This window comes from Monodon monoceros, unplaced genomic scaffold, assembly GCF_005190385.1.
Source record: "Monodon monoceros isolate NGI ecotype Baffin Bay Population unplaced genomic scaffold, NGI_Narwhal_1 Super_Scaffold_21, whole genome shotgun sequence".
NCBI classification, from domain to species: Eukaryota; Metazoa; Chordata; class Mammalia; order Artiodactyla; family Monodontidae; genus Monodon; species Monodon monoceros.
The window spans coordinates 111753104-111897282 of NW_021703778.1; the positions used below are offsets into that span (position 1 = coordinate 111753104).

Below are 144179 nucleotides of genomic sequence, written 5' to 3' on the forward strand. Positions count from 1 at the left end.
AGTGCTTGTGATTGGTCTGTTTATATTTTCTGTGTCTTCCTGGTTCAGTCTCAGAAGGTTGTGCTTTTCTAAGAATTTGTCCATTTCTTCCAGGTTGTCCATTTTATTGATATATAGGTGCTTGTAGTAATCTCTCATGATTCTTTGTATTTCTGCAGTGTCAGTCATTACTTCTCCTTTTTCATTTCTAATTCTGTCGATTTGAAACTTCTCCCTTTTTATCTTGATGAGCCTGGCTAGTGGTTTATCAATTTTGTTTATCTTCTCAAAGAATCATCTTTTTTTTATTATTTCTTATATTCTTTTATTCTGCATTGCATCCAAACATTGTGTTACTTTGATCATTATCTCCACAAAATTCTAATTGCTAAATAAAGCCTATTCCCTAGATATCAATTCTCCATACCTAACGAAAATGGCATTTTATAGAGCTCTTAGATACTAGATCCCAGGAAGCATATGCAGCATAAAGGTGGCCAATATTCAGGAGCTAGATTTTCTTGTACTGCCCAAGTGATCAGGAATAACCAAAACATTTTAAATGAATGAAAATTATTTATGGTCTAAAAAACACTTGAGGATAAATCTGAGGAATACAAAATATAGGAGAAAAAAATAAGCATGGAATGCATTCTGTATCATCCAGTAATTTTGCTACAGTGAGTCCGTTTTCAAGGCAGGTTCCTAGGTTTTTACAGCTTATAATGTAAACCTTTATGAGAAGACTCTGACTTTGAGAAATGACGTGTGGAATTATGCTGGTTTGTAAAATGAGTGTAATCCAAATCCTCAGCCTCTGTCATGGTAGGTGGTAGTGGCCGTGCTGGCCTGTCATTCTTAGAATGGTGAGGTTCATCACTCTCTTTTGACTTTGAGTGTGCTGATTTAGCTGTCTTGGGCTTCCACTCGGGGTCATGCATTCTTTTGTCCAAAGATGATTTCTCCCGTTCCCTGGCTTTCCTGTAAGCTTTCTTTTCTTCAGCCATTAGAAGTCTAGCGATTTCCTCATCCTGAGCTACCTGAGCTCCTCTCCTGTCCACCTGGGTAGCCAAAATTTCTTCTTCTTGCAGTTTTCCGGCAATTTCAGCATCATACCATTCCTGATCCCCTGTTGGTCACTCGTGATGGAGTAGAGACCGCTTCCTTCATCAACCTGGGCTTCATTCCTCCATCTTCATAATAGTAACTATCACCATAAGCATTGGCTCCAGGGGACTCTGGAAAGTGTTTTTTTCGCTTTTTCTCTTCCTGTAACTCTTTTTCTTGCAAGAGTCGAGCTATGTCCTCAAGCTTCTTCTCCTGAATGCGTCATCTCTCGGCCTCAATAGCCAGCTTCTCCTGAATCTCCTGAGTAATTTCACAGTCTTGTTGTTCACTGAGCTTTTTGGAGACTGAGTAATCAACTTCCATGATTTTCCCATGCAATTCTACTTTACCTCTCCATTGTGCTAATCTGGGCTCCGAAGCCTCCGCTGCGCTCCCCTCCCTGCCCTCTCCTGCCGATGGCCCTGGTGAGACCCGCCGAAGCCCCCCGGGGTCCGCTTCCACGAGAGCCGGGTCCCTGCCTGCTTCTGGTCACCTTGGCCTCGCCGCCGCCCCGCCCCCACCCCGCGCGCCGGTGGGGAAGGGGCTCTGGCCCGGCCAAGGTTCGGGGGGTGCAGGACGTGGCCTGGGGGTGAGCGTGGCTCCCAAGAATCATCTTTTAGTTTTATTGATCTTTGCTATTGGTTCCTTCTTTTCTTTTTCATTTATTTCTGATATGATATTTATGATTTCTTTCCTTCTGCTAACTTTGGGGTTTTTTTGTTTTTCTTTCTCTAACTGCTTTAGGTGAAGGTTAGGTTGTTTATTTGTGATTTTTCTTGTTTCTTGAGATGAGATTGAATTGCTATAAACTTCCCCCCACCCAAACTGCTTTTGCTGCATCCCATAGGTTTTGGGTCATCATGTTTTCATTGTCATTTGTTTCTAGGTATTTTTTGATTTCCGCTTTGATTTCTTCAGTGATCTCTTGGTTATTTAGTAGTGTATTGTTTAGCCTCCATGTGTTTGTATATTTTACAGTATTTTCCTGTAATTGATATCTAGTCTCATAGCGTTGTGGTCAGAAAAGATACTTGATACAATTTCAATTTTCTTAAATTTACCAAGGCATGACTTGTGACCCAAGATGTGATCTATCTTGGAGAATGTTCCATGAGCACTTGAGAAGAAAGTGTATTCTGTTGTTTTTGGATGGAATGTCCTATAAATATCAATTAAGTCCATCTTGTCTAATGTGTCATTTAAAGCTTGTGTTTCCTTATTTATTTTCATTTTGGATGATCTGTCCATTGGTGAAAGTGGGGTGTTAAAATCCCCTACTATGTTTGTAGATTTCCCCTTTTATGGCTGTTAGTATTTGCCTTATGTATTGAGGTGCTCCTATGTTGGGTGCATAAATATTTACAATTGCTATATCTTCTTCTTGGATTGATCCCTAGATCATTATGTAGTGTCCTTCACTGTCTCTTGTAATAGTCTTCATTTTAAAGTCTATTTTGTCTGATATGAGAATTGCTACTCCAGCATTTTTTTGATTTCCATTTGCATGGAATATCTTTGTCCATCCCCTCACTTTCAGTCTGTATGTATCCCTAGGTCTGAAGTGGGTCTCTGTAGACAGCATATGTATGGGTCTTGTTTTTGTATCCATTCAGCCAGTCTATGTCTTTTGGTTGGAGCATTTAATCCATTTACATTTAAGGCAATTATTGATATATATGTTCCTATAACCATTTTCTTAATTGTTTTGGGTTTGTTTTGTAGGTCTTTTCCTTCTCTCGTGTTTCCTGCCTAGAGAAGTTCCTTTAGCATTTGTTGTAAAGCTGGTTTGGTGGTGTTGAATTCTCTTAACTTTTGCTTATCTGTAAATGTTTCAATTTCTCTCTTGAATCTGAATGAAATCCTTGCTCAGTAGAATAATCTTGGTTGTAGGTTTTTCCCTTTCATCACTTTAAATATGTCCTGTCACTGGTTTCTGGCTTGCAGAGCTTCTGCTGAAAGTTCAGCTGTTAACCTTATGGGGATTCCCTTCTATGTTATTTTTTGCTTTTCCCTTGCTGCTTTTAATATTTTTTCTTTCTATTTAATTTTTGATAGTTTGATTAATGTGTCTTGGTGTGTTTCTCCTTGGATTTATCCCATATGGAACTCTCTGTGCTTCCTGGACTTGATTGACTATTTCCTTTCCTATATTAGGGAAGTTTTCAACTATAATCTCTTCCAATATTTTCTCAGACCCTTTATTTTTCTCTTCCTCTTCTTGGACCCCTATAATTTGAATGTTGGTGTGTTTAATGTTGACCCAGAGGTCTCTGAGACTGTCCTCAGTTCTTTTCATTCTTTTTTCTTTATTTTGCTCTGCAGTAGTTATTTCCACTATTTTATCTTCCAGGTCCCTTATCCGTTTTCTGCCTCAGTTATTCTGCTATTGATTCCTTCTAGAGGATTTTTAGTTTCATTTATTGTGTTGTTCATCATTGTTTGTTTGCTCTTTAGCTCTTCTAGGTCCTTGTTAAATGTTTCTTTTATTTTCTCCATTCTTTTTCCAAGATTTTGGATATCTTTATTATTATTACTCTGAATTCTTTTTCAGGTAGACTGCCTATTTCATCTTCATTTGTTTGGTGTGGTGGGTTTTTACCTTGTTCCTTAATCTGCTGCATATTGCTCTATCTTCTCATTTTGCTTTATTTACTTACTGTGTTTGGGGTCTCCTTTTCGCAGGCTGCAGGTTTGTACTTCCTGTTGTTTTTGGTGTCTGCCCCCAGTGGGCAAGGTTGGTTCAGTGGCTTGTGCAGGCTTCCTGGTGGAGGGGACTGCTGTCTGTGTTCTGGTGGGTAGGGCTGGGTTTTGTCTTTCTGGTGGGCAGGGCTGCGTCCATTGGTGTGTTTTTGGGTGTCCGTGAACTTAGTATGATTTTAGGCAGCCTCTCTGCTAATGGGTGGGGTTGTGTTCCTGTCTTACTAGTTGTTTGGCATAGGGCATTCAGCACTCTAGCTTGCTGGCCGTTAGGTGGAGCTAGGTCTTAGCATTGAGACAGAGATCTCTGGGAGAGCTCTCGCCGACTGATATTATGTGGGGCCAGGAGGTCTCTGGTGGTCCAGTGTCCTGAACTCAGCTCTCCCACCTCAGAGACTCAGGCCTGACACCGGGCCAGAGCACCAAGACCCTGTCAGTCACATAGCTGCCTTGAGTCATGTGTACTGTGTTTTGATGATTTCAACACCACAGTGCTCTCTCAGGGCTGCCTACTTGAAGTAGCTCCCACTGTGGAAACTCCTTTCATAGAATTTTAATGGAGCAATTTGTGTAATTGTTTAAAAATTTGCTCTCCCACTATCCTGTAGCCCATCTTCTTGCAAAATACTCAGTACAAAATGCCCTCAGTAGGGCTTCCCTGGTGGCACAGTGGTTAAGAATCCGCCTGCCAGTGCAGGGGACTCGGGTTTGAACCCTGGTCCAGGAAGATCCCACATGCCGCAGAGCAACTAAGCCCGTGCTCCACAAGTATTGAGCCTGTGTGCCACAACTACTGAAGCGTGTGCACCTAGAGCCCGTGCTCTGCAACAAGCACTGCAATGTGAAGCCCAGGCACCACAATGAAGAGTAGCTCCCGCTCACCACAACTAGAAAAAGCCCGCACGCAGCAACAAAGACCCAATGCAGCCAAAAATTAATTAATTAATTTATTTATTTATTTAAAGAAAAAAGAAAGCCTCAATAAATATCTGTTGTATAGAAGAATGATTGTCAGTTCCCCTCCCTTTCTCTTGCAAGGCACTCAGTAAATGTTTAGTAAATGAATGAAATAATTTTAGAAAATAAAAATTGTAACATATCATTAATAATAATTATATGGCTGGCTCACCTGAGGAAAAGAGGAAACACTACTGCAAAACAAAGTGATACTAATGTAATTTAGAGATAGCATGCCCAGCCCACTGCCTGATTTTCTCTATAAAAGTATAAGCTCTCCCCACTGGAGACATATTTATTTTGAAAAGAAAAACTCAGAAAATTCTCTTTGAAATATTGCTTGTGGAAACTAGAATTCAAACTTAAGTTTAAAATCATGAACGTCCCAAGGTCATCATCAATCTCCCAAATGTGAGTGTTACATTACTATTTGTAATGTAATGTAATACATGTAATACATTACATTACTATTTATTATAAAGTCAGGTTTATTCGAATTTAAGAGATTTTTAAAAACTAATAGATTTTTAAATAGACTTTATTTCTGTAGTTTAGTTTTAAGTTCACAGTGAGAGGAAGATGCAGAGATTTCCTGTATGCTCCCTCCCCCCACACATGCACAGCCTCCCTCATTTAGCAACATTCCCCACGAGAGTGGTACATTTGTTACAGTTGGTGAACCTACATTGACATATCATTGTCACCCTAAAACCATAGTTTACATTAGGGTTTGCTTTTGGTGATACCCATTTTATGGGTTTGGACAAATGTATAATGACATGTGTCCACTATTATAGCATCATACAGAGTATTTTCATAGCCCTAAATATCCTCTGTGCTCCACCTATTCATCCCTCCCTCTAACCCCTGGCAACCACTGATCTTTTTACTGAACAGACTTATTTTTTAAAACAATTTAAAATGTACAGGAAAATTGGGTCAATAGTATGAAGGGTGCCCATTTGCCCAACTGCTGCAGTTTCCCCTGTTATTAACATCTGATATTAGTATGGTGTATTTATTACATTAAAAAAACCAGTAATGATATGTTATTATTAACTAAATTCCATAGTTTTATTTTTATCTAATGTCCTTTTTCTGTTCCATGATCTTATCCAGGATACCTTATTACATTTAGTTATTATTTCTCCTTAGGCTCCCTTTGGCTGTGATAATTTCTCATATTTTCCTTGGTTTTGATGACCTTAAGAGTTTTGAGGAGTACTGGTCAGGTTTATTGAAGGATGCCCTTCTACTGAAATTTGTCAGGTGTTTTTCTCATGATTAGACTAAGGTTTTGGGTTTGGGGGAGGAAGATCATGGAGGTAAAGTACCATTTTCCTCACATCATATCAATGGTACATGCTATCATCCTGACCTCCACTGTTGATGTTGACCTAGATCACTTGACGGAAGTATTGTCCGTTACATTTTGTAACGGACATTGTACATAATGTACAAGTATTGTACATTAAAGTTTTCTTTAATGTAAAGTGTTCTGTTTTGTTTTGTTTTTGGCTTTTCCATACCATACTCTTTGGAGGGAAATCACTGTGTGCAGTCATTATTAGCTGATTACATTTATTATAAAAGCTGTACATTTACTTCCAGTACTTTAGACATGGTATCTGTTTTAGTTTCATTACTTGTGAATGAGAAGGTTGAAATTCCAACTGTGTTGCAATAGTAACAGGAGAATGCTTACCAATTGAATCCTAATGAGACACGAATGGCAAGGAACTGAAGTTAGCAGTTAGAAAATTAAGAACCAAAAGAAGTGATCAAGAGAGAGACCAGCAGTTCTCAAAACTCTTTGTCTCAGGATCGAAATTATTGAGGACCCCCAAAGAGCTTTTGCTGATTTATTACATTATTAAAAATTAAACCTGAGGAAACTACAAAATCCGGTCGAAAAGAATCAACTATATAAATAAGTGGAGAGATATTTCATGTTCATGGAATGGAGCATTCAATTTTTTAAAGATGTCAATTCTTCCCAACTTGATCTATAGAGTGAACACAATACAAATCAAAATTCCAGGAAGCTATTTTGTAGGTATCAACACACTGATTCTAAAATTTATGTGGAGGGACTTCCCTGGTGGTCGAGTGGTTAAGATTCCGAGCTTCCATTGCAGGGGGCATGTTCAATCCCTGGTCGGGGAACTAAGATCCCGCATGCCATGCAGTGTGGCCAGATAAATAAATAATAAAAAAATTAAAGTTTATGTGGAAAGGTAAAAGATCCAGAATAGACAACACAACACTGAAAAAGAATAAAGTTGCTACAACCTGATTTCAAAACTCACTATACAACTATAGTAATCAAGAGAGTGTGGTACTGGTGAAAGAATAGACACAGCAATCAATGGAACAGAATATGGAGCCCAGAAATAGACCACACAAATATAGTCAACTGGCATTTGACAAAGGAGCAAAGGCAATTCAATAGAGAAAAGATAATCTTTTCAACAAATGTGCTGAAACGAGTGACATCCACATGCAAAAAAATAAGCCTAGACACAGACCTTACACCTTTCACAAAAGTTAACTCAAAACGGAGGATACATAAAAGTAAAGTGCAAAACTGTAAAACTACTAAAAGAAAACAGAAAATCTAGGTGAGCTTTCATTTGGTGATGAGGTTTTAGGTATAGCACCAAAAGCATAACCCATGACAGAAAAAAATTGATGTTAGATTTTATTAAAATTAAAGTTTCTGCCGTGGGAAAGACACGGTTAAGGGAATCACAAGATAAGCCATAGACTTGCAGAAAATCTTTGCAAAACACATATCTGAAAAAGGACTTGTTTAAAACATGTTGGGTTGGCCAAAAGTTTCGTTTGTTTTTTTCTGCAAGATGGCTCTAGTAGCACTTAGTTGTCTTTAACTTCATTAGAAACAATTTTATTAGATTGTATTGTGACAGCTGTTATATCAGTGTGCATTAAAAAAAACTTATCAAAATTGGTGAATTTTTGTGTAGTCATTTTAATATTGAAGATGGAAGAAAAAAGCAACATTTTTGGCATATTATGCCTTTTGAGAAAGGTAAAAAAGCAACTGAAACACAAAAAAGATTTGTTCAGTGTATGGATAAGGTGCTGTGACTGATCGAACGTGTCAAAAGTGGTTTGTGAAGTTCCATGCTGGAGATTTCTCGCTGGACGATGCTCCAGGCTCGGTTAGAACAGTTGAAGTTGATAGTGATCAAATTGAGACATTAACTGAGAACAATCAATGTTATACCACGCGGGAGATAGCCGTTATACCCAAAATATCCAAATCAAGCGTAGAAAATAATTTGCACCAGCTTGGTTATGTTCATTGCTTTGATGTTTGGGTTCCACATAAGTTAAGCAGAAAAAACCTTCTTGACCATATTTCCAACATGCAAGTCTCTACTGAAACATAACGAAAACGTTCCGTTTTTAAAACAAAATATGACGGGTGATGAAAAGTGGATACTGTACAATAATGTCGAATGGAAAAGATCGTGGGGCAAGCGAAATGAACCACCACCAACCACACCAAAAGCCAGTCTTCATCCAAAGAAGGTGATGTTGTGTATATGGTGGGATTGGAAGGGAGTTCTCTATTATGAGCTCCTTCCAGAAAACCAAATGATTAATTCCAACAAGTACTGCTCTCAATTAGACCAACTGAAAGCAGCCCTTGACGAAAAGCCTCCAGAATTAGTCAACAGAAAATGCATAATCTTCCATCAGGATAATGGAAGACAGCATGTTTCTTTGATGACCAGGCAAAAAATTGTTACAGCTTGGCTGGGAAGTTCTGATTCATCTGCTGTATTCACCAGACATTGCACCTTTGGATTTCCATTTATTTAGGTCTTTACAAAATTCTCTTAATGCAAAAAAGTTCAATTCCCTGGAAGACTGTAAAAGGTACCTGGAACAGTTCTTTGCTCAAAAAGATAAAAAATTTTGGGAAGATGGAATTATGAAGTTGCCAGAAAAATGGCAGAAGGTAGTGGAACAAAAGGGTGACTATGTTGTTCAATAAAGTTCTTGGTGAAAATGAAAAATGTGTCTTTTGTTTTTACCTAAAAACCGAAGGAACATTTTGGCCAACCCAATACAGCGAACACTCAAGAAAACAAGTGACCCAATTAAAAAATGGGCAAAAGACTGGATAGACACCTTACCAAAGAAGATATACAGATGGCAAATAAGCATATGAAAAGATCCTCAATATCATTTATCATTAGGGAATCACAAATTAAAACAACAGTAAGATACTATTGCGCACATATTAGAATGATGAAAATTCAAAACAAAGGCTGCATCAAATGCTGGTGGGAATGCAGAGCACAGGAACTCTTATTCATTGCTTGTGGGACTGTAAAACGGTACAGCCTGCTTTGGAAGACAGATTGGCAGTTTCTTATAAAGTTAAACATATTCTTACAATATGATCCAGCAATTACACTCCAGATATTTACCCAATTGATTTGAAAATATGACCTCACCAAAATTTGCACACAAATATTTGTATTATCTTTATTCGTAACTCCAAAAATTGGAAGAACCAAGATGTCCTTCAATAGGTGAGTGAATAAAAAAACTGTGTTACACCCATACAATGGGATACTGTTCATCAACGAAAAAAAATCAAGCCATGAAAACACAGGAATGAATCTTAAGTGCTTATTACTAAGTGAAAGAAGCCAGTCTGAAAAGGCCACATACTTTATGATTTTAATTATATGACATTCTGGAAAAGACAATATTATAGCAACAGTAAAAATCAGTGGTTGCCAGAGGCTTGGAGAAGAGGAAAGAGGGGCGAATAGGTGAAGCAGTGGGGATTTTTTAGAGTGGTGAAATAATTCTATATGATATTGTAATTGTGGATACTTGACTCTGTGCATTTATCAGTACTCGTAGAAACTTATAGAACATAGAATGAACCGTAATGTATGCAAATTTAAAAAATCAATTAGAAGGTCAGAGGATCCCAGGTTGGAACACAGAATGTGACAAAGTAACTGTATTACAATGTATGCAACAGCTTCACTGAAGAAGGTAGGGAAAACATACTCATTTGAAAGTGAGAGGAATCTGTAAGACTGAAGACTAAAGAAAATGTACATAAACACTGTACTCTAGTTGATTAAGTCTTTACCCCCATGGGGGTATGGCTTAAGAGTTTTGATACTGGTATACATGTATATTGGAATTAAATAATTATGTAAGTGGATGGCCGATGGCAGGACCCAAGCTTCTTCTTGTTGGAGTGGGAATTTTTCAGATAAGCCCAGGGAGGAGGGTAGAATCATCCATGTGGTAGTGGATTTGAGTTGGAGACATCATCAGGAACTCATGTTTAGCTTAATGTAGATAGTTACATATAGAAATATTTATAGACAGGAATATAGATGGATTAGTAAACACATTTATATTTCCTTGCTCATCAGCTGAGAGGGCTTAGAAGCAATGACACCCTAGTAGCAGTAAGCATACCTAACACCCAGATGATGGTTTTTTTAGTACCATTTTCCAATTAAAAAAAAAAAAAGAAACAAGGCTCTTTGGAATAATGTATGGTTCTAGGCCTGGAGCTGATTCTAGGTCTCATATACAAGATGAGCCTGGAACATTTTGTAGTGACAGAAATAAGGAAATGCTACACACACACACATATACACACACACACACAAATTATAGGAGTACATCAACTGAAAGAGCACCTAATGGTCAAAGTTGAGACAATGTGAACAACAAAATAAAGTAGTATTAGATTATAACACAAAATATAAACATCCATGAGTCCATACTGATATAAATAATGACTGAATAAAAAATAAATGAGGGAGAAGAGACAAATCTCCCATGCAAAAAGAATTCCAAAGAATTTATGTAGATACCCAAGGAGATGAGAATAACTCCCTACTTCTTAGGTGTGGTCTGCACATAACGAGTTTCTTCCAAAGAGTACAGTATGGAAGGGGCAGGGGGAGTAACTTTACAGTGGAGAAAGGGAAATTTTTTTTTAAAACTCTATTGCACTCTTATTTATTTATTTGGCTGCCCAGGGTCTTATTTGAGGCACGCGGGATCTTCATTGAGGCACACGGGATGTTTTTATTTGCGGCATGCGGGATCTTTTTTCTTTTTTTTAGTCGCGGCATGCAGGATGTAGTTCCCTGACCAGGGATCAAACCCGGGCCCCCTGCATCGGGAGTGCGGAGTCTTAACCGCTGGACCACCAGGGAAGTCCCCAAAGGGGGAATATTTTAATTTTTTTTTCGGATAATTGTGGTCACTATGCTAAAACTAACCTAAACTAAAACTCAACGATTGGTGCTTTCTTAAAGATTAGTTGTAATGTGGATTATGAAAGCATATCGGTAAACTTTTTGTATTCTTTACATTAAAATCTTACACTTTAAATGGATCTTTTACCCATGCATAATTTTGTAACATTATACATTTGCCATTTGGAAAATAATTGTTCACTGATATACAGATATTCCAAATGTTAATACATTTCATTAAACAATATAAGTATTTTAAAAAGCATATACATCAGAAAATCCTTTAAGTATTAAAAGGTTGTCATGATCACTATGGTGAATAAAAGTTTTCCAAATTCCTAATTATAATTTGGAAGCTTGAATTTTATCTTTCGTAACAAATACTGTCACTTGTTTTACTAAAAGTGACAGGCTCACTTTGTTTATTTGATTTTTTGTGAAAATGTTTGCCCGATAACCAAGTCTGAATAACTAGTTTGTCAGCTCTTTCAAGTAAAACTGCCATTCCTTGAATCAAGTTGCTAGGTTAGCTCACAACTCAGTCGCACAAGTGCTTTTCCTGAAGACCACCATTGTACTTCAGTATGTAGGTTTTGCCACAGAAAATATTAAAAAGATGTACTCAGTGCCTGGGATCTCATAAAGAGTAATTTTTCCTGCTTCATCAAGGACATTCATAAGTGAAACTGGCAATGAAGAATACAATGAATATTAGTATGGTTTGGTACCACTGCCTTCTCGCTATTGTGCCAACCATTTTACCTATCATTGCTTTTGCATCATCGGTTCCGATGTCAAAACATTTTGTAATTTCTTTCTGTTTAATTTCACAGATTATGATTGAATTTTTAGAGAAAACAGGTAACATTCACACACAAGTCAAGAAGCATTAGAAGAACTAGGAATGTAATACACAACGTGATAAATATAATTAACACTGCTGTTTGTTATGTATGAAAGTTGAGTGTAAATTCTAAAGAGTTCTCATCGTAAGGAAAAATATATTTTTGTATTTCTTTAATTTTGTACCTATATGAGATGATGGATGTTCCCTAAACTTATTGTGATAATCACTTCTTGTAAATCAAATCATTATGATGTATACCTTAAACTTTTGCAGTGTTGTCAAGTATATCTCAATGAAACTGGAAGAAAAAAAGAAGCACTGGAAGAAATTTTGTGATTGGTTAAGGACAGAGAGCGCTGAAAATAATATACAGTGAGTATAGAACTTCTTAAGTGAAATATATTTTTCATGAGATTTGTTGATGCAAAGGCTGCTGACATTATTTATTAGCATAAGGAAATAAATCGAATTCAAAGAGAAGGGAGATAAGTAAACTATGTTGTATATCCTCTTTCTCATGCCCCATATTTAATCCATTATTAAGTTTTGTTGATTTTTATCTCCCACTATCTCAAATTTGTCCATTTCTTTTCTCCACACAGCCTCTACTCCTGTCCAAGCCACCATTATCTTACCTCAACATCTGATTGACTTATTCCTTTCCCTGTTCCTATCCAGTCCATTTTCCAATAAGCAACCAGTGATCTGATCTTAAATTAATGTAACCTTACCACTAGTCTAATCGTATAATCCCTTCTTACAAACTTTTTTTTCCCTAAAGATCTGATCTTAAATTAATGTAATCTTACCACTAGTCTAATCGTATAATCCCTTCTTACAAACTTTTTTTTTCTAAAGATCTGATCTTAAATTAATGTAATCTTACCACTAGTCTAATCATATAATCCCATCCTATAAACATCCTAAGGGCAACCCACTGCATTTAGGATCAAAAATAAATAAAAATCATATATCCTTATTGTAATCTACCAGGCCCTGTGAGATGTGGCCTTTCCCTAACTTACCAACCTCACCTTGTACCCCTTTCACCCTTATATGCTGACTGTCCATAGTGATCTCTTAATTCCTCAAACATGAACACGAGAAAGCTCTTTTCTACATCAGGACTTTTACATATGCCGTTCCCTCAGTTTATAATATTCCCCCTTCCCTCCCTTCTAGATGGGCTAATTCCAACCTATCTCTCAGGTATTAGCTGAAATATTACTACTTTGGAGAGGTCTTACCTGACACCCACTCCTACAGGTCTCTGTGTTATACTCTCATAACACCAGCAGAGAGCACACCTTAATTTGTATAGTTAACTTTTTAATATTTATCTCTTTACTTTTCTCTAAGCTCTGTAAAAGCAGAGGCTGTATCTGTTTTGTTGTGTATCTCTTGAAACCACAGTACGTGACATATAATATACATTCAATAAATATTATAGTTAATATATAAGTGAATATGAGAGGGAACTTTTGACAAGAATAGATAAGAAATTATGATGGGAGATTTAAAAATATTTCATTCACTGCTTCCCTTAAAAAAACACACACATTTTAAAGACAAGAAAATTAACTGTCTGTTGTAGTCAGAACTCTTTCAACCGAAAGTAACAAATAACCAATCAAAACCTCTTCAATAAGAAGAGGAATTCAGGGACTTCCCTGGAGGTCCAGTGGTTAAGACTCAACAAAGAAAAGGAATTCATTGGTTCATGTAACTGAAAGTCTGAGGATTAACATTGAACACACGTGGATGCAGGTGCTTAAATAATGTCACCAGGAATCTTCTATTTTAGCTTTGTTTCTCCTTTCTGTTGGTTCCCATGCCTGCTTCCCTGTTTCCCCCAGTCATATATGGAGGGAGAAATGGCCCTAGTAAAGCTAGGCTCATAGGCTTAATAGAACTTTTAATTTCAAAAGATGGAAACTTCTTCCTGATAGAGCCAGTAAAAGTTCTGGCAATGCCCATCATGGCCTAGGTTGGTCCACATCTCCATCCCTGAACCAGGAGAACATAATATTCTGATTGGTCACCTGAACCATATGGGATGAATGGAGCAGAGGGGGCTCTTGAAGGGAAAATCAAGGAGCTATTGCTTCAAAAAGGGGATAGATACTGAGGAGGATAAAAGATACCCACTTTAACTATACAGAAAAATTATCTGAAGAGGAAAAATACACATTAAAAATAAAACTGCATATAAAATACTTGCCCTTGAGAAAAATCTTAAGAGAAGGAAAATTTCTATACTAAAAAACAAAAAATCAGATATTGACTACAGAAAAGCACATGATAATTTGAGCTATGAGATAGTGCAATAATAATAATAATATAAATATGCTAATAGGAATGTTATAAAATTTATAGTTGAACTAATCCAAGAACTAATTTCTGCAAATAGACAATTAATACAAGGTTGGGCCCTGTACCAGTCAACAGGCTATTTCAAGCACCTTTAGATGGTTTCGTTCTTAAGCAATTGAAATCATGGACTCATATCATTGATAATAAATTGGTCTCATTTAGTTGTCAATGTAGATCTCTAAAGACCTAGATTTAGTTTGAATGATTAAAATGTTTACGCTGATTTGAATATTAGCCATTAGTCGCTGCCTCTGGTCTCCTGCGTTTGTTTTTCAAGTTATCAGCATCTGGCCTGGGTCAATCAGCAGCAAGGTTTGTGGCTGTATAGCTGATGTCTCAGCTCCACCACGTGGTAGTGGTTGAAATTAAGTTTGCTTCCCTTTAGGGGCAGGATCTGCTGATTAAAAACAAGTAAGCACAAGGAATATAATGAGTGTAAATCAGAGTAAAAAATGGGCATATAGCTTCCTTCCTACATCTACTTTATTCCAGACAAAGACGAAATTGAAAATTATATACACAGAAATTTTAATCTTTTCTTCCTGTCCCCTAGGATATACTCCCTGGATTCACATGCCCCACTTTGGAGACGACTGACCTAGAGAAATCCTCACACACATGCCCCAAAAGATAAATACAAGAATATTCATTGAGGCAACTGTTTTTAATAATGAAAAAATTGGAAGCAACCTAACCATCCATTAACAGGTAAGTGAGTAAAGTTTTTAATATTCATTCAATGGAATATATGTACTCAAGGGACTACCTTAGAGCAGGTTAAAATAACTGGATTTAGAGCTACCTGTATCATAATAGATACATCTCAAAAACATTGCTGAGGGACTGGTGGTCCAGTGGTTAAGACTCCACGCTCCCAACACAGGGGGCCCGGATTCGACCCCTGGTCAGGGAACTAGATCCTGCATGCTGCAACTAAAGATCCTGCGTGCTGCAACTAAGACCCAGTGCAGCCAAATAAATAAATAAATACATATTAAAAAATTGTTGAGGAAAAAGGAAGTTGTCGCATGATATGTAGTGTATGAGACTACTTTAAAACATGTTAGACAATCCTTTCTATTATTTATGGATACATAATATACAAAAACGGTATGTACACATGCATGGCAATCAAAAACACTGAAGTCAGAATAATGGTTACTCTGGAGAGGGAAGGAGAAAACTGGGACTGAAGAGGGGTCTGGAGCAAATGTGGTAAAATTCTAAGATTTGACAAAGCTTAGAGAGCAATACTGTGTTACATATATATATATATATATATAAATTTCTGAATATCTTTCTATGTGTTTAAATTATCATGTAATATTAAAATATTTAATAAGACAGATTGAAAAAAAGTTACCCCAAAGAAGGTATGGGAGGAAAACTAGAAAGAAAAAGCCAGAATTATTTTATGTCTACTCTGTACCAGAGCAAACCGAGTAGGAAATGGAGTGGTATAGGATTATTTACATGAATACTAAAATGACCAAGGATTATGATAGGCATACTATGGGAGAGAATGAACCAAGAGCTAAAATCTTCAAAAAATGAGGGGGAATGAGTCTGGGCAGTATGTACATGACAGCCACAAGTAGAGATACTATGTGGTATATGCTGATGACAAGCTGGGTTTTTTTGCGGGGGGAATGATCATCTAGAAGGAACAAGGGGGACATGGAACATACCTACTCCATGACAAGGCTCAGTGGGAGTAGGGGTGCAAAGGAAGCAGAGTCCTAGGGGAGAGCAATGTTCCGTTTAGAACAAGAAAGTTAAGGGAACATTTCAGAGAAGAGGTGATGATATAGTAGATTTTGCTGATGACCGACCATGAGTTTTAGAAGGCTTTCAATAAATGAGTGTGTATGGATGGATTAATGAAAAGTGAGATTTAAAATGTATCTAATGATTGTGTAAGCCCTACATGAAATGTAAAGTGCTACATAAATGGAAGGCATCATTCCTATCTATTAATATGCCTTGATTGAGGAAACTTCATTCTGTGTTCATGGTTTTCTTCACATTAATTTGTACTTTCTAAATTGACAACATTCTTTTCCAGCCTTATTCATTTTTTTCCCCTTATGGTTCCTCTTACACTCCCTAGGCATCTTTTCTAAAATCTGTTTGGGGAGAGGAGAGAGAAATTACCCTTTTAAGCAAAACACCATCATGCAACTCTAATTGTATAATCTCCCATTATTTTGTCTGCCTTAAACATAAATATAGTGATGACAGGAATTTTAGAGCTGGAAGATAACTTATTATTTTATTTATTTATTTGTTTATTTATTTATTTATTTATATATTTATGGCTGCATTGGGTGCATTATGGCTGCATGCGGGCTTTCTTTAGTTGAGGCAAGCAGGGGTTACTCTTTGTTGTGGTGCGCGGGCTTCTCATTGCGGTGGCTTCTCTTGTGGAGCAGAGCACGGGCTCTAGGCATGCGGGCTTCAGTAGTTGTGGGTTGCAGGCTCAGTAGTTGCAGCATGCAGGCCCTAGAGCAGGTGGGCTTCAATAGTTGTGGCGTGTGGGCTCAGTAGTTGTGGCGCACAGGCTTAGTTGCTCCAAGGCATGTGGGATCTTCCCGGACCAGGGCTAGAACCTGTGTCCCCTGAATTGGCAGGTGGATTCTTAACCACTGCACCACCAGGGAAGCCCCAGAAGAGAACTTAAAGATAACGTTAATACAAACTTCTCATTTTACAAGTGACCAGAGATCGTGTGATTTGCCAAATTGAATTGTTGATTACTAGCAGAACCAGGGCTAGAATCTGTGCCTCCTCTCCAAATTCCTTCTGTTTTCCTTTAAACAGCAGAAACATAGAAAGCACCTGTTACAGGGGCACTGTATACTGGTAGTTGAGTGCAGGCTCTGATGTCAGACTACTCAAATTCAAATCTTAAATCTGCTATTTATTAGCTGTGTGGCCTTGGCCAAGTAACCTAACTGCTTTGAGCTTCAGTTTCCACATCTGAAAAATAGAAGGCATAATTTTATATCTACTTCATAGAGTTGTTATAAGGATTAAATGAATTAATGTACTTAAAGCATGTAACAGTGCTTGGCACATAGTGACCAGAAATCTAAGTGATTGTTACTATTTAGCACATACTCTGCTAGCTGCTGATATAACAGAGATTAACAGAGGCCAGGGATTTTATCCACAGCTGTTTTTGTTTGGTCTGGAGTTTAATAAACCAAACCAAACCAAAACAACAGCAAAAAAAAAATGCACTTGAGATAATGTTTACAAATCTGGTTATTTCACATAGAGATCTAAATTTCCAGTTTCTCTTGAAAACTGGAAGATTTGACATCTAGGCCAGAATTCTGATGTAGCAACAATTGGCTGGAGCTAAAAGCAGCTGCCCCACTTTAGTCCACACCACTCACATAATGTACGTGCACGTACTCACATGCTTGCCTCCGAAATTGCATCCCAGAATAAGACAGTCCCTGTTCTCAAGGAATTCACAATCCAATAGGTGAGATGCATCTGCTAAACAATTCACAATACAGTTTGACAGAAACAAGTACAAAGTTGCAAAGTACAAAGTATAGTAGCAACCTGAAGGAACAGGAGTGTGTACTGAATGGTGGAGGTGCTGCTGGTGATGAACGTTGTCAGGAAAGTGGCTTTGAAAAAAAGGAGTGGAAGAGGGTTGCAGAGAGAATAGGATATGCAAAAACATTGAAATGGGAAACAATTTGTGTGTTTATCAATTGAGGAGTTCAGTTTTGGAGACTACAGTAAGAAGAGTAGGCTGACAAGTAGGCTGACACTAGATAATAAAAGCCCCATAATTTGGATCTAAGCCAAGAGATGGATAGCCCTTGAAATGTTTTCTGTCGTTAAATTCCAAATCTAACTTTAATAAATTTATGCTTGGATACTCTTATCATTCTCTGTCAAATGTCTTTGGGCCTTGTGTTTGAGAAATGCTGTACAACCCACAATATTCTATGAAATCTCTGTCAATAGCAAATTGCCACTTCAGGAAGAAGCCCTGTCTTTATAATTGATAAAATACCGTTTTTAGGTTTGTCTGCAAGTAAAGTTTCCTCATCTGTAAAATGGGTATAATAATAGCAACTACCTCAGGGCTATTAAATTGAGAATTTAACTCAATATAACTCATTTAAAGAACTTACCAGGGTACCTGATATAGAGTAAAAGTGGTCAATTAGTATGTTATTATGATTATATTTAATGAGTTTTCCTTGTCTATCATCTCTACCATTGATAAAATATAACATTTCATTAAGTCAAATATGTATTTTTCTTTGAAAACTGAAGTTAAGATTGGTAGCATTTTCAGGCTGCAAATGGTAAAAAATAATGCAAAACATACTAGAGAAAAGTGCCAAGATAAAACTTCCTTTCCTTCCATATTATGGATTGCAAAAGTTTCAAGAACAATTTAAAGACTTTTGTGCAACATAGAAAGTGCAAGTTGCCTCCAGAAATTAATTAAATAATAGTTTATTAGTAGTAAATAAAAGTGCTTAGGTAAAGAGACATTTCTCCAGTTCCCGTATCCTCAAAGAGGAGGAAAAAACCTCAGGCAAAAGACCTTTTCGTCTGACAGAAACATCTTGGATGGCCTGGGAGCTCAATCACTTGGCGGGAAAAGAATAAATACAGATCAAATTCTCACAATCTGTTTCTGGTTAGTTTATAAACTGAGATCGACTCTGGCAGCTTTCGTGCCTTGTGGGACTTGAAGTCCAGAGGGGAGAAGTGATCAGGACTGTTGAAGCTTGGAAGCTGGCGGCCCCTGCAGGTCTGAGCAGTAAGGACTACAACTCCCGACACATACCGCGAGGCCGCGCCGTAATTACCGGCAACCAACCGGACCCGAGCAGGACAAGCTCCAGCCCCAGGCCCGGAGGACTGCCTCCACCAATGGCAGAGCTCCCAGCGCAAAGCCTGTGGGTTAGGTTGTGAGGCTCCGGCGGGGGCGGGGAGGAGCCGAGGGGGTTCAGAAAAACCTCGGCCGCTGGGTGGGTCGGGGCGTTCGGCGCGCCCTTCTCTGAAGCGGCGGTGGCCGGGCTGGGCGCCGGGAGTGGGAAGCGACGGCGCGGCTGGAAAATGCCAGTCCATTCCCGAGGGGATAAGAAGGAGACGAACCATCACGATGAGATGGAGGTGGACTACGCCGAAAACGAGGGGAGCAGCTCCGAGGACGAGGACACCGAGAGCTCGTCGGTCTCCGAGGATGGAGATAGCTCAGGTACGCGACCCAGCGGGCTGGGACCCCAAGTCCTCGCGCCAGGCTAGCGACAGGCCGCTCTCCGCACGCCGGGCAGCTGCGTCCTGCTGGGAGAACGGGGAGGAGAGAGAGGGAAGGGGCGGAGACTGGCTCCCAGCTCTCCCTGGCACCCGGACTGTTCGCTGGGCGCTGCCCGGCTCCTGGCGGGTCCCGGTTGGCGGGGCGGGGCAGGGCCCGGGCCTGGACTCGCCCAGCTCCCGTACGCTGCGCGGTCCTGCTCGCGGTCCGCCCCGCCCTTGGGACCTCTGGGTAGTGCCCGGGGCTATCCGGAGCGAGGAATGTGCCGCATCTTGTGTGGGAGACCCTGCAAATGCCTCCTCTCCCCAGACCACCGACTTCTTATTTTGCACCTTTGCAACCCTTACTTGTCAACGTGGGTGGGTTGTCGGAGCCGAGGGTAGATTTGTATTGGCTCTTGGCTGGCTTAGAATTCTTTAATCTCAGCTTCCAAGTCAGCGTGTCAGCACTTGATATTAGTGCTCTTTCGAGGGGCTGACGTGGGAGCTGGACCGTTTACAGCATCTCTCTGCACTTGTCAAGACTAAGAAGAGCCTAACATCAGGGGTGATTGGGGATCTTCATATGCTTATAAATTGGCTGATTTTTGGCAACTTTGAAATTCTCCAAATCTTTTCTTTCCTGCAATCTTTTCTAACTTTGGGCTATTTTAGTTTTGTTTTTTCAGGGGGGAGGTGGGGTGGGGTAGAGGAGGGCAGGTTAACACCACAAGTGAATTTTTGCAAACTTTTAGTAATGGTTATTTTAAAAAAAAGTGGAATTTGTGATTACCTGGATTCTTTTCCTTTTATCCGTATGATGAAGATGAGACTTATTTCTTTGTCTTGTCCTGATTTTGGCCATGGGAAGCAAGGATTGATGACAAGTTGATGACAGTCTGTCAGCACCCTGACACCCTCTTTTCAGGTTTCCCTTTCAAAGGAAACCTCCATGGAAGTATGTAATTTCAGTCAATAAATCAACCACCCCAAAATAAGTATTTCTGAGTGACTTCCTTTTGCAGTACTGGGTTCTACTCATTGTGAGCTATAAATAGTTATAATCTGACTGCAATTAAAGAGCTGTCATAGGTCACCACTTGATTAAATTGCCAAACAAATGCTTAACTATAAACAATACTGTAGGAATTGAGGCAGAGGAAATCTTTTCAGTATAGGGTGGTTAGCAAAGGCTAGATGAAGAAGGTGGGGTTACCTAAATTACCTTGAAGAATGGGTAGAACTTGGATTGGAGTGGTAATGTTCAGGTGTTTCTATAGAACAGCGGTCCCCAACCTTTTTGGAACCAGGGACTGGTTTCGTAAAAGATAATTTTTCCACGGACCGGGGAGGGGGGGATGGTTTAGGGATGATTCAAGCCCATTACATTTATTGTGCACTTTATTTCTGTTATTATTACATTGTAATATATAATGAAATAATTATACAATTCACCGTAATGCAGAGTCACTGGGAGCCCTGAGCTTGTTTTCCTGCAACTAGATGGTCCCATCTGGGGGTGATGGGAGACAGTGACACCTGTAGTGTGTTGCTTATGTCCAGTCTACTCCGTGATCTCGTTTTGGCTGCTGTCACTGCAGAAAACCCTGCTTCATGAAGATAAGAGTTGGAAATGGAAGCAGGCTTTTCAGTGCTTTTGTGACAATTTCAGGATATTCCGCCTTGACTTTAATCCAGAACGTATGGAGATCTGAAGTTGTCTCAAATGTACTTTTAAGGCCACCGTCATTTGCGATCTCAAGCAGTTGATCCTCTTCTAGCATTGACAAAGTCGATTTCACCTGGCTTATTTACAAATAGTCGTGGATCCATTTCTTCCCAGTTTTGGGGTCTTTTGTGGTTGGGAAGTAATGTTCAACTCTTTAGAAAGCTGAGATAGGTGATCATGCACCAGCTGGGAGAAAGAAGGCCCTGGTTCAGTCTCTTTCAAAATCTCTGCTAATGTTTGAAACATGTCAGAAATCCCAGTGTTCACTCGTCGCCCTCATAATTCCAGTTTGGCTCTGAATGCAGCCACTTCATCTGCCGACTTGAACACAGTTGTCGTTCTCCCCTGAAGTGACAGGTTGAGTTCGTTGAGCAGGTTGAATACGTCAACGCAAGTTAAGTTTTGCGACCCATTCTGTGTCACTGAAATGTGCTGCCAGTGGTGAATGTTTTCCTAAAAGAAATCTCTGGAGCGGCTCTCATAACTCAAAAACTCTGGCCAGTGATCTACCTTTAGAAAGCCATCTCACTTCTGTGTATAAGAGAAGACATGTGTCCATCTCCTCACAGAGCTGCATGAACAGACATGAGTTAAGGACATATACTTTAATGTGGTTGATAATTTTAATCATATCCTGAAAAATGTTGTTAAGTTCAGGTGACATTTTTTGGCTAGCCAGCATTTCTCTATGGACGACACAGTGCGTAGACTCACATTCAAAAGCAACCTCTTTGACCCAAGTAGTGAAACCAGAAAGCCGTCCAGTCATGGCAGCCGCTCTGTCCATGCATATACTGACACAAAATGACCAATTCAGTTTTCCTGTTATCATTCAAAGACTTGAATAGTTCTGCAGCTGTGGTGTTGGTTGGCAACAAAAGTGCACATAACATATCCTCATGCACATCCTTCTGAAAAATGCATCGCACAAAAACAAGCATTGTTGCCTTGTTGTCAATATTGGTAGATTCATCAACCTGGATTGTGTACCACGGTGACTCATTAATCCTGTCTAACAATTGTGCCTTGACATCCTGTGCTATTTCATCAATTCATCTAGTTACGGTGCTAGCCGGAAGAGGAACACGTGCCACCTTTTGAACTGCATTCTCTCCTAAAAGTTCACGACAAACGTCCTTAGCAGCACGCAGGATCAACTCTTCACCAATAGTAAAAGGCTTCTTAGTTTTAGCAATACGTTTAGCCACTAAGAATGATGCTCTCAGTGCAGGCACGTTTGATGAAGTGGTGGCCTTCAGTAATTGCTTCTGTTCTTCGTGTTCACGTCATTTTCTTTTGAAAAACTCCAAAGGCTTGTCTTTTAATGCAGGGTGCTTGGTGTCCATGTTGTGAAGCAGTTTTGAAGGTTTTATGGCTTCGTTGGATAGCCGGTCGCCACATGTTATACAAAGTGGGCTTGGAAAATGTAAATCACCTGTTGCAACGAACCTGTAATTTAAGTAGGACTCTTGGTATTTTCTTTTAAACCCAGCTTTCTTTTTGTTGGTAGTCTTAGAGTCTTCTGCTGTCTCATCATTGGGTCTTTCCCCCTTTTCAAAGAAGCTCTTCAGCGATATTTGTTTTTTACTCATTTTGGCTAGGGTTAGCTTGTGGGCTTACCAAAACTGTGACTGAGACAAGTGCACAGTGGGGGAAAGAAGCACGGACAGAAGTGGTAAATAAAATAATGGGTGGGCCATGCGCGGACTACAATAAGTGTCGGATTCTGACTTAAAGCCTGCCACAAGATGCAGCTGTACAATTGAAGTACATCAACTCACTTGCCACTATAAAGCCTGCCATCAGATGCAGCTTAATTGTCACTTGCCACTCACTGATAGGGTTTTTTTAAAAAATTTTTTAAATTTTACTTATTTTTTGGCTGTGTTGGGTCTTCATTGCTGCATGCAGGCTTTCTCTAGTTGCGGCAAGTGGGGGCTATTCTTTATTGCAGTGCACAGGCTTCTCATTGCAGTGGCTTCTCTTGTTGCTGAGCACGGGCTCCAGGCGTGTGGGCTTCAGTAGTTGCAGCACTCGGGCTCAGTAGTTGTGGCATGTAGGACCTAGAGCATGCTGGCTTCAGTAGTTGCGATGTGTGGGCTCAGTAGTTGTGGCGTGCAAGCTCATTAGTTGTGGTGCATGGGCTTAGTTGCTCTGCAGCATGTGGGATCTTCCTGGACCAGGGATAGAACCCATGTACCCTGCATTGACAGGTGGGTTCTTAACCACTGTGCCACCAGGGAAGTCCCACTGACAGGGTTTTGATATGAGTCTGCAAGCAATTGATTTATTATGGTCTCTGTGCAAACTTATCTGCTAATGATAATCTGTATTTGCAGCCGCTCCCCAGTGCTAGCATCACTGCCTCAGCTCCACCTCAGATCATCAGGCATTAGATTCTCATAAGGAGTGCGTAACCTAGATCCCTTGCATGCGCAGTTCACAGTAGGGTTTGTGGTCCTATGAGAATCTAATGCCGCTGCTCATCTGACAGGAGGTGGAGCTCAGGTGGTAATGCGAGCGAAGGGGAGTGGCTATAAAGACAGATGAAGTTCTGCTTGCTCGCCTGCTGCCCACCTCCTGCTGTGGGGACCGGTTCCTAACGTGGTACCAGTCCATGGCCCGGGGTTTGGGGATCCCTGCTATAGAAGGAGGAATATAAGAAAAAGTGCAAAGGCCAGATCTTAAGGCTTATTCAAAAAAGTGAGAAAACCAGTTTGGTTGGGAGAAGGATTTGAGCTAGAAAAGGAAAAGATATAGATGTGAAAGATTTCAAAAAAAGCAGAAAGTGGGATTGATGACTACAAGTTTAAGAGTCAAGGTAAGAAGAAAAACCCAGGTACAAGGAGAATGGTGGTAGCATGAACAGAAATAGAAAAGTAAAAGATTTGAGATGAAGGTGGAAGATAGAGTATTACAGACATGTTGTTTTTGAGGTCCTGTTGGTATATTTAAGTCAGAGTGCCCAACTGACAGGTGGAAATGTGGCGTTGGGACCTGCCTGGTATGGGAAGCATAATTTGGAAGTCATCTTCCTAGTCATGAAAATAGGTGACATTTCAAAAGTGAGGAATACAGAGAAAGAACATCTATACTATATGTGAATACATTTCCTAGATCTGTAAAACATTTCATCTTCAAGTGTTCTTTGTTTTTTTTTGTAATTTTAATTTTTATGGGAGCTAGGATCTCGCAATATGACATCTATTTACTAAAATTCTGCCTCTCTAATTTTTATGTTGACCCTTGTGATTTTTCACTGTTTTTTATTCTATCCCAGAAAATAATGAACAACTTAATTTGTGAAAAATGTAATAATAATTTGAACTACAAGTCAAATTTTTTAAGTGCAAAGAAATTATTTAAATAAACTTTGCAGTTTTGCATGTTGTGAAAGCATTTCTTTTCTACCATATGTCTTGCATGTTAAATTTCCACAGTTTTATTCTTCTCCAACCTTGGTACTGGGCCGGTCCTAAGGCTACAGAAAAACTATCCAGAGATATTGAGGAGTGAGTCGTCTTGAGTAACCACATTTTAAATAGCCAAGGAATAAGCTATTAGGAGCCAGAAATAATTTTAATCTGTTTCAGAAAAGTTAAAAAAAATTGTATACTTCCTCACTATTGGAAGATAACTGAACATAATTTAACTCTTTCTCATAGTTTGACCTTTATTTGATGATGATCAATATGCACATCATTTTAAGCTTCTGTTATTGTCAACTGTATGTGATGTAAAAATAGAAGATATGAAATATAGGACAGAGCTGGTAACTAACAGCTGCTTTCCTTGAAAAGTTTGCTTGTTTTTCTCCTCATTTTCCTCTTTCGCACTGACTGACAGTAATTTGGGGAGAGGGATCAATGGGAATATAAGAGTAGGAGACCAAGATATTCTGTGGTAAACATAATGAGATTAGTCTTCTTTTTTATTTGAACCGCAAATCATCTTTGTGAGCAGTGCTGAAAGAAGAATTCCATAAGTGTTTTTGAGCAATATTAACCTTTAAAGGACATAATCATCTTGGTGCTTAAGTTCTCGTGATTTGGTGGAAAACAGACCAAAAGTGGGTTAATTACTTCATAGTCACAGTTTAATGTCGGCCCTTTAAAATGATTTAAAAATGAATAAAAATAAGAAGGTCTAGAGACTGTTATAGTTTTAATTCATCTGTATTTTAGGTTAAAATCTATAGTGGAAATTATTTTTGGTAAATATGTATTTTAATGCTGAATGTAGGCCTTGCATATCTAACTTCATATTTCAGTGTTTTTCTTTTTTTTTTTACCATTTGAATTAACATTCAGATATATTTGGAACATAAAATTAATTTTATCTTTGATATTTGCCTTTTACTAACAGAAATGGATGATGAAGACTGTGAAAGAAGAAGAATGGAATGTTTAGATGAAATGTCCAATCTTGAAAAACAGTTTACCGATCTCAAGGATCAGTAAGTAGTGACTTCAGAAGGTCATTGTCACCGAATCTTAACCTTGTCACGTGTACAGTAGCATGAGAGAAATTATATTCACTCTGAACTATTTTCCTTTTCGTGTTTTATGGGACCGACTGATCTGAAAAAGGCTTCGGCTATTGTTTGCCTGCTGAAGACCTCATTAACTAATCAAGGGTTTTGAGGCTGTTTTTGGGGGGGATATAATAAGATTTTTATGTGGGGCTGGTAATGAAAATGTTTTCCTGGGTTGTTGCACCCTTGATTCTAATTTGCTTCATTTATTCCTTTGTTAAATAATTGGATAAAGATAGCATTTTAAAATTGTGAGAATAAGAGAGATATTTCCCAAAGATGGCATAGTGATTTTTGTTTATATCTTAACATTGGGTAATATATACATTACGTGTTTTCACACGCATTATTTAGTTTGCTTCTCTGTAAGGTTGGGAGATAGATAGTCTTATCTCTAATTTACCCATGAGAAGATTGATGCTCAGAGAGGTTAAGTGATTTGTTCATAGTTCTTCAGAAAGTGATAAATTAAGCCAGGCTTTCTGCCTCCTAGTGCAGAAAGTGCTATGGTGTCCCTTCCACTAAGGCACATTACTTTGGAGGAACTGTAGTGGAATAGAAAGAGCATAGGCTCTGAATCCAGGCTTTCTGGACAGATTTCAAAGGTATAATAAGAGATTCGTTATTATCTACTGTAAAGATTGAATGAGCAGTCTGTAAAATTCTCAGCCATTTGTCTGGCATGTAGTGCATGTTTATTAGATACTATTTTTTTCCCCCTGCTTATAATGCCAGAACTCTTATGTAAAGTTGGTAACGCAAGAATGGGCCCCAGTGATTTGAGAGAACAGAATAGATGCAGATGCAGATTAAAAAAAAATCTTAAAGGTGAGCTTTCAGTTTTGAACTTGCTGGCAAGGTTATGGGGCAAGCTACATTTTAGGAATTGTAAATGAAAGAGAGAAAGACACCTTAACTTATTCAGAAGCTGGCTCTTCAGTTTATGAATCCTTCGTGATTTTGCTGCTTATTCCTTTTCTCCTACTTCTTCCCTAGAGAGGCCCAAAGAAGAGATGAAAGCCCATTTAATATCTGAAATTGCCAGACTAAAATAAGACAGGTTTGGTTACCATATGAATCCTGCTGGATTTATGCCATTTCTGGTCTTAACTTTCACTGGTATTAGAGATGAATATATAGATAATGTTCCCTGCTAGTGCAACAAATTAATATAAGCAATCCAAAATAATCCAGAGTTTAAAATTGTGGCTTTAAAAAACATGATATTTTCTTATTCTAAAGATTTACATTATTAATTTGAAATCAAAATTAGTTTGGATCCCCAGGAATCCATTATTTAGGCAACACGGAGAGTTCATTCAGTTCATTTGGGATCATTCTGGAAAAGAGGAAGCAAATTTGTATTTTTGTATTTTAGCACAAGTAATCCGTGAGTGAATAATTCTTAAACAATTATTTAAGATACACCTATTGAGCTTTTAAAGTGCCTTTTATGGTTATCCAAGAAATGAAAATTGCTGTAAATCTCTAGTATAATATATTACGTAGGAGAACTTTGCATCTAGTGAGTCATTTGGTCTAATCTTGTTCACCTTGGGGCAGGCAATTGTCTTGATTATTACTTTCTCATGGCTCACTATGACCACCAGCCAGTTCCCCCTACCAGCTTTATTCATTTCTGAAAGTGTTAAAAGTAGACCCATTACCACTATCTAATAGGATTCTTTCTCAAGGAATTGGAATCTAGAAATATGTTTTAGAAAAGAAAAATCTTGGCACCAGGTTTATAATTATTTTTTTGTCTTGCCCCATTGCTTTGTGTTTTATTTTTATTTTGTCACACTGTGTATCTCTGTAAGCTGTCTCAAATCCTCTTTGGCAGAGGTGGGAAATATAATAATAATGATAATAATAATAATAGTAGTAATAAATACCCTGCTTTGCCTGTTCTGCTACTACAGGGCACAGTAGTACTCCATTCCTAAGGCAGAAAATCCACAATTTGCAGTTTGTAAAGTGGTGGAAGGTGAGTTCTTCCACCTCCTTAAAAAGATAGAGGAACTTGTGCCATCCAAGTTTCCATTCATTTCAGTGTTCAACATCCAACAAACGTTAATTGAGCTTCTATTCTGCGAATAGTATTGTGGTTGCTGCTGAGGGACTCATGATCCTTGCCTTTGATGAGTTTATACTTGGATTCCAAGGCTGTAGAAATTATACTGATTTTGAGGAATCTATTCTTTTAAAAGTGAGCTAATTGAATATTGTTCATTCACATATCCTCTTCATTCAAGATGTTCACCTATTCAGGAAACCTTATCAATATTTTGTATGAGTTTGATGTTTTTCAGGGACAGTCATCTTTTTTATCAGATTTTTAGCATTTTGCCTAAAGTTGTATTTATAACTTCAAAAACTATAAGTATCATGTTGTACTTTTCTGACTTTACACATTGTATGTTGCATTTTAGAAAAATTTAACCCAGATGTGATAACGTATTATTTTGGCAGTTAATTCAGTTAATTTTTCCCTTTTTGTTTAAAAAAAAGAATAGTTATTATATTAACACTCAAATTTGCTTTATTCCTTTAGAATCATTGTATAAATCTCTGTGCTAATTATAATGACCAATAGTAGACAATTAATATTAGTTGCCTTAATTGTATTGGTTTATATTTTCAAGAGGAAAGAGTGGAATTTTATATGAAAGCCAGGTATCATCATGTTTTCAATAGCCAACTGCTATTTATACGAACACCTACAAGCATAAGCAGTGGTTTCTTTTGGAAGTTACTAGATGCCATCCTTGTGATGTATATGACATATTCTTCACCTATGATGAAGTAATAAATGGCAAAAAAATTTTACAAAATGACCTTAAATTGTTTGTCTGCTTTGAAATTTTAGGATGCCCTTGAAATGCCACAAAACCGGGCTTAGAAGTGCCTTTTATAAAGAATGACAATTTAAACATTTTCCTGTTAAAAAAGAGTTAGTTCTGTCCTGCAGGATTATTGCTAAAAATAAACATTGAGTTGTCTCACATACTGTCTTTGATAATCAAGCTAAAGGTATTGGGATGACAGCTGGTAAATTAGGAGTATTTGTATGTGGACTCATAAATAGAGCAACAGGGATTCCTTGCCCCACTTTTCATTTCCCCATCTATTGAGCAACTCATTGTTATAGCTTCTTCATTTGCAGTCTAGAAGAACTGAGTATGCCAGATCACAAGTTCTCTAGCCATTGGTTTTACCTTCATCACTCTACTTCCTCTTTGTTCTTTTAAAAATCAAGTAGGCTGAATATTGTAATACTGACTGCTTTTCAGGAAACTTGGAGAGGAGACAGGGAATTATTTATTTTTGAAAGCTAGTAATGCCTGTATCTAAATTATTCAAAATGATTTTTTTTTAAACTCAGTGTTTATTTGACCTTTTCTCTTAGAATTGATTTATTCTGCAGTTAAAACAAAAACATCTAGAGTGACCAAAAGTGGTTATTTCAGTTGTATTTTTTGTATTGTAAGTTAACTATTAAAGAGTGATATATCTAAAAAATAGAAAGACATTTCTTTGTGATTATGTGCATAAAGTCAAATAATGTAACTGCATTCTTCACTTGAGAGCAAGGCAAAAATACATTTGGTAGGCTATTAGAATATGAATGATATTAAGAAGAGAATGTATAGAAATGGTAAATTGTTAGCCTTTGTTGGGCTTTTAAAATTAATATCTTAATTTTTGCTTTGTTAAGACTTTATAAAGAACGATTAAGTCAGGTGGATGCAAAACTACAAGAAGTCATAGCTGGAAAAGCACCAGAATATTTGGAACCACTGGCAACTTTACAAGAAAATATGCAAATTCGTACAAAGGTAGCAGGTAGGAAAGTGAAACATCTTTTCCATATAGTAGAAAATGAACTCTTCAATAGACTTAAAAGGTGTTTATCAAGTGAGCGGTTGTTGTTAATGGAAGTACAACTGTATTTACGTTGACCAGAGTGTTTCACTGTCAGTCAGCCCACAGTTATTTATTAAATGCCTCATGCTTTTCTCTGCTACTGTAGGGGCTTGAAAAAAGAAAAAAAGCCCTCAAATTGCTCACAGTGTTGTTGAGAGGGTACTTCCACGTGTGAAACAATTAGAAACCATGATACTTTCATTAAGAGATACTGTTACTATCGCAGTTTAATTTCCTATTAAGGTTCAATTTAAGTCCTCAGTATTTTTCATCTGTAAGAGTGATAAGGATTTTTTATTTGTAAAAACATTTTTTAAATGTTTGATCAGGATATTAAAGAACAGAGAATTCGCCTTCAAACCTATAGTTTAGACATGAGTTTTTATTTTGATAAGTTTGATGACTCATTTGTGGCTGTGAATAAATGAAGATGTACTATATTTGTGTGGTTAAATTTCAGTCTTCTGTTTGTAACTGGGATCTGGCCTCAGAATTGTGTCCTACCACGCATAACAAGGGATATATCTATTTGAAGGTCACTTAATGATTTTTCGTAGTCAAACTAGAAACTGAAATTTAATTAGTGGAGACGCCGATTGTTTTCTTTTTGAGGGACACTAATTGATCCTCATGTACCTGTTATATAATACCTAAGGCATTGTTGATAATAGGTTATCTTTGTACTAAATCCACCTTAAACCAAATTTTATTCTTGAGTGCTTAGTATTAAGTATGTAGATGATGTGATGATTAATCTGCTGTCTTTGCATATTGGCTTAGCACACCCTTAAAAGTAAACATGTCCTTAATTTTCCTGGACATTCTAAAAGCACTAAGTGAGACTTAGTGCATGTTTAGGAAATATTACTTCAGTCAATTATTCAGTTTTCTGTTAGGCAGTCTCCTTTACTTTTTGATTGTACAAAAAGTAGTGTGTGTGAATGTGTTGCTGATGGCATAGTTCCAGACATCTGTCCCTTGCCTTTTCTATACAAGAAACAGAATTACATTTCTAGGGGCAACTATGGCATACAGTTAAGCATATACATCTAGACCTCTTTGTTTGCCATTTTTGTGATGGCATGTTTGCATGACCATGGTGCCTATTTTATGCTGTTGTCTTGGTACCTCTAAGTTAAACTCACTTGAGCATCCATTCTCTAGGTAAAGCCCTGTTAGGAGCACTCAAACCTCGTATCAGTTTATAAATTTTGTTATATTAGTTTCTACATTTAATCCTCTTGGAAGCTTTGGACTCTGAAGATAAATAATAGTTAAAAACTAGTGGTTTTGATGGTTATGGTATCCAGTTGTTCCTTTGAGTATATATGATTAAGAAACCAGAGCTTATTGACTCTGTTTCCCTTATGAATCCCAAGAGATTGTTTTTCATAGGTGAAGAGTTTTATTTTCATTTTAATCATTCTCTATCAAACATTTAGGAGTATTCTTTAGAAAAATGGGTAAGAACTAAAAATTGCAGTGTAGTTTTTTTCTAGCACTTAAACTCTTATTAGTTTTCTAGTCTTCTTTGATATATATTTTAACTGAGCCTTTTATTTTTAGTTTTTAAAGGTAAAGTTAGACTCACTTGCCAGTTTCTTCTTGATTCATCTTATAAAATAGTTAGGACAGAATTCCTGTAGGAAAGTGATATTGAAACTCCTTATTGCTAACATAATCAGAGTAATTGTGTTTGGTTGCAGGAATCTATAGAGAGCTCTGCTTAGAATCTGTAAAGAACAAATATGAATGTGAAATTCAAGCTTCTCGCCAGCATTGTGAGGTACTGTTATTTTGCTTAACTTTTAAGCTGATTTCAACTCTTCAAGTCTTATGAGTACAGCAGTTAAAATAGTAAATAAACTAAATGGAACAAAATTAAATAGTACTTTAGCTCAGCACTTGTACGATTTTTTTTTTTTTTTAAACACAGTTGCACTGGAAGCTGTATTGGAAATAGGACACAAACAAGGGACCATAGAAAAGAACTAAGTGATATAATTTTAGAAGTTTTGCAACTGTTACCTTAAAAAGACTAATGATTATGTCATCTGGCATCACTGAAAATAGTATAATTAGTATAATATTCAAGACTCAAAAAATGTATATCCAGTAGTACAGTTAGATTGTTGGGCTATATTAATTTCTCAATCTCTAGATCTGTTTCCACATCTTAGGGCAAAATTCTCTATGGGGAAAAATAAATTCTGTATGTTGTGTTTATTTTGAATAGCGTTTGAAAACATAGTGCTGATTTTGCAGATAACTTTTCATAAAACCTAGACAAGATCATAAATATACTAGTGAAAATAAGAGGACACGTTCTATGATGATTCTTATCTTACTTTAATGTACCATATCTTTATAAATCATTAAAATACTAAGAATATATAGGTATAAAAATGATGGAGCTTGTTATTTCATTTTCTTGGTTATAATTGAGGTGAAACATCTTTTGGTGTGTACTGGCTGCTTGGATTTTCTTTCCTAAGAAGTGCCTGTTCATATCTTTTGCCTTTACTTTGGGCTTTTAGTCTTTTCCTCATTGACTGTAGAAGTTCTTTATATACTCTGGATACAAATGCATTGCTGGTTATTTGCTTTGCAGATATTTTTACCCAGGCAATGGAATATCTTTTCACTTTTTCTGATGACCTTATGAACAAAATTTTACATTTTAATGTAGTTGAATTTATCATCTTTCCTTTATGATAGATGCTTTTTGTGTCTTCCCCACTTTGAGGTAAAATGATGTATTTTCTTTTAAAAGTTGCAATTTTGCTTTTTAACAGATTGCTAAACTGCCTTTAATTAATTTTTATGTGTGGTTAAAGTATGGCTCTAATTTTACTTTTTTGCATATGGATAGGTAATTCTCGACACTATTTATTATATTCTTCATTGTTTTCCCACTAATCAGCAATCCCATCTCTTTTTTTTTTTTTTTTTTTTTTGTGGTACGCGGGCCTCTCACTGTTGTGGCCTCTCCCGTTGCCGAGCACAGGCTCCGGCAGGCTCAGCGGCCATGGCTCATGGGCCCATCCGCTCCGCGGCATGTGGGATCCTCCCAGACCGGGGCACGAACCCGTGTCCCCTGCATCGGCAGGCGGACTCTCAACCACTGCGCCACCAGGGAAGCCGTCCCATCTTTTTTATATGAAATATCCACATATGTGTTGGCTTGTTTTTAGCTTTTTTTCATTTGTTCCATTGGTCTGTTTGGCTCTTTCTGCACCAGTGTCACAGCATCATTTTTTACAGCTTTCAGTCTAGTAAGTCTTAGTAACTCAATACCCTAATAATTTTATCTTGCTCTTTTCCTTCTTACAGTTGTTATTAAGTTTTTTTGTTTTTTTTAGTAACAACTTTTAAAAAATGGCTTTTTATTTTCTGCTGCTGCATAGAAAAGTAATTTATATATTGATATTATATCCAATCTTATCTCCCTTTCTTAATTCTAATAATTTAATTACAGATTCTTAGATTGTCCATGTAGATAATAATGTCATTTGTGAATAATAGCAACTTTTTCTTCCTTTCTGATCTCTTTTTTTTTTTTTAATTTTATTTATTTTTGGCTGTGTTGGGTCTACGTTGTTGCACGCGGGCTTTCTCTAGTTGCTGCAAGCGGGGGCTACTCTTTGTTGCAGTGTGCGGGCTTCTCATTGTGGTGGCCTCTCTTGTGGAGCACGGGCTATCGGCATGAAGGCTTCAGTAGTTGCAGCACGGTGGGCTCAGTAGTTGCGACGTGCGGACTCTAGGGCGCACAGGCTGCGGTAGTTGTGGCTCTCGGGCTCTAGAGCGCAGGGTTAGTAGTTATGGCACACGGGCTTAGTTGCTCTGGGTCTGGGATCTTCCCAGACCAGGGATCAAACCCATGTCCCCTGCAATGGCAGGTGGATTCTTAACCACTGTGCCACCAGGGAAGTCCTCTGATCTCTTCGTATTTGTTTCACTTGTCTTAATGGCACTGATAGCACCTCTAGTACATGTTGGAATAGAAGCAGTGAAAGCTGGTCATTACTGTGTTCTTGATTTTAAGGGAATGCTTCTAATGGTTTTCCAGTTAGTATGATACTTGATGTTTGGTTTTAATAAATACTCTTTTTATCAAGTTAAGGAAATTTATTTCTTTTTTTCTAAGAATTTTCCCATAAATATTGTTAGAGTTTATTAAATACTTTGTCTGCATCTGTTGAATTAGTCATTTTTTTTGCACTTAAATTATTAATGTATTTTCTAATGTTAAACTGTCCTTGGATTCCTGGAATGATTATTTTTCTTGTGCATTACAAGATTCAGTTTGCTGATATTTTGTTTAGAAGCTTCATTTCTATGTTAATAAGTGAGATTTAATTTTTAATTCTTATATTATCTTTGTTTGATTCCAAGATGCATAAAATAAGTTAGGAATATTCCATATTTTTCTCTTCTTATAGAAGCATATATTTAACATTGCAATCTTCAGTTCCATGAGTGCTTAGTACATCTTGTCTTTATGATGCATTTTTGAAAACAATCTCATAGTAGGGTTGCAAGAAGGTACAAAAGAGCTTGTTTGGTGAACACGAGAATGAGTTGGCAACATGATGCTCCATAACCCCTGAATACTGTAATGAATATTTCAAACAAATGAGGGATGTTCTCTTACATAACCACACTAAAATCATCAAAATCAGGAAATGTACATTGATATTGTTACTACCATCTAATCTTCTGACTCCATTTAAGTTTTAGCAGTTTTCCCTATAGCAGTCTTTATAGCAAAGAGATGCAGTTCAGAATCACATGTTATCTTTGTCATTGCATTTAAATGTCTTGTCTTTTTAGTCTCCTTCAGTGTGGAACAATACCTCAGTCTTCCCTTGGTTTTTTAATGATCTTTACATTTTTGAAAATTTCAGGCCAGTTATATTATAGAATGTTCCTCAATTTTGAATTGGTCTGCTGTTTCTTCATGATTAGAACCAGGTTTTGTATCTTTGGTAGGAGTATCACAGCAATGATGCTGTGTTCTTCTCATTGAATTCTAACAGGCAGTGCACAATTTTGATATGTACCATGATAGGTTATGTACACTCTGATCACTTGGTTTAAGTGATGTTTTCTAGGTTTTTCTAAGTATACTTAACTTTTTCTCATTGTGATTAGTAAGTATTTAGTGGAGAAGTACTTTGAAACTGCAAATATCTCATTCCTCGTAACACTTTCAATTTATTCATTTATTTATATAAGTATATGCATTGTTTCCTCACTTTTTTTTTTGTCTGCTTCATCTTTCAATTACTGAGGGAGGTGAGCAGAATTTCTCTCTGTGATGGTGGATTTGTTAATACCTCCTTGTATTTATTTCTTTTATTTTCTTTTTGATATTAGTTTTCTTTCATTTCCTAAGAAAATTCACATACTGTTCTTTTCAATATAGTAAAGTCATTCATAATTTGAGATCTGGAGGCCAAAGGTGCTAATGATGAGATGCCTCACAATGCATGTCCACTGTCTCAAGTTCCTTTGGTCAAAAAGGATTGTACAGTCCCAGAGACACTGTAATGCTCATGATTCCAGAGCACCCAGTTGAAACTTATCTCTCATGGAATTTCTTTCATCTTTTTCTTTGTTTTGTTTTATTTTTTTCCTTTTTTCCTCTGTCTTCCTTCCTCCCTTCCTTCTTTCCTTCCTTCTTCCCTTCCTCCCTTCCTCCCTCCCTCCCCCCAACCCGCTCTCTCTCTTTCTTTCTCTCTCTCTTTTTTTTTTTGCGGTACGCGGCCCTCTCACTGCTGTGGCCTCTCCCGTTGCGGAACACAGGCTCCGGACGCGCAGGCCTAGCGGCCATGGCTCACAGGCCCAGCCACTCCACGGCACGTGGGATCCTCCCGGACCGGGGCACGAACCCGCGTCCCCTGCATAGGCAGGTGGACCCTCAACCACTGCGCCACCAGGGAAGACCTTTTCTCTCTTTTTAAAATTAGGGTAAGAACACTTAACATGAGATCTACCTTCTTAACAAATTTTAATGTGTAATATAGTATTGTTAGCTCTAGGCACATGGTTGTACAACAGATCTCTAGAACTTAACCATCACAGATAACTGAAACTTTATACCCATTGAACAGCAACTCCCTGTTTCCCCTTCCCCATAGCCCCTGGCAACCACCATTCTACTCTCTGCTTCTATGTGTTTGACTAGTTTATATATCTCATATAATTGGTATCATGCGATCTTTGTCCTTAAGTGACTGGCTTATTTCACTTAGCATAATGTCCTCAAGGTTCTTCCATGTTGTAGCATATGGCAGGGTTTCCTTCTTTTTTTTAAAGAATGAATAATACTTCATTGTATGTATATATCACATTTTCTTTATCCATTCATCCTCAGTGTACATTTAGGTTGTTTTTCACATTTTGGTTATTATGAATAATGCTGCAATGAACACAGGAGTGCAAATATCTTTTCAAGACCCTGATTTCAGTTCTTTTAGGTATATACTCAGAAGTAGGATTGCTGGACCATATGGTAGTTCTATTTTTAGTGTTTTGGGGGAACCTCCATACTGTTTTTCACAGTGACCACACCATTTTACATTTCCACGAACTGTGCGCAAAGGTTCCAATTTTTCTATATCCTCACCAACACGTATTATCTTTTGGTTTTTGAATATAGGCATCCTAACAGGTATTAAGTGATACCTCATTGTCATTTTGATTTGCATTTTCTTATGATTAGTAATGTTGAGCATCTTTTCACATACCTATCAGCCACTTGTATTTTTTTTTGCAGAAATGGCTATTCAAATCCTTTGCCCATTTTTTAAATCAAGTTCCTTACATATTTTGGATATTAACCCCCTATTAGATACATGATTTGCAGATATTTTCTCCCATTCTGTTAGGTTGCTTTTTCACTCTAGTTGTTCCTTTGCTTTTTTGTTTTGATATAGTCCCACTTATCTTTTTGTTTTTGTTGTCTTGTTTGTGCTTTTGGTGTCATATCCAATAAATCATTGCCAATACCAATGTCATAAAGCTTATGCTCCTTATTTTCTTCTATTGGTTTTACAGTTTCAGGTCCTACATTTAAATCTTTAATCCATTTTGAGTTGATTTTTGTGTATGGTGTAAGATAAGGGTCAAGTTTTATTCTTTTGCATGTGGCTTTCCAGTTTTCCCAACACCATTTGTTGAAGGTCTATCCTTTCCCCATTATGTAGTCTTGGTACCGTTATTGAAGTTCAGTTGACCATATATGCATGGGTTTATTTCAGGGTTCTTTATTCTGTTCCATTCGTCTAAATGTTTATGCCAGTACCATATTTTTAAAATTACAATAGCTTTGTAATATATTTTAAAATTAGGAAATGTGGCCTCCAGCTTTGTTCTTTCTCAAGATTGTTTTGGCTGTTTGGGGTCCTTTGTGTTTCCATATGAATTTTAGGATTGTTTTTTCTATTTCTGTAAAAAAAAAGTCATTGGAATTTTGATAGAGGTTACATTGAATTTGTAAATTGCTTTGGGTAGTATGGACATTTTAACAATATTAAGTCTTAATAACAATATTAAGTCTTTCAATCCATGAATGTGGGCTTTCCACTTATTTGTGTTTTCTTTAATTTCTTTCATCAACATTTTACGTTGTCAGTATACAAGTCTTTCACTTTAGTTTATTCCTAATTATTCTATTATTTTTGATACTCTTGTAAATGGGATTTTTAATTTTCCATATCTTTCATTCTATCAGTTTTTGCTTTATATATATATATATATATATATATAGAGAGAGAGAGAGAGAGAGAGAGAGAGAGTCTGTATTAGCAGACTCACATATTTTAGAATTTTTATTTTTTAATAAATGTAACATTTTATCCTTTTTTTTATACCCTTCTATCTCTGTAACAGTGATTTTTGCCTTAAAGTCTATTTTGTCTGATAGTTAAAACAGCTACCCTAGTTTTATTTGGCTTGGAATTTTCCTGATAAAAGGTTTTTTCATCCTTTTTTTTCCTCTCACTTTTTTCTGACCTTGTATTTTGGGTGTATTACTCGTAAATAGCATAAGCCTTGAATTAAAATAAAATCTATTTTAACAATCTCTGTCTTTTAACTGATAAATTTAGTCCAATTATATTGATGGTGATTATTGTGATATTTAATTCCAACCTGTTTTGTGTTTTCAGTTTGTTCTGCTTTATCCTTTTTTTATTCTTTCCTGACCTTTTTTGGGAGGTATGTGTGATTTATTGAGTTTTAAAAATACATCATAAAGTTATACCCTCTATTTCTATTTTAATGATTACCTCCATACCTTCCATTTCTATATTTTAATGATTACCTTAAGTTTTTAACATGCATACCTACATTAGTAGAATCTAAATATTAATTAATAACTCTGTCCTCCTCCTTAGAACTCCTATAAAGGACCTTAGAACTCTAACTCCAGTTACTCCCTCTCAAATTACAAGGTATAGTTGTTTACTATTTTAGTTCCATCTTGTTTTTCATACTTTAGATGAGATGTTATTTTGATCTCGTAAATTTAGTTCTTTTTAGGTTTATCCACAGTTTACTAGTTTCTTGTTCACTGTTTTCGAATTGCAACCCTTCCTTGCAGGTCTATTTTCTGCTTCTTGAAGAACATCCTAGGCATTCCTTCACTGAGAGTCTGTTAGTGGTAAGCTCAGTTTTTATTTGTTCAAAAATAGCTTTATTTTTAAAAATTGTGAAAGGACAGTTTAGGGGGTTATAACATTCCAGGATGACAGTTATTTCCTGTTAATGTTTTTAGGATCTTACTTTCCATAGTCTGTGCTAGAAGGTTACAGTCATTTGTAGATAACTTTTTTCCTTTCCTTCACTGGCTGCAAAAACTCTTCTCTTTGTTGTTCTTCAATTTCTCTACTGTGTGTCTCCATAGAGATTATTTTTCTCTCCTGACTTGGATTTGTTGTGCTTTCTGAATCTCAGAATTTGTTCTCTGTTAATTCTGGAAATTTCTCAGTTGTTAACTTTTCTGGTATTGTCTGTCTTCCATTTTCTTTCCTTCTGTCTTCTGGAACTGTGATTAGTCATCTGTAAGGCCTTATTCGGTTTTCCATATTGCAATAATTAATTCATACTTTTATTCAATAAGTCATTATCTGACATCCTTCAGAGCCTAATTCTGCTGTTTTTTATTTCTGCCAAACCTCACACCTTATTTCCTTCTTTCCTGATTCTGGAGGTTTTATTGGTAGCAATTCTGCGAGCCTTGGACACAGGCTGTAGCTCTTCAGATAGTGTCTGCTTTTATTTCCGCTGAGTTGTTTCAGCCAGGCATCCTGGTATGCCAGCACCACATGACTGCTTTCTGGCTTTGGATTTTCTGGAAGATGCAGGGTCTATATTTGAATCCCAAAGATGTAGAAATCAGGCCCAAGATGACATATTTTCAGGGAAAACTTTTTTCCCCACTTATTGCCTAGGCTGAGACAGATAGATTTCCCTCAGATGGATTTTTTCAGTCGCCCTTTTCACTAAAGGTAGTAACCCTTGAGGACCATGCAGGGATCCCAGTTCCCCCCAAGATCTTTCTCTTTTAACCAAATAGCCATTAAAAGTGATGCCTCTCCATTCAATAACCAGCAAATACCCTCAAGGAAACCCCAGCTTTATTTTTATTTATTTATTTATTTAAACATCTTCATTGGAGTATAATTGCTTTACAATGGTGTGTTAGTTTCTGCTTTATAACAAAGTGAATCAGTTATATATATACATATGTTCCCATATCTCTTCCCTCTTGCGTCTCCCTGCCTCCCACACTCCCTATCCCACCCCTCTAGGTGGTCACAGAACACCAAGCTGATCTCCCTGTGCTATGGGCTGCTTCCTACCAGCTATCTATTTTACATTTGGTAGTGTATATATGTCCATGCCACTCTCTCACTTTGTCACAGCTTACCCTTCTCCCTCCCCATATCCTCAAGTCCATTCTCTGGTAGGTCTGTGTCTTTATTCCTGTCTTGCCCCTAGGTTCTTCATGACCTTTTTTTTTTTCTTAGATTCCATATATATGTGTTAGCATACGGTGTTTGTTTTTCTCTTTCTGACTTACTTTACTCTGTATGACAGACTGTAGGTCCATCCACCCCACTACAAATAACTCAATTTCATTTCTTTTTATGGTTGAGTAATATTCCATTGTATATATGTGCCACATCTTTATCCATTCATCTGTTGATGGACACTTAGGTTGCTTCCATGTCCTGGCTATTGTCAACAGGGCTGCAACGAACATTTTGGTATATGACTCTTATTGAATTATGGTTTTCTTAGGGTATATGCCCAGTAGTGGGATTGCTGGGTTGTATGGTAGTTCTAGTTTTAGTTTTTTAAGGAACCTCCATACTGTTCTCCATAGTGGCTGTATCAATTTACATTCCCACCAACAGTGCAAGAGGGTTCCCTTTTCTCTGCACCCTCTCCAGCATTTATCGTTCGTAGATTTTTTTGATGATGGCCATTCTGACCGGTTTGAGGTGATATCTCATTGTAGTTTTGATTTGCATTTCTCTAATGATTAATGATGTTGAGCATTCTTCCATGTTTTTGTTGGCAATCTGTATATCTTCTTTGGCAAAATGTCTATTTAGGTCTTCTGCCCATTTTTGGATTGTATTGTTTGTTTTTTTGATATTGAGCTGCATGAGCTGCTTATATATTTTGGAGATTAATCCTTTGTCAGTTGTTTCATTTGCAAATATTTTCTCCCATTCTGAGGGTTGTCTTTTGGTCTTGATTATGGTTTCCTTTGCTGTGCAAAAGCTTTTAAGTTTCATTAGGTCCCATTTGTTTATTTTTATTTCCATTTCTCTAGGAGGTGGGTCAAAAAGGATCTTGCTGTGATCTATGTCATAGAGTGTTCTGCCTATGTTTTCCTCTAAGAGTTTGATAGTGTCTGGCCTTACATTTAGGTCTTTAATCCATTTTGAGTTTATTTTTGTGTATGGTGTTAGGGAGTGTTCTAATTTCATACTTTTACATGTACCTGTCCAGTTTTCCCAGCACAACTTATTGAAGAGGCTTTCTTTTCTCCACTGTATATTCTTGCCTCCTTTATCAAAGATAAGGTGACCATATGTGTGTGGGTTTATCTCTGGGCTTTTAATACTGTTCCATTGATCTATATTTCTGTTTTTGTGCCAGTACCATACTGTCTTTTTTTGTTTTGTTTTGTTTTTGTTTTTGTTTTTGCAGTACGCGGGCCTCTCACTGTTGTGGCCTCTCACGTTGCAGAGCACAGGCTCTGGACGCGCAGGCTCAGCGGCCATGGCTCATGGGCCTAGCCTCTCCGCGGCATGTGGGATCTTCCTGGACCGGGGCACGAACCTGTGTCCCCGGCATGGCAGGTGGACTCTCAACCACTGTGCCACCAGGGAAGCCCCATACTGTCTTGATTACTGTAGCTTTGTAGTATAGTCTGAAGTCAGGGAGCCTGATTCCTCCAGCTCCGTTTTTCGTTCTCAAGATTGCTTTGGCTGTTCAGGGTCTTTTGTGTTTCCATACAAATTGTGAAATTTTTTGTACTAGTTCTGTGAAAAATGCCAGTGGTAGTTTGATAGGGATTGCATTGAATCTGTAGATTACTTTGGGTAGTAGAGTCCTTTTCACAATGTTGATTCTTCCAATCGAAGAACATGGTATATCTCTCCATCTGTTTGTATCATCTTTAATATCTTTCATCAGTGTCTTATAATTTTCTGCATACAGGTCTTTTGTCTCCTTAGGTAGGTTTATTCCTAGATATTTTATTCTTTTTGTTGTAATGGTAAATGGGAGTGTTTTCTTAATTTCTCTTTCTGATTTTTCATCATTAGTGTATAGGAATGCCAGAGGTTTCTGTGCATTAATTTTGTATCCTGCTACTTTACCAAATTCATTGATTAGCTCTAGTAGTTTTCTGGTAGCATCTTTAGGATTCTCTATGTAGAGTATCATGTCATCTGCAAACAGTGCCAGCTTTACTTCTTCTTTTCCAATTTGGATTCCTTTTATTTCTTTTTCTTCTCTGATTGCTGTGGCTAGAATTTCCAAAACTATGTTGAATAATAGTGGTTAGAGTGGGTAACCTTGTCTTGTTCCTGATCTTAGTGGAAATGGTTTCAGTTTTTCACCATTGAGAATGATGTTGGCTGTGGGTTCGTTGTATATGGCCTTTATTATGTTGAGGAAAGTTCCCTCTATGCCTACTTTCTGCAGGGTTTTTATCATATATCGGTGTTGAATTTTGTCAAAAGCTTTCTCTGCATCGATTGAGATGGTCATATGGTTTTTCTACTTCAATTTGTTAATTTGGTGTATCACATTGATTGATTTGCATATATTGAGGAATCCTTGCATTCCTGGGATAAACCCCACTTGATCATGGTGTATGTATGATCCGTTTAATGTGCTGTTGAATTCTGTTTGCTAGTATTTTGTTGAGGATTTTTGCATCTGTGTTCAACAGTGCTGTTGGCTTGTACTTTTCTTTCTTTGTGACATCTTTGTCTGGTTTTGGTATCAGGGTGATGGTGGCCTTGTAGAATGAGTTTGGGAGTGTTCCTCCCTCTGCTATATTTTGGAAAACCCCAGCTTTAATATCAGGTTAGCATACTGGTTTTTAACTCCTTGTTTATATTTGATCTTTGGGGGTAATCTCTTATTTTCTTAAGGGATTAGCTATACCTTACAAAAAGAGTTCTGTGGTATTTTATCTAGAATGTCTGTCTAGGTGTGGTGGAAGTTTTATTTTGTTTTGTTTTTTGTGGATATCTAGTCTACTATATTGCCATAAATAAAAGTCAAGAAGATATCTTCAAGTAATGTTTTTTACTTAGACAATTATATTGATATTCTTTCTCTCATCATTTTTCAGCTTTGACAGTCCTCCCTCCTCCATAGAGATGCTAAATATTTACCTAAATTTCTTGTGGTTTAGTTATGGCTTGCTGTTTTGTATGTTTAATACATAATTAATATTATAATTACTCTGTTTAATTATATAATTAATCTGAAAATACTCACTAGTAGTTCAAGGGCATTTTAGATAGGAAATAAAGGGTGAATGGGAACTTACATTTAGAGTGTTATGTGTTTTACATTCTTTCTCTCATTTTAGTACTTACAACAACATTATAGCATAGGAATTATCTTGATTTTTATGAATGGGTTAACTGAGGCTCAGAGAGGTTAAATAGTTTGCTTGGGGGTCACACAATTAATAAGCAGCAGACCAGGATTGAAATCCTTTGATCTTTCTAGTCATTCATGCAGTTTATCATTAAATCTGAACTTGTTGTTCAGGGCTTTGTATCTGCTTGTTCCTTAGTTCTACATTTGACTCATATAGAAATAACCTGAGAGGCAAGGGAAGTGGGAAGAAGGAAGACACACTGACAGTTGTCAGAATAAAAGTTTGATTAGCAACAGATAGGAAGGAGGGGCCGGGACCAGAGACTAGACAGGTTCACCCAGGTATGCACATAGAGAGTGTGCCAAAAACCACAGAGACAATCAGGCAGCAGATGGTTTGTGTCAAATTAAGGGAGAAAATCATATAGAATACTACAGTGTGCCAGGAACTAAGATGGGTGGAGATGCTTTATTTAGGTTATCTCATTTAAGCCTCCCCACAGAGCTGCAAATGAGTTTTCAGATGCGACCGCAGGTGGTAGCAAGGTCTCAGCCAGGCCCTTAGGGTTCAGGGTTAGGATTTCAGTTCTTGAGAAGATTGGTAAGAGCTCTTCAGAGCTCTGATTTTTTGGTTGTCTATTCATTTAATTATTTTTTGTTTTCTGATTGTAACGTTAATAACTGTCTATTGAGAAAACTTGAGAAGTAAGTCTAAAGAAGACAATAGAAGCAACCATAATCTACCAAGCATAAGTAATTACTGTTAATAAGTATGTGTGTTTGTATAATTGTTTTTCACATAGCTGATATGACTCTATGTATAGTATTTTGTATCCTAACTTTTTTATAAGCAGTATTTCATGAGCGTTTCCTTATGGCTCTAAATACTTTTTTTGGGGGGGTCATTTTGTGCTTTATTTTTTATTTTGAAAAATTAATTTTTCTTCTAGTTTTATTGAGATATAATTGACATAGCACTGTGTAAGTTTAAAGTGTACAGCATAATGATTTAATTTACATACATCGTGAAATGATCATCATAATAAGTTTAATGGACATTCATCATCTCATATAGATACAAAATTAAAGAAAGAGAAAAAAGTATTTTTCCTCGAGATGAGAACTCTTAGGATTTGCTCTCTTAACAGCTTTCATATATAACATACAGCAGTGTTCATTATATTAATCATGTTGTACATCACATCCCTATTACTTGTTTATCTTATAACTGGAAGTTTGTACCTTTTGATTGTCTTCATCCAATTCCCCCTCCCTAAATACCCTTTTAAAAGTCAGTTTTTACGGGGTAATGTGTGTACATATTTCTGAAGGCACAGGCTTGTAATGAAAAACAGCAGTCCCTCTCCCATCTCCACATTTTACATCCCAGCAGCAATTGTCTATCAAAATCTTTTATCTACTGCTTCTGGAGTTTACCTTCATATTTCTAAATAATATCAGTTTTAGATATTACCTTTTGGTTTCCTGTTATGAAAGCTGAGGATTCCATAATAGTTCCCCTCATCTCATTCTTCCAATATTGTTGTGTCACAATTTTTGTTCTTATTGTAACTATAAATATTGTTTACTGATCCAAGAGTTATACTTTGCTTAAACTTCCCTTTTTGTACAACTATTTTTTTAACCTTGGGATTAATTGCTTCATTTATTGTTAGTTTTCTCTTATTTACCAATTCTTCCCAGAGACTCCAGCAGATTTATGAAAACCCCCAATGCCATTTTCCGTGTGATCAAATGCATCAGGTAATCCATGAGACCTATTTCCTTCTGGAGTCCTCCCTCCTGGGCGCAACTTCTCCACCCCTGGACCCCTTGTTCACCTGTTCCTTCCTGCTACATCCTTCAGATGCTTTCTAGGCCAGCTGCATCTCTGTCTTCAGGGGTATCTCTTCACCATCGCCCTGGAAATTCCCTTTACATCTTTCCTGCTAGATCTTGTTTTCTTTTTTCAGTTTCATAGAGTAGCTTCTTGGGAAAAAGTGTACAGAAGTTAGTTGTTTGCGACCTCTTGTATTGGTTATCTATTGCTTTGTAATAAATTACTCCAAAATTTAGTCGCTTAAAACAATAATCAACATTATTTCGCAGTCTCTATTGTCAGGAATTTGGGAGCCACTTAGTTGGGTGGTTCCGACTCAGGGAATCACATGAAGTTGCAGTGAAGAGGTCAGCCAGGGAAGCAGTTGTCTGAAGGCTTGACGGGGGGCTGTAGGATCTGCTTCCCAAGTGACTGACTTCCAAGGCTGGCAAGCTGTTGCTGGTTGTTGGTTGGAAGCCTTAGTCCCATGGGCCTCTCCACAGGCTGACTGAGGGCCCCCATGACCTGGTGACTGTCTTCTCCCAGAGTGAACGGGTCACGAGAGCAAGACAGAAGTGACAGGGTTTTTAATAACTTAGATTTCTGCCACATTCTGTTCATTAGAGATGAGTCACTAAGTCCTACCCACATTCAAGGGAAGAGGAATTAGACTTTACCTTTTGAAGGGAGGCATGTCAAACATTTATTGGACATGTTTTAAAACCCCTACATCTTTCATTTCCAAAAACTCTTAACTCCCAATTCAGAGTATGGAATTCTAGATGGTAAGTAATCATGTTTCCTCAGAATTTTGAAGGCATTTTTCCATTGTCTTCTAGCTCCCAGTATTGCTTATGAGAAGCCTCTTACTTTGATTCCTGATCCTTTGTACATGACCTGTTTTCTTCCTGAATACCTATATTTCTTTATCCTTGGTGCTGTGGAACAGCAAGATGATGTGCCTTGGTGTGTATCTCTTTTCATTCATTATGAATACTCAAAGGAAACTTTAAATCAGGAAACTCATATCTTTAGTTCTGGGAAGTTCTTTATATTGTTCTTCTCCATTATTTTCTGTTTTTCTCTTTTTGAAACTCTTATTGGTTGGCTGCTGGACCTTCAAGATTGATCTTTGAATTTTCTTATATTTCATATAATTATTACATATTATATAGATCTTATATATTTTTATTGTACCTCCCTCCACCCCTCTCCCTTCATTTTTTTAAAAATTTATTTATTTTTGGCTGCGTTGGATCTTCATTGCTGTGTGCAGGCTTTCTCTAGTTGCGGCAAGTGGGGGCTACTCTTCATAGCAGCGCGCGGGCTACTCATTGCAGTGGCTTATCTTGTTGCGGAGCACGGGCTCTAGGTGCGTGTGCTTCAGTAGTTGTGGCACGTGAGCTCAGTAGTTGTGGCACATGGGCTTAGTTGCTCCACAGCATGTGGGATCTTCCCAGACCAGGGCTTGAACCCGTGTCCCCTGCATTGGCAGGCGGATTCCTAACCACTATGCCACCAGGGAAGTCCCTACCCCTCCCTCCCTTTATTCTTTTTTTTTTTTTAACATGTTTATTGGAGTATAATTGCTTTACAATGGTATGTTAGTTTCAGCTTCACAACAAAATGAATCAGTTATATATATACATATGTTCCCATATCTCTTCCCGCTGGCGTCTCCCTCCCTCCCACCCTCCTTATCCCACCCCTCCAGGCGGTCACAAAGCACCGAGCTGATCTCCCTGTGCTATGCGGCTGCTTCCCACTAGCTATCTACCGTACGTTTGGTAGTGTATATATGTCCATGCCTCTCTCTCGCTTTGTCACAGTTTACCCTTCCCCCTCCCCATAGCCTCAAGTCCATTCTCTAGTAAGTCTGTGTCTTTATTCCTGTTTCACCCCTAGGTTTTTCATGACATTTTTTTTCTTAAATTCCATATATATGTGTTAGCATACGGTATTTGTCTCTCTCTTTCTGACTTACTTCACTCTGTATGACAGATTCTAGGTCTATCCACCTCATTACAAATAGGTCAATTTCGTTTCTTTTTATGGCTGAGTAATATTCCATTGTATATATGTGCCACATCTTCTTTATCCATTCATCCGATGATGGACATTTAGGTTGTTTCCATCTCCGGGCTATTGTAAATAGAGCTGCAATGAACATTTTGGTACATGACTCTTTTTGAATTATGGTTTTCTCAGGGTATATGCCCAGTAGTGGGATTGCTGGGTCATATGGTAGTTCTATTTGTAGTTTTTTAAGGAACCTCCATACTGTTCTCCACAGTGGCTGTATCAATTTACATTCCCACCAACAGCGCAAGAGGGTTCCCTTTTCTCCACACCCTCTCCAGCATTTATTGTTTCTAGATTTTTTGATGATGGCCATTCTGACTGGTGTGAGATGATATCTCATTGTAGTTTTGATTTGCATTTCTCTAATGATTAGTGATGTTGAGCATTCTTTCATGTGTTTGTTGGCATATCTTCTTTGGAGAAATGTCTATTTAGGTCTTCTGCCCATTTTTGGATTGGGTTGTTTGTTTTTTTGTTATTAAGCTGCATGAGCTGCTTATAAATTTTGGAGATTAATCCTTTGTCAGTTGCTTCAGTTGCAAATATTTTCTCCCATTCTGAGGGTTGTCTTTTGGTCTTGTTTATGGTTTCCTTTGCTGCGCAAAAGATTTTAAGTTTCATTAGGTCCCATTTGTTTATTTTTGTTTTTATTTCCATTTCTCTAGGAGGTGGGTCAAAAAGGACCTTGCTGTGCTTTATGTCATAGAGTGTCCTGCCTATGTTTTCCTCTAAGAGTTTGATAGTTTCTGGCCTTACATTTAGGTCTTTAATCCATTTTGAGCTTATTTTTGTGTATGGTGTTAGGGAGTGATCTAATCTCATACTTTTATATGTAGCTGTCCAGTTTTCCCAGCACCACTTATTGAAGAGGCTGTCCTTTCTCCACTGTACATTCCTGCCTCCTTTATCAGAGATAAGGTGACCATATATGCGTGGGTTTATCTCTGGGCTTTCTATCCTGTTCCATTGATCTATCTTTCTGTTTTTGTGCCAGTACCATACTGTCTTGATTACTGTAGCTTTGTAGTATAGTCTGAAGTCAGGAAGCCTGATTCCTCCAGCTCCGTTTTTCATTCTCAAGATTGCTTTGGCTATTTGGGGTCTTTTGTGTTTCCATACAAATTGTGAAATTTTTTGTTCTAGTTCTGTAAAAAATGCCAGTGGTAGTTTGATAGGGATTGCATTGAATCTGTAGATTGCTTTGGGTAGTAGAGTCATTTTCACAATGTTGATTCTTCCAATCCAAGAACATGGTATATCTCTCCATCTATTTGTATCATCTTTAATTTCTTTCATCAGTGTCTTATAATTTTCTGTATACAGGTCTTTGTCTCCTTAGGTAGGTTTATTCCTAGATATTTTATTCTTTTTGTTGCAATGGTAAATGGAAGTGTTTTCTTGATTTCACTTTCAGATTTTTCATCCTTAGTGTATAGGAATGCCAGAGATTTTTGTGCATTAATTTTGTATCCTGCTACTTTACCAAATTCATTGATTAGCTCTAGTAGTTTTCTGGTAGCATCTTTAGGATTCTCTATGTATAGTATCATGTCATCTGCAAACAGTGCCAGCTTTACTTCTTCCATTCCGATTTGGATTCCTTTTATTTCCTTTTCTTCTCTGATTGCTGTGGCTAAAACTTCCAAAACTATGTTGAATAAGAGTGGTGAGAGTGGGCAACCTTGTCTTGTTCCTGATCTTAGTGGAAATGCTTTCAGTTTTTCACCATTGAGGATGATGTTTGCTGTGGGCTTGTCATATATGGCCTTTATTATGTTGAGGAAAGTTCCCTCTATGCCTACTTTCTGCAGGGTTTTTATCATAAATGGGTGTTGAATTTTGTCAAAAGCTTTCTCTGCATCTATTGAGATGATCATATGGTTTTTCTCTTTCAGTTTGTTAATATGGTGTATCATGTTGATTGATTTGCATATATTGAAGAATCCTTGCATTCCTGGAATAAACCCCACTTGATCATGGTGTATGATCCTTTTAATGTGCTGTTGGATTCTGTTTGCTAGTATTTTGTTGAGGATTGTTGCATCTATGTTCATCAGTGATATTGGTCTGTAGTTTTCTTTCTTTGTGACATCCTTGTCTGGTTTTGGTATCAGGGTGATGGTGGCCTCGTAGAATGAGTTGGGGAGTGTTCCTCCCTCTGCTCTATTTTGGAAGAGTTTGAGAAGGATAGGTGATAGCTCTTCTCTAAATGTTTGATAGAATTCGCCTGTGAAGCCATCTGGTCCTGGGCTTTTGCTTGTTGGAAGATTTTTAATCACAGTTTCAATTTCAGTGCTTGTGATTTGTCTGTTCATATTTTCTATTTCTTCCTGATTCAGTCTTGGCAGGTTGTGCCTTTCTAAGAATTTGTCCATTTCTTCCAGGTTGTCCATTTTATTGGCATAGAGTTGCTTGTAGTAATCTCTCATGATCTTTTGTATTTCTGCAGTGTCAGTTGTTACTTCTCCTTTTTCATTTCTAATTCTATTGATTTCAGTCTTCTCCCTTTTTTTCTTGATGAGTCTGGCTAATGGTTTATCAATTTTGTTTATCCTTTCAAAGAACCAGCTTTTAGTTTTATTGATCTTTGCTATCGTTTCCTTCATTTCTTTTTCATTTATTTCTGATCTGATTTTTATGATTTCTTTCCTTCTGCTAACTTTGGGGTTTTTTTATTCTTCTTTCTCTAATTGCTTTAGGTGCAAGGTTAGGTTGTTTATCTGAGATGTTTCCTGTTTCTTAAGGTAGGATTGTATTGCTATAAACTTCCCTCTTGGAACTGCTTTTGCTGCATCCCATAGATTTTGAGTCGTCGTGTCTCCATTGTCATTTGTTTCTAGGTATTTTTTGATTTCCTCTTTGATTTCTTCAGTGATCACTTCGTTATTAAGTAGTGTATTGTTTAGCCTCCATGTGTTTGTATCTTTTACAGATTTTTTCCTGTAATTGATATCTAGTCTCATAGCGTTGTGGTCAGAAAAGATACTTGATACAATTTCAATTTTCTTAAATTTACCAAGGCTTGATTTGTGACCCAAGATATGATCTATGCTGGAGAATGTTCCATGAGCACTTGAGAAAAATGTGTATTCTGTTGTTTTTGGATGGAATGTCCTATAAATATCAATTAAGTCCATCTTGTTTAATGTATCATTTAAAGCTTGTGTTTCCTTATTTATTTTCATTTTGGATGATGTGTCCATTGGTGAAAGTGGGGTGTTAAAGTCCCCTACTATGAATGTGTTACTGTCGATCTCCCCTTTTATGGCTGTTAGTATTTGCCTTATTTATTGAGGTGCTCCTATGTTGGGTGCATAAATATTTACAATTGTTATATCTTCTTCTTGGATCGATCCCTTGATCATTATGTAGTGTCCTTCTTTGTCTCTTCTAATAGTCTTTATTTTAAAGTCTATTTTGTCTGATATGAGAATTGCTACTCCAGCTTTCTTTTGGTTTCCATTTGCATGAAATACCTTTTTCCATCCCCTTACGTTCAGTCTGTATGTGTCTCTAGGTCTGAAGTGGGTCTCTTGTAGACAGCATATATAAGGGTCTTGTTTTTGTATCCATTCAGCCAATCTGTGTCTTTTGGTGGGAGCATTTAGTCCATTTACATTTAAGGTAATTATTGATATGTATGTTCCCATTCCCATTTTCTTAATTGTTTTGGGTTTGTTATTGTAGGTCTTTTCCTTCTTTTTTGTTTCTTGCCTAGAGAAGTTCCTTTAGCAGTTGTTGTAGAGCTGGTTTGGTGGTGCTGAACTCTCTCAGCTTTTGCTTGTCTGTAAAGGTTTTAATTTCTCCATCAAATCTGAATGAGATCCTTGCTGGGTAGAGTAATCTTGGTTGCAGGTTTTTCTCCTTCAACACTTTCAATACGTCCTGCCAGTCCCTTCTGGCTTGCAGAGTTTCTGCTGAAAGATCAGCTGTTAACCTTATGGGGATTCCCTTGTGTGTTATTTGTCGTTTTTCCCTTGCTGCTTTTAATATGCTTTCTTTGTATTTAATTTTTGACAGTTTGATTAATATGTGTCTTGGCGTATTTCTCCTTGGATTTATCCTATATGGAACTCTCTGTGCTTCCTGGACTTGATTAACTATTTCCTTTCCCATGTTAGGGAAGTTTTCAACTATAATCTCTTCAAATATTTTCTCAGTCCCTTTCTTTTTCTCTTCTTCTGGAACCCTATAATTCGAATGTTGGTGCATTTAATGTTGTCCCAGAGGTCTCTGAGACTGTCCTCAGTTCTTTTCATTCTTTTTTCTTTATTCTGCTCTGCAGTAGTTATTTCCACTATTTTATCTTCCAGGTCACTTATCTGTTCTTCTGCCTCAGTTATTCTGCTATTGATCCCATCTAGAGTACTTTTAATTTCATTTATTGCGTTGTTCATCGTTGCTTGTTTCATCTTTATTTCTTCTAGGTCCTTGTTAACTGTTTCTTGCATTTTGTCCATTCTATTTCCAAGATTTTGGATCATCTTTACTATCATTATTCTGAATTCTTTTTCAGGTAGACTGCCTATTTCCTCTTCATTTGTTAGGTCTGGTGGGTTTTTATCTTGCTCCTTCATCTGCTGTGTGTTTTTCTGTCTTTTCATTTTGCTTATCTTACTGTGTTTGGGGTCTCCTTTTTGCAGGCTGAAGGTTCGTAGTTCCTGTTGTTTTTAGTGTCTGTCCCCAGTGGCAAAGGTTGGTTCAGTGGGTTGTGTAGGCTTCCTGGTGGAGGGTACTAGTGCCTGTGTTCTGGTGGATGAGGCTGGATCTTGTCTTTCTGGTGGGCAGGTCCACGTCTGGTGGTGTGTTTTGGGGTGTCTGTAGACTTATTATGATTTTGGGCAGCCTCTCTGCTAATGGGTGGGGTTGTGTTCCTGTCTTGCTAGTTGTTTGGCATAGGATGTCCAGCACTGTAGCTTGCTGGTCGTTGAGTGAAGCTGGGTGTTGGCATTGAGATGGAGATCTCTGGGAGATTTTCGCCGTTTGATATTATGTGCAGCTGGGAGGCCTCTTGTGGACCAGTGTCCTGAAGTTGGCTCTCCCACCTCAGAGGCACAGCACTAACTCCTGGCTGCAGCACCAAGAGCCTTTCATCCACACGGCTCCTTAATTTGGGATGATCCGTTGTCTATTCATGTATTCCACAGATGCAGGGTACATCAAGTTGATTGTGGAAGTTTAATCCGCTGCTTCTGAGGCTGCTGGGAGAGATTTCCCTTTCTCTTCTTTGTTTTCACAGCTCCCAGGGGCTCAGCTTTGGATTTGGCCCCGCCTCTGCGTGTAGGTTGCCGGAGGGCGTCTGTTCTTTGCTTAGACAGGATGGGGTTAAAGGAGCCGCTGATTCGGAGCCTCTGGCTCACTCAGGCCAGGGGGTAGGGAGGGTCACGGAGTGCGGGGCGGGCCCTGCGGTGGCAGAGGCCGGCGTGACGTTGCAGCAGCCTAAGGCGTGCTGTGCGTTCTCCCGGGGAAGTTGTCCCTGGATCCCGGGACCCTGGCAGTGGCGGGCTGCACAGGCTCCCCGGAAGGGGGGTGTGGATAGTGACCTGTGTTCGCACACAGGCTTCTTGGTGGCGGCAGCAGCGGCCTTAGCGTCTCATGTCTGTCTCTGGGGTCCGCACTTTTAGCCGCGGCTCGCCCCCGTCTCTGGAGCTCCTTTAAGCAGCGTTCTTAATCCCCTCTCCTTGCGCACCAGGAAATAAAGAGGGAAGAAAAAGTCTCTTGCGTCTTCGGCAGGTCCAGACTTTTCCCCGGACTCCCTCCCGGCTAGCCGCGGTGCACTAACGCCCTGCAGGCTGTGTTCACGCCGCCAACCCCAGTCCTCTCCCGGCGCTCCGACTGAAGCCGCTGGAGCCTCAGCTCCCAGCCCCGCCCACCCCGGCGGGTGAGCAGACAAGCCTCTCGGCTGGTGAGTGCCGGTCGGCCCTGATCCTCTGTGCGGGAATGTCTCCGCTTTGCCCTCCGCACCCCTGTTGCTGTGCTCTCCTCCGCGGCTTCGAAGCTCCCCCCATCTGCCACCTGCAGTCTCCGCCCGCGAAGGGGCTTCCTAGTGTGTGGACACTTTTCCTCCTTCACAGCTCCCTCCCGCTGGTGCAGGACCCGTCCCTATCCTTTTGTCTCTGTTTATTTTTTTCTTTTGCCCTAATCAGGTACGTGGGGGGTTTCTTGCCTTTTGGGAGGTCTGAGGTCTTCTGCCAGCGTTCAGTAGATGCTCTGTAGGAGTTGTTCCACGTGTAGATGTATTTCTGGTGTATCTGTGGGGAGGAAGGTGATCTCTGCGTCTTACTCTTCCGCCATCTTCCCGGAAGTCTCCTTATTTTATTCTTTTTTAGAGCATATTCAACTTTCTCATCCACTCCTTTTACTAAATATTTTATTTCTATTATGTGTTTAATTTCCAAGAGCACTTATGCCCTCTGATTACTCATTTTTTAATATTTTTTCGAACTCCTGTTCTTTCCTTATGGGTGTAATCGCTTTCCTCTATGGGTATTAAATGTAGTTGTTTTGAATTTTTTTTCTGTGTCTTGACTTGTGTCTGTTTCTTTATACTTCTTTTTTGTTTGTTTGTCTCTGTCTTTCATTTCGATGCTTTTCACAAATAACTAGTCACCTTTGGACATCATTCATATTTAAGAGTGAGTCAGTACAATCTGCCTATGTGCAGAGCTTGTCAGCTGCTGAGCTGTGGAAGTTTTCTTCTCACTGGTGAGCCTACCATGATGAAGAGGGCTTTCTGTCTCTAGGGCTTTTCATGTATTTTCCCCCATCCAGACCCTCCTTCATTTCTTTCTAGATTTGGAAGTATAACTCAGACTTTTCAGAATATTCCCCCTTCTCTCATATTCTTTCTTTATGAAGTGCACGCATGTGTGTAGTGTACATAATGCAGGTCTTGGGGTTCTGTCTCAGTTTAGTCACCATGTTCAGAGATTATGGCATGACATTGTGCCTCTTCCTTTGTCTGATAACTACAAGTGTGGTTTGTTGATTTATTTTGTACATATTTTTGTTTATTTCATTATGTCTTAGGGAAGAGAGAGTTTATGATCTGGGTTCATTTGTAATCTTACTCTAGCAGTTTCTCCCTACTTTTTGAATTCTGAATTTTTGGTGTCTGCAGAGTAGTAGTATGGATGTACAATCATTTATGTAGCCAATACTCTATTACTGGATTTTACTTTGTTCCTAGTTTTTGGCATTACAAGTATTGCTGTTGTGAGCATCCTTTTCCATACAGCATTGGTCGAGGTTGTTATTTCCTTAGGATGGAATCTTCAGTGTAATTACTAGATCAAAGGATACAATCAGTAAAGTCCTCAATACTTGTTTCTAAATTACTTTCCAAATTGTTGAGTTGGTTTATATTCTCCGTATCGGTTGGCATTGTTTATTATACTTGAAAAGAATGAAACAACTTTGTCAAGTGAAAAATAATATCACATAATGCACATTTTAATTTGCAGTTGTGTTTTCTGTCTCTCTTTTTGGGTGATTTTGGCAGTGAGTATGGATAGTATTTAGATTTTTCTTACTGGCTTATCCATGCTTGTTTAATTCCATCTTATGGTTATTAGGCCTTTGTCATGTTGTAAATATTTTTTTATTGCCTTCCTCTTACTTTTGTTTGCTTTTTAATGTGTTTTTAATTTCTGTGTGCATAGTTTTAAAAAAATAACTTGTCCTTCTAATTTTTGTGCTTTGAAAGACTTCTCTCACCCCAACATCAAATAAAGAGTCCCCATCTTTCCTTTAGTTCTTTGAAGCTGATATTTTTTCTTTCTTTATTTTTTGGCTGCATCAGATCTTAGTTGCGGCACATGGGATCTTCATTGAGGCATGCAGGATCTTTTTGTTGTGCTGCGCAGGCTCTTCGTTGCAGCGTACGGGCTTCTCTCTTGTTGTGGCGGCTGGGTCTTCTCTCTCTAGTTGTGGTGCGTGGGTTCCAGAGTGCGTGGGCTCTGTAGTTTGTGGCACGTGGGCTCTCTCGTCAAGGCACAGGAGCTCAGTCGTTGTGGCCCGTGGGCTTAGTTGCCCCATGGCGTGTGGGATCTTAGTTCCCTGACCAGGGATTGAACCCGTGTCCCCCGCATTAGAAGACGGATTCTTTACCCTTAGACTACCAGGGAAGTCCCTTTCCTTTAGTTCTTTTGGATTTCATTTCGTAAATTTAACTCTTTAGTCCATTAATTTTTTTGTATAACATGAGGCAAAGAACCTGAGTTTTTCTCTATATAGTTAAACTTATTTTTCTGTTGTCGTTTATTGTCATCAGGTTTCCAAATGATTTGAAAAGTCACCCTTTTCATAAAATTTCCCATAACCAATGGGTCTATTTCTTGGCTTTTAAATTCTGTTCTGCTTATCTTTTCTTTCCAGTGTATCCCACTTTAAAAAAAAATGATTGTAGCTTTTTAATATGGTTTGCTCTCTGGTAATGCTAGTCTTTGAAAATCTCCGAGGACTCCATTCCAGGTTGGGAACTGTGAGGTGCCTAAGTCAGGGAACTGCCGAAAGGGAGTTGGTTCTGAACCCAGGCCAGCGGGAGACGAGTACAAACACGGAACCTTGGAGCCACTTTCCTGGGGCTCCCTGGCATTGCCCTGATGAGAAGGAGCATAGGTGTCAGCCTGCGAAAGGGCTCAGTGAGCAGGTTCACTAAGTATAGGTGTGGAGATTGGAGGGTTGTGGGATTTTGAAGCCAAACATGTAATTATAATTAGTAATACTTTAAAAAAGCTAAGTTATCTATTGACTATAGAGGCCTCTACAGGCACCAAAGCAAGGGAGTTTGGATGCCTCTTTCTTTTCTAGGTGTCTTTTAGCTGCTTCATTATGACTTTCCTTCTCAGGGAAAGTTGTTGAGGGGTTGGGGATAAGGGAGAGAAGATCAAAGAAATAACAGTGAGGATAGAATCAAGATACTTCTATTTGTATACTTTAAAATATACCTATTATATTTTTAGAGATAGCTTCAAACATTTTAGTCCCATTGTGGCTTTTTTTTTTAAATTGTAAAGAATGATTGGTAGATTTATTTTAGAATTTCTGCTTGGCCTAGGGCAAATTTATCAATGGAAAGCAAAGAGAATGCAGCAGTTAAACTTCCATATTCTTTTTTTTAATGTTAATTTTTATTTTTACTTAAAAGTTTTTTTAAAATTGAAATATTCTTAAAAGCAAAAGCTTTATCACTCCTGCTTAGCATTCAGAGTCATCTTTGGTTGGAGAATCCGGCTCTATTTATAGCTGTCACATGATCTTGACTGTGGCCACAGCCTGCTCTCCCTTTTTCTCTGCTACATAACATTTCCCAATTCTTGTAATACAATGTAGATAAGGCTAGAATATCTGTTAGACTTTGCCAAAGGCAGAGGGGTAAGTGAAAGGAAGTAAGCATAGAGAGTAGCATGTAATGAGGTAATTTTTCATATGAGATCTAGTTTTAGTCTTCTTCAGCTTTGCTTTCTCTCTAGCTCCTGGATTGCTTCAACCTGACAAAAGCCATCTTTTCTCCACCACTCAGGAGAACCTTCAAGCATGTGTAGACTCTAAATTTCAAACCCAAAAGAGAGGACTTCATAACTGACACTGGGAATGCTGAAAATGGGCATGGCTAATGCCATCCACAAGAAATCATAACTAACTGCATTCTAGTGGCCTCTATGAGACAGTCATATCTAGCTATATATCTGGCCCAATAGGCTGATATCCTTACTAGAGATAAGGGTGTGGTGGGTGGGTGGGAATCTGTCATAGCTTTTTATATAATAAATCTATATATTATACTGATGTGCGTTCTATGGCTTTTAAAATAAGGGATACAGTGGGCTAGAAGTAGTAGACCTGGATTCTAGTCTGATTTACTAGTGAACAGTCTTGTCTCTTAGCAAGTGACTCAATCTTTCTGTAGTTTTGTTGAAAGATTTGGATATAATTAATCTGTAATTTTAGGATTTTGACTATAATTGAATTGTTTAAAATAATTGTAAAGTTTAGATTTGAATTTTTCTCCTGGTGATATATTAGTCTATTTTAATATGATTCTGCGATATTAACAGGGAATTGTTCTGATGAGAAAAAGTGATCCATTTTATAATGATATACTTTATAGGACAAGGTCTCCATTGTGGTACAGGTGGGACCTGCTTATATTTAAAAGGGGCCATGGGAGCTTACTATGAGTTTTTTTGTAAAGTAAATATTTGCCTCTTTATTTATCACATATAAATTTAGATGTTCTTAAACAATTTAATTGTATATAGTTCTCCCTATATTTAGATTCTATATTTTCTAGTGTTAGTTTATTCATATATTTGACATTTTATCATTAAAATTTTTAAGTTGAAATTAAACAAAAGCGCCATATGTTAAAATACTTTTAAGAGTGAGTTATTTGGTACTTTTAGTTAAGATAGACCGATTTGTTCTTTCTACTTATGTGTGATCTGCTTTCTTTTTGTTTTTCAGAGTGAAAAGCTTTTGTTATATGATACAGTGCAGAGTGAACTAGAGGAGAAGATAAGAAGGCTTGAAGAGGACAGGCATAGCATTGATATTACCTCAGGTGAGGGGAATGCTGTGACTGTCATGTTTAAGTGACACTAAACCTTTGGTTTACTGAGGTGTCTCGCTGTATGTAGTCTCCTTTACATATGTTATGTAAATGAAGTGTCCTAATGAGAGAGGAAGGGGCAAGACTGCTAAAGAATCTGATATGATTGTGATCGTTGCTTTGATTTGGACTCACACTTCAGAAAGACGTAGAAAATGGAGCACATGAAAGGGAACAAAACAGAAGTGAGACAGGAACTATAGGCATAAGATAGTATACTACAAGAATAGTAAGAATATTATTAAAACATAAGAATAGTATTGGAAGACAGCTGTAGTATATGTTCTTTCCTCTAAGCCTTGAAAGATTGTCATGTGGAAGAAGGAATAAAACCCTTTTCTCTTTGGTCCCACACAAACTAGGACAAATGGATGGACTTTCCAGGGAGGCAGATTTTTGTCTCAGGAAAAGGAAATACTTACTACTAATTAGATCAGTCCAAAGTGAAATGGCTTTTTCAGAGGTACTGTGGAAAGGCTTTCTACACTGGATGGAAGATTTACTGGGTTATCCTATTGTTCTTGCATATGTATTATTTTACTTGTTATAAATTCTATTTCTCTGATATGGAGTAGACAGAGTGGACCAGCTGAGCTCTAATGATGCCTTACTTGTAGTTGGGTGACTACAAGTGACAGTCACTTTAGCTTTTCTAAATCAGTCTCCTCCTATAATTGAAGCGATGAGACTATCTGCCTCAGAGGTAGCTTTGAGGATTAGTCGAGACCATTCATGCGATGTATATTTACCAAAGTGCCTGACATATGTTTATCACTTATTAGTCACTAAGTGCCAAGTTGAATTCTGCTCTAATAAAAGCAGAGGAAAATTCAAAATATATAACTGCTCATGAAATTATGTATAGTCATATATATATGTATAGTATACACATACAGTATATAAACATAGACACCAATGAAATTTTGCTACTATGAAATTATATAGTCTTTCTTTCCTCCTTTGATCTCTAGAAATCAGCTAATACTTAATTTCTATTTACTTGCCAGAGCTGTGGAACGATGAGCTTCAGTCAAGAAAAAAGAGGAAGGACCCTTTCAGTCCTGACAAAAAGAAGCCAGTTGTGGTTTCAGATATCCTTTTTCAAATTTTCTGGGTTTTTTTGTTTTGTTTTGTTTTAATGTACATTTTTGCATTGTGCATATCTTTGTAACTTTTGTTAGTATACATTGTCTTTATTTGCATGATCCTGTAATAAGCAAAAGATGATTTATAAAACCGATTGAAGGCACAACGGTATAGTTTAGATTAAGAGGAGTACGGAAGGAGTAGAAATTTAGTAACGGTCCCAGCTTTGAAATTAATATGGCTTTTGTAGACCACAAGGGCTTTGATATGAAGCAGCTGTTTAGTATGTAGCATGATTGCTTAATTCTCATGTGTACTTTTTTTTTTTTGCGGTACGCGGGCCTCTCACTGTTGCGGCCTCTTCCGTTGCGGAGCACAGGCTCTGGACGTGCAGGCTCAGTGGCCATGGCTCACGGGCCCAGCTGCTCCACGGCATGTGGGATCTTCCCGGACCGGGGCACGAACCCGCGTCCCCTGCATCGGCAGGCGGACTCTCAACCACTGTGCCACCGGGGAAGCCCTCATGTGTACTTTTTAACATTTTTAATGTCTCTGAAAGTGGAGTGTCTTTAAATTAAATTAGTATATGCATTCAGTCTTGGCATTCCCTTTGGTACCCTCCCCTCGCTCCTGCCTTTTTCCCCCCAGCTCAAACCAGTGATTAGGTTGGTGGTGTATCTTGCTATCCTTGATACCATAGGACTAAGGGAATATGGCTATAACATCTGAAGTACTGGAACATATTTATCCTGGTACTAAGTTTTTTGAAGAATAATTTGAAGTCAGAATTCAGCATGCTGAAGGTTTTTGTCCGGAGGTCATTGTTCCATTCTCTGAAAAACAGAAGTTTGGAAGTATAATTCAAAATGTGAAATTCTTACAGCTAAATTGACCTTGACTTTTCAACGTCCGTATATAGTTTATATGCTACAAGATCTTGATATTCTTGAAGACTGGACAACAATAAGGAAGGTATGATTAAAGAGCAATGGAATGCAAGTATATTTTTTATAGTCTACTTTTTAAGAGTCTATGATTTTTCACTAATACATCAAAATATTGTAAATATGCTTTACTTTGCAACAGTCTCTCTAAGACAGTTAATACTAATACAGATAATAGTGGATTGCAAGAGTTTTTAAAATAAATTTATTTATTTATTTGTTTGTTTATATTTATTTTTGGCTGCGTTAGGTGCTCGTTGCTGCGCGTGGGCTTTCCCTAGTTATGGCGAGCAGGGGGCTACTCTTTGTTGCGGTGCACAAGCTTCTCACTGCATTGGCTTCTCTTGTTGCGGAGCATGGGCTCTAGGCGCACGGGCTTCAGTAGTTGTGGCATGCAGGCTCAGTAGTTGTGGTGCACGGGCTTAGTTGCTCCGCGGCATGTGGGATCTTCCCAGACCAGGGCTCAAACCTGTGTCCCCTGCATTGGCAGGAGGATTCTTAACCACTGAGCCACCAGGGAAGTCCCTGCAAGAGTATTTTAAGAGATGCATGTCATCTGTTTGACTGTATTTTCCTGTGATAATGTAATTAATAATTCATGCAAAAGTGCAGAAAAGCGTTTATTTAAGTTACCCCAAAATAATAATAAATTACCATTCTGTGCCTAGTTCTTAGCCTGATAATGGCTCATGGAATACACTCAATAAATATTCGTTGAATAAACGAAAGTGAATATTTGAACCCTTATCATATGTCTTACATCCTGTCTTTAAACATTCAAGCATTATAGGATTTTCTGTGCTTGTTTGAAAGTGGAGACTTGTTTTCTTATTAAGTTTTTCTATTTTCAGAAGCTTCTTAGTTGAGAATTTGAGATTATTTCGGATATTGATAACACCTCTAGGAGAAATTGTTATTCTTTTTATATATTCCTATGGTCTTAGATATTACCAATTTATTGAAGCAGCTAAAGATCGTATTTCACTGTTTTTGTTATTGAGCTTATCAGTAGTGTTGTATATATTAAATAGAAACTAAAATATACTTTGCCTATGAACTCAGACATCTTTCTTCTTTTTTTTTTTTAAATTAAGGCAATGGCTACACTGGGTCCACACAGAGTGAAAACAGAACGTAAGTCATTTAGTCTGAGTTCAGAAATCTTCGCTATGGAGACTTTTTTTTTTTTTTTTGCGGTACGCGGGCCTCTCACTGTTGTGGCCTCTCCCGTTGCGGGGCACAGGCTCCGGACGCGCAGGCTCAGCGGCCATGGCTCACGGGCCCAGCCGCTCTGCGGCATGTGGGATCTTCCCGGACCGGGGCACGAACCCGTGTCCCCTGCATCAGCAGGCGGACTCTCAACCACTGCGCCACCAGGGAAGCCCTGTGGAGACTTTTTAAGTCAGTCCCCTATCACTGGTTTCATTTCATCAGTGAACACTGTCCCCAGAATTATGAGGAATTCTTCTGGAGTCTTTGTCTCATGTAAAAGTTTCAAGATTTCTGAATGGAATGTATTTCTTCTTTTAGTGTTTCAACTACATTTCAATTGCTGATAATGGATCAGTAATTTTAAAAGTATGTACTTAGTGTTTTTTATGGGTTCAGTAATTCTGTAGGGGAGGTTTTAGGAGTCCGTGGATGGCCTTCAGGGAGCCTGTGAATCCTCTGGAATTGTGGGCAAAATTTCTTCTGTGCCTGTGTTTTCTAGGCGAGAGATTAGAGTGCTGGCAGTGGGATTCATCAAGAAAATTTACACACCACTACGATTTACACATTCTGATATGCCTTAGTAAAATTTATATCAAATTATACTATTCACAATTTTTTGGAAAGTCTGAAATCACTGCCAAAGTAGTGATGGGCATTATTGTCTAGGGTAACTTTCTCTGTTTCTGCCTACTTTCACTGTATATGAGGTTTCCTAATCCTAAGAACAATGAAGCAAGAATTTTAAATAAAACATGTTTTAAACACAAAGAGTCGTATCCCAACAGATAATCTATAAGAGATCAATTTCTATTTTATATTTAACCCAAGGATTCTTTTAAACGTTATATGATGTCAGGAAATTGTTAGCAATATTGTACTAAACTGCTTCCCTTGGGAATTAGGTGGAAGGGTAATAACTACCTATATTCTGAACATTTTTGAGTCATGGATTCCTTTAAGAGTCTCACTACACTGTTGAGTGGGTCTCCTCCCCGACCCCTGTTATCTTTAGCATGTGTACTATTTGTTTTCTTCATGGCACTTAACACAATTTGTAATTTTTTATTGATTGTTTACATGTTTACGTGTCTCCTGAGAGACTCGTAAGCTCCACAAAGGTCAGAAACATCTCTTTTAGTCGCAGTGCTCAGAAAACATTTGTTGAACGAATGAATGAGTGAATACTTATTGAACACCTTCTATATAGGAGGCACTATTTGAGGTTCTGGGAATACAATGGTGCAACAGATGGACCTCCTAGAACTTCCTTTGGGGGAAGCAGAATAATAATGTATATGTAAATAGATAACTAACAGATACTGACAAATTGTAATAATTGCTATGAAGGAAATATAAAGCTGTGATGAAGATTAACTGAGGAGTGGGTAGAGTGGTTGGGGAAGACCTTTCTGAGGTGGTGACATTTGAATGATGCAGAGGTGTGTATTTCATGGTATGCTTTTGACAGTGTGTTTCTATAAAGAACATTTTTTTTCTCTGCATGAGTTTATCTGGTGAATCTCAAACCATTTCTAGGATTTCAAAATGGAAGTTCTACTTGAGGACATTTCCTTTTTAGAATCAAAGTCCTGGGGAACTCTTGGAATATTTATTAAACTTTGCTTTTTTGGAAGTGTCAGCTGCAGGGGAGAAAATGTGGAAAATATAATTTTCAGTAGAAATATGACAATTCAGATTTTATATCTCACTTAAAGTTGGCACTAGTAATTGATAATATATCTGCTTCTCCTTCTTACACTTGTCTAGTTAATTGATTTATTATATATTGTTTAGCTTTATTAAATAGCTATATTAAAAACTGAATGAATTATATAAAAATGTAAGAAATGAAATTCTCTTGTTTTTATTAGATTTAGGTTTGTTATCTAAGAAATATTGTTAGTGTTTTTTCACATATATGCATGGGTTGGTGTTAATAATTAATGTTCTGCACTTTTCTTCTGACAATGTCTTATTAATATAACAGTTTTTGAACTGATCCCTTTAGCACCTGTGAAACTGGAAAAACACCTGCACAGTGCTAGATCCGAAGAGGGAAGATTGTATTATGATGGTGAATGGTATATACGTGGACAGACAATATGTATTGACAAAAAAGATGAATGTCCTACAAGGTAAAAAGCCTTTATCATTTCAGTGCTACTCAGTATTAGAGTTTACCACATTGTTGTCAGTAAATATTTGCTGCTTCCATAGTGCATTCATAATACATTATTAATTCCATATGGATTCTTTTTTTCTCTTGACATATGATTTGATTAGCATGTTTACACACCAGTATTAATTTTATACACCAGAGTTACATATTAAGTTCATGGACACAAGCATTAACACAAATGGAAATGTTGGAATTATTTAGCCAGGTAAGAAATCCCATTTATTAATTCTTATAATAGATGACTTGCTATGATCCTAATATTATGACCTTTAATCCAGACTGTTATGAATTTGACACTATGCTGCCACAGTGTGGCTCTATTAATCCTTAACTTTTTGGGGTATATTACAGTATTTTAGATTAAAAATTTGCTTCAATTAGCATGGAAAAGGAATTGAAAATTAACAAAAACTTAGAGTAGTGGGAATTAAAGTATAACTTGAAAACTGAAAATTGCCTTTTAAAAAAAATCTGTCTAGGCTTAAATAAAGTTTATATAATTATTTACAGAGCCTTATAAGTTTTATCTGGTGTGGCCTTTGGAAAATATTATTGCCCATTGCTGCTTTAATTCCTTTAGTAGTTTAGGATTTAATTCTCAGAGTAGTAACCTTCTACAGTAAGAAACTATCTTTTTCTAGGCATCAGTAGTAAATAAAGTGTTTGCGTTTAGTATAGAATACTCATTTCAGGATCAGTGTGTATAGTAACTTTTCTCATAGAAGCTCATTGAGCTAATTAATTACTAGGTTATACATGATACCCATGGATTCTTTGCTTTATCTTATTGCTTTTGAGACATTTAACTACTACTACTTAGCATAAATGTGGTTAAAAAGGAGATGAAATAGCATAAAAGAGGATTAAAGACATATATTTTTAGAAAGATGTCTATGTAAAGATTAGTAGTGTTAAAAAAAATCTGTACAAGTACCACAGATGCTTGACACTGGGAATTAAGTTTGGCATTTGAAAGATTTCCTACTGCCAAGGCTGATATGAGTTGGAGGTGTAATACTACATAAGGAGTGGTGTTAGCTCCACTTTTTCTTCTTTTGGAGGTGGGGTGGGAACGGAGTTAGGGACAATGTGCTTTTAATAGTTCTAGTAGTAAGTTTTACCAACTCTATTAAGAAAAGAAAGGAGATTATCTATTAAGTGTTGCTGAATGTGATATTTTTGGCAGCATGCCCTGCTGATAGCATTCCGGTAAATGACAATTACATACCTGAATCTACTCTTATAGTCCAGCTATTTTGGTTTTATAGTTTGTGCTCTAAAATGAGTGGAGAAGGCATATTGTAATTCATTCATTCGTATTTTTTTTCTTTTTAGTGCTGTAATTACAACAATTAACCATGATGAAGTTTGGTTTAAGAGGCCTGATGGAAGCAAATCTAAGCTTTACATTTCACAGCTACAGAAAGGAAAATATTCAATTAAACATTCGTAATCATGATTTAAGTGTTATCTAAATCTACCTTATTAGTGTTACCAAGTATGATGTGCCATGGGAATAAAAAAATATATTCAGTAACTTAATATTCTCATCGAATCATGAGAGACTGTGTATTTGTAGGTAGTACTCTAAATAGACCTCATGTTGATATGTTATTGAAAGAGACAGTGATAAAAGTTTAATCATGATCATTACATTTATTTGCCTTTTTGGCCCAGTGACCAATAGGTATATATGGTAGGGGTTTCTTACTAAACTTTTTTCTTTGGTTTTTATGTAAATCTGTCTTACCTTTAGTGAACTATGTTAGCAATGGCTACGTTTATCTGCAGTTTTCTTGATTTTCAGTGTCTTTGTCACTGATCATATATTTGTAAATAAGCCCTATAAAATGTTTCCTATAAATGGTTTGTAATAGTACATTTGTGTCAAATCAGAATTGAAATTTAAACATATGTACGTGAGTATGTATAGATGGCATCATCAGCTTATTTAGAACTGATGGCCTTACTTTGCAATCTTGTTTTACCCGAAATTAAGCTATTGGGTTTGAAAGCTAAAAGGAGCACTTTTGTAGACTAGCAGCTTTCCTTCTCCTTTTCCTTGATTGTATGGAGGTGACCTATTTTTACAAATTATACTTCATGTTGATTAGAAATATTAGTGTCAAGTAATAACATGATTCTACCTTTATTTCTAGTGAACCTTTAGGGGGCAGGTATATACGCCTGGTATTTATGATGCAGTATGTAAGTGGTGGACAGTAACTGACAGTATTGTGGTGCTTGCTGTACATGTCTGATCTTTTGAAACAGATTTTTAGTAAGCATTTTCCAGAGGTAAAACTAGGTTCGTATCCTAATTTTATTCCTAGGGCAAAATAGACAGGGATGATCTCCTTGAATCTATTCCCAAATTAATATTTTTATCTTTGGTGTTTCTACACTTTAAGGCCACTTGGTGCAATTTAGAAAGTATTGGCCTCTCTTCCCCTAGTCACATTCAAAATTAACTTCTAAAACCTCAGGAACAGTACAGGGAATTGAAACCCTCAATATGGCAGCACAATTGGCTGTAGTATATATTAGGGTACAACCAAATCAGGTATTCCTGGTGGTCTTGTGCACTTTAATTTCTGTTATATTGAGACTTAAGAGGATGAGGAAGACATCTACTTATTAACACTTAGGGCAGGAATATCTGCATTTTTCCATTTGTTTTCTCGCTATTTTACCTCTGCAAACATCTTCCTGTGCAGATCACTACTTCACAGTTGCCAAATGTTAAAATATTTGACTTCTGAAATTAATTATCAGCAGTTATGTACGTTGTTCTGTTTCTAATTAACCTTAGCAAATGTACATAATGTCATAATCTGATAGTATTTGACAGTACTTATGTATACAATGTTTCATAAGCATTTTTAATAATATTTGGATTTTTAAATTTAGTATATAATAAAAAGATGTGTTTGCGTGTCATTCGTAGTGTCTTGAATGACTTGTGCACTTTTATTATTTATAACCTGTCTACTTCTAAGAAGGATTTAAGGCAATTTACATTAATAGATATGGAGTGTTGGAGTGTTGAACAAATGTTTCTGCATCCCTAAACCACAATTCAACCTCTATTGGAGTATATTTAGATATTTAAGGCAGCTAAGTTATATTTAATTTAAATATATGCATATATGTTCTACTTTAATAAAAATGTACCGTGTAAGTTCTGAAATTTTAAGTAGAAAGTCTTTATTTTAAAAACTGACTATGATTTAGTACATTTACTTTCAGAACTTCAATGTTTATATCATATGTAACTTTTCCATAATATTGATACTGATTCAGGTAAGTGTATGCTTGTCTATGATTGAAATACTATAAAATATATTTCATTGTTGGCAGTTTGCCATTTGACTTCTGGTCAAAAACGGTCTAGTTAGAATCTGCAAAATGTGATCTAGCAGCTGCTGGTACTTCGTTTACAATCAGACTCTGTCTTAGTATCAATATATGGACCTTAACTGTCACAGCTTCCAGGATTTCATGTTTGGTCTATCCCTTCTCGACATTTCCCCTTAAAAGAATCTAATCATCAGTAATCCAATTCATCACTAATAATTATTAGCAAACACTAATGTACATTCCTCATTCTGTCCCTTCTTCTCACTGGACACTGAGTACTTTTCATTGCAAACTTCTTCACGTAAAAGTTGTTTTGATATGTGTGCTGTTACTCAGAACTCAAACGCCACTGACAGAACCATGTACAATCTTAAATACTTGATAATTATGTAAAAAGAAGAACAGGGATGTTGGTTATTTCTGATTTTGTTTTTGGATCCAGTAAGTCCAGTACACTAAAAATGAACTAAAATGAATTGATAAGGAAAATGGTTGTAGGATGAATGAATACACTAGTTAGGATTTATGTAGTCTCTTGCCAAGTTGGAATATAAATGATTTTAACTGCTAAATGTAAGGAAATGTAAAATATTTTTCAAAGAACGCAAAAGCTCAGAATGAGGTTAGGGAAAATGTATGTTCCTTATATTGTCTTCATAGATGAACTACAGGAAGTGTGCCTGATATGTCAGGTGGGATTAAATTGGGGCGGTTTCCCTCATTGGTCACTGTGGCTCAGAGTCTTGCCCCTTACTTCATAGGCCCAGAAACTTAAACTTTATTCATATGCCCTGTTGTGGGCTGAATTGTATCTCCCCCCGCCCCTCCAATGCATATTTTGAAGCCATCACACCCATTACCTCAGAATGTGACTGTATTTGGAGATGGGGCATTTAAAGAGGTGATTAAGTTAAAATGGGTGTTAGGTTGGGCCCTCATCCAGTCTGACTGATGTCCTTATAAAAGGAAATTTGGACACAGAGAAATTTGGACAGCAGATACGTGAACACAGAGGAAGGACCATGTGAAGACAGTGAGAAGTCCACCACCTGCAAGCCAAGGAGAGAGGCTTCAGGAGAAACCGAACCTGCCAACACCTCAATCTTGGACTTTTAACATCCAGAACTGTGAGAAAATACATTTCTGTTGTTTAAGCCACCCAGCCTGTGGTATTTTGTTATGGCAGCTCTATCAAACTAATAACATGCCTGAGTTGACAGCTCTGGGGGAGTTAGACCGACCCATTCACAGTGGATTGAAGTGACAGCCGAGTGTCAGTTTAATAATTTTCACTGAGAAGGAGACCAGACTCCTCAAGTCAACTACTTGGCATATTTTTTCCTTCTAGGAAAATCTGTGTGAAAGCAAACTTGGAATCAAAAGATGGTTTTGTCGAAACTTGAAGGGGTCACCTGTCCTCTTGTGAGATAGCCCCTTCCTGGTATTGTACCGGACACATTGTTATAATCTTATTTTTAAAAAAATTTTATTGAAGTATAGTTGATTTACAGTGTCATGTTAATTTCTGATATACAGCAAAATGATTGTTATACATATATATATTCATATTCTTTTCCATTATGGGTTATCACAGGATATTGTATATAGTTCCCTGTAGTATACAGTAGGACCTTGTTGTTTATCCATTCTATATATAATAGTTTGCATCTGCTGGTCCCAAACTTTGAACCCATGCTTCCCCAGCCCCACTTCCCCCTTGGCAACCACAAGTCTGTTTTCTGTGTCTGTGAGTCTGTTTCTGGTTTGTAGATATGTTCATTTGTGTCATATTTTAGATTTCACGTATAAGTGATATCATATGGTATCTGTATTTCTCTCTCTGACTTACTTCGCTTAGTATGTTAATCTCTAGGTCCATCCACGTTGCTGCAAATGGCATTATTTCATTCTTTTTTATGGTTAATATTCCATTGTATACATATGCCATATCTTCTTTATCCATTCATCTGTCGATGTACATTTAGGTTGTTTCCATGCCTTGGCTATTGTGAATAGTGCTGCTATGAACATAGGGGTGCATGTATCTTTTTGAATTATAGTTTTGTCTGGATATATGCCCAGGAGTGGGATTGCTGGATCATGGCAACTCTATTTTTAGTACCTTATTTTTGATTTTATTTTTTCCTGGTGCTCTGCTGACCAGGATCTCGCTGTGCAGGCCTGGTCCACAGCCCCCCTCTAAGTTCTTTCTATATTATGTACTTTGCTACTCTGCCCAGTTTATTGGACCAGTGTGGACCCTGGTTCACGGGCAGCCAGTGATAATAACACTGGTAATTCGAATGCCTGCCATGTGCCAGGAACTATGTTTAGTATATAAACAGAAAGTCATTATTTAATATTTTTCATGTTTGAAACAAAATGAACATAAATGTCAGAATTCTGATATGCTTACTTTATAAATTTACCATATATTAGGAATTCCTGGGGTTTTTTTCCTCAAGGTATGCAAGGCAAAAGATTGTGGCAGAACTTATATTTTGAATGGTCTTAAACTTAGTTGATTATCTCAAGTTGCTAATCTTCCTGAAAAATGTATATATGTTATATACGTTATCTATCATCTATCTTCTTTCTGTCTATCTATCATCTATCTGTAACTAGAAAGCAACTATAAGTCTAAAATTTCTTTGTTCCTAAACTTGAAGTTAATATATTCTCTTTCAAAGACACAATTTATTAAAGAAGGTCAAGGGGAAAAGTTATGTAGTAACAGTCTTTAGAGTTCATCTTTCCTTTCCTTTTCCATTTTTCTGTATCTAATAGAAGTCTGAAGTGGGTGAACTTGCCAGGAGACTGTTGCATTCTCTTGAAGAGAGAAGAGCCATAATTCTAGTCCAGAAGCAGGCCACATGGTAGCATTTCATCTCTGCTAGTAAAGATTATAATTTATGTTAAACGGCTTAGAAAACCAGATCCTCAGGCAGAGGCTAAATGATACCTGCTATTAGTGGGATGTTGAAAGAAATATATTTCGCTTATTATTGAGCAAATATGAAAATGTTATTGGTAATGGCAAAGATAGTGAAGTGTTTTCACTTCTTTGAAGATAAATTTATGATTTCAGTGTATTATGTTTAAGTACATTTATGGGTAATTGCACTTATTAAGGAAAGACGATTTAAAAAAAACTTCAGGTACTGTTTAAATTATTCATTGGCTACAGCAATTTTTTTTTAGATTTATTTTTTTATTGGGGTATAGTTGTTTTGCAATGTTGTGTTAGTTTCTACTGTACAGCGAAGTGGAGTTCCCTGTGCTATACAGCAGGTTCTCATTAGTTCTCTATTTTGTACATAGTAGTGTGTATATGTCAGTCCCAATCTCCCAGTTCTTCCCCCCCCCACTCCCCCACCACTATAGCAGTTTTTGATTTGAAGCTTACCCTCCATGGTGTTAACCTATACGTATTTTATCAATATACTTATATATGTATAAATAATAACAGTACCATGTCAGGGCCAAATTGGTTTGAGCCTTTCCTATACGCCCTTGAGCTGTACCGTCCCTCATGCCCAAGGGTCTGTTGGGAGGTTTCAGGCTTCTCATAGGGGAGCCCAAGGGTTGTGTCTGCTCATTCCCCTTCCCCTCCTGTAGAGCTCTCCTCTCCCTCCTCCTGGTGTGACTGCTCAAGGGAGTTCTTAGCACCAGTCATGGTCATGGCCCAAGTCCACTCTTTGTGAGGCTGCCGAGGTGAGGGGAGACCAAAGAAGGAGAGGATGCTGGTCTGTCCACTGCCTGCAAGATGCCTCCTGTGTCCTCTCCTAGTTCTCTGGACTTCCTCTTTTTCTCTCTCCATTTTGAGCTTTAAAAGATTCCATGACTTACATTGGTTGTTTTTCTGCTAGGTAAATAAAATAAGGCAAAGCAGGACCCTTTATTTACATTAAAGGAATATTATACGTACTCTTCTGTGCTTCTCTTTTTCTTTTTTCTTAATGTTAAGACTTTTTATTAATCACCTTTAAAAATTAAAAAAAAAATATATATATATATATTCTTTTTCAGATTCTTTTCCATTACAGGTTATTACAAGATACTGAGTATTGTTCTCTGTGCTATACAGTAGGTCCTTGTTGTTTATTTTATACATAGTAGTGTGTATCTGTTAATCCCAAACTCCTAATTTATCCCCCTCCCCCCATTTTCCCCTTTGGTAACCATAAGTTTGTTTTCTATGTCTGTGAGTCTATTTCTGTTTTGTAAATGAGTTCATTTGTATCATTTTTTTTAAGATTTCACATATAAGTGATATATTTGTCTTTCTCTGTCTGACTTACTTCACTTAGTATGATACTCTCTGGGTCCATCCATGTTGCTGCAAATGGCATTATTTTGTTCTTTTTTATGGCTGAGTAATATTCCATTGTATATATGTACCATATCTTCTTTATACAGTCATCTGTCGATGGACATTTAGGTTGCTTCCATGTCTTGACTATTGTAAAGAGTACTGCCTATAGCAGGTATTTTATTTCTAAAACCCAGAACTGATTTTTTCACTCCTGGCTGAACTTCAGTTCTTTTGCCCAGCCCTCCAGTTCTACTTTTTCCAGAAACTGTTTCTTCCCCAACCATGTGCTTCCAATGGGAGCATCCATCTCTCTCATGCTCTGCCATTCTTGGTCACAGTTGTTTAGATTAGGTGGGTCTGTAACTCAGGCTGCCCCAGCTGGAATCCTCCCCTGGGATCTTTCAAATTATATCTGTGGAAAGAGAGTCAGTCTCCCTTTTTAAATGTAACTGGGAAGACAATTAAGCAATAGGCAATTAAGTTTCCTGCCCTGTGGGGAAAGATGACATGGAGAGCTGAAGAGATGAGAGACTGTTCTTGGCATTTAACTTCCTGCTTCCAGCTAACCCACAGTCCACCTGCACCCAATCTTCCTCATGTTACATGAGTCTTCTAATAAATACCCTCCTTCTAATTTCTTTTTTTTTAGCTTACAACATTTATCATGAACACCAGGGCTTCAAATTCTATTGATTTCCATCTTAAAAAAACATAATAAACTTTTATGATTTCACCACAAATTCAAGGAACAACACTAAAGGTATTGGTAGAATTGCAAACGTTCCCCTGAGAAAGAAAAGCAGTCCCTGACAACTGGGATCTGTCTGGCACTTGCCTTTGTGCTCTGTTGAGCATAAACAATTGCATAGAACATCAACATCAAACAAGGCCGCTCTGTGCCCGCGATGAAGTGAGACGAAAAAACCAAGACCCCGCTCCCCCTCATAATCTTGTGTAAGTATAGACAAAACCAAGGTCAGCCTGCCAACCACAAAAATCTGAAAGCTTCCCCTATCCTGGCTAATATGAACAGCTGCTGCTGTTTTATCCATGATGGCTTTGGCCTTGTTTCATTCCTCCTGCCTTATAAATAAGATTTATTAAAGTGCCCAATCACAGAAGTGCCCCCACTTCCTGACAGTACCCCATCCAGAGCCAAGCCCCACTTCCATGAACACAGCCCCAAATCTCCCACTATAAGTCCAAATCTTCTAAGTCCTTTCTCACACCACCTTTCTCAGACACCCACAGCCCCCATGGTGTGTGCGCTCCCTCGTTGCAGTGAGCGAGAAACCCAACTTGTTTAACTATAGGTGTGTTCCTGGTCGTCTTTGGCTGGAGGGCACTGACACATGGAACCTTTAAAACTGTTTTGTTTGAAGAGCTTTTTAAATTAGATTTAGTCTGAAGATACTTAGGTATATTCTGGACAGTGTTCTGGGAGCTCCCTGTATGTAATTATAGTTATAGTGACTGATAAAATACTGTAGGCTTTGATTTTCAATTACATTGTAGAAGAATCATGAAAGACAAGGTGAAAGGGTATTTCATGAAAGACATTTGTACTGCAGTCTAACTTAGATAGCACTTTGTTTCCCAAACCAGAAAATAATGTTAATATTTTAACTACATTAACCAGGGACTGTCTCCTGGAAATGTAAAAGCTGTACTACGATTGCATTTTGATTAAAACCTGAAGGTGGCAGTAAATTCTTACAAGACTTAGGTGCTTAGTTTGGAATTTGTATTTTTTCTTCTAATTATTCAAAATCGTATAGTGAGACTGCAGTCACATTTAATTCTGTTGCGTACTAATTAAGGGATATTCAGGAAGAAGATAAAGTTCGAAACAAGCATTATGTTGTTATTACTGTTTATTGACTGAAAAGAATTCACCATGTAAAAGGCTTAGGAACATTGCAACGGATTATATGCTTTAGAGTTACTACAGAAACAGTGTGGAATTAAAAAAGGAAACATTAGAACTTTTTGTACAGATCAAAGTGCTCTGAAGGGATGTGGCAGTAAATAGTTTAATTTGTCTATTAAATCAATAACCCTGTTGTAAGCTTTGCTCCCCACTTCTCCAATTTTATCCTCAGCATTCTTAAAATAGTTTTGTATGGTTGTGTTTTACCCAATAATCTACTTATAATCAATAGAATCTCTAGACTGTTATTAATCAGGAATGGCCTAGCTGATAATTTAATAAAGAATATTTATAAATAGCAAATTAATAAATATTAATTCACACTGGAAAATGAATTACTTCACTGATCTTTTATATAAAGATCTAGAACTAGATTGTGTCATAGTTCCTTCTCTTAGGGTATAAACATTGTCATTGAAACATTGAGTTATACCCAAAGTTAGGGTGATGTTTTAGTGACCTCAGTATATAGGCATACGATTATTAGAGCTTTGAAAATTGGGAAGCATAGACTTTCTATAATCTTTCTAGATTAAAGTTAAAATAAACAGGTACTGTATGTATTAGTGGGTAAATACACAAAATAGTTAAGTTTTTTGAGCAAGATAAATGATGATATTTTAAATATCTTCCAATACCATGCTGACACAGGAGTAATTATCAGTTTAGAAATTGTTAATATGGATGATCTGAATTTTAAGATTTAATTTTATCTCTCCACTTAATTTTATTAACTCTATTTTAAACTATTCAACTCTATTTTTAAGATTGTAGTATACTAATAAATGACTATTAACCACAGTAAATACAACTTTAATTTTCATAATTATGTAGAATTTATTTTTATCATTTTTTATGGCCATCTCTCTTAGGCACTCAGAAATTTTACATGAAGAATGAAAGAGGTTAGTCATGGGTTGTTTATTTTTGACCAGGGAAAAATGTAAAGTTAGAAGCACAGCTTTCTGACATATACATTTATTCCTGAAATATTGATAACTGTTCATAATAGAGAATTTCAAAAATAGTCATTTTTAACTAACAATTATTCTCAATAATTATAAATGACTAGTTCATTTCATTTTCAAGTAGCATTTAGATTTGTTTGTAATACTTGAAAACTTGTAAAAAAAATGTCTCTTTTTTGCACTTCCATTATAGAATATATCTAACTTAGATAGTGAGATACCTGTAACCTTACCCCTCAGAGAGAGGCACTAATTGTGCTCTGTGTGTGTGTGTATGTGTGTGTGTGTGTGTGTGTATTGTCTTTAAAGACATTATTTTTAAGGATCTATCTGTCATTCAAAAAGAATGTCTTTTAACTGTAGATTCTGTATAAGAGCTATTTTAGCTTATGTGCTTGAATTACATTTTGTCAGTTGGAGAACATCATAGTAAATATAACTCCCTATATGTGATCACGAGCTTAAAATGTAGTTATGTACAAATAAAGTCTGCATTAGTAATTATTTGTAATTATTGACTCTAGCGGTGATTAATACTGGCTGCCAGCAGAGGGCGCTTTGAGGTGTCCCTGTTAGAATTCCAAGATTTGGGCGGCCCAAGAGTTCAGACTGTTTGTCTTCAAACTGTTTTCCTAAGAGTAAAGACATTACTAACATTTCTTTATTTCCTATGATTTCCTGTCTCAATTTAAAAACTCCCAGACTGCCTGGCAAGGGATAAGAAGGCCATCAACACCTAATGGAAAAGAGGAAGTCTGAGAGGGAACCAGTGCCAAGGTAACCTTCTGGATGACCCAGGGCAGTGGCTTTCCTTTTGACAGGGACACATGTCCTAATACATACACGTGTATGCACACACATACCACACACACGCACCTAAAACAAAAGTATCTTGAAGCAACATTTACCCTTATAATGTATGAAAGAGGCATTTAAATTTTTAAATACTTAAATGAAATGTAGAAAATAACAGGGTTTTTCAAGGAACCTGACAGACTTGATTTGGAAATGTATATGGAAGAACAAAGGCCAATAGCACCCAAAACACTTCCAAAGAAGAATAAGCTGAGATATCTTCTCACCAGATACTAGAATTTTAATAAAGATTTTGTCATTAAACAGTGAGGTATCAGCACAGGAATAGACGATGAGATCAGTGGAACAAAACGCAGAGTGCAGGAGCACACTCATCCCACTTGGACATCTACGGATGCTTAATACCTGACTGAGGGAGGATTGCAGAGCCATGAAGAAAGAGTGGACTTTTCAATAGTGACTGTGGAAAAATAGTTACCCATATGGGAAAATACGGAAGTTGAACTTCTACATTAATACAAAAATTAATTTTAGATGGAAAATTCTGGAGAGATGATGACAGCAGCATGGTTTTTCAATGTATTTTATTCTCCACATAAAAGCAGTCAGAGGAACCAGATAGCAAAACTAAAAACTCATGGACTCCATTTACGACAAAACTAAATGGAGAAGTTTCCTTACGGACCCCAAACTATAGGTAGGTGATGCCAAACCACCATCAGCCACAAAACACAAACAGCATCTGTGTAGGAGGAAGAAGGAAGCAACAGGGAAGAGGAGACCCTTAAAGTAGCCAACAGGTATTCACTGGAAAGCAACGTGGGCCACTTTGAGGAGAGCAGCTGACACTTGCTGAGGTTTTGCTCTCTCCAATACCAAGGGCCCTGAAGGAAGACGGACTGAAGGAGCTGGAGAAGCCCCGCCCCATGAACTCTCCAAACAGACCTGACAGGAGCCCTTTTGGGTCAGGGATCCCACTGAGGAGAAACTTCTAGGAATATAATCAAAGATGAGCAGCATGGAAACAATAGAGATGAAGGAAAGAGAAGGTTCAGACCGAGGTGGTGTGTGGTAACAAAACCAAGAAAATCTCAGAAAACAAGCCACCATATTTCTGAGCATCACATGGAAACAACTCAAGAGGGAACTCTGTAAAATTTTATATTAAGGAGTAAGACAAATGTGAAACAATGAAGATGTGTATCATGAGTTCACTTATTTGTCAATGATGCAAGTGACCTCTTCGATGAACTGGATAATAGTTTTCAAGTATTTTCTCATTTTTGGGGTGCTATTCAAAAACTTAATGGCTATAGATGCAATACACTTTTAAGTTTAATTTGCATTATTACCATTTCCTCCTTCAGTTTCTTAAGTCTAGACAGTTGTAAAAAACAATAAAGCCCTAGTTTATAGGATTTGTCAATTTCTGTGACGTACATACTCCCACCATGGTCGACTTCAGGCTACCAAATGTGATGTCACTGAAGGCAGAGTTGAGAAGAGTTGGGCAGCCTCTCACCATGATAGAGTAATATGATGTTTCCACCATGCAGATGTAATCCATGTAAATAACCTTAAAAGCATAGATAGTAATGACATGTAGTAAAATAATTAGGAGATGATGAGTTTTGTTTATTTTCTACCTTTTCTTTCAGTATGATTTAATTGTAAGTTTATATAGTTTAATTTTTAATAATGGATGTGTTTAACCACCAGCTTACAAAGTTCCTGAAAATTTAACAACTGGCTCTCCTGAGCTGATATGAGGTGGCCCCAGCACTGGATAAGAGGGAGAGAGTGTGTGTAGTATGTAATGGCCTGACAAAGTAGAGTATAACTGTTTTAAGAATAGGAAGAGTATATGAATTTTTTAAATGTTTTCAGTAGTTATATTGGTGGTAATATTAATATTTTTATTCTGAGACTGTTGTGTGTGTAGTATGAGATAAACTGAGTAATTGGGGAATATATTAATTCTATCATCCTCTGCATTCTTGAGAACCAGAATTCTCATCTGGAAGAAAGGAGATATAATAGGAAAGAGGTTACATAAAACCTTGAGGTGGAATTGGAATTATCAATATGGATGCAACAAATATTTCATATATATTTCCTAGTTCTGTCCACCGAACAGCCTAAAAACAATGATCAACCCAGAAACAGGGTGCATCCTTTGTGCTTAGATTGTGATACAATGTATAATTCTCATTACAGTTTCTCATTAAAAGAAACCAGGGCTTTTGGGAGAAATGATCAAATCGAGGACTTGGGCAAGAAATAAACAAGAGAAGCCTAGAACATCCTATATTACCAGAGAGAGAAAACTATCAAATACTGCTAGAGTCACATCAAAAGGATTCAGGGGCTGGCTTTAAAGGGCTCCTAGTGGTAAAAAATGGGACAATTTGAGCTCAAATATGATAATAATTACAATGGACTGAAGCCCATAAAAATGTTTAAATTGAAAAGCTCATAATGATTTTGTGTGTGCATGTGTGTGTTTAACCTTTGGAGAATAAGGAAACAATTCATTATCTTGAAAACTGGTGAATAAAGAGAAAGACAACATTTACCTTGCCTTTCCTATATGAACTGCACTACTTGGTAACAACAGAGTAGATTATTATAAAGGTAATCTAACAAATAAATTAAAATAAAGTAATAGAATTTGAATATTGCCATTTGGCAATTTCTAATGAATGGCTATAAGCATTAAACATCATTGGCTGCTAAGATCACAAAATAAAGAGATAATCAGAAACCACATGCCTCTTATAGTCTTGAACCTGAGTCTGATCCAGTTTCTGGATGCAACTGACAATTTGCAGAAATTCAGAGAACAGAAGAAAATTTTGGATTGTACCAAGAATATGCAATCAGCAAAATCCAGTCTGTGGGAGACTCTCCAGCCAAATGGCCCAGTTTCTTCAACTGAAAAAGTGTAAGGAAATGAAAGGGATAGAGGGAGAACTTATCGAATAAGAGATACTTAAAAGACATATAATTTTATTAAAACTAGGCAAGAATAACTGATGGTGTGTTGACAAAACTATATTTAAAAAGCAAAGAAGTGATTATTATAAAAGCTAAATGGTCGTTATTCATGTGGGATGAAGAAGAGTGGTGACTGGGATGGGACATGTGGAAGAAGCTTCTGGAGCTGCTGGAAAGATTCTACTTCTCGACTAAGGTATGTTTGCCTTATAATAATTTCTTGAGTTATATATGTGTATTGTGTATATGTGCTTTTTCTGTCTTCACATTTTACTTTACAATAAAAAAGCTTTAAACCTGGGTGGTGGAGGGGCATGCAGGAAAAAGAGGAGAAGTCAGAAAACAGTATTTTATGATTTCTGAAATTGGAATTTAGAGCCGATGTTTGAATTGTTATGCAGCTAGCAACTTGGTGGCTTTGGGTATAGCTTCATCGCACAGTACTAAGTGGTATGAATACAATAGAATTGAAGAGGTTAATTTTCTTTCTGCAAGAATGTTTTGGTAGAGTGTTAGTGAGTGGGTGAGATAATGGGCATTTGGGCTTCTTGTATGCTGCATGGGCAGGTGAATATCATTATGGCCTGTATGATGGACTATTTGGTAATATCAAAAGTCTTAAATATGCACATACCCTTTGTCCCAGAAATACTGCTGCTAAGAATGTATCTTAGGATAATAAAGGGTCAAGATATATGTAAGTACATAGATATTTATTGCATCATGTTCAGATAGAAAAATGGAAACAATGTAAAATTTGAATAATAATAATTCATATAGATTTTGATAGAGCTATACTGTCACTGGCGAATTATGCAGGTATTTTATAAAAACATGAATGTGTATTTGTATGTGTGTGTTTGTATATAATTGATACCTAAAAATCTGGACAGGCATTTTAGTTAAGGTAGCAGCAGGACACAGATGGCACACTGAATTTGAGTAATTTGAGCAGAGTTCAATATAGGGGTTATTTACAAGGTGTAGGCAGAACACAGAGAAACAATGAACAATAATAGTACAGAACCTGGAACTTATAAGGGTATGGAGGGTGGGATGTTCTTACCACCTCCAGGCCTGCCTAAAGGAGCCAGAGGAAGGGGCTGTTCGGTGGAGATGGCCTTTTGACAGGATTTGTGACTTTTCCTAAAGGGATGTAGTCTTCCCATAGTAACTCGACAGTGTGGTTGCTGGAAAATGAATATCTTGGCCTCTCTTTCCTTCCTCCCTCTACTCTCTTACTAGTGTCCTTCATTCACTGAGCTCAACCAGAAGTCAGACTGCAAAGGGGTCCTTTGATGCAGTCCATGTAGATCAGCCTATATAACACAGAGTAGGGTGGGCAGGATTGAGAATGGATCCTGAGGGGCAATCAGAAAATACCCAGATCAACAGGTGTACAGCAATACGTTAACAGAGGTTATCCTAGACAGTGGGATTATGGGTTCATATTCTTGTCTTTTTCTTTTAATTTTTTGAAAATGAACACATGTGACATGTGAGTTTTTAAAAGTTTAAAAAGTTGTGTGTGTTTTTTGTGGAAATAGTTTACCTTAAATTATCTGGAAATTATGAGCTTCCTCTGCCAAAATTCAGTTGTTTTATATCTACACAGCTGAACACCCTCTCTTAACCTTTAAACCTTATTTACTTAAAAAATATCCACAGGGTTTCTTTAGTTACAAAACAAGGAGTTTGCCTGATTCCAGCAGATGTTAACATTTGGGGGGGTGGGGTGGGGAATTGGCTTTATTTGGGAATATTACGGTCTTTTGATGAAATTTATGGGATCATTGTGACATTTAAAGCCATTATATATAAAAGCAGTCTGAGGTGATTTCCCAGGTGGTGCAGTGGTTAAGAATCTGCCTGTCAACGCAGGGGACATGGTTTACAGCCCTGGTCCGGGAAGATCCCACATGCCGCGGAGCAACTCAGCCCTTGCACCACAACTACTGAGCCCACGCGCCACAATTACTGAAGTCTGCATGCCTAGAGACCATGCTCTGCAACAAAAGAAGCCACCGCAGTGAGAAGCTCGCACACCACAACGAAGAGTATACCCTGTTAGGTGCAACTAGGGAAGCCCATGTGCGGCAACAAAGACCCAACGCAGCCACAAATAAATAATAAATAAATAAATTTATTTTTTAAAAAAAAAGCAGTCTGAGTTTCTCAGCAGAAAGGAGCTTTAAAAGCCCAATATAATTCTTTAAGCCTGATAGACTATAGAATTTAGTCGGATTAGTAGGTAGCATTATTAAAGCATTATTCTATTTTTTTAAACATCATTATTGGAGTATAATTGCTTTACAATGGTGTGTTAGTTTCTACTTTATATCAAAGTGAATCAACTATAAATATACATATGTCCCCATATCCCTTCCCTCTTGCGTCTCCCTCCCACTCACCCTATCCCACCGCTGTAGGTGGACACAAAGCACCGAACTGATCTCCCTGTGCTGTGTGGCTGCTTCCCACTATCTATTTTACATTTGGTAGTGTATATATGTCCATGCCACTCTCTCGCTGCTTCCCAGCTTACCCTTCCCACTCCTCGTGTCCTCAAGTCCATTCTCTACGTCTGCATCTTTATTCCTGTCCTGCCCCTAGGTTCTTCAGAACCATTTTTTTTTTTTAGATTCCATATATATGTATTAGCATCCATTATTTGTTTTTCTCTTTCTGACTTCACTCTGTATGACAGACTCTAGGTCCATCCTCCTCACTACAAATAACTCAATTTCATTTCTTTTTATGGCTGAGTAATATTCCACTGTATTTATGTGCCACATATCTTTATCCATTCATCTGTCGATGGACACTTAGGTTGTTTCCATGTCCTGGTTATTGTAAATAGAGCTGCAATGAACATTGTGGTACATGATTCTTTTTGAATTATGGTTTTCTCAGGGTATATGCCCAGTAGTGGGATTGCTGGGTCATATGGTAGTTCTATTCTTAGTTTTTTAAGGAACCTCCATACGGTTCTGCATAGTGGCTGTATCAATTTACGTTCCCACCAGCAGTGCAAGAGGGTTCCTTTTCTACACACCCTCTTCAGCATTTATTGTTCATAGATTTTTTGATGATGGCAATTCTGACTGGTGTGAGGTGATACCTCATTGTTGTTTTGATTTATATTTCTCTAATTATTAGTGATGTTGAGCATCCTTTCTTGTGTTTGTTGGCAATCTGTATATCTTCTTTGGAGAAATGTCTATTTAGGTCTTCTGCCCTTTTTTGGATTCAGTTGTGTTTTTTTTGATATTGAGCTGCATGAGCGCTTGTAAATTTTGGAGATTAATCCTTTGTCAGTTGCTTCATTTGCAAATATTTTCTCCCATTCTGAGGGTTGTCTTTTCAACTTGTTTATGTTTTCCTTTGCTGTGCAAAAGCTTTTAAGTTTCATTAGGTCCCATTTGTTTATTTTTGTTTTCATTTCCATTTCTCTAGGAGTGGGTCAAAAAGGATCTTGCTTTGATTTATGTAAAAGAGTGTTCTGCCTATGTTTTCCTCTAAGAGTTTGATAGTTTCTGGCCTTACATTTAGGTCTTTAATCCATTTTGAGCTTATTTTTGTGTATGGTGTTATGGAGTGTTCTAATTTCATTCTTTTACACGTAGCTGTCCAGTTTTCCCAGCACCATGTATTGAAGAGGCTGTCTTTTCTCCATTGCATATTCTTGCCTCTTTATCAAAAATAGGGTGACGATATGTGTGTGGGTTTATCTCTGGGCTTTCTATCCTGTTGCATTGATCAATATTTCTGTTTTTGTGCCAGTACTATACTGTCATGGTTATTGTAGCTTTGCAGTATAGTTTGAAGTCAGGGAGCCTGATTCCTCCAGCTCCGTTTTTCTTTCTCAAGATTGCTTTGACTATTCGGAGTCTTTTGTGTTTCCATGCAAATTGTGAAATTTTTTGTTCTAGTTCTGTGAAAAATGCCAGTGGTAGTTTGATAGGGATTGCATTGAATCTGTAGATTGCTTTGGGTAGTACAGTCATTTTCGCAATGTTGATTCTTCCAGTCCATGAACATGGTATATCTCTCCATCTGTTTGTATCATCTGTAATTTCTTTCATCAGTGTCTTATAGTTTTCTGCATACAGGTCTTTGTCTCCTTAGGTAGGTTTATTCCTTGGTATTTTATTCTTTTTGTTGCAATGGTAAATGGGAGTGTTTCCTTAATTTCTCTTTCAGATTTTTCATCATTAGTGTATAGGAATGCAAGAGATTTCTGTGCATTAATTTTGTATCCTGCAACTTTACCAAATGCATTGATTAGCTCTAGTAGTTTTCTAGTAGCATCTTTAGGATTCTCTATGTATAGTATCATGTCAGCTGCAAACAGTGACATCTTTACTTCTTCTTTTCCAATTTGGATTCCTTTTATTTCTTTTTCTTCTCTGATTGCTGTGGTTAAAACTTTAAAAAGTATGTTGAATAATAGTGGTGAGAGTGGACAACCTTGTCTTGTTCCTGATCTTAGGGAAAATGGTTTCAGTTTTTCACCATTGAGAACGATGTTTGCTGTGGGTTTGTCATGTATGACCTTATTATGTTGTGGTAAGTTCCCTTGATGCCTACTCTCTGGAGGGTTTTTATCATAAATGGGTGTTGAATTTTGTCAAAAGCTTTTTCTGCATCTATTGAGATGATCATATGGTTTTTCTCTTTCAATTTGTTATGTGGTTTATCACATTGATTGATTTGCGTATATTGAAGAATGCTTGCATTACTGAGATAAACCCCCCTTTATCATGGTGTATGATCCTTTTAATGTGCTGTTGGATTCTGTTTGGTAGTATTTTGTTGAGGATTTTTTCATCTATGTTCATCGGTGATATTGGCTTGTAGTTTTCTTTCTTTGTGACATCTTTGTCTACTTTTGGTATAAGGGTGAAGGTGGTCTTGTAGAATGAGTTTGGGAGTGTTCCTCCCTCTGCTATATTTTGGAAGAGTTTGAGAAACACAGGTGTTAGCTCTTCTCTAAATGTTTGATAGAATTTTCCTGTGAAGCCATCTGGTCCTGGGCTTTTGTTGGTTGGAAGATTTTTAATCACAGTCTCAATTTCAGTGCTTGTGATTGGTCTGTTCATATTTTCTATTTCTTCCTCGTTCAGTCTTGGAAGATTGTGCTTTTCTAAGAATGTGTCCATTTCTACCAGGTTGTCCCTTTTACTGGCATATAATTGCTTGTAGTAATCTCTCTTGATCCTTTGTATTGCTGAAGTCTCAGCTGTTACTTCTTTTTCATTTCTAATTCTATTGATTTGAGTCTTCACACTTTTTTTCTTGATGAGTCTGGCTAATGGTTTATCAATTTTGTTTACCTTCTCAAAGAACCAGCTTTTAGTTTTATTGATCTTTGCTATTTTTTTTCTTCTTTCTTTTTCATTTATTTCTGATCAGATCTTTATGATTTCTTTTGTTCTTCTAACTTTGGGGATTTTTTGTTCTTTCTCTAATTGCTTTAGGTGTAAGGTTAGGTGGTTTATTTTAGCTGTTTCTTGTTTCTTGAGGTAGAATTGTATTGCTATAAACTTCCCTCTTAGAACTGTAAAGCATTATTCTTGAAATGAATTTAATAGACCAGGTTAAGATAAAATAACCTACTTTATGTCCTTCAGTGGTACATATAGAAACATTTATATTATTGATGTTTGAGCACTGCTCCCCCCCCCCCATGGAGGAGACTTCATGTTTACTTCTTTTTCTTTATTTATTTTGAGGTCTTAGGAGTTTGATCATAATGTATAATCATTCTAAAAATGTTGTTGATATCACCTGCAGTTTACTAAGATAGGAGCAATGTTTTTTTTTTTTTTTTGCGTTACACGGGCCTCTCACTGTTGTGGCCCCTTCTGTTGTGGGGCACAGGCTCCAGATGCACATGGCTCACGGGCCCAGCTGCTCCGCGGCATGTGAGATCTTCCCGGACGGGGGAATGAACCTGCGTCCCATGCATCGGCAGGCGGACTCTAAACAACTGCACCACCAGGGAAGCCCAGAAGCAATGTTTTTTGAGGTAAACTTTCAATAGAAAATTTGGTATAAGTAAGACAATCATACATTGTTCTATTTTCTCTTCCTCTTTTTATCAGCTATTGCTTTTTGCTTTAACAGCACAGAAACGTTTTTAAAATTGCATTTTCTATTAATGTCTTTTCTGGGGGGAAACTGAGAATATGTGTATGGCATTTAAAAATGCTATCTATCAAACCAGTGATAAAAAGAAAATCTTAAAGGCAGCCAGAGAATAAAAAGGGTATTATATTAGTTTCCTATAGCTGATGTAACAAATTACCTCAAGCTTAGAGGCTTAAAACAACCCAAATTTACTATCTTACAGTACTGTGGTCGGCAGTCTGACATGAGTCTCGCTGGGCTAAAATGAAGTTATCAACAGGGCTGCCTCCCTTTCTAGAAGTTCTAAGAAAGAATGCTTCCTTGTGTCTTCTAGCTTCTAGAGGCCACCCACATTTCTTGGCTTGTGGCCCCTTCTACCATCTTCAAAACCAGCAAATAGCATCTCTTTGATTCTGCTTCCACAATTATGTTTCTTTTTACAACTCTCTTCTACTTCTCTCTTTCACTTTTAGAGACCCTTGTGATTAAATTGGATCCATCCAGATAATCTAGGGTAATCTCCCTATTATTCTGTCTGCAACCTTAATTACCCTTTGATGTAATATAACATATTCATAAGTTCCAGGAATTAGAACATGAACATGCCTGGGAGTCATTATTAGGCCTAGCATAGTCTATCTCCTGGACCCTAAGTATACATGGGTCCTATGACTATACATGTCCCACATGTAAAATACATTCACCTCATCCCAAGAGCTCCAATTATGTCATCAAGACAAAATTAAAAAATTCATCTAAATCTCATTAGGTCAAAAATCCCAGTCTCATCCATCATCTAAATCAGTGATTTTTCTGCCTACCACATACCTGTTACATACAGAGGCATAAAGATAAGTAGATTAAGATAAGTAAATGACAGTAGATTTCTCATCTGAAGCAATACAAGTGAGAAAACCATCGAGCAACCTCTTTCAAGTACTGAGGGAAAAATCTGTTAATCTAGAATTCTATACCCATCAAAAATATATGTATTTTACTCAATCTAAAAGAAGGCAGAAAAAGAGAAGAAAAAAGAGCAGATGGGATATACAGAAAACATATTAATATGATAGACTTTAAACTAACTATACCAATGATGGCATGAAATGTAAATGGTTTGAACACCCTAGTTACAAGGCATAGATGACCAGATTGGATTAAAAAAGCAAAAGTCAATTATATGCTGCTTATAAGAAACACAGTTTAAATATAAAGACACAAATAGGTTAAAAAGTAACAGATGGGAAAACATATTCCATACTAATACTAACCGTATAAAAGCTGGACTGGTTATTAATAGCAAACAAAGTTTTCAGAACAATCAGCAGGGATGAAGAGTGCTATTTTGTAATGATGAGTCAATTCATCAAGAGGACAAAACAACCCAAAACATTTATGCACCTAACAAAATTCAAAATACACGAACGTCAAAGAGTACAGAAATCCACAATTACAGCCAGAAATTTAAAAATCTTTCTCTCAATAATTGATAGACTACTTGACAGAAAATAAGCAAGGATATAAAAGACTTGAACAATAAATAACATTAACAAACTAGAGCTAATTGACATTTTTAGAAAACTATCCAACAACCACAGAATGCACATTCTTTTCACATGCACAGAGAACATTTAACAAGATTGATCATATCTTGGGGCACAGAACATGTCTCAGTAAGTTTAAAGGTATTCACATCATCAAAACACATTTTCTCTGGTCACTATGGAATTAAATTAGAAATCAATAAAAAAAATGATCGCTGAAAGTTCCCAAATATTTGGAAACTAAAGAACACACTTCTAAATTCTAAGTAGCCCATGGGACAAAGAACAAATCAAAAGAAAAATTACAAAGTATTTTAAACTGAATTAAAAAGAAAACACAACACATCAAAACTTATAGGATATTGCTACTAAAGCAGTACTTAGTGGGACATTTATCGTGCTAAAGTGCATATATTAAAAAAGAGGAAAAGTTTCAAATAAATTATTTCAGCTTCCATCTTAGGAAACTAGAAAAAGGAGAGCAGATGATACCTACTGTAAACAGGAGGAAAGAAATAATAAAGAGAAGTGTAGAAATCAATGAAATTATAAAACAGGAACAATGAAGTCAATGAAATACAAATCTGGAAACACAGACATTAAAAGATGCTCAACATCATTATTCATTAAAGAAATGAAAATTTAAAACCTTAATGAATACCACCAAACAATTTAGAATGGTAAAATGAAAAAGTCTGACCATATCAAAAATTGATAAGGATGTGGAGGATTCTTACACACAAAATGGGAATGTAAATCAGAACAGCTTGCAGTTGTTAGTTTCTGAAAATGTTACACATACTCTTAATATATGACCTGGTCATTTTGCTCCTAGAGAAAGGAAGGCTTATCTCTATACAGAAACTTGTACATCACAGGGGTGTTCATAGCAGCTTTATCTATAACAGCCCAAAGCTGAAAATAACCTAGATATCCCTCAACAGGTGAATAAAGAGATTGTATTATATCTATGCAATGGAATACTACTCGGAAATAAAAAGGAATGATACATACAACAACACAGGTGAACCTCAAAATGATTATGCTGAGTGAAAGAAGCAAGACACCAATAGCGCCACTTACATAAAATTCTAGGAAATGCAAATTAATTAAAGTGATGCGATGCAGGTCCATGGTTGCCTAGAGGAGGGGGAGAGAGTGCTGGGGAGGGACAGGAGGCAGGAATACAAACAGGAATGATGAAAGATTGTGGTGGTGATTGCATAGCTATCAACATATGTTAAAACTTGCCAAATTGTACACTTATGTATAATCTGTTTATTGTATGTCAATTCTACCTCAATAAAATTTTTAAAAGATGATATATTCATTGTTTAGCTAGTAATGGGTTGTGATTGTGATGAAAAATTCTATATACAAATAAATACATTTTTATAACCCTTATTTTGTCTTAGTCTACCAGAAAAGTACATATTTACTATGCATGACTAAATCCTTACACTGATGTCTTCAGGTTCTTCTGGTTATCTGAAGCTTACTCTCTTCTAGATAGTTTTCTCTCCTTTCCCCCACCCTTGTCTCTCTCTCTCTCTCTCTCTCTCTCTCTCTCTCTCTCTCTCTCTCTCCTCTCTTTAGTATTTGGTTTGGTTAAATTCTTAGAATATATTTTTGAGCTAAATTTTATATGTAAAATGTTACTTTGGGAGACACAAAAGTTCATGAAGCCATTGTTTTTCAATGATTCCTTTTAAGAATCAGTGTTACTGCATACTATGTACATGCTGCAAGGTTACTATGCAGTTACCTTCTGATTATTATCCATGGAGTGTTAGTCGAATGTTAGTCAAGTGTTCTAGACCAACAAGAAATTTCAAAATCTTTTTTCTTTCAATGTTATATAAATAACAGTAATAAACACTTTCCAGTGTTCACTTTGATAGAATGTGAAGACATCTGAAATTGGCTCGTTATCTTCTGAATTGTCTCCTTTCACATCCTCTGCAGGCAGCAGGCATGTCCCAGAAATCTAAAAAGCAAGCACATTGACATGGTATCTGAGCTCATTAGGTTCCTGGCAATCCCATGAAGTTTTCATTCAAACACAAAGGGGGCTTTCAGAGAGAGGAAACTGCATATTTGTTTTCTGTGAAATAATTTGTTTTCTTTAGAGCAAATAACATGACATTTTTCAAAGCTCAAGATGCGAAACTCATTTCTGAACAGTAAGTGTTTGGGATTTCTGGAAATTCTGGATAGCAGAGATTCCTCGTGAAATTTCTCTTTGAAGCAGATTGAAAATTTGGGAGTTTTTCCCCCCTGGTTCTACTCTTGGGTTAAAGACTAGTCCAGAGATAGAGTCTTCACTTAAAGATTATTCCACAACTTTCTTAAATAGTGCTTTTCAGTCCTAAATGAGTGAAATCTACCTCTTTATAATGTGTTTTGCATGCATTCTCAACTGGTCTCCCTCAATTGCTGGTTGTCTCTAATTTCAGCTAAACTATATGGTACTCGACATAGACTCTAAAATAATTGAATTGATCATTTTTGTTGCATTTCAAAAATGCAAGCATTAAAGAGGTCTCTAAAGGTGAAACAGGGTTGTGGATACATAGACATCAATGGACATTACCAGTCTTTTTCTCTCCCTTTAGTCAGTTATGTATATTTATGGCTCAAAATGAGCAGACATGGCTGATGTTTCTAGTTAGAGCCAGTTAAAGTAGGTGGTTTGTCACTTTCTAAGGTAGCTTTTAAATGTCTCTGTATTTCAGCCCTGACTGCAATGCCTTTGGCTCAGCTGACACCTTTTAATTTGTTTGCTTTTCATTTTTTTCCAAAATTGTAATTCAGGTTATATAAGTTAAGATTTTGCACACTACTCATTAAATTAGTTTACCCTTTAAAAACAATACAAATACGAGTAACAAGCTAGCCCATATATATATATATATATATATATATATATATACATATATATATTTAAACAATTGTTTTGATAGAAGGCTACAAAAATGCTACATAAATTTTATCAATTATATTCTGTACCATATTTTTCAAGTCATAAAATGACATATATATGATATATTGGGTTGGCCAAAAAAGTCCGTTTGGGTTTTTCCCGAACGAACTTTTTGGCCAACCCAGTAAATGCCCTATTGGTGTTAATATGAGCTAATTAATAGTTTTCATGTGTGAGTTGTGGTATAGGACTCAATGCTTGGTAATCTGATATTTATATATTGTGTTTTACTTTTGTTCTTGGCTAGAATGATCCAGATATTTGAAATATTTGTGGCTTTTTCTTTTAAAGGTCAAAATATTAAAAAAAAATTTAGGAATTATCAGAGTTCAGTTCTACAGATAAGAGAAAAAGGATCAAACTGATAATTAACTAAAGTTTAATAAAAAGTTAAATTATATTTAAGGTGTATGTGTATCTTTTAAATATTTTTGACTCTTAGTCTGGGATCTTATACTTTTCACCTAGAGTCTTGAAATATCCTTTCAAGGTCCCAAATCAATTGACTTCAAAATCAATAGATCATCAAGATTATCCTGAGTGGGCCTGGCTTAATAAGGTGAAAGATTTAAAAGCTGGTCTGGGCCCTCTCTGAGGTGAGAAACTCTCTTGCTGTCTTTGAATAAATAAAGCTGTCACAAAATAAGTGGTCACATGGAGAAGCCCATGTGGCAAAGAACTTTGAGTGATTCTTAAGGAGCTGAGGGTGGCCTTCAGGAAGAAACTAAAACCCTTCTATACTGCAAGGAAGTGAATTCTGCTGACAATATGAGGGAGCTTGGAAGTGGAGATTTCCCCAGTCAAGCCTCTGATGACCCAGCTGACACTTGGATTGCAATTTGGTGAGGAATGAAAGCAGAGAACTCAGCTCAGCTCAGCTTCGGTCCTACAGAAACTGTGAGGGGTGTTGTATTTAGCTGCTAAGTCTGTGGTAACTTGTGGTAACACAGCAATAGAAACCTCATACAGTCCCCATATCGCTAATCACTTCTAATTTTTTCTTTCACCCTTGAGCTAGCATGGTTTTTCTGAATGAAAATTTTCTTTTTTTGAATTTTATTTAATTTATTTTTTATATACCAGGTTCTTATTAGTTATCCATTTTATACATAGTACTGTATACATGTCAATTCCAATCTCCCAAACATCCCACCACCACCACCACCACCACCCCACTTTCCCCCCTTGGTGTCCATACGTTTGTTCTCTACATCTGTGTCTCTATTTCTGCCCTACAAACTGGTTCATCTGTACAGTTTTCCTAGGTTCCACATATATGTGGTAATATACAATATTTGTTTTTCTCTTTCTGACTTACTTCACTCTGTATGACAGGCTCTAGATCCATCCACGTCTCTACAAATGACCCAGTTTCGTTCCTTTTTATGGCTGAGTAATATTCCATTGTATATATGTACCATATCTTCTTCATCCATTTGTCTGTCAATGGGCATTTAGGTTGCTTCCATGTCCTGGCTATTGTAAATAGAGCTGCAGTGAACATTGTGGTACATGACTCTTTTTTGAATTATGGTTTTCTCTGGGTATATGCCCAGTAGTGGGATTGCTGGGTCATATGGTAATTCTATTTTTAGTTTTTTAAGGAAACTCCATACTGTTCTCCATAGTGGCTCTATCAATTTACATTCCCACCAACAGTGCAAGAGGGTTCCGTTTTCTCCACACCCTCTCCAGCATTTGTTGTTTGTAGATTTTCTGATGATGCCCATTCTAACTGGTGTGAGGTGATACCTCGTTGTAGTGTTGATTTGCACTTCTCTAATAATTAGTGATGTTGAGCATCTTTCATGTGTTTGTTGGCAGTCTGTATGTCTTCTTTGGAAGAAGACATAAATCACAGCAAGATCCTAGAGTAATGGAAATAAAAATAAACAAATGGGACCTAATGAAACTTAAAAGCTTTTGCAAAGCAAAGGAAACTACAACAGATGAAAAGACAACCCTCAGAATGGGAGAAAATATTTGCCAATGAAGCAATGGATAAGGGATTAATCTCTGAAATATTTAGACAGCTCATATCGCTCAATATTAAAAAAAAACAAACAACCCAATCAAAAAATGGGCAGAAGACCTAAATAGACATTTCTCCAAAGAAGACATACAGATTGTCAACAAACACATGAAAAGCTGCTCAACATCACTAATTATTAGAGAAATGCAAATCAAAACTACAATGAGGTATCACCTCACACCAGTTAGAATGGGCATCATCAGAAAATCTACAAACAACAAATGCTGGAGAAGGTGTGGAGAAAAGGGAACCCTCTTGCACTGTTGGTGGGAATGTAAAATTGATACAGCCACTATGAAGAACAGTATGGAGGTTCCTTAAAAAACTAAAAATAGAATTACCATATGACCCAGCAATCCCACTACTGGGCATATACCCAGAGAAAACCATAATTCAAAAAGACACATGCACCCCAATGTTCATTGCAACACTATTTACAATAGCCAGGTCATGGAAGCAACCTAAATGCCCATTGACAGACGAATGGATGATGATATGGTACATATATACAATGGAATATTACTCAGCCATAAAAAGGAATGAAATTGTGTCATTTGTAGAGACGTGGATGGATCTAGAGACTGTCATGCAGAGTGAAGTATGTCAGAAAGAGAGAAACAAATATTGTATTTTAACATGTATGTGTGGAACCTAGAAAAGTGGTACAGATGAACCAGTTTGTAGGGCAGAAATAGAGGCACAGATATAGAGAACAAACGTATGGACACCAAGGGGGAAAAGTGGCGAAGGGTGGGTGGTGGTGGTGGTGTGATGAGTTGGGAGATTGGGATTGACACCAGTGTATAAAATGGATGACTAATAAGAACTTGCTGTATAAAACAATAAATAAATAGAAGTCAAAAAAATGATTTTTACCACATGCTTTGAGTTTCATACTCTCACTGTAAGTAACATGAAATAATATTGTGTATATCTAACTATTTGATTAAAAACAATACCAGACGTTTCTGTTGTCATTGTATGAGAAATTCACTAATGTATTTATCATTCTCAGTATAATAAAATTCTACAAAGAACACTGTGCTCATCCAAAGAGATATTAGAAGTGAAAAGTACATCTTACATATCTTTCCTGCCAATATCATAATTACATTGTTTCTATCTCAAAGAACCAAATATTATCTGTATTAAATCTAGATGTACCATTGTTTACAGATCCTTGCATTTTTAAAGGTAGCTGCCAAAAATACTCTCAATGGGTAATCTTTAACTCATTCTAGAAACCCTGTTCAATTCTTTTCAAATGAAAGTGCAATCTAGTTAAAACTAAGTATCCCTTTAGAAACAGATTAGAAGAGTGAAGAAGATTAAAAAAGAAAACGGTCTAAAATGTGACTCATTCCTCTGGTTTGAGGTTTTAAAGAGACATGCAAGGAAGAGCGGAATATAGATTTTGATTTCATGGTGAGTAAAAAATTACCTTAGTGGTAAAGTGGATACCATTTTACATGAAATACTGCAATTTCTTGAAAGAGTAATCTAAAAACTTATTTGGATCATTGCTAGCAAGGTTCACACCAAATTACTTGAAAACATATCTCCTAATGTTTCCCCAAACTTTTCATAGATCTCTAACGGTAGAATAAGGAAAATATTTTGATATTAGAAGGTATTTCTTCTGCATTGTAATGAAACTCCCAATTATCACAATTCACTATTTTAGCAAGATTTATATTACTGTAGATGAACTTTTAGTCCTATTTTCTTTCATATACCATGTACCAAAATTAATTACAGTACTCTGAAATATAAATTGTGGTGAATAAGTACTTGGAATTGATTTTTTCTTGTAAAATATTTTAAAAGTTAGAAGTAGCCTTAAATGGTTGGGCCAGTTTTAAATGTACGTGACTTTTAGAAGAAATTAAAATACTTTGTTTCACCATCTATTATAACTTTTCTTTGTCACAGTTTCTCCTATTGTAAAGTGGGAATACAGTTTGTTGCTATCATAATCAAAAGTGATAGGAAGGATATTTGAAAAATATGATTCTTGTAAACTGTTAACTAAAATGACTTGGGGAAATACTGTTGGAGCCATTATTTTCAATACCACCCTGCCAGGAAATTTTCAGATTAGAAAATTCATGTGTAGAATTGGCAATTATATATTTATTTGACTACATAGTGACATTTTATTATAGTGCTGCTGTCAGCAATATTTTCTCGTACCATAATAGTTACCACCAAATATTTAAAAATCTAACTGTTAACAAGTAATGATGTGATTGGTTTGTGTTTCTAGCACTTATTGTACTCATATGAAAAACAAAATGAGAACAAAAGCAATTTCTTCTGGGGTACATTATTAATTTAGAAAAAGTCTTTTATGAACAAAACATGCCATGTTTCAACTTTGTAACTCATAACAACATCTGCGTTTTCAGAGGTATAAATTGTCAGTCATGATGAAACCACTGAATTCTAATATGGGGAAAAGGTAAACATCATTGCCATAGAACTCCCGTACATAGTATGGGGTGTATGATGTGCTGGGGTTTGGAAATAGGACAGACCATGGCTTTTTCCCTGGCTTCTCCCTCTTGCTGTGTGGAATAGGCAAGTGACTCAGTGTCCCTCAGTCTTGGGTGTATCATTTTTTAAATGGTGATAAAAAGTATTTATCTCCCGAGGTAGCTGTGAGGGTTAAATTAAACCCTTGTAGAACATACTGCTTGGTACCGGGTAAGCACTGAATACCTATTACTATTATTACTATTTACAAGTGTAGTACTTTACATTTTTTACACTTTATACTTTAAACACTTTACAGAGTATTTTTACATACAGTCTCTCCTTTGAGATAATTAGCTCCTGGATGACAGCACAGCTTTTATCACAGAACTATGTACAAGTATTTAATAAGCATGATTGCTACTGGATTTGTTCAGATGAAAAAGCAGATGACATTCCCCTTGCTTTGATGTTAAGATCACAATGTGTGAAAAGTACTAGTTTTTTATTTAAATTGTACCTGACTTCAAACCATTTAAAGGCATAATTTCATTCATTCACCCTTGTCAAGCTTTATCCCACAAAACTACCTTTTATCCCCATTATGGATGGGGAAGAGAAATGCGAAATAGCTTCCCTAAGGTCAGAGGGCAATGAGCTCTGTAACCGAACTTCACTTGATGATGAAATGCTTGGAATATGCTATCTTCTGGTCTGGCTCTTGATGAATCCTGAAATTTTCAAACCTAGTTCAGAAGCGTTTGAATGCACAGAAGTGAAAAGCCGGCTAAGAGAGTGATGGTGTCAAGCCTTTGGTAGGGGCCCCGCCATCCAGTCTTGGCCGTTTCTGCCTTTAATCTTCTCAGTGATCAGCAAGTGTTAAATCCATTTTAAAAAGTACCCTGTAACCTCCAACCTTAAGAAGATGAAGAATGGTTTGGGGAGCAGTTAAAAGCCCCATTATATGTTGAGAATTTTTTTTTTTTTACGAGAGTTGCTGAAAGCCCACGTTTCACCCAAAGGTTGAGAGGTGTTTTTTTTTTCCTCTCGATCTGGATAGAGTTAGGTTCTTGCCAGAAGGAAGCAGGGTGGTATTGATAGTAGTCTCGGAATGGCCTAGGAGGGCACCCTGCTTTAAGGAATGTTTCTAGAGGCAGATCACTGTTGTTGCCATTCTTTTACACCCAAACATGCTAGTGACAGTGGAGGCCAATTTGAATATTCAGCAAAGATGTCTGGGTGGCAACTGTGCTAATTGACAAATTTCAGTTTTTTCCTGGGGACAAAAAAATGTTCTAAGAGCCTTGTGGGAAAAGGGGACAGACGTGGAGCTACTATTATTTCGTTCCGATTTATGCACATTGCTATTTATGAATGGTTTTCTTTTAATTAGGTGTTTAATTTAAAACAGAACTTGTGATTCTAATAACCCCCAAAGCGCAAACTTGGAACATTAACCATTTGCGGGGGGGGGTAGAATTCAAAAAGTCTTTCAATAACAAGGCTGTAATTGATTGTATAGGAAATGAAAGAATTCTTTATTATTTTACAGGATAATTATGAAAACATGAAAAGCAGCTTCCACTGCTAAGTAAAACCTAACTTTCATTTTTCAGGATTACAATTTTTGTTGTAAAAATTTTTAACTCAATGAACATATTTCTTTTAAATTTATGATTAAGGTAAGTTAGGAGGGGGTCTTTCATTTGGCGGTTTAACCAGAGAACTTATTCTGAAAAGGCAAAAATAAAAGTAATTTTAAATTTCTTGTTCCTTTGCAGATAGTTTCCAAACCTGAAGGCATGACTTAGGACAAAAGAGTGGCATGGACACATATACACTACCAAATGTAAAATAGATAGCTAGTGGGAAGCAGCCACATAGCACAGGGAGATCCGCTCCGTGCTTTGTGACCACCTAGAGGGGTGGGATAGGGAGGGTGGGAGGGAGACGCAGGAGGGAGGGGATATGGGCATGTATGTATGCATATGGCTGATACACTTTTTTGTGCAACAGAGGCTAGCGCAGTATTGTGAAGCAGTTATACTCCAATAAAGATGTATTAAAAAAGAAAAAGTAAATGGAAAGGGACATTAAGTAATTAATGGTCATAGGAAAGAGAAATTACTATAACCCCAAGACTCTAACACACCCTTTTTTTTGAAAATGTCATCATTTGTTTTATTTTGGGTAAAAGTTAAAAATGAATATCCTGGTTTTTTTTCAGTTGGGGTATAGCTGTTTTACAATGTTGTGTTGGTTTCTGCTGTACAACAAAGTGAATCAGCTCTACGTATACATATATCCCCTCCCTCTTGGACCTCCTTCCCCCCATTTTTTTTAACACCCTTGGAGAAAAAAAAGTGCATGGCAAATAATGCTTTATGGGTATACTTGACAGTTTTCTCCCCAGATAAAAATTAAAACCAGTGTTTCATGGAGTCGTTCTGAGATAATCTTTGAAATAGCAAAAAGGAACTGGTCTGTTTTATACTTTGGGGGGAAAATGTTCACACTTTAGAATAGCATTCTGTGATTATTTTTAATGGGAAAATAAAATATAGGTGACTTCTCCAGGAATCAATATCCTCTTTTCTCCATTCTTGGTGTTTTGCAGGCTGATTAATTTGCAGAGGTTGAGTTTGATTGCTGCTGAAGCAGAAATCATTATAGATTCTCTGTTATTCCTCAAGCCACTTGTCTGAGGTCTATGGCTCTATCTCTATGTATTTATCTACCTTTCCACATGGTGCTTAGCGCGGGAGCTCTGGGCCTCACCTAACATATTGTGAAAATCTATTGTGCTGAACTCTCAAGTCTCTTGCTGTGAGTAGGTAACTACCCACCCCCACCTACACAGCCCCACCCGCAAGAGAGCTGTTCTGTGAGGTAAAGGTAAATGAACCAAACAGAAACAGGCATTTAGAAAACAGCATTGTGTGTATATGAAAGGTGTAACCAGCTAAAGTTTGGAAGCAAAAAGGGGAGGCACTGAAGGTCATAAAAGTTATAGAAGTCATCTAGCAATTGAAGAAATAATGACTGAAAGGAAACTTGCTCAACATCTAATGTGTGGTATTCTTAAATGGTTGAATGGAAGAATCAGTACTTCCAATCTTTCACACCCATGATATACTGTCTTGGTTATGGTTGTTGGTTATTAATCAATCCTGGATAAATATTTTTTTCACTTTCTGATAAACAATTAATTGAATGAGCTATATCATAATCTTCTCTAAATCACCTCTTTTCAAATGTTTGAAGTAGAAATAAAGCATAAAGTGTTGGCGTTTTTGGTTCTGTCTAGCTAGAAACGTTTTTGATAGATCAATTCTTTAATCAAATATTTCTCTATATTTGAAAGATTTCAGCATTAGATAGTGGAATTATTGTAAGTTCTCTGACTAAGCGTAGGTATACCTGAAGTTGTACAAATGTGTGTGTTGGAAGGAACTAGGTAATGTTTGTATAGCTCCGGAGGTTAACTTGGTTTAAATACAAACTGAGTCATATTATAATATAAAAGCCTTTCAATGTATTTGATCTATGTTTTAGTCATTTGATGATAATTTATTGTACGGCTTGTTAGAGTGACTGTCAAAAACACATTAAAAATACAAATGACATAAAGTCGTGCCCTTTAGAAGGATAACTCATTTATAAGCTAAATATATTTCTATAAAATAACCTGAAATCTTTCCCAGAAGCAAATCTAGAATCATACTCGTGAATAAACACCACTATTGCCACTGCAAACAGCTACTTAAGAAATCTGCTCCCAATTAACCTTATAGACAAATGAAAAACCGTCTTCTAAAAACGGACACATTTATTTCTGTAATATGTAAATTCCTCAGCATTTGTACAATGTTGGAATAAACTGTTTTCAATCTGTATTTATAGATCAGAGTTGGGAGCAATTTCTCTATCCTTTACAAACAGCCTTGACTGCCTACTCTGAGTTCAAAACTGCCTTAAATGTGTAATTTTTTGTATACAAAAGGCATTCTAAAATTGTATTACACAGTTATTGTGCTAAAAGAATGACCCTTACCATGCTTTGTTTACTGAATGTCAAATTTTCATTTGTATTACAGCTGTGTACCACAGCAGTTTCGGTTTTGTATGAAGGGCAACTAATGCACAAAACAGTCAAACCACAGAGCAGTAATTAGTCTGGAAAAGATCAAAGTGTGCTCTTCTAAATCCAGCCAATTTGCTCTGGGTGTGCAAAACCAATAGTCTTTCTTTTGCTAAGGTCTCTTATTAATTTTTGCTTTCGTTTGCTGCAGAGCAGCTGCTTTACTGTCAATCCAACATCCTGCTTAAAAAAAAAAATCCATTTTGATGCCACAAATGCAATTTCAATGGGTTTAGGAATAATAACCAGCTTTTTTTCCCACCCCACTTCTAGGAGATAGAAACTTGAAAGTTTTCAGCATCTGTAAAGTGAAAGAAAGCAACAGAAGGCATAGCATTGTTTGGATTTGTTGCTCTAGGAAAAGCTGAAGAGTGATCTGTAAATATTTCGGCTTTTAGTGCTTTTAACCAGCTCTGTTCTTATTGCTGTATGTCTGCTGCTCTCCTCTCCTTTTAATATGAGTTCTTTTTATCCTTATAGTCACATTGTGGTTTTTCATGGAAATATTGAATGATCCAAATTATTAATTAAATTGATTATGGCAGAAAAAAATTTAATGAATAGTTTACACCTTTCTGGATGAAAACACTAAAATCAGTAGTATCACTTGCTATTTTCTTGATGTAATTATTATTATCTTTGACTGAGTATGGAAGTGGTAGTTGAGGATAATAAATAAACTTTATCACAGAAGGTGGTGAATAAAACTTGTGAAGGAGAAAAGAGTACAATATCATCACTTAAAAAAGGAACTATGATCTTGTAGAATACACTTTAAGTGTAGCGTATGCATTTCTCCCCTTCTCCATTTCTGTCATTTTGCCTATCAATGCTCTCTCTGGCAGAAAGTAGAGAGAGAAAAAAGCTGGTGAGTTTATTGATTCCTATTAATATGGCAGTTTTTCTGTAATTGTTACCTTGAACTCTGCTCAAATGTTTTTAATATATTTTTTTCTTAGTAAATTTCTTTACTCAACCAATGGATAGTAACATGTATTTCCCTGACTTCACAACAAACCATTTACATTTGATTCTGAGTTATAGTTCACTTCAAATATGTGCCAAATATTTGTTTTACTGTCAATATCACCAGCTTACTAGACACTAAAATACAGCCAAGAAAAGCAAAAAGTGTAATGATACACAGAATTTGCATAATGAAAAGAAGCACATACAGTCATTTACAATAATTGATTCGTAAACAAATGCATAATGTCCATGAAACGACCAAATAGGTTTATTCTGGAAATGTTTTCAACTGAACAGAAATTTAGTGCTTTTGAAAAGTAACAAAATGACCATATAGTTAAGTTATCTCAACAGGTACAAATCAGGCACTAAATACTAACCATGACATACTAAATTAACTTCAGCTTCAGAGCTTTTCATCCTTTTATAAAATTATTTGGTGTCTTATTAAAATTTGTGGTTACCTCTATAGCCCTTATGATACATTCCATTCTTTTTCACTCATCATTTTTGGAGGGACCAACTCTGAAGATGATGGTGTGATAGGAATACATCTTTGTTAGAAATGAATTAAATATATTTAACCTACATTTACAGCTGCTATTAGATAAAGTCTTGAGGTTCAAATAATACCTCACTAGTTACCTTTCCCGAGAATCTTGTAGGACCTTACCTGAATCTCTCTTATAAGACAAGTTGAAATATGGCATTTAGCAGGTAAAATGGCCTCATGGAACGTATACACAATCTCATTTAGAAAATTATGAAAATCTGGACTGAGACTTTTTTTTGTTGAGGTATGATTGGTACACAACATTGTATTAGTTTCAGATGTACAACATAATGATTCGATATTTGTATATATTGTGAAATGATCACCGCAATATATCTATTTAACATCTGTCACCATATTTAATTACAGAATTTTTTTTCTTGTGATGAGAATTCTTAAGACATACTCTCTTAGCAACTTTCACATATGCAGTACAATATGGACTGAGATTTTTTAAAAAGCTATTGGGGAGGGACCTCCCTGGTGGCGCAGTGGTTAAGAATCCGCCTGCCAATGCAGGGCACACCAGTTCGAACCCTGTTCCGGGAAGATCCCACAACAACAACAACAAAATAAAATAAACTAGTTAGCCTTGCAGATACCGATGATGTTAGGATACCATGAACCAATCAACTCAGTAACGGGTGCCTGAGAGCCAGGAGAGGCAAAATGGAATGACAAAATTTTCAGTTAACAGAAGATAGCAAGTGATGAAATAAAGTTGGAGACTCTGGCAGATGGGCTTGTTATCCATGTTAGCTCATCCAAGGAGAGCTAAGCACAGGAGAAAGTCTTGTTCTTGTCCAAAGACTCAATGGCAAAAACACAGTATAAGAGAAATGACTTAACAGTACCACATGTATAAGATTTAAGAGTTCAGTTAATTTTAAGCTCAGTATGATGTAACTGACCCTTCTCCTCCCCCAAATAAAGAAAAACAATCATTTTTAGGCTGTATTAATCAAGTAATAAAGTGTAATCATATAAGCTGATGACTCTTAAATCTGTAAGCCCAGCCTTCTGAGATCAATACTTATCTCTCATAGCATTTCAGATTCAGCAGGTATATTAGCTTTCTCTCTTAAATCTGCTGTTCTCCTGGTATTTCCTGTCTGGAAGGTCCTGTCTTGGTAAGTACTTTACTACCAATGGAGTTATTTATGCCCCAAACTAGGGAGTCAAGTCATCCTTATTTCAGGTCTTTCCCTGATCCTTACATACATTTGGTTTTCCATGTTTTTTTTTTTTTCACGTTAGCCATTGTTCATCCCTCTCCATTGCTATTGTGTTGTTTTAGGCCTAACTACTCTACTCAACTGTCAAATAGTTTCCTAGATTGTCTGTCTCCAAACTTGCATGACTATCTAGACATTTCTAGAGTATGCATTCTAAAACTCAAATCTGATCTTATTTCCCAACTCTAAACCCTTCAGTAGGTTTTCATTCAGTCTTCCTGTTATCTATGTGCCCTATCCATAAGAATATTTAGATCATGTATATCCAATATAAATGTAAATGTATATACATATAAATATTTATTTATTTTGTACATGATAAAACATACACAAAACAAATTTAAAAGCAATGAGGTACAATAAGAATTTAACTCATTCAAAATATCAATAATTAATAGAACATCTAATCTATTTTTGTGATGTAGTTAAATAGGCTTCATTACTTTTTAAAAACTTGACTTAACATTGCTTTGATATAGTGATTCATAGTTCCATTTATTTTGATACTTGCTTTTGATTGCTGCAGTGGCTAAACACAGGATACTTCAAAAACAAATAGAAGTGCATCACTGGCTATAATTAAAACACAGTTTTTATTTTTCAGTCCCATCCAACAACTATCCAATCTTTTTTTCTGAAATTCAGTTAGTACATTTCCATCTTCCATAATTTCAATCAGTTGTTCTTGTGCACTAACTAAAAGGCATTACATTTTAATATTTTTTTAACAGAGCCTCACTGAGACCCTTTATTTACAAAATTTGATAATGTTAGAAAATCATTTTTGTGCTTTTAACATTGTTTTTTGGTGATGAAATTGCATAATAATGGAAACAGTGCCATTTCAAATATGCTCTGTCCATGCGTGTTTCTTTCGAAAAACAGTTGCTTTCTCATTCGTGGTTAAACTCTCATCTTTATTCTGAAAGGACAGATTAAGTCTATTTATTAAAGACAATTTTTCTGCGGCAGTTTTAGGTTTATAACAAAATTGAGTGGAAGGTATAGAGAGTCCCCATATACCCTCTACACGTGCCGCCTTCATTATCAACATCATTCTCCAGATGGTACACTTTTTACCAAAAACGAACCTACACTGATACATCATCATCCCCCAAAGTCCATAGTTTACCTTAGGGCTCCCTCTTGATGCTGTACAGTCTATGGGTTTTGACAAATGTATAATAATATATATCCATCATTCTAATATCATACAGAGTATTTTCACTGCTCTAAAAATCCTCTTTGTTCTGCCTATCAATCTCTCTCCCATCCTCCACCCCAGGCAAACACTGATCTTTTTATTGTCTCCACAGTTTTATCTTTTCCAGAATGTCATGTAGTTGGAATCATACAGTATGTAGCTTTTTCAGTTTGGCTTCTTTCACTTTGTAATATGCATTTAAGTTTCCTCCATATCTTTTCATGACTTGATAGCTCATTTATTTTTAGCAATGAATAATATTCCATTGTCTGGATATACCACCGTGTACTGGTGAATGGATATTCACCTACTGAATGACATCTTGGTTGTTCCAAGTTTTGGCAACTATGAATAAAGCTGATGTAAATATCCCTGTGCAGATTTTTGTGTGGACATAAGTTTTCAACTCCTTTGGGTAACTACCAAGGAGCGTGATTGCTGGGTTGTATGGTAAGAGGATGTTTAGTTTTATAAGAAACCACTAAACTGTCTTCCAAAGTGGGTGTACCATTTTGCCTTTCCACCAGCAATGAATGAGAGTTCCTATTACCCCCATATTCTTGCCAGCATTTGGTGTTGTCAGTGTTTCAAATTTTGGCCATCCTAATAGGTGTATAGTGTTATCTTATTGTTGTTTTAATTTGCATTTTGTGATGACATATGATGGGGCACATCTTTTCATATGCTTATTTTCCATCTATATATCTTCTTTGGTGAGGTATGTGTTCAGATCTTTTGCCCATTTTTCTCTCTCTTTTTTTTTTTTTTTGCAGTAGGCGGGCCTCTCACTGTTGTGGCCTCTCCTGTTGTGGAGCACAGGCTCTGGACGTGCAGGCCCAGCGGCCATGGCTCACGGGCCCAGCCGCTCCGTGGCATGTGGGATCTTCCCGGACCAGGGCACGAACCTGTGTCCCCTGCATCGGCAGGCGGACTCTCAAGCACTGAGCCACCAGGGAAGCCCTGCCCATTTTTTTATCGAGTTGTTTGTTTTCTTCTTGGTGAGTTTTAAAAGTTCTTTGTATATTTTGGATAACAGTCCTTTACCAGATTATGTCTTTGGTGAGTATTTTCTCCCAGTCTGTGGCTTGTTTTCTAATTCTCTTGATGTTGTTTTTTTGCAGAGCAGAAGTTTCAGACTTTAAAGAAGTCCAGCTTATCAGTTATTTATTTCATGGATCATGTCTCTGGTGTTGTATCTGAAAAGGCATCACCATACCCAAGGTCATCTAGGTTCTCTACTGTTATCTTCTAGGAGTTTTATAGTTTTGTGTTTTATATTTAGGTCTATGATCTATTTTGAGTTAATTTTTGTGAAAGGTATAGGTCTGTGTCTAGGTTACTCTTTTTGCATTCAGATGTCCGGTTGTTACAGCACAATTGGTTTAAAAGATTGTCTTTACTCCATTGTGTTGCCTTTGCTCCTTTGTCAAAGATCAGTTGCCTATATTTATGTGGGTCTATTTCTGGGTTCTCTATTGTTCACCGATCTATTTGTTTATTCTTTTGCCAGTACCACACTGTCTTTTTTTTTTTTTTTTAAACATCTTTATTGGGGTATAATTGCTTTACAATGGTGTGTTAGTTTCTGCTTTATAACAAAGTGAATCAGTTATACATATACATATGTTCCCATATGTCTACCCTCTTGCGTCTCCCCCTCCCACTCTCCCTATCCCACCCCTCCAGGCTGTCACAAAGCACCGAGCTAATATCCCTGTGCCTTGCGGCTGCTTCCCCCTAGCTGTCTACCTTACTACGTTTGTTAGTGTGTATATGTCCATGACTCTCTCTCGCCCTGTCAAAGCTCACCCTTCCCCCTCCCCATATCCTCAAGTCCGTTCTCCAGTAGGTCTGCATCTTTATTCCTGTCTTACTCCTAGGTTCTTCATGACATTCTTTCCCCTTAAATTCCATATATATGTGATAGCATATGGTATTTGTCTTTTTCTTTCTGACTTACTTCACTCTGTATGACAGACTCTAGGTCTATCCATCTCATTACAAATAGCTCAATTTCATTTCTTTTTAAGGCTGAGTAATATTCCATTGTATATATGTGCCACATCTCCTTTATCCATTCATCCGATGATGGGTGCTTAGGTTGTTTCCATCTCCGGACTATTGTAAATAGAGCTGCAATGAACATTTTGGTACATGACTCTTTTTGAATTTTGGTTTTCTCAGGGTATATGCCCAGTAGTGGGATTGCTGGGTCATATGGTAATTCTATTTGTAGTTTTTTAAGGAACCTCCATACTGTTCTCCATAGTGGCTGAACCAATTCACATTCCCACCAGCAGTGCAAGAGTGTTCCCTTTTCTCCACACCCTCTCCAGCATTTATTGTTTCTAGATTTTTTGATGATGGCCATTCTGACTGGTGTGAGATGATATCTCATTGTAGTTTTGATTTGCATTTCTCTAATGATTAATGATGTTGAGCATTCTTTCATGTGTTTGTTGGCATTCTGTATATCTTCTTTGGAGAAATGTCTATTTAGGTCTTCTGCCCATTTTTGGATGGTGTTGTTTCTTTTTTCGTTATTGAGCTGCCTGAGCTGCTTGTAAATTTTGGAGATTAATCCTTTGTCAGTTGCTTCATTTGCAAATATTTTCTCCCATTCTGAGGGTTGTCTTTTGGTCTTGATTATGGTTTCCTTTGCTGTGCAAAAGCTTTGAAGTTTCATTAGGTCCCATTTGTTTATTTTTGTTTTTATTTCCATTACTCTAGGAGGTGGGTCAGAAAGGATCTTGCTGTGATGTATGTCATAGAGTGTTCTGCCTATGTTTTCCTCTAAGAGTTTGATAGTTTCTGGCCTTACATTTAGGTCTTTAATCCATTTTGAGCTTATTTTTGTGTATGGTGTTAGGGAGTGATCTAATCTCATACTTTTACATGTACCTGTCCAGTTTTCCCAGCACCATTTATTGAAGAGGCTGTCCTTTCTCCACTGTACATTCCTGCCACCTTTATCAAAGATAAGGTGTCCATATGTGCGTGGGTTTATCTCTGGGCTTTCTATCCTGTTCCATTGATCTATCTTTCTGTTTTTGTGCCAGTACCATACTGTCTTGATTACTGTAGCTTTGTAGTATAGTCTGAAGTCAGGGAGCCTGATTCCTCCAGCTCCTTTTTTCGTTCTCAAGATTGCTTTGGCTATTCGGGGTCTTTTGTGTTTCCATACAAATTGCGAAATTTTTTGTTCTAGTTCTGTGAAAAATGCCAGTGGTAGTTTGATAGGGATTGCATTGAATCTGTAGATTGCTTTGGGTAGTAGAGTCATTTTCACAATGTTGATTCTTCCCATCCAAGAACGTGGTATATCTCTCCATCTATTTGTATCATCTTTAATTTCTTTCATCAGTGTCTTATAATTTTCTGCATACAGGTCTTTTGTCTCCTTAGGTAGGTATATTCCTAGATATTTTATTCTTTTTGTTGCAATGGTAAATGGGAGTGTTTTCTTGATTTCACTTTCAGATTTTTCTTCATTAGTATATAGGAATGCCAGAGATTTCTGTGCATTAATTTTGTATCCTGCTACTTTACCAAATTCATTGATTAGCTCTAGTAGTTTTCTGGTAGCATCTTTAGGATTCTCTATGTATAGTATCATGTCATCTGCAAACAGTGACAGCTTTACTTCTTCCATTCCGATTTGGATTCCTTTTATTTCCTTTTCTTCTCTGATTGCTGTGGCTAAAACTTCCAAAACTATGTTGAATAAGAGTGGTGAGAGTGGGCAACCTTGTCTTGTTCCTGATCTTAGTGGAAATGCTTTCAGTTTTTCACCATTGAGGATGATGTTTGCTGTGGGCTTGTCATATATGGCCTTTATTATGTTGAGGAAAGTTCCCTCTATGCCTACTTTCTGCAGGGTTTTTATCATAAATGGATGTTGAATTTTGTCAAGCTTTCTCTGCATCTATTGAGATGATCATATGGTTTTTCTCCTTCAGTTTGTTAATATGGTGTATCACGTTGATTGATTTGTGTATATTGAAGAATCCTTGCATTCCTGGAATAAACCCCACTTGATCATGGTGTATGATCCTTTTAATGTGCTGTTGGATTCTGTTTGCTAGTATTTTGTTGAGGATTTTTGCATCTATGTTCATCAGTGATATTGGCCTGTAGTTTTCTTTCTTTGTGACATCCTTGTCTGGTTTTGGTATCAAGGTGATGGTGGCCTCGTAGAAGGAATTTGGGAGTGTTCCTCCCTCTGCTCTATTTTGGAAGAGTTCAAGAAGGATAGGTGTTAGCTCTTCTCTAAACGTTTGATAGAATTCACCTGTGAAGCCATCTGGTCCTGGGCTTTTGTTTGTTGGAAGAGTTTTAATCACAGTTTCAATTTCAGTGCTTGTGATTGGTCTATTCATATTTTCTATTTCTTCCTGATTCAGTCTTGGCAGGTTGTGCATTTCTAAGAATTTGTCCATTTCTTCCAGCTTGTCCATTTTATTGGTATAGAGTTGATTGTAGTAATCTCTCATGATTTTTTTTATTTCTGCAGTGTCAGTTGTTACTTCTCCTTTTTCATTTCTAATTCTATTGATTTCAGTCTTCTCCCTTTTTTTCTTGATGAGTCTGGCTAGTGGTTTATCTATTTTGTTTATCTTCTCAAAGAACCAGCTTTTAGTTTTATTGATCTTTGCTATCATTTCCTTCATTTCTTTTTCATTCATTTCTGATCTGATTTTTATGATTTCTTTCCTTCTGCTAGCTTTGGGTTTTTTTTGTTCTTCTTTCTCTAATTGCTTGAGGTGCAAGGTTAGGTTGTTTATTCGAGATGTTTCCTGCTTCTTAAGGTGGGCTTGTATTGCTATAAACTTCCCTCTTAGAACTGCTTTTGCTGCATCCCATAGGTTTTGGGTCGTTGTGTCTCCATTGTCATTTGTTTCTAGGTATTTTTTTATTTCCTCTTTGATTTCTTCAGTGATCACTTCATTATTAAGTAGTGTATTGTTTAACCTCCATGTGTTTGTATTTTTTACAGATCTTTTCCTGTAATTGATATCTAGTCTCATGGCGTTGTGGTCAGAAAAGATACTTGATACAATTTCAATTTTCTTAAATTTACCAAGGCTTGATTTGTGTCCCAAGATATGATCTATCCTGGAGAATGTTCCATGAGCACTTGAGAAAAATGTGTATTCTGTTGTTTTTGGATGGAATGTCCTATAAATATCAATTAAGTCCATCTTGTTTAATGTATCATTTAAAGCTTGTGTTTCCTTATTTATTTTCATTTTGGATGATGTGTCCATGGGTGAAAGTGGGGTGTTAAAGTCCCCTACTATGAATGTGTTACTGTCGGTCTCCCATTTTATGGCTGTTAGTATTTGCCTTATGTATTGAGGTGCTCCTATGTTGGGTGCATAAATATTTACAATTGTTATATCTTCTTCTTGGATTGATCCCTTGATCATTATGTAGTGTCCTTCTTTGTCTCTTTTAATAGTCCTTATTTTAAAGTCTATTTTGTCTGATATGAGAATTGCTACTCCAGCTTTCTTTTGGTTTCCATTTGCATGGAATATCTTTTTCCATCCCCTTACTTTCAGTCTGTATGTGTCTCTAGGTCTGAAGTGGGTCTCTTGTAGACAGCATATATAAGGGTCTTGTTTTTGTATCCATTCAGCCAATCTGTGTCTTTTGGTGGGAGCATTTAGTCCATTTACATTTAAGGTAATTATCGATATGTATGTTCCTATTCCCATTTTCTATATTGTTTTGGGTTCGTTATTATAGGTCTTTTCCTTCTCTTGTGTTTCTTGTCTAGAGAAGTTCCTTTAGCGTTTGTTGTAAAGCTGGTTTGGTGGTGCTGAACTCTCTCAGCTTTTGCTTGTCTGTAAAGGTTTTAATTTCTCCATGAAATCTGAATGAGATCCTTGCTGGGTAGAGTAGTCTTGGTTGCAGGTTTTTCTCCTTCATCACTTTTAGTATGTCCTGCCACTCCCTTCTGGCTTGTAGGGTTTCTGCTGAGAGATCAGCTGTTAACCTTATGGGGATTCCCTTGTGTGTTATTTGTTGTTTTTCCCTTGCTGCTTTTAATATGCTTTCTTTGTATTTAATTTTTGACAGTTTGATTAATATGTGTCTTGGCATATTTCTCCTTGTATTTATCCTGTATGGGACTCTCTGTGCTTCCTGGACTTGATTAACTATTTCCTTTCCCATATTAGGGAAGTTTTCAAGTATCATCTCTTCAAATATCTTCTCCGTCCCTTTCTTTTTCTCTTCTTCTTCTGGAACCCCTATAATTCAAATGTTGGTATGTTTAATGTTGTCCCAGAGGTCTCTGAGACTGTCCTCAGTTCTTTTCATTCTTTTTTCTTTATTCTGCTCTGCAGTAGTTATTTCCACTATTTTATCTTCCAGGTCACTTATCCATTCTTCTGCCTCAGTTATTCTGCTATTGATCCCATCTAGAGTACTTTTAATTTCATTTATTGTGTTGTTCATCGTTGCTTGTTTCATCTTTATTTCTTCTAGGTCCTTGTTAACTGTTTCTTGCATTTTGTCCATTCTACTTCCAAGATTTCGGATCATCCTTACTATCATTATTCTGAATTCTTTTTCAGGTAGACTGCCTATTTCCTCTTCATTTGTTAGGTCTGGTGCATTTTTATCTTGCTCCTTCATCTGCTGTGTGTTTTTCTGTCTTCTCATTTTGCTTATCTTACTGTGTTTGGGGTCTCCTTTTTGCAGGCTGCACGTTCGTAGTTCCCGTTGTTTTTGATGTCTGTCTCCAGTGGCTAAGGTTGGTTCAGTGGGTTGTGTAGGCTTCCTGGTGGAGGGGACTAGTGCCTGTGTTGTGGTGGATGAGGCTGGATCTTGTCTCTCTAGTGGGCAGGTTCACGTCTGGTGGTGTGTTTTGGGGTGTCTGTGGCCTTATTATGATTTTAGGCCGCCTCTCTGCTAATGGGTGGGGTTGTGTTCCTGTTTTGCTAGTTGTTTGGCATAGGTTGTCCAGCACTGTGGCTTGCTGGTCGTTGAGTGAAGCTGGGTGCTGATGTTAAGATGGAGGTCTCTGGGAGATTTCCGCTGTTAATATTATGTGGAGCTGGGAGGTCTCTTGTTGACCAGTGTCCTGAAGTTGGCTCTCCTACCTCAGAGGCAGAGCCCTGACTCCTGGCTGGAGCACCAAGAGCCTTTCATCCACACGGCTCAGAATAAAAGGGAGAAAAAGTAGAGAGAATTAGTAGAAGTATGAGGAAAGAAAGAAGGAAAGGAGGAAAGGAAGGAAGGAAGAAAGAAGCAAAGAAGGAAAGAAAGGAGGGAGGGAGGGAGGAAGGGAGGAGGGAAAGAAGGAAAAAAGACAGAAAGAAAGAAGATACAGTAAAAATAAAATAAAGTATAATATAGTTATTGAATTAAAAAATATTTAGAAAAAAAAAAAGGGACGGATAGAACCTTAGGACAAATGTTGGAAGCAAAGCTATACAGAGAAAATCTTACACAGAAGCATACACATACACCTTCACAAAAAGAGGTAAAGGGGGAAAAATCATAAATCTTGCTCTCAGAGACCACCTCCTCAATTTGGGGTGATTCGTTGTCTAAAGGAGGGAAGGAAGGAAGGAAAGAAAGAAAGAAAGAATGAAGGTAAAGTATAATAAAGTTATTACAATTAAAATTAATTATTAAGAAAAAAAATTTTTTTAAATATGGACGGATAGAGCCCTAGGACAAATGGTGGAAGCAAGAGTATACAGACAAGATCTCACACAGAAGCATACACGTACACATTCACAAAAAGAGGAAAAGGGAAAAAAATCATAGATCTCGCTCCTAAATTCCACCTCTTCAATTTGGGATCATTCCTTGTCTATTCAGGTATTCCACAGATGCAGGGTATATCAAGTTGATTGTGGAGCTTTAATCCGCTGCTTCTGAGGCTGCTGGGAGAGATTTCCCTTTCTCTTCTTTGTTCTCACAGCTCACAGGAGCTCAGCTTTGGATTTGGCCCTGCCTCTGCGTGTAGGTCGCTGGAGGGCGTCTGTTTTTTGCTCAGACAGGACGGGGTTAAAGGAGCCGGTGATTCGGGGGCTCTGGCTCACTCAGGCCGGGGGTGGGGGGGGGAAGGGAGGGGCACTGCGTGCGGGGCGGGCCTGCGGCGTCAGAGGCGGCGTGACGTTGCGGCAGAGGCCGGCGTGACGTTGCACCAGCCTGAGGCCCGCCGTGCGTTCTCCCGGGGAAGTTGTCCCTGGATCCCGGGAACCTGGCAGTGGCGGGCTGCACAGGCTCCGCGGAAGAGGGGTGTGGAGAGTGACCTGTGCTCGCACACAGGCCCCTTGGTGGCGGCAGCAGCAGCCTTAGCGTCTCCCGCCCGTCTCTGGGTTCGCACTTTTAGCCGCGGCTCGCGCCCGTCTCTGGGGTTCCCGCTTTTAGCCGCGGCTCGCGCCCGTCTCTGGAGTTCCTTTAAGCAGCGCTCTTAAACTCCTCTCCTCGCGCACCAGGAAACAAAGAAGGAAGAAAAAGTCTCTTGCCTCTTCGGCAGGTGCAGGCTTTTCCCCGAACTCCCTCCTGGCTAGTCGTGGTGCACTAATCCCTTCAGGCTATGTTCAAGCCGCCAACCCCAGTCCTCTCCCTGCGCTCCGTCCAAAACCGAAACCCGAGCCTCAGCTCGCAGCCCCGCCCGCCCCGGCGGGTGAGCAGACAAGCCTCTCGGGCTGGTGAGTGCCGGTCGGCACCGATCCTCTGTGCGGGAATCTCCCCGCTTTGCCCTCCGCACCCATCGCTGTGCAGTACTCCGCGGTGCCGAAGCTCCCCCCTCCGCCTCCCGCAGTCTCCGCCCGCGGAGGGGCTTCCTAGTGTGTGGAAACTTTTCCTCCTTCACAGCTCCCTCCCACTGGTGCAGGTTCCGTCCTTATTCTTTTGTCTCTGTTTTTTCTTTCTTTCTTTTGCCCTACCCAGGTACGTGGGGAGTTTCTTGCCTTTTGGGAGGTCTGAGGTCTTCTGCCAGCCTTCAGTAGGTGTTCTGTAGGAGTTGTTCCACGTGTAGATGTATTTCTGGTGTATCCGTGGGGAGGAAGGCGATCTCCGCGTTTTACTCTTCCGCCATCTTCCTAATGTAATTGACCACACTGTCTTGATTACTGTAGTTTTATAGCAAGTCTTGAAGGCGAGTATCATCAGTCCTTCAACTCTGTTCTTCTCCTTCAATATTGTGTTGGCTATTCTGTGTCTTTTGCCTCTCCATAAAAACTTTAGAATTAGTTTGTCAATATCCATGAAATAACTTGCTGGGATTTTGATTGGTGTTTATTTACTTAAAAAAATCTTCTAGGTGGTATGCTAATGACAATCTATTCTCATCATAGAAAAGGTAAGCAAATTTTGGACATTTGTCTATTTGTAAAATAAAAATATGCAACTCATTTTATATATGAAAGTTCTTTTTAAGTTCTTTGCTGTGAGATAACAAATTTCTGCAATACCGCAGATTTGCATGATGTTTTTTCACCTCACTAAAAGGTGATTTAAAAATATTATAAAGATATGGACTATATTTTAAAGGCTTTGTTTTTGTAAAATTAATGCCATCAGCAAAATGTTCACCTGGAGTCACCATTTTTGCACCCAAATTTGCCTTTAATGATGCAGGTAATGAATTTTACTATGGTGCTAACCTTTTCCCTTTATCTTAGGATATCTTTTCTTTTAGTCAAGTTTGTATTTATACTCAGTATTTCCTTAACATAGTGTTTTTAAAGGATGTCAATACTAATGAGAATATATGCTCTCCATTACATTTCACTTTATTGGCTTGCAAAAAAGTTCTGATAAATATTAAGAGCAGAAGCATATTAGAAATATCTATAGTTTATCCAACTGTTTAGCAAATTTTCTAGTACTTATTTCTTCAAATATTTAGCTCTGTTTGTCTATCTATCTATCTAATGCATTTTGATTAGTCACTGTCTTAGGTTGGGTTCCCAAAGAAGTTGATCTTGAGGCAAGAATTTGAGTGTTAGCAACTTATTTGGGAGGAGGAGATCCCAGGAAGCATGAATAAGGAATGACAGAAGTGAGAAAAGAAAGGAGGGAATGATCCAATAAAGGAGGTGTTACCAAGCAAGTTCCTGCTGTGGGAAACTGGGGTTCACTCCCATGGAGAGCTCAGGAGCCAGTACAGAATTTTTCTGAGTTGTTCCACGTGAAGCACAGTAAATACTCTCTGACTCCTGTCTATCATCGGCTAGACATTAATCATCCAGTACTTCTGGCCTACCTATTTGCAGATCTAGAGAGAGCCCTCAGGTACAGGGATACAGATGTTACTGTAAAATGTAGTCCACAGGAGTAGGGACAACATGTGCCTAAGGTGTGTCGGCGGGGTCACTGTATCATCTGCTGTGGTCTCCGTAGGCCTTCAGAATGCTTTCGACCATGTTTCCTAAGGCAGAAGGAAAAGAAGCATTTTTAACCGAAGTTATTACTATTGAGTAAAAACTCTGCAAAAGAGGGTTATAAACGTTATTGAGTTTAGCAAAATTTTGTAAAGTCTTCATATTCTACATGTAAATCCATATCTTAAACAGTTTTTTCATATATATATATGTCAATGACTTAACAGATCTGAAAGTATTATTAGTATTTTTACCTGACAAAGAGATTATACAAGGAGTAGAAGGATCAGTTCTCCCTCTTTCTTAGCTCTTACTTTGCTTATCCTATTAGAGTTTTTAGTTTGGGATTTCTTTGATGAGATTTTTTTTTTTTTTTTCCGGTACGCGGGCCTCTCACTGCTGTGGCCTCTCCCGTTGCAGAGCACAGGCTACGGACGCGCAGGCTCAGTGGCCATGGCTCACGGGCTTAGCTGCTCCCTGGCATGTGGGATCCTCTCGGCGGGGCACGAACCCGTGTCCCCTGCATCGGCAGGCGGACTCTCAACCACTGTGCCACCAGGTAAGCCCTGATGAGATCTTTTAAAAGTCACCTTTCTATTTTATGAGGGTTATTTACTTTAAAGTAGCTAATATATGCAGCATTTTTAATAAAAAATGGTGATGGCCAACTGTCCAGGTCTCCACATTGTGGGATTCCCATCTTTCCTTCAAGACGCTTTGCTTACATGTCACTGTATGTGACAGGTGACAGTTTGACGTTTAAACCTATTGAGGGTGCCGGTGTCAATACGAATGAAATATTAGTAAAACTTAATATTTGACTAGTTCTTGAGGTAAAAATCAAATAAAATGGAAGTTCTCATATTTTATCCCAGAGGATCATCTGGTGCATCCTTTTTGGTGTCTGCACCCTAGTTTGGAGATCATTAGACCAGAGGACAATGTTCAGATGCCTTAGCATGGCATACACAGTCCTCTACCATTTGACCCTTGCCTACTACTCCAACCTGAGCTCTTGCCTTGTCATGCTTCATACCCAGCATTTCAATTATAATGAACTTTTTGGAGTTCCCTGACTTTATCATGTTGAGTCTTATGTCAGAGCTTTTCCTTATACTATTGCTTCTTCCCAGAATGCTCTTTCTCTTTGGATTCCCTGGTAACATCTCTTCTATGGAACTTTTCCTGGCCCTTTCCCACTCCCCAGGGAGCACTGAAAACATACTTTTTTGGAACACTACTGTATTCTCAACCTTAGCCCTCATCCCTTCTGGTGAATATATTTGCTAACATTCTTGGCTTTTCCTATAGACCATTGTCTCTCTGAAATCACAGATGTCTAATTTACGTTTGTACCTCGAGCACATAGCCCCAAACAGGCACATAATCATGCTTGTTGATTTAACCGCTGAAGGTGATGGTCCTATTATATACTCTGTGTTCGTCAGTCAGCCTAGAGTATTGTGTGTAGCTCTGGTTGTCTCTGCAAGAAGGCCTTGGAAAACTGATATGTACTCAGAGGAAAAGAATTTCAAACAATGTCATGAGAACAATTCTAGCCTGGGACGAATGTATAGAATAACAGGGAAGAGGGATTTGGTTTTAACATAAGGAAGAATTATCTAACAATTAGAGCTGCTTGAACATGGGATGAATGGCTTTGGGACACGGTGAGTTTCTTGCTATTGGAGGTGTTGAAATAAAGCCTGAATGGATAGCCTCCTTGAGCAGGCTCAACAAGGGCTTAAAGCATCTGGAGTGATCATAGTGAGTGGAGAATTTAGATAATCTTTGGATTGTAAACAATCAAGCTGAGATTTGAAATCATTTGATATGTCTAGTGGTAGGTCTAAACTTTAGTAGATACTGCTTCAAAAAAAAACTCACAGCCAGGCTATTTTAAGTAAACAATTTCTCTGTTACTCAGAATGCCTGGATCTAGATGCTACGACAGTAATGCAGCTTTGCCTCTCTTGAGTCAGGCTAAGCAAGGTTCTGAGCATGTACTGATGCTGTTATTTTTCTTTGTGAATATAATGAGACATCTAATCGCCTTCCTCTTTTCATCTTAGAAGTAGGGCACCTTCACTCCATCCAAACATGGATTTAAAATTTACAGTCTAAGAGTCCATAACAAAGAGATAGTGCCTCTTGAGTACTGGAGAAGAGGCAGTTATCTTATCTATATATTTAGGGTTGCCTGGGACAGAATTTTAAAATAAAATATTGTCAGTTAAACTTAATTCAGGAAATAAATAGTATATCATAGGCATAACACTGTAGACAGTAAAAAATAATCTATAACACCCTTAAATGGCATGAATCTTATAATATAGAGACTGACGGATTAGCAGATGTAAACTATTATATATAGGATGGATAAACAACAAGGTCCTACTGTATAGCACAGGGAACTATATTCAATATCCTGTGATAAACCATAATAGAAAAGAATGTGAAAAAGAATGCATATATGTGTATAACTGAATCACTGTGCTGTACAGTAGAAAGTAACACAACACTGGAAATCAACTATACTTCAATAAAATAAATTTTAAAAGAAATATAAGAAACCAAGACTCAGTGAAGTTAAAGGGACATGGCTAAATGTTGTACAATGTATTGGTTTCAGAACCTAGACCACAACCCATCACATCTAATTCCACTTCCATGGTTTCTCCATTTTTCTACAGTGCCTTAAAAGTTTAAGATGTGGTCCCTACCATGAAGGACTTTTGTAATCTCATAAAGGCATACGACATATTCATAAAACAATTAGAGAATAACAAAAGTAAAATCAAGTGCAATACGCGTGTTATAGCTAAAGAGTAGTTTAGAAGGTCAACAAGGTGAGAAATCACAGGCTAGAGGATATGGACATTTTTATTAAGAGCAATTTTGAAAATAGCTCTGAAAGATAATTAGGCTTACAAATATTTTCTTTGGTTCCCAAAGTGCATGTTGGCTTTGTCCACATTCATCAGGGAGGGCCTTTCCCTCTCTTTTATTTCTTTTTAGTTTTACTACTACTCATACTGGCCAATAGGATGCAAGCATCTAATTGCAGCAAATTCTTATACATTCCAAGTGACCCCCACAAAACAGGTTGCCGTGGTAACCAAACAAAAAGGGACTGGAAAACAGAAGCAAAGTATTTACTTAATGTCTGATGGGCTCTCTGCACGATATTCATGAGACCTGTTGCTGGCTTTCTTTTAGGTTTGGATGCCAGTCTCCGCTTATTTTTTAAGCCGTTAAAAGATTAAAAACTTTATTTGGCCTTTTTATATAGAAAATTGTACTGAGCAGTGAAGTCACAAATATTGATTTTATAAGTATATAAATCTTATTTAGAAATGTTGATTTATTACACAGAACTAACCCAGGAGTTTGCAACTCTTGCCAATGGAATTAAAGGGAACAGAAGGCTCATTAGATGATGGTAAAGTCTTTTAAGAATGCTACAAGAAAGGGAGGTGACTGTAGATTTGAAATAATTTTCTTAAAGACCCTCACATTTATTTTGCCACATCAATAATAAAGGTGTTCACTAACCAGTTGGGATAGAGACTTCCTTGCTAATTATTTTATGTACAAAGTCTTTCATAGACTACATAATTAGTACAATCTACTGTCTTCTAGCTAGTTTTAATCCTTTGGTGAAGGAAGATTTTGACAATGAAACAGAAAGTCATTTAGGCTCATAAAATATGTCTAACATTTTCTGAATTGGGGAATAGGACCCACTCTCGTCATTCCTAATATTGTCTTGGTACCTCTTTGAAGTACAGAAACATTAGAACTTCAAAGGCAGTCCAGAAAGATGGCATCTGCAGCTTATGGCCAGCTCTGGAAGTGTAGACAAATATACAGGATGTCACTAGGTGGTAGTTTTGCTAGGGATGTTGGCATAATTGACTCTTCTTTTTTTAAAGAGACAATTAAAATCTACATACAATAAATTGCTTTATCTGACACTTGCTTTTAGAAATCACACTCTTTGTATCTTGCAAAAAAGTGATTTTACAACATAAATGGCATTAGTAGGAGCAGAAGACAAAGCTGGATGTTTGTTTGGAAACTTGGTCAGCGGGAAGGAAAAAGTTTATTTTATAGAGGAATAGATCTTCTATGGAATGTTGCTGGTCTGTGATGTAGACCCACCCACATGCATATTTGGAATTTGCTGTATTGAACTAAAATACCTACTTTGCATCTTTCTAGGCTAGTTCTCTTAATTTAGCAGCTGAGCGTGGGATTCTTGGAGGAAGATTTTCTTTCAATGAAGGGATTTGTCTCTTAGGAGTAGAGTCAACACAAGGCCAAGCTAATTCTGCCCTAGGGTCACAAGGAAAAAAAGGTAAAAAAAGAAATACAATTTTTTCCCATATAAAGACCACTTGTTCGTAACAACAGTAACAATAACAAAACACACAGAAGAATGTTCATTATGTATCTGTATTAACACCTTAAATCTGATCTAGGCTATTTTTGTACTTTGGGATGAATATCTAATCCCTCTGCCTTCTGAATTGGGCTGTTTATGTGAAGGATGGTAATGCATGCAGCCTTCACCAGTATCAGCAACATCTGGCTACCATGTAGCCATAGAGCAAGAATTAGAGCCAATGTGAAGTCTAATTCCTATTTGGAATGTTTCTGTATTGCAACCTCAATTCAGTCATTCTTTGGAAAGGAGGTGGCAGATTTGAGTGAATTTTTGGAGTTAAGGCCCAATAAGAACAATCGTCACTGAGCTCCAGCCTAAAGGTTAATAATGGAAGCAGATTTTGCTCTGAGGAGGTGGGTTGGTAGATACATTCCCATGTTAAAGTCCCTGCATATGATATCTAGTACATGCAAGAAAAGGCCAGGCTTTAACATCAAAAGAATGTTGTAGAGAGCTCTTTACTGAAGTTAGGGAGATTGGGAGAGTAACTACGTCCTTTGTCTATCTCCAGTGAAAAATGTAGACTCGTGGAAAAAAAGAAAGGATTTATGCTGAATCTTTTCTGACTTGTCCTGCAGCAGCATTTAAATACTTGGTTTTCTAACTTATGAAATGAGTGATATTGACTTTTCCTCACTTAACCAGAATTCATTCACTGTTCCATTTCTGTCCAGTGAGCAAAACGCTAACCGCTGTTCCTGGGTGTAGCCTTAATTAATAGTCTCAATTATGTGAAACATTTATTTAGAGTCTTCAATAAGTGGCCTAAGGATAATTTAAAAAATTGCTCTCCCCCAAAACAACAACTTGCCCCTCTCCCCACCCCCCTCCCCCACCCCGCAGCCTTTCCTTGAGAGCATAAAGGGTCTAGTGGAACGACCTCAGCTGCTTTCCATTTGTTAACCCGAGTCTGGTGAGCCTTGTCAATAATTCCCTTAAGTGTCCAAAGGAATCTCTCTCTTTGGCTTCCTCTCTCCCACAGGGCCCATTATCTCTATTAGCCTGCCTTAGAGAAAGAAAAGACATCCGAGACATGGTCTAACTTCTCTGAAGTCAAGGATGCCTTCAAAAGCAAAGTTTGGGCAGTTGGGGGAGGGGAAGCAGAGGAGGGGACAACGGGGAGGAGGGAAGGAATTGTAAGCAAAGGGACAGCTGGGGATTGGCCCATTCTTCCCAGGCATTCTGTGGAGCCTCTTTAGAGGCAGTGAAGAAAGTAAAATCCAGAGGCGTCTTTTTAAAAATGCTGTAAAGGTTCTGACTTCTTAAGCTGATCTACATTAGGAATAAAGATGAGAGAAATAATGCCAGCCAGCTGGCCAGGTATGAACCCAACCCAATTTTCACTTACATTCGTTATTTTGTAAAGGGACCATTACATCCTCTATTTGGCAATATACCAGAGGAACCAAAATGGGAAAGCTACGGCATCACGTGGTTGTGGTCCTGGACCAAGATCTAAATAGGTACTCTCAAAGGCTATCCCAATTGAAGGAGTGTGGGCTCTATGGACATCCGTTCTGACAAGAAGCCATAGATTTTTAAAAATATTTAAGTTTACACCTTAAATAGCTTTGGGTTAAATGTGATTAAGAAGGAGGGAAATTTTGAAGAGAGAAGGCAGAAAATTTTTTCTTAGTGGACTAATTTGTATTTCATTCCTAAAACTCAGCCAGCTGCTTCTCTTACTAACATGTCATGCAAATATTTTGTTTTCTTAGGGAATTGAGGACAAAATTCCACTTCTGAGGAAGAGAAGACTGAGGATTAAGTAACTTTACTATTCAAAAAATAACTTTTTCCAAGTATAAAAATAATCCATGTCCATTATAAGAAATTAGGGAAAAGATGTGATGGTGAGATATCCTATTCATTTTTTAGGAGTGGAAAAATGGTTTTGAGGGAGCTGAAGAACTGAAGTAGTTTTTATAAATGTTTGACTCCTAGTGAGGGGCCAAGCAGAATGTTGGGCCTTCCTGGAGGATTGAGGTTGACTTGATCATGACCTGGCTCAGCAGACTGTCTTAAGTATTTAAGGATTAGGAATCTGGGAGGCAGTGGTGTTACCATTATTAGGTCCATCTGGCCCACGGGCACCAAATTAAAAGCTGAGACGCTGAGGTCTACAGCTGAGAAGGAGTTTATTGACAAGGCAGCCAAGCCAGGAGACTGGAAAACAAGTCTGAGATCTGCCTGCTGGAAGGGGGGGGGGGGCGGAATATAAAATGAGTAGGGTGGTCTTAGGGGTGGGAAAAGGTGAGGTAATTGGTGTTCTGCACAGGTGCATCCGGTTACGTGTTTGTGCGTAGTCAAAATGGAGGCGCTGAGCGTGATTGGAGGGTGGAGTTTTCTGGTCCTCTGACGTCACCAGGCCAGTCGGGGGACGCCTGCACAGGCCCAGTTTCAGGGTCGGTGGCTCCAACCTGCCCCAGCTGGCCTGCACTGGACAAGAGCTGACTCCAAGTTTCTGTATACCAACTGAGCTGTGTGAAGATAAGAAGGTATGCAATTAAAGAGAAAGAAAGAAAGAAAAGCAACCTAACTAAAGCGAGCTTAATCCATGAAGGTAGTTTATAAGCAAAGAGGTTTTAACAGGCTGTTCCCTTATCTGCTGTTCTGTAAGACAAGCTCAAGAATTTCTATAGTTATCAGTTTCTGTTAACTCTATTGGGCACCGTTACAATGGTAATGGTTCATCTTGGTGTCAAGTTTGAGTGATAGGGGGACTATAATTTTGGACTATTCTTCTGGTTAATGGGTGGAGATCCTGTATATTTGTGAATAATTCAGAAATCCGGGTGAATTTAAAAAAATTGTGGGGGCTTCCCTGGTGGCACAGTGGTTGAGAGTCCGCCTGCTGATGCAGGGCACACGGGTTCGTGCCCCGGTCCGGGAGGATCCCACATGCCGCGGAGCGGCTGGGCCCGTGAGCCATGGCCGCTGAGCCTGCGTGTCCGGAGCCTGTGCTCCGCAACGGGAGAGGCCACAGCGGTGAGAGGCCCGCATACCACAAAAAAAAAAAAAAAAAAAAAATTGTGAAAATCCTGACTTGTTGGTTCCCTTTATGTTTCTTCTCAGACATCTCTAGTTACAAGGAAAAATTGGGAGCTACTCCAACTTTTTTTCTCCTCTTTCATTTGCCCTGATTAGGGGAGGAAGGGCTGCAGAATTGGTTTGGTCATCATACCTTCAGAATTTAGTTGTAATTTGTAATTAGTTGTAATTCAGGATGTTCTGAGAATTAGCACCATGGGACCATAATGTAGCATCTATTTTGCATAATCAAAATATTCCTTTGCTGAGCTGAAATGCCCTTTTAGTGCTTTGGGGGTGATCCCTGAGCAATGCTTTATCTGCTTCTGTACATCTATGAGAAAATAAAAGGCCTTTAAGAAAGCTTCTCAAACGAAGGTGTAAACCTCAGAACAATTGGAAACAAACAGTACCCATTTCCTCTCCCACCCAGAATGTCTTCTGTGAGCTTGCCCCAGAACCAGAAAGGGAAGGAGGCCTAACTACACTTTTATCTGGAGGTTGGAAGCTGGAGAGAGGATTGAATTGCCAGTGAACTTTGCACTGTGATTTCATATTGAAGTGGCTGCATCTGTGCCACCTGTTGATGGCATGATTGGAGCATTAGTCCTGGCTCAGCCTCAGCACCATTGATAACTCTGCTTAACATCACCCCGGGGGAGGCTTTATTGGAAGCCCAGTCACTTTGCCTCGGCAATGGTGTACATTGGTACCCCATTCAACCCTTTTTTCTGACATTAGCACATTTGAATGGGCCACCAGTGAAGCCATTCAGTGACAACATACAACCAGGGATTCTGGGTGGCCTAGGGCTGAGCTGAGAATTCTCGTTAATGGACTGTGAGACTTAGCCTATTGAGGTACATGAACTCGGTGACCAAAGAAAAGTGAGACAAAGATGTCCCTCACAGGAACATGTAGGTCAGAAGTGGACAAAGGCAGACATGGACCAGTCACAGCTGTTTGATTACTGAGCTGAAAAGGGAGCACGGATCCCTGTGGGGGGCCCGCACGACTGATTTGACAGAAATCTCAGAAATGCCCGCACACTCTGAGAGGAAGGTATTTACCAAAATTACAGGCGGTGTGTGAAGTTATTTTAAAAATATTTTTTCCTTCTACTTGTCTTTGTGGTAATTTCCTATTTGGCAGTACTTAGAAAAGGCCTCCAATAACTAGAATGAAAAGAAAGGGTCGCAAAATTGAACTGGAAAAAGTATGTTTAAAAATGAAAGGTGATCTTGGGCAGCATTGCCCATGTCGCTTGTGCTCAGAGTTATTTTCAGGCTCTGAAGGGACCAGAAAATGTGCTTTGGGAACCAGAACTTGTGCATGTTTAGGATTATAATTTTAATCCATGAGTATAATTTCAAGACCTTTTTACTCTAAGATATAGGATAAAAAAATACACGTTTTCAAAACTTTGCAAAAAGATAAAGGAAAAGAATAACTGAAAAAGGTTAAAGAATCATTTTGGATCTATCAACATTGTTAATTATAATAATAACATGCTTAATTCTGATTAACCCTGCACTGTAGCTTCTCTCTGTAATAAGTTTCTGCGGGAGAGACATTGGTCCCTTACTCTTAGATATATGATCTATGTAAATATCTAGAGAGCTAATACGCAGATGCACATGAAATTTGAAAAGTGTTCTGTAATTTTTCAAAATGGCATTTTAATAACTATATGAACACTTAATTCCAAACCAACTTTATTTAGTAAAACTTGATTAAAAATTTTACAACTTTTTGAGATAGCAATATATATATATATTTATTTTATTTTATTTTTTTGCGGTATGTGGGCCTCTCACTGCTGTAGCCTCTCCCGTTGCGGAGCACAGGCTCCGGACGCGCAGGCTCAGCGGCCATGGCTCACGGGCCCAGCCGCTCCACGGCATGTGGGATCCTCCCGGACAGGGGCACGAACCCATGTCCCCTGCATCGGCAGGCGGACTCTCAACCACTGCGCCACCAGGGAAGCCCAGCAATATATTTTAAAATATTCAAAATTTTGGTTTTATGAGATTTGGGGAACCCCAAAATACCTGTAATCTTTCATAAAAGGAACTGAGAAGAAAGTGTTTTTGTTTTGTTTAATCCTATCATAAGTAATGCAACTATTTTTATGAGGAAAGTATTCAATATTAAAAGGTGTGACTGAAGGAAAAGGAAGAGTCACATCTTGAGAAGGGTCATATCCATTTATACTGAAACAGAATTTTATGAGGGAGGGGACTTCGGGGTCCATTTAGTCTGTTGTATCCATAGTATGATTGAGACCTACAGAGGTTTAGTAGTTTGCCAAAGACCCATGTAGTACCTGGACTTAAAAGCAGCACTTTATCTCATTATGGGAATTGTTTCCTTAGGACAGTAATAAATCTTTCTTTGTTAAGGACTAGAATCCTTAAATTTAGGAGATGTTTTACCTCCTGTTGAGTTTACTAAAGGTAAAATTCATTTACATGCCGTCTATCTATCTATGTTGGTTATGATATTCCATTACATGTTTCCCAAACTTTTTAAAGCTCTAGAAAAAGATAACAAGAACAATATAAAAACCTGACTCCCCCCCAAAGAAAACTTTTGAAACAGCCTAGTTTTGCCTTTTTTTTTTTTTTTTTAGCATTTGTAAAATCAATTCCCTTTCTTTCCACCTTCCTCTTAAGAAGTCTTTAACTTCCTTTTTAAGTATATCCTGTCTAGTCTACTTCTACTGTTTCTCCTTTAGGCTACTTCAAAATGTGTGGTAAAATAGTGTTATCTATCTGTGTTATTCAGAACAACTTGCCTCTGGAAACTCTTCAATTTAAGTCCTCAGTTGCTTTCTAGAGAAGGGTCCAGAATACGCCACCCCCAAATATGCATATTTATGCATAAATATGCATAATTCATCTTTGTCATAAAGAGTATTTTGAAGCAATTGAGAAAGTCACAGAAAAAGTTCTGTGCCATCCCCCTTTCTGCCTAAAAACAGGGCATACATTTCCCTTTGTAAAGGTGACATAAATTTCCATTTGAAGAGGTGTCCTCTCTCCTGTGCCAGGAAGACCTGGGAAACAGCACTGAGATGGGTCTTCACAATAAACCTTATTAAACAGCCACCTTCCACAACTTACCACTCTTAGCAGCCCCAACCCCCTTTTCTGTGTCTAGTCACTCCTCCACAATTTATCGTTCTTTGTTAAAATGATGGATAAGGACCCCTCCCCTGAGGATACTCCTTTCAGTTTTCACTTTTCTGTGAAGCCCCCATGCATGTAAAATATTAACATCAATAAAGTTTGTATGCCTTTTCTCCTGTTACCTGTATTTTTTTCTGTTTAATTCACAGGCCCCCATGTTCAGAATCTGAAAGGATGGAGGAAAAGCTTTTTCTTCCCGTACGCTAGGTAATCACTAAATTTTCTCTCCTTCTGCTCCAATCAAGCCTGTCATATTGCTTTTTCTCCTCCAGTTTCCCACTCTTCAGTGCATTGTTCTTCCATGTTGTCTTTCCTAACGTGTTTTTTCTCTCATTTGCATCATTCTTTTCAGTTAAAAATTTAAAGTCTCAAATGCCTTTCTGTTAGTTAGAAATGTCCTGGCAATGAATGGAAATGGTCCCACTATCACATCACCTTTATTATTATTTTTGGAGGGCATGTCTTAGGGTTAAAAGAGATGGGAATTTGTTTGTAAAATTTGAAGCTATCTTTTCGACAAGTAATTAAGTCTTTGGGTTCTATTTTAAAGGACAATGATTTTAAATATCTAAATTTTGTTTGAAGATACTGTCAAAGCATAAATCAGTTGATTACTGTCTGTGGAAATATCAAAGCTTTCTCGTATATAAATTAATGGGAATAGGGGTTAATTTCGGTTTCCATATCTTTATTTTTTCACACAAGAAACTGCGGGGTTTGGATTTATTACAATATTAATAATATAATAATTTCCATTTAACCAGTGATACTATGTATGAAGAACAGTGTTAAGCATTTGACATGCATTCTTGAATGCATTGAATCCTCATAACAATCCTATAAAGTAAGCACTTTATTATCCCTGTTTGACAGACAAGGAAACTTGAGCTTTGAGAGGGTAAGTGACTTGCCCATGGTTACCTGGCTATTCAGTGGGGCACTGGATAGTTTTTGGAAGTGGTCTAGACCTGGTTCCTTTGAAGAAACGAGAGCATCATTAGTAATTGTATCTTATTATGCACTGTGAGCGTCCTTTCCTTTTATACTTTATTAATGACACAAGGTGTTTTCCCAGCAGTTCAAGGTCTGTAAGAGCACAGCCAAGGGCAGGGAAGTGGTACTTGGATGAGTCAGATTACCAGGGCTGTAGCTAAGACCTATAGCCACAGGGGCCGTTGTGGCTGGAGGATTGTGGGAAGCGGCGTACTCATCATTCTAACCAATGCCTGGGTACATTTTTATTTGAATTTGTTCTTCAACATGGGCAGCTGGCTAGATGAATGTGCTAACGTGCTCTTATTCTCGTATTCTGATACTTGCTGATTCTGATTTCTGGTCCCACACCTCTCCATTTCTTTTATCATTCAAGTGGTCTGCTTTCTGATTCAGTTTCTCTAGGAAACGAAAATATTTTCTGAATTGTGAAAGTCCACATTATCAAATAATGTATTGTTACGGTTACGTTTCTGCTGTTTGGATAACTATTCTGCTGTGAAACCTCACCCAAACTTCTGGTTTAGGAAGAGTCACCTTTACAGTTTTCATCAACTGAAAAAAGAGCAGCATTAGGTGTAATTATAAATTTTGATAAAGTGAAACACCAATATGCCACATTTCATGTTAACAACAGATGGGGGTCAGGACACATTACTCCCAAATATGGTTTCTGGCATGTTGAATATTTTAAGCTGAAGGAATTTGATAAACAGTATGTGCAAGGACTTTCTGACCTTCCCCTGAAGCAGATATAAAACCCTCATGTGAGAGATGCCCTCGCTATACCTGGAGGAAAGGAGCATCCTTATCTCTGCAGACACAGGGACACAGAGAAGATTCTGAATGAACAGGCATTGCTAAGTTTCCCTGTTTACTCCACTTACTTCACGCCCTTTGTCCTCTCATATTTTCTCATGACTTTCTACTCTTCATGAAACCTAATGTAAAAATTCTCAGGTTTAACCATTTCTTTGGGTCTTCCTTATGAAGGTTCCCATGACACGTGAAAAGTATATTAAATAAATTTGTATGCTTTTCTCTTGTTAATCTGTCTTTGGTTACAGGGGTCCAGTCAAGAACTTAGAAGGGTAGAAGGGAAAGATGGTTTTCCTCCCCTATACAGCCTACATGAAAGTCTTATGAATTGTCTGAAATTGGCTTCTACCCTCTCTCAAGAGATAGGAGGACAAGCATTGCTCATAGAAGGCTGACATGTCAAAATGCAAACCCACCTACACCTTACACTCCAGCTTACTCCAAAGGGGCTAGAAAGTTGGCAGCAATGGCTGGTGCCATTTTGCTAAGGAGAAACACAAAACAGACACTTTTACAATCACCTTGGGAATTTAAAAAAATCTACAGGCTAGGGTCCTACCCCAGAACAACTAAATAAAAATATTTTGGGGTGGAGTCCAGGCATCAGATTTTTTTAAAAGCTCCCTGTGTGATTCTAATGTGCGACCAGGGTTGAGAAGGACTGGTCTGTCACAGCATACGGGTGAAATATTACCACGTATAACATTGTACAAGGTTCTTTGGGAGATAGAGAAATTAGAGTTAAGACATGGTCCTTGCCTTTTAATTTGGTTCAAAACATTCTTGCCACAAAAATGGTTACTAATAATGTAATGCAGTCACTCATTGTTAGTAAGTGATGTCATAGTTTCAGTGGAGAGAGCTTACCAGAGAGCGGGAAGCATGTAATGGTGACTAAAGAACCTCCATGGGCTTCCCTGTTGGCGCAGTGGTTGAGAGTCCGCCTGCCGATGCAGGGGATGCAGGTTCGTGCCCCGGTCCGGGAAGATCTCCACGTGCCGCGGAGCGGCTGGGCCCGTGAGCCATGGCCGCTGAGCCTGCGCGTCTGGAGCCTGTGCTCCGCAACGGGGGAGGCCACAACAGTGAGAGGCGCGCGTACCGCAAAAAAAAAAAAAAAAAAAAAAGTTGCTGCCTCCTGTGTGCCAGAGAGTTTATCTACCTCACTTAATCTTCTTGACTGCTTATCAGGTAGATATTAATCTTATTTTACCGCAGAAAGCTAAAGCTTGGTGATACTGTTACTTGTGGAAGTTCTGAGAAATCGGTTTTGAGCATAGGTCTGTTGGGAACCAGTGTCCATGCTCTCTAATCATTAAGTTGTGCTGTTTGGTCTTGGTAGGTACATGGTCAGTAGCAGTTAGGGTGGGCTGTGTGCCATAAAATGTTTAACATTTTATACGTTTACATTTCTTATTTTTTAAACTGCATATTTTGAAAAATTCCAAACCACAGAAAAGTTGAAAGAATAGTACACTGAATGTTGTATACCCTTTATCTATATTGATCAACTGTTAACATTTTACTACTATACATTCTTTATTTTGCTATTTACATACGTATATACGTATCGTTGTTGTCGTTGAACCATTTGAAATGCAGACATCACGATAGTTCGCCCATGAATACCTCAGTAAGAATTGTTAAAGAATAAGGACAATCTCCTATATAACAACTATACTAGTCACACCTAAGAAAATTAACACTAATTCCATTTGTCATCTAATATACAGTCCCATTTAAAAATTTCCTTAATTACAACCAGTAGGTCTATTTAGCTGTTTTGTTGACCCAAGATCCAATCAAGGTTTATGAATTTTGTTTGGTGGTAATATTTAGAGGCTTTTACTCTAGAAGTGGTCTCTTCTTTTCATGACATCGACTTTATTTTGAAGATGTAGGTAATTGCCTTGCCATTGTTTCCCTTTCTGGGTTTTATTTGATTGTTTTCTCATGATTAGATTCAGGTTAAATATTCTTAGCAAAGATACTGGATAGCGGATGTATATTTCTTATTGGATCCATCAAGAGGTGCATATCAGGTTGTCCCACTATTGGTGATGTTAAGTTTGATCACCTGGTTAAGGTGATGATGTCATGCCTAAATTTCCTATTGTAAAGTTAACCTGTGTGGTGATATTTTAAAACCAATAGTTTTTTACCCATTGGTTTTAGCATCCATTGATGATTTTTACATTGTGGGTTGAAAATAGTGATTTTTGAATTCTATCATTTTCTTGACATTTATTAGTTGGTGTGTTAGTTGCCTCAGGCTACCACAACAAAACACCACAGACTGGGTGGCTTAAACAACAGAAATGTATTTTTGCATGGTTCTGGAGGCTAGAAGCCCAAGACCAAAGTGTTGTCAGGGTTTGTTTCTGGTGAATCCTCTCTTCCTGGCTTGTAGGCAGCTGCCTTCTCATGGTGTCCTCCCTGGACTCTTCTCTGTGGCTGGAGAGGGAGAGAACCCTTTGGTATCTTTTCCTCTTCTTACAAGGACCCTAGTCTTATAGGATTTAAGCTCTACCCTTATGACCTCATTTAACCTTAATTACCTCCCTCTAGGTCCCATCTCTAAATTCAGTCACATTGGGATTAGGGCTTCAACGTATGGACTTTAGGTGGGACACAATTCAATTCATAACAGCTGGTGTTCTTCTGTAAAGTTGAGCTTTCCTCTTCTTTCCCCCACTTTCTTTCCTCTTCTTTCTTCTCCATCCCTGCCACCTTTTCTCCTTCTGAGTTTTACTGTGGACTCATGGATTTATTTTTCATTGGATGTATTATGACCTATTTCTGTCACTATTCATGTTGATGGTCAAATTGTCCAAGATGTGGCAGTGGGAGCTCCTTCAAACCAGCTCCAGTATTTTTTCGATATGACTCTATCAGTGTTTAAGCACTTCCTTCCTTTCTTGAACAAGATGTTCTAGTCTACCTTGTGTTTTCCCTATCCCAACCGTTTCTGGAATCAGTCATTTCTTGAAGGAAACCTGGTTCCTTTTGGTGGGAGATGGTATTTAGAAACACTGTCTTTGAGCTTGTTATTGCTAGCTATGATTACCTTGAGAATCTGTTATTTTTAATAGATTTATCCATGTTATAGCTATAAAAACTGTACCAATGAAGACTTTATTGAATTAGAGATTAACTCTTCAAGAGTACAATCAGGCATTTAGTAAGCATTTGAAAAGCTTTTGAGTGGCTTGGAATGTAACATGTACCTAGTAAATATTGATAAACGAATGAATAAATGGCCTTGATTATGGGGTTTGCTTGGTTTGCTAGGAGGAGAATTTGCCCAGGTTGTAGTGAGTGGGGGAGATTGGGGTCAGTCCTTATATGTGTATTTATATATGTATTTTATCTACATTTTTAGTCTGTAGCTCTCTCTCCTGTTAATGAGAAAAATCCAGATTCCCACCTCCAGACCTTCTATAAACTCTTATGGCTGTTTTCCCAGGAAGTGATTCCATGGAGCCTTTAACTTCTCATTTGTGGTTCTCAGTGCATCCCTTCAGACTTCTAGGGGAATGAGATAACTTATCCTGAAAAGAATACTTGAAAAAGAAATATTTTTCCTGGTTTTACAAAACAGCTAGCTAAGGAATATAATTTTTTCACAGATGAAGAGAATCCAGTTAAGATGAAGCTAGCAATACAGATTTCAGAGCTCTTGAGATTCTCATATATTTAATATCTATTCTGAGGAACAAGGATTCAGTCACAACCACTCTTTGAGGATCTATTTACTGTCAAAGTGTAATTGGATTTTGATATAGCAGTTCATTTTGGTGGGGGTGGGGAAGGGAAGGTGATTACAAAATAACAAACAAAATGTAAGCAATGGTACCTTTGATTTTGTTTCCTCCTCCTGGATCTTTACAGATACTGGGAATAAACCCCTTATCCCCGACAGTGGTCTTAGAAAACAAGGCATACACTTCAACTACTTCTGCTGTGAATAATCCATTGAAGCCAAACAGTATTATACTAGATTCATCAGTGTTCACACAAAGGTCATATCCTTACATATCTCTTTGAATTTGTGGGACGCATATGGTGTTCTATAGAAGAAATATTTTCATTTTAGAATTCAACTTTTGTAACCTTTGGCAACATGTAGTATCAATGGCTCTTTGTTGTTAAAAAAAAAAGTAAAACTGTAAGCTATCCCCAAGGATGTGCAGGGCGTTGCTATAGCAACAAAATCTGCCTCCCAGCACCACAAGAGAAGCTATGAATAAAAGATGGTGCTCTAAGGACAACAGAATAGAAGAGGCTGTTTCGATCCTTCTAATACCTGAAATTTGCTGTTATTTTGTTAAATGCAAAATAAAACTCTTGGGAAAAGGCCCAGTTCACTAGAGGGATGAATTTCTATATTGTACTTCAGATGTCATGGAGAAAAATACACACTTTCTGAATAGAGTCAGCCCACGGTAGGAAGACCAGGGAGGGACCAAAATATTTGATTTATAGTTTTTTTTTTGTTGTTTAGTTTTTTTAATTTGGATGAAAGAATTCAAAGACAAGCATGTTACTCAGACACAGAAAATGGGACTATTTTAAATTTGACCCAACATAGTCTTCTGGTTCTATATTTAAATATAAGCACACTTTACATAAAATATACGGCAAAACAAAGTGCTGTAATTTCAGCTTGCATTGTCTATTCTGTGTCCAATTATTTTCATGTGTACCCACTTTGGTCATTGAGTTCCAGCTCCTAGTGGCTTCACCATAGCTGCCTATCTACCTACCAACCTAGCTATGTTTTATGATACTGGGTATTTTAGGACCCAAATCTTAGGGTGATGGCTAAAGGTTTCAGATGACGCAGAAATGAGTGAACTTTGAATCTCTCTCTACACACACACACACACACACACACACACACACACACACACTCACACTCACACACAACATACATATGTATATATGTATATCTTTTCACATCTATCTTTATATCATACTTAGTTTTTAAGAAACATATTTTTTATTGTGTGAAGTTATTGGTGGGTGAACTGTTATTCTGAAAAGAGGTAAAGAAGTCACCCCTCTGTAAGTGCTTATTTTCAATATGTTAAGAGCTAAATTAAACTGTTGCCAGAGATATGACTATCAGAGCAAAGGGATAGCTATGGACTAAATTCTGTCCCCCCAACCCCCAAATTCATATCTTGAAGCCCTAACCCTGAATGTGACTCTATTTGGAGACAAGGCCTTTATGGAAGTGGTTAAGGTTAAATGAGGTCATAATGGTAGGACCTTGATCCAATAGGATTAGTGTCCTTTTAAGAAGAGAAGGAGAGACAAGAGCTTTCTATCTCTCTGTACACGCACTGAGGAAAGGCCGTGTGATCACACAGTGAGAAAGCAGCCCTCTAAGAGTCAGGAAGAGAGGCCTCACCAGGAACTGACCATGTTGGCACCCTGATATCAGACTTCCCCCCCCCAGAACTGTGACAAAATAAGTGTAAGCTACTTAGTCTATGGCATTTTGTTATGGAAGCCCAAGCTGACTGATACAGGTTTTAAAACATTTGGTATGATTACTTAATTTTCTTTCAGAGTCAAAGTTTAAGGGGGAACAGGTATGCACATGATTCTCAAAGTTTTTCTATGACTGGTTTTTTGATACTGTCACCTTGGCAACTTTACACAATTGGGGATATGAAAGTTTCTAATACAGTTATTAACTGTGTGTTTAAAAAACACTATTTTGGCTATGAAACCTAGAAAATAAGACTTTTTGTTTTAGTTGAAATAATTTTCCCACTGATTTTATGAATAGATACAATTGTAGAAGCTTAACAAAAAGGTAGCATTTTGTTTTTCAACTCTATCTTAATTTAGGTATGGATAGACTGCATTTGGGAAGGATGGATTAATAGACTCTATATCAGTACTAATGAGAGTAAATTCTGGATAACCATTGTCAAAATTTCAGAGATCTTTTTTCTTGTTCAGTGTTTTCTTCTCCTTGGATCTCCCCATAATTCAAAAGCTCCAGGAACTTTTTTTTTTTTGATTAGCAAGGAGTCTATTCGATTGACCTGGTTATATGACTTGGTTGTTTCTCCTAGTATTAAAGCTAAGCAGTGTGCTAAAATGTTAATAATGTGTGGTGAGAACACAGATGATTTTTTTTCTTCTTACTTTCCCACTTATTTTCTAAATTTTGTATATTAAGCACTCATTACTTTCATCATGGAAAATAATAAAGTTGAAAGATACTAGGTGTTAGAAGAACTTGTAAAAATCCTGTCCTCTTTCAAGAAGAATTTTAGGTGGTTTACAATAAAAGACATTTATTACAATAAAGCTAAACAAACTGGGAATTAGAAATCTAAAAGCACGAAAAGAAGAAGGAAGTAAATACTCTAGCCGTGAGATTTAGTATAGTTACAGTAACTGAACATTAAATTTAGCTCTGGGCTTCCTTACAGCCAAGAGAAAAATAGTGGATTAGAAAATTCTCATTATTTGATCAAAAGAAAGTATACCAGCTAAGTATACTTAGTAAAAGAACATTTTTTTCCTTGTTAAACTCCTAAAAGGAACTTTTCATAGTATGTTCTATTTGTATAAAACATAAAAAGAATATTTTTATATGCTTGTAAATATAGAGAAAATGTCTGGAAGATACACAGGAAACTATTTTTTTTTTTTTTTTTTTTTTTGGTACGTGGGCCTCTCACTGTTGTGGCCTCTCCCGTTGCGGAGCACAGGCTCCGGACGCGCAGGTTCAGAGGCTGTGGCTCCTGGGCCCAGCCGCTCCGTGGCATGTGGGACCTTCCCGGACCGGGGCACGAACCCGTGTCCCCTGCATCGGCAGGCGGACTCTCAACCGCTGTGCCACCAGGGAAGCCCCGCAGGGAACTATTGATGGTAATATAAAGTTGTCAGACACTTTTGCTGCCTAGCACACTTTCCCCTTATTTTGATAACAGTGTCCCTCTTCCTTAAGGGAACTGCTCCTCTTCTATTTCAGTCATGAGTTTCTGGGTGCTACCAACCGCAGTACTCTCTTGACCCAAACCAAGCTAATCAGAGCAGTCCCTGGGATTTTTCTAAGGGAGAAAAAAAAATCCCTTTTCCTGTTGGATGACTGTGATGCAAGGCTGTGTTCCCCCAGTCACCCGAAGCTCTGTCCTCCACCACTAGAGAAAACTAAGAGAATAACTCTAACATCCATGCAGAAGCAGAGACTAGAAGTTCACACACCAGGTTCATTCCCTGGGGCCCTTGGTACCACCCTGGTTTCAGCAGTGGTTGCTTTGATTCCTTGCCCTACCCTAGTGGCCTTCAGTTCCTCTCCCGCATTTAACTTCCTTCAAACTACAGGTCTGTCGCTTGCAGTGGAAAGAATCTTGACTACGTGAGCTGGAATTGTGTGGGCAGAAAAAGAAGGATATGGGAGCCTTTATGTTGCTTGAAAAAAGATTTTTTTAAACAATAATCACATATTTATAATAAAAATACAAATAGAAATAAAAACAAGAAAAATGTTATCATGAAAAAATTCATATAAGGGACATTATACAATACAGAGGACAATATCTCCAGAAAAGCAAATGCACTGGGCCTTTATTCATGTGTATTTCTTATGTTGAGCTTTGCTGCAGGCTGAGAATAACACTGAAGTGGTACTCGGTGAAGGAACTAAGCTAATGTGGTGCTCTCCATTAATACTAGAATAGCCTGTAAAAAAGCATTCTACACTCCTAAGCTGAGGAGTGGACAGAGAACAAATCTCAGGCTGTCAGCCTATCAACCTAAGGGCCTTTGACTATTCCAGATGAACTTCTGTGATGAGAAGTTAAGTGTGCATGTACTGTCGAAGACACAGTGATATGCTTTGGATTGTAGAGGAGCAGATGGCAGGGGTGACATTATTTTATGAAAGACGAAGATAATGCTCAATTGTGTTTTTACCTAAATGAAAGGTCACCTCACTTGCAAATGGAGGTGGGTCACAGAGGTCCCTGAAGGTGAGGCCAAATTTTCTTCAAGAGGCAACTTCAGATCTGCTCAAATCCTTGTAAGTACTTTACTGAGCTCTTAGGGTAGCTTAAGATGGATGCAGCACGTCACAGGGGAAAGAGACTTGAACTAGTTTACACTTGCCCAGTATGACTCACTGACACGTACAACCTTAGCAACATCCTAGTTCTGGGTTCCCCTCGAGCAGCTGTAGATACAGAGATCCACCTGCTTTTTGGACTAATCTGTCTGGAAGTACTTCAAAGTCAATATGTCTGTAATTGAACTCAGTATATATTCCTGATAACATGTCTGTATTTCTTTATTACCTCTCTAGTTTTAGGGTACCTCTATCTATCTAGTCACCCAAGCTGGTAATCTGGGAGCCATTCTAGATTTTTCCCTGTCTGTCACTGCCAATATACAATTGCCCCTCTCTTAGATATTTATAGATTTTGTCTTCTCCTCTGCATCTCCACAACCTCTGTTTTTGGTTCTGTGCTAATTATTTCTCATAGGATTGATTGATTAATTAATTCGACTAGTATTTATTGAGCATATGTCACGTGTCAAGCATGTGCTAGGCTCTGAGGATTCAGTGGTGAGCAAAACCAACAGTTCCTGCTCTCATGAAGCTTATGGTGTAGGGAGTTACTGCAATATATCTCAACTGGTGTCCCTGCCTTTACAATACACGCTCAGTCCATGAGCTTGAGCTCTTTTCTAAAATTCAAATGCAAAAATGCAAATCCGATTTAAATTAATTGCTTTCAGGATAAAATACACACTCCTCAGCTTGGCACACAAGTCACTCATGACCTGGCTCCTGCCTCTGTCTTCAGGATCATTTTTTCACTATCATAGCACAAAGAGTGACTAAAGAGTGACCCATCTTCCAAAGCCACTGCTGAAAATTAGTCTCCTTATTTATACCAGACCTCGTAGAAGGGTAAAATCATGAGGCAATCTGTATTTATTAAAAAGATATGGAAAGAAAATATGTTTCTTTCTCTCTCCATTTTAAAATTTTGTATTCAGTTCCTTGGCTTAGAAAATAATGGATTCAGGTACTTGATTTGGAAGTTCCTTTGTCCTTTGTTAAGCATGCTCTTAAAAATGAAAGAGGATTTGCAGATAAATTATTAGAACAAACAAGATATTTCATCAATGTTATTGGATACATGTTCAATATACAAAAAAATTAGAAAATATAAGAAGTGATGTCATTTGCAAGAGCAACAAAAACTTCAAGGTACTGAGAACATATTTGGCAAAAGATGTGTAAGACCTTAATTATGAAACTTTACTAAAGCTATAAAATAGAATTAAATAAACGGCGATATGAACAAGATTATGAATGAGAAGACTCAATATTGATGTCATTTCTCTCCAAATTAATCCATAAAGTCAATTTATTCTCATAAAAATTCCAAGTTTTTTTAAATCTTGAAATTTGACAAGTTGAAACCAAAATTCATATGGAATTATAAAGTGCCAAGAAGAGCTAAAATAATTCAAAGAATAAATTGGGGGAGGTATACTCTGTTGGATAATAAGATTTAATGGGAAGTAATAGCAATTGAAGCAGTGTGATTGGCACAGGACAGGCAGTTAGACCACATATATCAATACATGTGTGATATTGTGTGTAACAGAGATGATAGGATAAATCAATAAGGAAAGTATAGATCTTTTTATAAATGATACTGAGACAATTGGCTATCTGTATGGGAAAAGAATTGGATTTTTATTTCACATCACATGCAGAATTAAATTCCTAAAGAGAATTAAAGATCTAGAGAGAAAATAAAACTTTAAAACAGGAGAATATCTTTAATCTATAGGCTAAGAAAGAATTTCTTACATTAAAAGCACGTCAGGTAGGAAAATGAATATATTAACCATATTAAAATTTGTATGCAAAAGGCATTATAAAGTTAAAAGTTAGCCATTTTGAGTAAATATCTGCTATACATTATCTGACACTGAACTCACTGTTACTGAAAAATGTGCCTGAATTTGTTTATTTCCTGTTTGGATGAAGAACATCACTATGTACCTAGTATCCCAAGCTTATAACTAGTATATGGAATAAATTGAGGGACAAGTCAATATGAAAAATAAAAACAACTTCACAAAAAAGGGCAAATGATACAAAAAGCCAAATCATAGAAGAAACCCTAATAGTTAATATACGAAAGACATTTCAGCTTCACCAATGATAAAGTAAATGCAATTAAAACAATAAGGTACTGTTCATGCACATCAGACTGGCAAATTATTACAAAAATTTTACAGAATGCTGGTAGTACTAAGAATTGGCAAGAATGTGATGAAAGAGGGCCTGTGATATGATGGAACTAATTTGGTAAGACCTGATAAAGTGGAAGATGTACAGCCTTTAACGATTCCCTGGTGGAGCAGTGGTTAAGAATCTGCCTGCCAATGCAGGGGACATGGGTTCGAGCCCTGGTCCGGGAAGATCCCACATGTCGTGCAGCAACTAAGCCCGTGCGCCACAACTACTGAGCCTACGCTCGAGAGCCTGCAAGCCACAACTGTGAGCCCACGTGCCACAACTACTGAAGCCCACCCGCCTAGAGCCCGTGCTCCGCAACATGAGAAGCCACTGCAATGAGAAGCCCGCGCACCTCACAAAGAGTAGCCCCCACTCGCCGCAACTAGAGAAAGCCCCACAGAGAAATGAAGAACCAAAGCAGCCAAAAATAAATAAATTTATTTTTAAAAAAAACCTCTCACAACATTGTTGCATTGTTGTAATGGCAAAAATTTGTAACATCTGAAACTTCCTCGAGAAAATATGTAAAAGAAATTTATACATTCCTTTCTCAAGGAAGTTTGGACTGGGTAAATGCATGTCTTAGTCTGTTTGGCTGCTGTAACAAAACACCACAGACTGTATAAGGGTATATTGTATAAGACTACTATAAGAGTAGCTTATAGACAACAGAAATTTATTTCTCACTGCTCTGGAAGCTGGAATCCCGAGATCGAGGTGTCAGCATGGTCACCTTTTGGTGTGGGCCTTCTTCCTGGTTCATAGCTGGCACCTTCTCCCTTTGACCTCATGTTGTGAAAGGGGCTAGGGATCTCTCTGGAACCTTTTTTATAGGACACTAGTAATTCCATTCATGAGAGCTCCACCCTTGTGACCTAAGCACCTCCTACAGGCCCCACCTTCCAATACCATCACCTTGGACGTTAGGGTTTCAAAATATAAAATTTGGAGGGATACAAACATTGAGACCATAACAATGCATTATTGTATATTCACATATTTAATGTAATTACTGATATTCAGGTTATATATACACTGTTTTATTTATTTTGTATTTGTTTCATGTTCTTTGTTCCTTTTTTTCTCCTTTTTTGACTTTCATGAATAAAATATTTTAAATTATTTTATTTCCCCCCTTATTATCATTAGTTTCTCCCTCTTAATGCTATTCTTTTAGTGGTTATTCTTGAGATTACAACAGATATCCTTGACTAAATAGATCTATTAAAAATTAGTACTCTTACTCTCCCCAGTCAATATAAGGTCTGTAGAATACTTTATCCTATTTAACCCCTTTGCCTTTTGTGCTATTGTTATCATTTATTTTATCTCTACATATAATTTTAAACCTACATTATAATTTTATAAAGTCAATAATCATTTGACTTTAACCACATATTTACCTTCTCTTGCTCTTCATTCTGTCCTATATTTCTGTGCTTACATCTGGAATCTTTGTACTTTTGCCTGAAGAACTCACTTGAATATTTTATTTTTAGTGGGTTTTTTGGCAATAAGTTTTCAGTTTTTATTTGCCTGAAAATATCTTTGTTATAATTTCTAATTTGAAAGATAATTTTGTTTGGTGTGTAATGCCAAATTGGAAGTTATTTTCTTTCTGCACTTTAATGGTATCATTCCATTTTCTTTGGTTTCTTTTTTTTCTCTTGACAAGTCTTATTATTTTTTCTTTAAAGGAAATGCGTCTGTCTTCTCTGGCTGCTTTTAAGATGTTCTCTTTGACTTTAGCTTTAAACAGCTTTGCCTGATGCATGTAAGTGTGATTTTCTTGATACGTATCCTGCTTGTATTTAGAGAGTTTCTCTAATCTATGACTTGACATCTTTTGTCAGTTTTTGAAAATTCTCATCCAGTTTCTGAATCATTGTTTCTTTTTTTTTTTTTTTTTTGCGGCACGCGGGCCTCTCACTGTTGTGGCCTCTCCCGTTGCGGAGCACAGGCTCCGGACGCGCAGGCTCAGCGGCCACGGCTCACGGGCCCAGCCGCTCTGCGGCATGTGGGATCTTCCTGGACTGGGGCACAAACCTGTGTCCCCTGCATCGGCAGGCAGACTCTCAACCACTGCGCCACCAGGGAAGCCCTGAATCATTGTTTCTTACCTCTTCTCTGAAACTTCAGTTATAGAGATGTTTGCAATTTTACCACATCCTACATATCTCTTCTGCTCTTTTTGTACTTTTCTTTTTTTCCCTCCGTGTTCTAGTCTTGATGTTTTCTATTAACCTATCTTTCAGATTCCTAATTTCTTCTTCTGTACCTAATATGCCTTTAACTCTGTTTACTGAGTTCTTATTTTCAGCTATTGTATTTTACAGATTCCATTACCATGATGAAAAGTCTCCATCTTGTCATATATATTGCTGAAATTTTTAATTAAAATTATTTTAAAGTCTATGTCTGATAGCTCCAATATCTGGATTGCCTTTTGCTCTATTGTCTATTTTCTGTTTTTTTTTTTTTCCCACTTTGGTTTTGGTCATTTTTTCTATATCCTGGCATGCTAAATAGTTTAAAAAAAAATGAACGTAGACACTGTATAATAAAAATTGTAAAGGCTCTGGTTAATGTTATCCTATTCCAGATAGGAGTTAGTTTTTTTAATGGTAGAGTAGTCATCTTGATCCAATCAGGGAGGAAGCTGATTCAAGGCTGAATTTAAGCCTCTGTGATGGCTGGTCTATGTCTGTTTTGCTTTACTGCAAAGACATAGACTTTGGGGAGTCTGAACTGAAAGCCTGAGTTATTTGTCAGATCATCTCTTCCTTCATGGGCCTTGGATTTCAATTTTTATCTCTCCAGTACCAAAAGACAGCCAACAGCTTAGCTCATTTGTGATTCAGGAATTAACAAATCACTCAAGGGGAAAGTGGTAGAGAATTTTCAGCTCACTTCTCTGTGATTCCCTTTTCTCCTGGATCCTGGTTCTTTTAATTCCTGGCTGTCCTAAATGTCAATTTTTATCTTTCTATCCCTGTAAGATTGACAAAAATCTCTGAGCCACTGTTTTCTTCTTGACTGCTTAACCCTGAGCCTTTTGGGAATTGGTAAATGCCTTGAAAGAAAAGGTGATACGAGGAGTCGTGGTCAGTCCAATGCATCTCGCTTCTCTCAAGGATTAGCCCTTAAGTTCTCGAAGTCTTGATTGCTGTCCAGTGCCTTAGAAAATGACATTTTTTGGGGTAGCGTATTGAGATTTTCTAGTTATTCCTAGCATGAGGGTTGGTCTTATCAAGCTACTCTACCAGAAATTCCTAATCTCCTTTTCAATTGTTCTTTTCTGTTGCTGATGACTTATATCTGTTTTAAAATGACACTTTGATTCATTATAGTACCTGAACTCTAATTGCTTCATTACTGATAATGTCTACATTAGCAGAGTAAAACTTATCAAAATGAGTAATACTGTTAGAATTTAGTATGGTCAAAGAACTATGCCTGATTCCTGTGGTTAGAGTTTTAAATCACACTAGAATTATTTGTATTACTCCATTTCTCTGAAGAAAGGATGAAACTCTTTTGGAAAAAATATTTATAGAATTCGTAATGTCATTGAAACTCAGCAATGAGGAAGATTAACTTGTAAAATGTTTCTCCATTAACTTCATTAACTTTTTTTGCTCTGGGAATTATTAAAAATTCCCTAATTTTTATTGCTCCACTGGCTAAGAGCAGTTTCTTTATGGCCTGAATTTACTGAATCAAGAAAACCTTATCTAGGAGTCAGGTCAGACTTTACCTATACTAAATACTCTCTATTCAGTAACTCTATAATCTCACCAGTGTAAATTTTATAAAAATTGAGAGGCAATGTGACTTAGTGGAAAAGAACATAGACTAGGAGCTCAGATACCCAGTTTCTAGTCTTGCTCTGCTAGTGATTATTTGATTTGGATCATACAGACTTCTCTGGACCTCTGTTTCCTTATCTGTAAAATAAAGCAGTTCAAGCAGTCAGTGGCTGTGGCAGATTTTATTTTCCAAAGATGGCTTCACAAATCACTCTATCCGATCTCACATGTTCTTACAGTGTAACTGAAATTCTGCTTGTTGAGAGGTGGGGTCTATGTTGTCCTCTCCCCACCCCCCACTTTAATCTGGGCAGGAACTTTTAACTCTTCCAAACAATAGGGCATGGTAGAACTGATGCTATGTTACTTCTGAGGCTAGATCATATAAAAGATTCAGCTTCCGTTTGACTTTCTCTTTTGGGATACTTGCTCTTGGAACTGAACAACCCAGCTGCGAGGAAGCCCAAATCAGCCCTTGTAGAGAGACCAGATGGAGAGAGATCCACGTGCAGAGAAACTGTTTTTCCTGTTTCAGCTTCACCCTGTAGCCTGCCTTCAGAGTTAATGGGTATATCCAATTCTTGGGTCTTCTGTAGAATGGACTGACTTCTTGTTGGCTTTCCTTACCCTAGGCACTTAGTTGCTTTCCCTGCCTGGTCCTCTGAGTTAATGGTCATCCATCCTTCTGTTTTTCAGATTCCAAAATTTTGTTTTTATCTCTCATTTGCTATTGTCTGCTCTCCTGTGTTCTTTATCCTTGGGGCTTCATGTCTTTTTATTCCTCTTATTTTGTTTAATAGTGTTGAGAATGAAGCAGAGATAAATGCATATATTCCACCCTCCATGTTTAATTGGAAGTGTCCTCTTTCCCTTTCTAAATTTTATATTACAAGTCCATTTTTTTCTTTGACCTTCTGCATAATCTTTGAGAGTTCGGACTATAACGACCACTAAAACTTTCTGCAGGGTCAGGTATTTGCTATGATGCTATGATACACTGTTGGGTGCTTTGTTTTAGTAGCCCATGGAGAAATGAGTGGGAATTAAAAGATAATCTCCCACACATATATTATCAGTTGACTTACTTTTACTTTAAAATAATTAATAGACTTTGTGGGGTTTTTTTTGTGGGGTATTTTTGTGGGGGTTTTTGTTTGTTCGTTTTTTTTTTTTGGTCACTCCACACAGCATGCAGGATCCTAGTTCCCTGACCAGGGATCAAACCCATGCCCCCTGCAGTGGAAGTGTGGAGTCTTAACCACTGGACTGCCAGGGAAGTCCCATAGACTTTGTTTTTTAAAGTAGTTTTAGGTTTACAGAAAAACTGAATGGAAAGATCAGATAGATTTTTTTTTTTTTTATAAAGGTACAAAGGTAATGCAGTAGAGGAAGGATATCCTTTTCAACCAACAGCACTGGAACAGTTGGATACTTGTATACCAACAAACAAAACCCAAAAAACCCTTCTATCTATACTTGTACCATAAACAAATATGAATTCGAAATGGATCATAGACCTAAATATAAAACCTAACCTATAAAATGTATAGAAGAAAACAGGTATGACCTTGGGTTAAACAAAGATTTCTTAGATACAACACCAAAAATAAAAATTGATAAGTTGGTCTTCATCAAAATTAAGAACTTCTGCTCTTCAAGAGACACAGCATGAAAAGACAAGCCACAGAGTGGGAGAAAATATTTGCAAACCACATGTCTGATGACGGACTTGTATTCAGAATATACTAAGAGCTCTCAAAACTCAACAATAAAAAACAACTCAGTTTTTAAAAGTGGGTAAAATATTTAAACACACTTCATCGAAGAAGATATATTATGACAAAGAAGCATATGAAAAAATCCTTACCATCTTTAGTTTTTAGGGAAATGCAAAAAAAAACTACAATGAATACTCCCACATATTTATTGGAATGCAATACATTAAAAGGGTTGACCACACTAAGTGTTGGTGAGGATATGGAGCAAGTGGAACGCTCATACATTGCTGGTGGGAATGTAAAATTATATAAACATTTTGGGAAATCAGTCAAACATACGCTTACCCTGTGTCACAGTCTTTCCACTCTGACGTATTTACTTAAAGTGAAAGCATATGTCCATATAAAAAAGTGTACACATATGTTCATAGCAGCTTTGTTTGCAATAATCATAAGCATTGGCAAACAATCCAAATGTCTGCTGACAGGCGAATGGATGAACTGTTGCACAGGCAAACAACGGAATACTACTTAGCAGTAAACAGCAGTTAACTATCGTTACATGAGCAACATGTGGCAACCATTTTTAGTTTTCTTGAGGAACCTCCATACCGTTTTCCATCCACATTTCCAACAACAGTGTAGGAGTGTTCCCTTTTCTCCACACCCTCTCCAGTATTTGTTATTTGTAGATTTTTTAATAATGGTCATTCTGACCAGTATGAGGTGATACCTCATTGTAGTTTTGATTTGCATTTCTCTCATAATTAGTGATGTTGAGCATTTCATGTGCCTGTTGGCCACCTGTATGTCTTCTTTGGAGAAATGTCTATTTAGGTCTTCTGCCCATTTTTCAATGGGTTGTTTGTTTTTTTGTTGTTGAGTTGTATGAGCTGTATGTATATTTTGGAAGTAAAGCTCTTGTCAGTTGTATCATTTGCAAATATTCTCTCCCATTCTGTAAGTTGTCTTTTCATTTGGTTTATGATTTACTTTGCTGTACAAAAGCTTGTAAGTTTAATTAGGTCCCATTTGTTTATTTTTGCTCTTATTTCTATTGCCTTGGGAGACTGACCTAAGAAAACATTGGTGAGGTTTATGTAAGAGAATGTTTTGCCTATGTTCTCTTCTAGGAGTTTTTTTTTGTTTTTGTTTTTTTTATTTTGTGATACGTGGGCCTCTCACTGCTGTGGCCTCTCCCGCTGCGGAGCGCAGGCTCCGGACGTGCAGGCTCAGCGGCCATGGCTCCCGGGCCCAGCCGCTCCGTGGCACGTGGGATCTTCCCGGACCGGGGCACGAACCCGTGTCCCCTGCATCGGCAGGTGGACTCTCAACCACTGCGCCACCAGGGAAGCCCCTCTTCTAGGAGTTTTATGGTGTAATGTCTTATATTTAAGTCTTTAAGCCATTTTGAGTTTAGTTTTTGTGCATGGCGTGAAAGTGTGTTCTAACTTCATTGATTTACAAGCAGCTGTCCAACTTTCCCAGCGTCACTTGCTGAAGAGACTGTCTTTCTTCCACTGTATATCCTTGCTTCCTTTGTTGAAGGTTAATTGACTGTAGGTGTGTGGGTTTATTTCTGGGCTATTACATGAGCCACATGAATAAATCTGAAAATCATTAGGCTGAATTAAAGAAGCCAGACTAAAAAAAGTACATATTGTATGATTTCATTCATATAAAATTCTAGAATATGTAAGCTAATCTGTAATGATAATGGTTGCCTGAGAATAAGGTGTGGCAGGAGTAGGAAGGAGAGATTATAATGGGGCAGGAGGAAACAAGAGCGATCCCCTAAAAGGGATGATGGCTATGTTTGTTACCTTGATTGTGGGTGATGGTTTCACTTGTGCATACATATGTTAAGGCTTACCAAATTGTACACTTTAACCATATGCAGTTCTTTTAATGTTAATTATACCTCAATAAAACTGTCAAAAAAGGGCAACCATTTATGTCTTGTATATCTTTGAGTATTTTGCATTTATTAAAATTTTTATTTATTTATTTTATTTTTAAAGGTTATACTCCATTTATAGTTATAAAATATTGGCTGTATTCCATGTGTTTACTATATATTCTTGTAGTTTATTTTTATTTATTTTTTAATATACTTTATTTTTTCAAGCAGTTTTAGGTTCACAGGAAAATTGAGTAGCAAGTACACAGATTTTCCCATATACTCACTGACAGACCCCACACACATACACAGTCTCCCTTACCAGAGTGGTAATTTTTTTTTTTTAAAGATTTATTTAAATATTTATTTTATCTATTTTTGGCTGCGTCGGGTCTTAGTTGCAGCACACAGGATCTTCGCTGAGGCATGCAGGATCTATCATTGTGGCGCGCAGACTTCTCTCTAGTTGTGGCGCCCAGGCTCCAGGGCGTGTGGGCTCTGTAGTTGTGGCGCAAGCTCTCTAGTTGAGGTGAGCGAACTCAGTAGTTGTGGCGTGCGGGCTTAGTTTCTCTGTGGCATGTGGGATCCTAGTTCCCTGACCAGGGATTGAACCTGCGTCCCCTGCATTGTAAGGCGGATTCTTCACCACTGGTCCTTGTAGCTTATTTTATACATAATGGTTTATACCTCTTAATCCTCTACCCCTATATTGCCCCTCCCCCTTCCCTCTCCCCACTGGTAACCACTAGTTTGTTCTCAATATCTGTGAGTCTTTCTTTTTTGTTATATTCACTAGTTTGTTATATTTTTAGATTCCACATATAAATGCTATCACAGTATTTGTCTTTCTCTGTCTGCCTTATTTCACTTAGCATAATACTCTCTAAGTCCATCCATGTTGTTGCAAATGGCAAAATTTCATTCTTTTTATGGCTGAGTAGTATTCCATTTTATATATACACCACATCTTCTTTATCCATTCATTTGTTGATGGACACTTAGGTTGCTCCCATATCTTGGCAATTGTAAATAATGCTGCTATGAACATTGGGATGCATATATCTTTTCAAATTAGTGTTTTTGGGGTTTTTTTGAATATATACCCAGGAGTGGAATTGCTGGGTTGTGTGGTAGTTCTGTTTTCAGTTTTTTGAGAAACATCCATACTGTTTTCCACAGTGGCTGCACCAGTTTACATTCCCACCAGGAGTGTATGAGGGCTCCCTTTTAGTGGTTTTGAGGGGGAAAAAACCCCCAAATTAAATGAGAAATGCTGTCTCTGACGAGTTAAAAGTTGTCATTAGAAAACGCTCCACTAACTTGGAGTGTTTCTTGCCTCTTCTCATTTGGAAATATAAGGTGATGACTAAAAACTACTCAGTATGCTTGCCAAATTGAAGTTGATTAACCTCTGACCTTTACACATCATTTAATGAGGCGGCATGCACGCTGGCATGAAGAAGCCTCTGTCAGAATGCTGCGTTTGAGATAATTCCTTTTCTGGAGCTCTTTGTTTTGCTCCCAGCCCACCTAATTTGACTCTTGTCGTGCTCCATGTGAGGCTGGGGGCTTTATGTGCATCCCAGTCAGTCACAGTTGTTGGCAGAAGCAGCGTGGTGGGGAATGATAGTATCGTGGGTTCTCATGTATAAAAAGATGCATGTGATCAACAGAAAATAAAATTTCCTTTTGTCTCTGGTGAGTCCAATTTAGCAATTATTACGGTATTTGAGGAAAATGTCAATGTAGTCATTTTGTTTAGATTATTTTGTGTCTTGATGAGCTAAGAAAAGAGAACGAATGCCGAGATGGGCGGTGTGTGATAGCGAGCCGACTGAATTTTCTGTGCTGTACACAAAGACTGAAAGCAAATTGCCCACAGATTGAAATAATTTCCATGGGGTCACAAATGTCAACAACATCTTTCAGAATTGGTTTTCTTTTTAAAACTGGGAGTTGCTTTCATGATGTTGTCCAGCTATGAGAACGAGCCTCGCATAAAACACATTTAGAGCCTTTGGAGGACAACTCGAAGCTCATGGTGATATGTCATCCTTTTATATTATTTATTTCCATCACCATTATCATCGTGATCATCACTGTCATCATTAAATATTTATTGATTGTCATGTGCAGAGATTTTTAAAAAACCCCACAGAAACTATACATTTAAAACAATGTGAAAATTAAGGACTCCCTTTATATAATCATGCGACAGGTCTATATATGATAAAATATTGTAGTTCTCACATAAGCAATGGGAACAGTGGCTCATGACTGTTAGTGTGAGGTTAAAGAAAATCCTTCTAGAATCTTCCTATCTTTATTATTTAAAGTTGCCTAAGGGACTAGAAAGGATCTTCAAATGGAGGCCATAATTTGGGCCTTAGTTTCATAGGAACTACTTGCTGTCTAGGAGAGGCCATGACGTAAGGTGGCCTTTTCTTATTCATTCATATGATCGAGATAAAAAGTATAAACTTAGAGGGAAAAGACCACTCTGTCATCTGTCTCATATCTTTTAACCTGGATGCATTCACTTCTGGCATGCATTCATTCAATAATACTTATCGAGCAGCTACTATCTAGGCATAGATATAGATAATAAGCAGTTGCTTTGGAGAACATGACAGCACAGAGGTGGGATCTAGGTATTATAAGAGGCATAGAGGAGGCTCCTTAGCTTCATCTCGTGGGTGCTGGTGGTGCTCAGAAAAAGCTTTCTTGAGGAAGTGATACCTCAACTAAGATCTAAAAGATGAGTAAGACTTAACAAGGCAGAGGGAGTAAGGAGGTAGAGAAAGGTTGTGGCAGAGGCCAGCACCCATGAACTCTCAGAGGAGAGAGAGGGTGAGCCGGGCACTTTTTCAGAACTGCATGGGGTACAGAATGAGCGGAGGAGTGGTGAGGCACGCAGCTCGGGAGGCAAGCAGGTGCCAGAGCAAGGCCTAGTACACAAGGTCACTGGACTAGCATATAGAGTGGTATAAGCAGGGAATTCACTTGTTGAGAATTTTACTTTAGAAAAGGACTTAATATGTTTGATGAGAAGAAAAACAATTAGATTTGAAAGCAGATGATTACAAAACTACAGTGAAAATTTGTTAAATATATGAATGTAAGTGAATGTACTATAATGTAGCCCCTTCTAGATATACGTTCCAGATAGTTTTTATTCTGT

General features: G+C 37.5%; 1 protein-coding gene and 1 pseudogene across 3 annotated transcripts; one reads left to right on the top strand and one right to left on the bottom strand.

Annotated features, from left to right (window-relative positions):
* Positions 1-553: 553 nt before the first annotated feature.
* Positions 554-1410, bottom strand: LOC114903889 (annotated as a pseudogene).
* Positions 1411-14894: 13484 nt separating this feature from the next.
* Positions 14895-65731, top strand: BRMS1L (BRMS1 like transcriptional repressor). Of its 3 annotated transcripts, none has more exons than XM_029236266.1 (10): positions 14895-14949; positions 25613-25703; positions 29500-29627; positions 31415-31494; positions 57226-57322; positions 58378-58461; positions 59364-59428; positions 60495-60534; positions 62621-62747; positions 64127-65729. In XM_029236266.1, the coding sequence occupies exons 2-10, from the start codon at positions 25615-25617 to the stop codon at positions 64242-64244; spliced, it is 828 nt and encodes a 275-aa protein (XP_029092099.1). In that variant the 5' UTR covers positions 14895-14949; positions 25613-25614; the 3' UTR covers positions 64245-65729. The 3 variants fall into 3 exon arrangements, with proteins under 3 accessions (XP_029092099.1, XP_029092098.1, XP_029092100.1); XM_029236265.1 differs by lacking the exon at positions 14895-14949 and adding an exon at positions 18760-19483 and having other exon boundaries at positions 64127-65731; XM_029236267.1 differs by lacking the exons at positions 14895-14949; positions 62621-62747; positions 64127-65729 and adding exons at positions 18760-19483; positions 60793-61019 and having other exon boundaries at positions 60495-60593.
* The last annotated feature ends 78448 nt before the right edge of the window (positions 65732-144179 follow it).

What these genes read in the sequence shown, in the direction of transcription:
- BRMS1L (XM_029236265.1), top strand. Translation starts at nt 19,342, where the DNA reads ATGCCAGTCCATTCCCGAGGGGATAAGAAGGAGACGAACCATCACGAT. An exon ending in TTTACCGATCTCAAGGATCA is followed by an intron (nt 25,704 to 29,499) that starts GTAAGTAGTGAC and finishes TGCTTTGTTAAG; the next exon opens with ACTTTATAAAGAACGATTAA. An exon ending in CTTCTCGCCAGCATTGTGAG is followed by an intron (nt 31,495 to 57,225) that starts GTACTGTTATTT and finishes TTTGTTTTTCAG; the next exon opens with AGTGAAAAGCTTTTGTTATA.